Below are 117117 nucleotides of genomic sequence, written 5' to 3' on the forward strand. Positions count from 1 at the left end.
TTTCTCCTTTCTTCTTTCTTTTCAATTGTTTACAAGACAATCTTATGTGTGTTGAATGATTCATGCACCACCCTTTGTCTATTGTAATCATGCCAAGATGGATGAGCAATATTTAATGTGAAATGATCCCTCCACCATGTTATGTCCTCCTAAAACAATGTATACTTTCATAAAGTAGTGGATGCTCAAATATTCAATTGTATGCTTCAACTTTTTCTCCTCAAAATTTTCAGCCCTATGGCCGAATGTAACATGTATGTTTCTTCCAAATTTAATTGTCCACAATATGTTGAAAATGTAGTGGATGAATCAACATTTAATTTCACACTTGTATGTCTTCCATTTGCCTTATTTTAGATGACTTTGAGTCATCCTTTTTTTTTTTTTTACCTTGGACGTTTGATGCTCTTGTTGGATCATTATTGTCACCAATTTTTACTTAACACCACACTTAAGTAATTCCTAATCTCCAATAACATTTTTGTATTAAGTAAAATTTATAACCGATTAGTTCTAGTTTAGAAATTAAAATCCGAAGTTTCTATCTCACGTTGATTCTTTCGCGAATAACTCGACGTATAAAAATACGGGGTCTAACATTCTCCCTTCCTTTAGAACATTCGTCCTCGAATGTCAAATGAGGACTAAAACTCGTCAATTAAATAACTGAATCACCCGTTATCGCAAACTATAGACAGCAAGATTAGACCACGAAAAGGGTGTTTTAGGAATATTAGGCCTAAAAGTGCTAAACGACCAAATGGGTCGTTACATATTTCCACACAAGTCAACAAGTAATTACATCCAAACAAACAAATAATACTACTCGCTCCGATCTATATTCTTTGTCCACTTTTAACGTTTGCACGCTCCTTAATAAATCATAAATAAAATATGTATTTTTATTACCTTATTCTTGTCTCTCTCCAATAAATTGTACTCTGATCAGTATAGATTACTTTCAAGAACATTTAATAAGGGTAAGATAGGACAGATTTAATTAATTCTATCTTGATTTTGTAAATTGACAAGCAATTTGAGACATATATTTTTAATAATGTGGACAAGTAATATGGAAAGAGGGAGTAGTAAAATAAACAAAGATATACTAATTTGCACAAATTAAGCCACAAAGATAATGTTTTCAAAATGGAACATGTCTTTTAAGTGCCCAACAAAGTGAAGCTTGTTAGGAATTCACGGAATTTTTTTAAGTCTGAGGCTTGTCGAAGATACTATTCTTATTTCGCTAGTCTAGATTTATCCCCATAATTCAACAAACTTTTCTAATATATACTGAGAACAGAAACAAACAAAGATTCAACCAGAGTAGAAAATCCAATAATTCTATATATAGAAGAATAGATTTTTCGGTGTGTCCTCAGGAGAAGGCAAAGTCCTGTGTATAGAAGTAAAGTTGTATGGCTATAATATAATGCTGTAAAATATAACAGCTAAAGCGTATAAGACAACTCAATTACATTATCTGGATTTATGACTCATTCAATACTAATAGGGCGAATATGGTTTTCCAATAAAGTCCAAAATGTAAAAATAATTCAAAAAAAAAAAAAAACCTAAACTTGAATTGAGCCTCGTAAATATATGTCGCGCACGAAAGACAATTAACACGGTATCTTTTGAACATACAAGAACACAATTAACATGCATGGTATCTTTTGAAAAGGTCCATAATACTGACTTTTAGATTCTTTGGTTGCCGTCTATATTATCAGATTAAATTTGTAAGCAAGATAATATTTGATAATCTAGTTGTCTCTATTTTAAATAGCTATATGCATGGATTTTCAAAGTACATAAGTTATACTCCTATTAGAAAGTGTAACAGAGAGAATCAATGGCTAAGTCTCAAGTCTACTTCCTTGTCTTGTTTTTCTGCTTCCTTCTCATTACAACCACTGGTATATTCATTACTCCAGTTCATTAATTAGATTCTTCAATTATCTATGTGTGTGTGTAAATTTGTCAAAATTTTTGCTTAATTAGAAATATAGGAAGTAAAAAATTATAGAGTTTTTAGTTTTCTGCACCGTTAGTACGGTAAAAAGTAGTCCCTCCTTTTCAGTTTACGTGACATGTTTTTCTTTTTAGTCTGTTCCAAAAAGAATTGCGCACACTTCTAATTAAAGTTGTAAACAAATAGTTTTACATACTTCTCATTTTACCCTTAATGAGAAGTTTTAGTAACCGCACAAGTATTATGGCGTGCTTAATTAAGGCCACAAGTTTCAAAAGTTTTATAGTCACACAAATATTATGACATATTTAGATTACTAGTTCCAAAATTCTTCATTTTTTTAAACATTGTGCCTATGCAAACTATATATATATATATATATATATATATATATATATATATATATATATATATATATATATATATATATAACTTAAACATATATATTTATTTAAGTTATAATACATATAAGTTAAGTTTTTTCTAAGTTTGTAAATTTCTATTTTATAACTTAAGTATAATGATATTATAAGTATATTCTTAGTATATTTTAGGTATATATGTAGTATAACTTAAGCATATAACTTAATATATATATACATATCTGATGTTAGTTAGTAAATATATAAACTTTACTTATAAACTTATATAACATATATAAATATACCTACAATATACTAATAAATACTATAATATATATATACTATTAAAAAAAAAAGGGTTTTTTTTAATGTTTGGACCGGCCGGTTCCGGTTTCCATGTTTGGAACCGGTGGCCGGTTCCTGTTTTTAGATCGGAAACCGGCCGGTTTAATAACCGGTTACCGGTTTTGACCGGTCCAAACCGATTGCCAGGCTTAATGTAGACACAGAAAATTAAATGATTTTACACCCTTTTCTAATAGTAGCTTTTGAATTTTAAATGAGTCAATCACACAACTCAAATATACAATTAAATCAGATAGAGAGCTTGGATTCTCAAGTAATTTCATGGACATATACATTATGAAAAAAAAAATCATCTGCATATTTCATAAATAAAAATAAATAAGAGCCAAGCCCACACGCGGTGAATTTTCATACAACATTTATAACATGTTGATATTATAACATGTTATAATAATCATGGTGATTATTATAACATGTTGTATGAAAATTCACCAGCACGTTTTGTCCAAAATTGATCCGTATCAACTCTAGCTAAATGACTCCAAATTTATACACAGCTTTCTAATACCAATTCCAACGGTTTAATAATATACCCATTTAAGATGTTGTATAACTGTTGCATCGTATAACAGTTATATGCAGATGATTATAACATGTTGTATAACTGTTGCATCGTAATGGGTTATACGATGCAACAGTTATGCCTTTACAAGAATCAAATTATGGTAACAAAGCAGTTGGTTATTCCATACTCGCTCCATTTCATCTTGGTTTGACTAGCACAGAGTTTAAAATAAGTAAAAGAGACTTTTGAATCTCGTGGGTTTTACTTAAAAATGTGTGTAATATACCAAGTATATTCTTGAATCTTGTGGAAAGGCAAGACACTTTATTACATGATTTGAAACAAATACGTATTTTTTCACTCACCATTTGATGCAATGAGGAATGTGGTAAAAAGTAGTGCCAAAAACCTAGAGAAGCAAACGTGAGATTCAGCCATATCCAAACTTCACCTTATATCAAATAGCAAAGAGTTATATATGAGAATTGGAATGAATAACAAGTATTTATAGGGGGGTGAGGGGGCTCTGGAAGTTGGGTTCTTAATCAATTAGAAATTAGAATATTTAATTGATATTCAAGAGGCAATATTCTTGGTATTTTCAAAATCACCATGAAACACATCGCAAACAAATCGTTTGTGCCGTTTTCATCCTTGTTATATTTGTAGTTTTCTATGTCAATGTATTATTGATTCCTCTAATCTACAAGGAGCCAATAAGCTTTTTTCCTAATAAATATAAGAGGGCAACTGTAATACTTTTGTCTTTTTGCAGTAGATAAATTACTAATTACTTTAGCTAGAACAATTTCGGCTAATACTTGTAATAATTTAGCTCGTTCTGTAACCTTAATGCTCTAATTAGTAGCATCACTAGTTAGAATGACAATTATTAAATATCAATAATATCAGTCTCCACCATGTTAACCCAAAAAAGTAAATAAAAGGAATTGATACTTATGGTAAGTGAAAGATTTATAATGGTCCACGACACCCATTATCGGAAAGTTATAGCGATTCGTCAGGATTTGACCGGAAATCCTGATGGATCTGCAGGATTTTTTTTAGTATTTGTGGCTAAAAATGCTGGAATCCATTTAGGATTTGTGGTCAAATCATGATGATTATTATAACATGTTGTATGAAAATCCACCAGCACGTTTGGTCCAAAATTGATCCAGATCAACTCTAGCTAAATGACGCCAAATTTATACACAACTTTCTAATAACAATTCCAACGGTTTAATAATATATCCATTTTGTCTTGTTCACCAATTTTTTTCAAGCTCAACAAACTGGACAACGTTGTTCTTCTATTTTCTCCAGCCAAACCAATTCAAACCATGCATTAACGATACACAATATAAGCTTAATGGACGTCCATGTAACCACAAAGAAATAATAAATTTTTCAATTTTAATTATGTACTCATAATTTATTTGAAAAAGAAAGAGGAGGAAGGATAAGGAGGAGGAGGAGGACAAGGAGGGGGAAGAAGAAAGATTAATTCCCCATGAAAGTCTAAAAAGTTTATTAAGAAAAATTAATAGGGTCAAAATTTAAATGAATATTCTTCTGGGATACCCAACGTAAATTCTTGATGTAAATATACATTATGTAACGAGCGATTTACAAGAATGACCTTAAAAATGTGTGATCTTGAACTTTTGCCCCGCTTGCCGCACAGGCAATACTTCAAGGTCAACAAGTTTAATTTTGACGTTTGACCGTGAAGATTTACCCGTAAGATAAGCAAGATTCAAAAATTCAAAACAGCCAATTTTCAAGATCAAATTGGGTACACTTTCCTGTTATGTAACAATATTAGCTCAATGGCCCTAAAGTTTATTCAGAGTATAAGTTGTTCATAAATTGGTTTTAGAGTGGAACCTAACTTCACAAGCTTAATTTAATTGTAAGGACCAACAAGCTAAGATTGATATTTTAGTCGCAAGATGATTAGTTTCATTTCATCATTATGCCCCCAATAACGAGCTAGTGATTTACAAGAATGGAACATGTTTTCCAATATATATTTTCAACATGGAACATGTCTTCTAAGTGCCGAACAAGGTTAAACTTGTTGGAAATTCATGGAAATTATCAAAGCTTGGGAGGCTTATCTTGGATACTGTCCTCCTAAGAATATTTCGTTAGTGTAAGCTCTTCTAATATAAAATAAGAATAGAACAACAAAGATTCAACGAGAGTAGAAAATCCAGCAATTTTATATATAGAAGAATAGATTTTTTGGTGTGTCCTCAAGAGAAGGCAAAGTCTTGTATACATAGGTAAACTTGTAATGGCTATAATTAGAGGCGAATTTACGATTTCTAGAAGATAGTGCACCATTAAAAAAATAAAAAATAAAAAGAGAAAAAATGCATTAAGTGGGATTAATCCTTGAACCTCTATGTAAATAACTTAACTTTTAGGGAAAAGGATCAAATATACCTCTTTACTTTAGTTTATTGGCTAACTTTACCCTTCGTTAGCCAAAGTAGTCAAAGATATCCCTCCCGTTACAAGTTGGGGCCAAATATACCCCTACCGTTAGCAAAGTTTCAAAAATACCCTCATTTCTAACATATTCCCACATAAGCAAGTCTAGTCATTGAAATTGGGTGACATGGACGCCACATGGCATTTAACTTATTCTATGTGGTGCCTACGTGGCAATTTTTTAAAAAACAATCTAGAAAATTGATTTTTTTAAAACAAATCTGGAAAAAAAAAGGCTTTTATTAAAAATTTGAAACTTTTTTGTTTTAATAAAACCCATTTTTTTAAAATATATTCTGCAAAATTAGATTTTTTTATTAAAAAATCTAGAAAATGAATTTTTCTAAAATCAATTTTTCAGATTTTTTAAAATTAATCCAGATTTAAAAAAAATTAGGACACTTTTTTTAAAAAAAAAAAAATACTTTACAGTTTTTCAGATTTAAAAAAAAAAATCCAGATTTTTTTAACTAAAATATCCAATTTTCGAGAATATATTTTAAAAAACGGGTTTTATTAAAACCAAAAAGTTTCAGATTTTTAATAAAAGCCATTTTTTTTCCAGATTAGTTTTAAAAAAAATCAATTTTCTAGATTGTTTTTAAAAAAATTGTCACGTAGGCACCACATAGAATAAGTTAAATACCATGTGGCATTCATGTCACCCAATTCAAATGACTAGACTTGCTTATGTGGGAATATGTTAGAAATGAGGGTTATTTTTTAAACTTTATATATATATATATATATATATATTTGGCCCCAATATATATGTATATGGGAGGGTATATATATATAAGGAAGGGTTGACTACTTTGGCTAACAGAGGGCAAAGTTAGCCAATAAACTAAAGTAGAGGGGTATATTTGACCCTTTTCCCTAACTTTTAACCAAGTGCACTACAAAGCCTCTTGTAGCATGGGTTCTAAAAAGTAATACTAGATATATTTTAAGAATTATACACATGATATACCAAATTTAATCGGTGATCATGGATTCACGTGACCTTTTTTTACACCTAAATTCGCCCCTGGCTATAATATAACGCTATAAAATATAACAGCTAAAACATATAACAATAGTAATTATATGAATAAGCTTAACAACTCAATTATATTATAAGGATTTATGATTCATTCAATTGTAAGAGGACGAATCCGGTTTTCTAGTAAAGTCCAAAATGTAAAAATGTTTTTAGAAAATATTGAAATTGAATTGGGCTCACATATATTTCGCCCACAAAAGACAATTAACATGATATCTCTTGAATATACAAGAACACAATTAACATGCATGGTATCTTTTGAAAAGGTCCATAACACTGACTTTTAGATTCTTTGGTTGCCGTCTATATTATCAGATTAAATTTGTAAGCAAGATAATATATGATAATATAGTTGTCTCTATTATAAATAGCTAAATAGATTCTCAAAGTACATAAGTTAATTATAGTTGAAAGTATAATAGAGAGAATCAATGGCTAAGTTTCAAGTTTACTTCCTTGTCTTGCTTCTCTGCTTCCTTCTCATTGCAACCACTGGTATATTCATTACTCCACTTCACTAATTAGATTCTCAATTCTCTATGCTTGTGTGTGTTTAAATTTGTCAATTTTTTTGCTTAATTAAAAATATAGAAAGTAAGAAATTATAGAGTTTTAGTTTTGTGCACACCGTTAGTACGGTAAAAAGTAGTTCCTCCTTTTCAGTTTATGTGACATACTTTTCTTTTTAGCCCGTTTTAAAAAAATTACGCACTTCTAAAGTTGTAAACAATTAGCTTTACACTTGATCTCATTTTACCCTTAATGCAGAGGTTTAATAATCACACGAATGTTACGGCTTGTTTAATTGAGGCAACAAATTTCAAAAGTTTTATAGTCACACAAATGTTATAGGTAGCATATTTTAGATTACAAATTTCATAGCTTTTTCGTTTTTTAAAATCCTGTGCCTATTCAAACTATATATGTCACATAAATTGAACTGAATGTAGTATTAATTACACGATCGGGTCTAAGGTAAATGGGAACAGTTGGAAATTTAAAAAAGAAAAAAAAAAGGTCTAAGGTAATGAACTAATTATAGGTAAAATTTTATGATAAACATTATTCGATAACCTGATACGTACAAATAGTAACTAACTTGTTTCCCTAAGTTAACCTACAATGATTGTCGAAAATATTTTTATATTATCACTTCATATACTGTAAATCCAAAAATATATGTGTTTGTTCATTTGTTCACTTCTTTAAATGTCGAAATCGCTTGCGAAAAATCATAAGTACGCCGTGTTGTTAATGACTCTGGTACTTATATAATTTCGGTTAATTCATGCCATTTTGCAATCTAAATAAATTTAGAAAGAAATCATAGTTTTTTTTATTTTTAATTAAATTTATTTATTTATTGTAGATATGGAAGTTGAAGCTCAATCTTCATGCACGTATGTCAGTAATTCAAGAGGGACTTGTTACTCCTGTGCTTTCCGATGCAAAAATTTTGAGGGTGCATTTGATGGATTTTGTGATCAAAGTGAAGTTTGTTACTGCAGAACATGCTTATAAATTATAATTAATTAAGAACCTTTCTTATTACCATTTCTTATTATTAGCAGCGGACATGTTAAGTATCTTTAATTAATCGTCATTTTTCTTGATTAATGTTATCCCTATTTTCTCAAATGTACTCTTATTGATTTCCTTGAAGAAATCATAGAATGTGTAACTGTTTGTTGATGTATAACTTACAGCTTCAACTTTACCTAAAAATTATAGCAAGTCACTAAACAATTTCTTTTATAATCAAAATGTCATCCAACTTTGATTAAGTGTCAAATAAATGGGTCAGATGCAAAACTAGACAATTTTAGACCCCTATTTAAGGCATAGCCACGATTTACAATTTTTTTTTTCTTTTTTTTGTAAATATAACCACTCTCGACATACGAGTTAAAAAAAAAAAATTAAAAAAAAAATCTGCATATGAAATTATAACACTTTTATTTAAAATTTGGCATATTGCTCATGCAAGCAAAACTTCTACATGCAACATCAATCATTCACTAGTCACTACGATGACAACGTTACTCTCTGGAAAAAAAGAAACTCTCTTTGTTCAAGACTTCAAGTTTTACAGCTTTTTATAATCACTTACTATTAATTATCAACTTTTGTTATACATGAACAATATTTATTGGGTGCTTAATACGACAATTAATTAGCAACCACCAAATATACACATGCAAACATATCCTTTTTTCGTTCCGGTCCAATCACATTCTCCTTCAATAGCCCCTTCTTTTACCCTGCATGTCTCATCACAATTGTAAGGAATTATGCATTGCCCTTTAAATGTTCCACTCCACCTTTTACAAAGACCAGCTTCCACTCTTCCCATATCTGCATACACCAATTGAGATTCATGTCGAAAATAAAAAATATAGCGACGGATAACTTCTGCAGCTAAAAAGTAAAAAGCAGTTGCTAATTTTATTTAACGACGGATGTTAGCTACAAACTATTTAATAACAAATTACTCTTTGTTTGTAGTGTACTAAATTCTTATTAATGTTCGACTTTAAATCACCAATATTACTATATATTGAGCCTCCCCTGAATTAATTGGTCTCTCCTAATATATTTTTAGTTGTATAAGCCTCAGATAAATAGTGAATCGCATGTTGTTGTAATTAGTTGATAGTATAGTTTCCTTTCTTCTCTTTTTTTTTTTTTTCCTTTCAGATTCTCTCTTTTTGTGCAAATCTTTGCTAATCTGAGAATTTAAGATATGCTGAAATATATATACTAAAGATGGAAGTGATTAGTTTGATAGCTAGCTCATTTGGTGATAACTTTAAACTTCCATGTATAAAAAAAGAAGAAGAAGAATCAACCTAAAGAGTCGCCCACCCAACAACTTAATTAAAAATAGCAGGCAGATGTATAATATATGTATAATTTAAATATAATATGTGTATAATCTATGTAATGGCTAGAAAAAGCAAACAGTAAATTCAGTAACTATTTGGATAAAGATCCCTAAAGATAGCGTACCACCAATAGCCGTTTTCTCTTTTTTCCCTTCCCTCTTACATGTGATTATAAAAAATTATAAGATTTTCAAGATACGAACAACTTTTAAGACTATATAAGGAGATCTTAACCAATGTGAGATTTTAACACTCCCTTCCTCTTTTTCCCCAGCTTAGAGTCGGATATTTTGAAGTAAAATAACATAGTATGTAACATGGGCCCCAATATCAATAATGTCGATCCTTAAAGCTTGACCGGAAAAAAAAAATGACAATATAGTGTAGCAAGGTAACTAATTGGAGAAATACAAATTTACTTACTGTTTGATGAAAGAAGAAGGAAGCTGAAAAGTACCAGGAAAAATGTATAATAGAGAATGCGAGATTTATCCATTAATTGAAACTTTTGATGTTGTGTTAGTTTAATTTTCATATGTGATAAAAATTTAGTAGCACAATATGATCATATTTATAGGGAAAAGAAGAATGATGAAAACATAACTATTCTTAAGCACATCGATTTTTCTTGGGATGATCACCTAAAACAATGATGAACTAATTTTTAAATGCATCCAAATTTCTGCTTCTTCTGTTTTTTTTTTTGGTTTTTCTTGTCTTATTATTAACTATTTCCTCCGTCCCAAAATAAGTATCATTTTATTTTAAAAAATCTATCCCAAAATAAGTGTTACTTTATGAATTCAAGACCAAAGTTAGCAAGCGTGTCCAACTATGCCTTTAACATTAAAGAAGTAATCCTCTTTAATATTGTTCAATTCTAAAAGAATCTCTAATAAATAAGTGTAACTTAGTAAACTATATCTTGTATTTATTATTTTGCGTAATGGGCGAGAAACGAGCTTATAAGATGACACTTATTTTGGGACAGATGGAGTGGCATCTAATACACCAGCGAGTATAATTTGAATTTTTGGTCCTCTTTGATTCACTTAAATGTGATTTGATCGATAACCAGCATCCATCGACGGCTCTAAACATTATTCTTGCAAAGATTATTAGAAAAGAATCTCAGCTTTTCGTACTTATGAGGATGGGTGTCATCCATTTAAAATTGTATTGATAATTACTCCCTTTTTGAAGAAAAATTTAAATGGACACTTGACTTCAATCCAAAAGTGTGTCATTATTTTAGGTAATGAGATTACACTGATATGTAAAAGAAAATCTACTACTTATTCTGGTCTATAATCCGTGTTACTTTTCGCTTCTCGACAGAACTTTGATCTAACATTTTAAAATGTAAGTTTTGCGCCATATTGATATATATGAGAAGAATCATAACTTATAGTACTTTTCGTGTATTTTTCGAATATTTAAATTTTTGTTTTAAAATGTTAAACTACTCTAATTCAATTTAAGTTCGAATATTAGTCAAATTGACTTTGAAAAACAAAGTGGTTGCTCCTTGGTAAAATATTGATGTGATATATTTCAACATTATTTTTTCTTGCCCCTTGAAGTTTTATCTGTTTTCCCTCCTTTTGTAGGTTTCTATTAAAAATAACTTGACCATCCAACGAAAAGGTTCATTATGTGCTTCACACAATTGACATTAGTTGTGTGAGGCTGCTTTTTGTGAGACAAGAAAATCTCACACCTTACACTAATGGATTTACAAATTTTTGATTCATTTTATTTGTCTCACAAAATGGAGCATCACACAACTAATGTCAGTTGTGTGAGGTACATATTAAAAAAATTCGACGATTATAAGTCAATTTTTATTTTGTTGCACCCCATATCACTAAATTATTTTTGGTGACATAAATATCACTTAACATTACTCAAGTATCACAGATTGTTTTTGTTTTTGTTTCCAAAATATCACTTAACATTACTCAAGTCACTAAACAGATTGTTTTTGTTTCCAAAATATCATTCAACTTTGATTAATTAGCATTGCACAAAATGTCTCTTTTTTTTTTTTTTTTTTAATAACTTCTTTTATACTTAGCAAAATTAAGTGATCATCCTTATAGTCATATCATATATAAGTTCGTATCCCCGTCCTTATGGGCCATCGAGCCATGGCTCACAAGATCTATTAGTCCAATTCATGAATTGACAAGCCTCTCCTGATTAAGTCAAAGAAGATACTAATCTTGACGACCAACAAACTCAACAAAAAAAAAAAAAAAAAAAAAAAAAAAAAAAAAAAAAAAAAACTCGAGATTTCCTGTCACATTTCTATTAAATGTTCATAACTCTAGCTAATTGAAGTTGTAAAAGAAAATACAAAAGGGGCATGACCCTACAAACAATATGTTATTATAAATCACACTGGAGAGTCCGCCTGAAAGGTTAGTCTATTAGGTGGGAGAGCCCGTTCAATTTATAAATCTATTAGTATTTCCCTTTTTAATCAATGATGAACAATTGGCATACAACACAACATCAATCATTCAAACTATATTACTCTAAGGAAAGGGAAAAAAATACTCTCTTCATTCACTTGTCTTCATATTTGATTGGAGTGGGAATCTATCCCCACTTTTCAAAAGTTTTGTTGCATATATTTTAACTTATTTATCATCGATTTTTATTTTATATGAACAATTATTGGGTCCTGAATATCATTTAATTAGCAGCCAGCAAATACACACATATAAGCCCATCCTTCTCTAATTCCAGCCCAATCACATTCTCCATCAATAGCACCTTCACTTGACTTGCATGTATAATCACAATTGACGGGAATTATGCATTGCCCTTTAAATGTTCCACTCCATCTTTTACAAAGACCAGCTTCCACTCTTCTTATCTTTGCATAAAAATCAATGGAAATTATAGTTTAATACCATTCAACCATCTAATTTACAAAATATGTATACAGTATAGGTAAAGTACACCTTATACTAAATATACATATATTATGTATATAATATACATACACTATTCATATAATGTACATATCCATACAGAACATATACATTGATTGATAGTGGATATGTTGTGTATACTTAGGCCATGTTGGTAATTTAGTTGGCCCAAAGGGCACATTTACGTAAGTTTTCCAAAATCAACTGAGATTCATGTCAAATGATAACAACTTAACAAGTACTAGATTTTTATTAATGTTCGGCTTCGAGTCACTAATATTATTGAACCGCCCCGAATTATGTTCTCCTAATAATATGCATTTTTTAGTTTATAAGCACAAGGTAAACACTGAATCACACATTGTTCTAACTGGTTGATAGTATAGTTTCTTTTTTTGCCGGTTCGAATATACAAACTCTATTCTTTTCTTTTTAAATCAAAATAATTGTGTGATTATACGTTGTAGTCAATTTTTCGCTCCAACTTGAAGTTGAGCTTTTCAAGTTTGAAAAACTAATTCTGACCACTTTTCTAAGTAAAAAAGAATTCCCTCACAAAACTTCAACATTTTTTCAAGTGAAATGCATGTTTAAACACAGCTTGAGTTTTCAAAACCCCCTTTGCAACTTAACTCCAAATACTACTCTTTAATATATCCTTTTTGTGAATATCTTTGCTTCACGTGAGAATCTAAGATATTGTTGAAAAAATTTATACTATGTTTAACTCAACCTCAAAAGTTAACTCAAGAAGTAACGAGTTTCATACCTAGCTCATTTGGTGATAAGTATAACATTCCATGTACTGAGATCTCAGTAACATCTACTTTTCCTTTTTCCCTTCTCTCTCATGTGATTATAAAAAAAGATTCTGAAAAACTTCAAGATATGAAGAACTTCCAAGACTGTATAAAAGATGAAAGAGAAAAACTGAAGGGTTAAAGCATAAGTGTTGCTGCTCTGTAGTCATGTATTTATAAGGGGAAATTACAACATATATCTACATAAAAGATAAGTACAAGGATAACTTCAAACTAGAGTCCTACTACAAATAATAAACAAGAAGATAACTCTAACACCCTCCCTCAATCTGAATGTGAAGATTGGCAGTTAGCTCACGAAAATGGGTAGAGGGCAAAACTTTGGTGACAAATCTGCAAGTTGTTCAGAGGTATGAACATGAGAAACCACCAAGTTACCATGACTGATCTTTTCCCGAACAAAATGATAGTCCGATGCAACATGTTTGGTACGAGAGTGAAAAACTGGATTATGCACTAGGTGGCTGGCTCCAATATTGTCACATTTTGCAGAGACGGGAGAAGTAAAATACCGAGATCACAAAAAATGTATTGAAGCCATGTAGCCTCAGCAGTAGGAACATCAAGAGCTCTATACTCAGCTTCAGTACTAGAGTGTGCAACTGTAGTTGCTTCTTAGCGGACCAAGAGATGAGATTTGAGCCGAGAAAAATGCAGAAACCGGTTGTTGATCGTCTTGTGGCAGAGCAAACAGTCCAATCGGAGTCAGAATAAATAGTAAGCGCAAGAGGAGAATTTTTGTACAACTGCAAGCCCCAATCAGTTGTACCACTTAGGTACCTGAAGATGCGCTTTACTGCCTAAAGATGTAATTGTCTCGGCTGGTGGAGAAATTGAGAAGCAAGGCTGACAGCAAATTGAATGTCTGGCCGAGTGAAAGACAAGCATTGTAGACTCCCAACCATTTGACGATAGGTAGAAGGATCTTCAAGTAAGGGAGAAGAAGTGGAATTCTAGTCAAGCTTGCTATGGAGTGGAGTAGTATAGATTTACATTTCTCTAGTTCAAACCGACGAAGGATAGACGTAATATAATGATGTTGCACCAACAGAAGCCCTGAAGAATCATACTTCAATTCAATGCCAAGAAAGTAATTAAGAGGGCCTAAGTCCTTCATTGAGAATTCTGTGCTCATGGAAGAGGTGAACTGAGATATCAATGACTCTGAAGAGCCAAAATCAGCTATATCGTCCACATAAATCAAAAGAATTATGGAATCACTCCCCGAGTGAAAAATGAACATGCTATGGTCCGAGATACATTGCTTAAAACCAAGATCTGGAACCAAGCACGCGGTGATTGTTTAAGACCATATAGAGCACGTTGCAACTTGCATACATAATGAGGATAGTGTTGATGTACGAAGCCCTTTGGTTGACGCATATAAACTGTCTCAGATAACTCACCATGTAAGAATGTATTTGACACATGAACCAGTTTCGTTGAAAGGCCAAAGATAAGACCAAACGAACTGTGCTAGGCTTGACAACAGGAGCAAAGGTCTCAAAATAATCTACTCCGGGCTGCTGCGAAAAACCTTGAGCCACTAACCGATCTTTAAATCTTTCAACAGAGCCATTGGTACAGAACTTAATTCGAAACACCCATTTGTTTCCAACAATATTCGCATTTGCAGGAGGAGGTACCAAAGTCCAAGTTTTCTTTTGGATAAGAGCATCAAATTCAACACTCATGGCTTGCAGCCAACGCGGATCTTTAGAAGCTTGAGCAAAGGAGGTAGGCTTATGAGCCTAACTCAACCCCAAAAACTAGCTTATGAGGGGAGGATTGCCCAAGTCCATATAAGGAGACCACTCATCTCATTAACCACCGATGAGGGACTTTTTTCATTCTTCAACACCCCACCTCACGCTTAGGACTGAATATCTAATGCGTGGGCAATTTAATTTGGGGGCCCACATCTGGTGAGATGGGTCCTGCTCTGATACCAAGATGAAAGAGATAAACCGAAGGGTTAAAGCATAAGCGTTGCTGCTTTTGTATTCATGTATTTATAAGGGGAAATTACAACATATATCTACATAAAAGATAAGTACAAGAATAACTTCAAACTAGAGTCCTACTACAAATAATATACAAGAAGATAACTCTAACAATAAATAGATCTTAACCAATATGAAATTTTAACACTCTCTCCTTCTTTCTGTCCTATACTTAGAATTGGACATTTTAGAGTATCAAATAATATATATAACATGAGTGGCTCAACATGAGTAATGAATTTTGTTCTAATACCATATTTATAAATAGATCCTATGTTTAATTCAATTTCAAAAGTTAATTAAAGAGGTGATAATTATCAAGTAAGATAAGTCGAACAAAAAAAATAACATAACAATATAGTAGCAATAATTGGAAAAATAGAAAAATACAAATTTACTTACTGTTTGATGAAAGAAGAAAGAAGCTGAAAAATACTAGGAGAAACGTGAAATAGAAAATGCGAGATTTGTCCATTGTCATATACGCGATAAAACCGAAATAGCACAATATGATCATATTTATAGGGAAGAGAAAAATGATGAAAACAATAACTATTCTCTAACCACATCAATTTTTCTTGGGATCTCCCAAAACAATGATGAACTAATTTTTAAATGCATCCAATTATTTGTTTTTTGTTTTTGTCTGATTATATTGACAAGCATCTAATCCACCGAGACGTAAATTTTGAATTATTGATCCTCGTTGATTGACTTAAATGTCATTTAGTCGATAACTAGCTATGTTGACTGTTTTAAAAATTTCATTTTTGCAAAGACGATTGGAAGAGAATCTCAACCTTTTGTACTTATAAATATACATTATTCTAAGAATATATTGACAATAACTGGAGCAAGAAGTATTTTTTGTATAATTTTCGAATATCTAAAATGTAATTTAAAATATCAAATTAATCGAATTCAATTTAAATTCGATGATTAGTCAAATTAACACTTATAAAAATAAAATTGTTGCTCCTATCTTTTATCCCTCTATTTTTCACATTGATGTGATATGTTTCAACATTTTTCTCCTGTCCTATTCGAAGTTTTTATTGTTTTTCCCTTGTTGTAGGTTTTTTATTAATAACTTGACCATTCAACTTGTCGTAAATAATACTTCTTTCTATTTACTTCACTTCGGTGTAATATGTTTCGACATATTTTTTCTCTTCCCTAATATTCAGATTCACCTGTTTTACACGTCTTAACTTCCCAAATTTGATTATCAAATCAAATTTTCTGTTTGGCATCAAAATTGGGTCAAATAAATGATAATGGCAAAGATACAATAATAACCTATTAAATTTGTTTGAGTTTTTCATCTGACTATCTAAATTAAGTTTTTAACTTATTGAACACCTGATTTATGCTTAAATGGGATCTATTGGACCCTTAAATAATAATCAATCAAAAAAAAAAAAAAAAACGATATGTGTGGTTCGCTTGTAAATCACAAATTAAAAAATTATTTTTCCTTTTATTAAACAGATATTTTTTGGACACTCAATTTTGTTACACCAAATTAATGGATTAAAACTTCCTATAATTAGAAAAGAAATACATAATATCTAAAAAATTATAAACAAAGAAAAAGTTCCTTAAGTATTTTTACTTATAGTGGCAATGCGGCATATAAACAAAAAAATACGGAGTAATAGTCCATCGAAGGATGTGGTGCAGCCGATGAAACTTCCTCCCTTAAGTAGAGGTCTCGAATTTGAACCCTGTGTACGAAAAAATTCTTGGTAGCGAGCGCTTCCCCTGAATGAACCTTATGGGGCGCGATTCAGATTAATCGGGCTCCAACGGGTACCGGACGCAGAATGAGAAATAAAATAAAAAAAGTACTCCATCCGTCTCAAATTATTTATCATGGTTACAAAAAATAGTTGTCTCAAATTATTTGTTGTTTCAGAAGTTCAAGACACAATTAATTATTTTTTCTTTATTTTATCCTTAATAGAATTTTATCATTAATGGAGATAACACACAAATAAAGTAAACATTTAATGGAGAGAGATTATAATTTAAATATAAATAAGGATAAAGTTAATCACAAACCCTCCTAATTAATACTTTTTAAGGGGCTTTTAAAGCAAAAATAACGACAAATAATTTGAGACGGAGGGAGTACTTCTAATTTGAAAAATTAACAATTGTTACCATAAATAGAAAAATGAAAAATAGAAAGAAAAAAAAAACCATTAATCCAACTATAGTTGACTCATTTTCACACCTGTGATGTCACACGTGTGAAAGTTGAAAATGGCCACTGTTTTCTTCTCAGTTTCAGACACGTCTTTGATTGATTCTGCTTCTTTTTTGTTTTGTTTTTTTTTTTGTTTTTTTTTTTGGCTAACACTTCATTTCTTGCACACTTCAAAGTTTACAACTTTGAGAAATAGAGAGAGAGAGAGAGAGAGAAAAAAAAGGAGCAATCTTTAACTTTATTGTTATGTTCTTGAATTTGTAATTTGATGATTGATTCATGACCATGTAGATAAAGGGTGTTTGTTTATACAAAAAAAGATTCAATTTTTAAAGGAAAATGAGTGTTTCTTTGAGTGTAATGACATTTAATCTTCTTGAAGATCAGTTAGAGGACAGTCCAAACTCATGGGAAAAAAGGAAAGATTTGTGCATAAGTGTTATTACTAGTTATTCTCCTATGATTCTATGTACACAGCAAGGTTTGAATTTTTTTTCTTCTGTTTTTAGGTGGATCTTGATTGGGTTTTGTGATTTTTGTTGAAATGGAAGATTTGGGGTTGATTTGATTTGTGATTTACTTTATGGTTTTGTATCTTTCTTCAATTCTTTCCCCTTTTGCTTGTGTTTTGAAAATGGATTGTCTTTATTAGTAATATGTTGCTTGTGTTTGCATTTTTTAGGTGTGAAGTCACAGTTGGACTATATTCAGCAGTGCTTGCAAGGTAACTTTTCAGATTGATCTTTTAAATTTTTAGAGTTGTGAAGTATAGCTAGCTTTATTTTCTCTGCATTTATTAGGGGAAGAATTGGTTATTTTGCTTTTCTGAGGAATTGTTTCCAAGTGTCTACATGGTTTGTGCTCCTTAGAGTCAATTGGCTATGGGACTGGGGGGTAATGTTGCATCTAGTATAGATAGTTCAAATTGAAGATGTTTGTTATCAACTTTTCTGGCTGTTCCTAGTTTGCAATATTCAGAAAATAGGGGGGAGAAATGCCAGTTTGATGAGATGTCTTTTCTTCCAGTTGATGGCATGTAAAGAAAGTACATCTGCGCATGGACCAGATTTTAGTTGTTATGTTAAGAGATTGAGCATTTCTTAATCAGGAAGAAGCTCGTAGCGGATAATTAGAAGTTTAGCCTTCAAAAGTAAGTAGGTCGGTAAGCTAGCACGCTTGGCAACTCATAAACATCATACTATTCTTGTTTTTTCACTACACAGAACAGACATTAAATGAGGATGTAGTATTCAATTAGGTGGCGTAGTCTACATACCCGTGTGGGGGATGTGGATGATGGAGCTACCATGTAAGATCTGCTGAGCAGAAGACATGGAGAGGGACTGTGGGATTGGATAAAAAGAACAAAGCCGGTTTTTGAAGCTATCCATACTGTTTCAGGAAGGATATTATTTGATTCTCATCGTCTTATTGTTGTCTCATTTTTCGAAGATGTTGTTTTGGAAAAAGTATATAGGATGAACTGCAGAGTGGTATATACTCATCTATAACTTGGTAAATTAGTTTCTCATATAATCATCGCGCTCCCACTAAACTTAGGTCTCAGCAGTATATCACCTCAACTTAGGACTACTCTTAATGTTTATTATGGAATGTTTGGTTGGAGAGGACTAGATGGATGTTTCTGGGGGAAGACGTGCCGTTGAATAGACTCATGCCTCTGTTTGTTCTAGTATTACGTTCATGGAGCAAGGATAAGTATCTCTTCCCTCCTTTGATCTTTGCACCTTTGTTAATGAGCTGAGATTATATTGCTGACTTCTTATGAAGATAGCACAATCACTGTCCTTTTCGTTTATCGTTATATCCTAGCTTTGTTTCGCACATCTGGTGTGACATTAAATGGAACTAAAATTATCATATATCCGTTTAAGATGAATACATATTTATAGCGAAGTGTTCCTTTCTTCTCTGAGTATGACGCCTTAAACCTCCTTTAGATCCTACTTGTTGTATTTTCTCGTTGCTATACCAACACTTTGAGCTTTGCCTTTTTGTTTTCCCAAACTCCTTTCACAATTTAAAGTATGACAACAAATCTAAACTAACAAAATAAAATGTAAAATTTAAGGAGTTACTTTATAACAAGAAAAGTAACAAGTTATATTTCTGGATGTACACAAACAAGAACATTCACTACAAGTCTATGCTACTGTGAGATGATTTGAACCAATTTATCACGTGACCAGAAAGCAGAAAAGTAATTTGCTAGGAGGGAATTCTATGTATAATTCTTTCCAATGAAAGACTGCTTCTGGTTGTACATAGGTGGACAGGAAACGGGAGTCTTCTCCAAAAAAAATTTGAAACCTAAAAAAGCTGAGATAGTTATCGGGTTAATGAAGGATAGGAATATTTATTTCTGGAATCTGGATGAAGCCTTTGAATGTATGTATCACTTGGAAGATGTTGAGCTGGCAGTATGGCATTTCCTCTTAGTTGAAGTCGAGGTGCGTGAAAGGGGAGTTAATTGTCTGAAAACAAACTGAGACAGTTGATAAAATTAAAGGCTGTCACCTTAGTTATTGAAAGAGTTGGTTTTTGTCATGTGATAGAAAAATTCATGTGCCAAATTTAGTTGAATGATTTTCTATTACTTGGAGCCAAAGAATGCTCAATTACTTGGAGCCAAAGGATGCTAAGATGTGGAGGAGAATTGAAATGCCCATGTAGCACACTTGGAGCCCAAGTCATTGTTTGCCTATAAGAGAAGAGGCAATTCTTCTTTGTTCATCATCCCAAAATAATACAATCCTTTGTAGTGAGTAGAGAGTTGAGAGAGCAATTCTCTTAGGTGTAATTGGGAAATCTCCTCTTCCTTTGTTAATAATATAAAGCCAACTGTTCTCTGGTGGACGTAAAATCATTTTGATCCGAATCATGTTAAATCTTGTGTTCTTTCTTTTACGTTTCCGCTAACAATTTGTATCAGAGCGTTATGAATTTTGAAGATCCTAGGAGGAAGAACAAGCAAAGATGAGTTAAGTGAAGTTTGAAATCGATAGATTCGGTAGTAACAACTTCAATATGCGGAAGATCCGGATGATGGCGTTATCGCGGAGGGAAGGTTCGATCCATGCTATCGACGGAAAGTATCACGATAGTACATCGGCTTAGCCTTGAACGGAGAAGATTGAAGGGATGCGTTGAGTGTAATCCAATCGTCCTTGCACCTAACGTGCTTTGTGAAGTGAGTACAAGTACGAAGAGACGGCCAAGGCGATTATGGACAGTACAGAGGCTTTACCAAGACCGATTGGTGACAACAAGGATGTTATTACAACGGCGTCTTCACACATTTAAGATAGGGTCAGCTACTTCGTTACAAGATCATTTAGACGCGTTGAATAAACTTGTCATAGACTTACAGTTACGAAAATTAAAAAGGACGAGGAGACACTGGACGTGCTTTTTATTTTCATTGACTTCGGGATATCGTGATATCGAGAATTCAATGATGTACAACAAGGCCTATCGACGCCTTGAGCAAGTGCGGCAAACGCTTAACTACAGTGATGTGCGAGCGTTTCGAAGGAGACGAGAGATGATCGGGCAAGTGGGCTGTGAGGGCGGACTAACGACGGGGGAAGGAGCAAATCAAAGTACGGATCAAAGTCTCGTGTGAACAAGAAGAATGCAGTTATTGTTGGGGTACTGGCGGAAGGGGCACTTTGAACGAGATTGTGACGTCGAAGTCGAGGAAAAGGCGAGTGCGTCCACGGTTGAACGGTACATGATTACTGCTTGTACTTTCTGCGTATGACGTTCGAAGGGCGGTTTAGCGACTATGAGAAAAGTGGAGGAAGCGTAAATGGACAATAATGCAACACGCAATAGTTGGTATTGGCTCGATTCGGAGTTATTTGCCATGATGCGGCCGTGGGACTATTACAAAGTCCATCATATTCCTAATACGAAAAAGAATTTGATCTCCACAGGTACTCCGGATGAACAAGGCTAAAAGTACATGAGCGAAGGAGAGATCCTATGAAGGTGACTAAATGTTTTTTAGTCGTCTTTGAAAAACAAAAATTTGGAGGATGGCACGCACATTGGTAGGAAGCTTATTGTTGGCTTTGCAAATGCATCTACAGTGCAGTTATCTAATGATGACAAAGCAAGATTATGACACATGAGATTGGGTCACATGAGCACATGTGGATTGAAGATGTTGAGCAACCGTAACCTTTTGAAAGGTGAGAAGATCAACACACTTGAATTTTGTGAGCCTTTGCGTTCTGGGAAAGCGAAGAAGGTCGGTTTTCGACCCGGCAAGACAAAGATGGGAGGGTGCTAGACTACATCCATTCAGATTTATGGGGTCGCTCTAAACTTCCATCGAAGGGCGGAAAGAGGTATCTTCTCACTTTTATTGATGATTTCTCACGAAAGGTTTGGATGCGCTTTTTGAAGGCAAAAGTGATGCTTTTGAAGCATTTAAAGAGTGGAAGGTTTTGGTTGAGAATCAAATGGAGCGAAAAATCAAATATCTTCGCACAGACAATGGCTTGGAGTTTTGCAGTGAAAAGTTTAATGATTTCTACAAGGTTCATGGAATCTCGAAGACATGGGGTGTCGCACACCCCACATCGAACGCGATTCTTTGAGAGGATGAACAAAACTCTTCTTGAAAAGGCTCGTTGTATGCTCCTACAAGCCAAAATGTCCAAAGTATTTTGGGCTGAAGCAGTTCACACTGCTGCTCATATTGTCAATCGATCTCCAGCATCAGCGATTGACTTTAAGACTCCGAATAAGGTATGGTCAGGTGAATCCTCTAAGTATTCATACTTACGAGTATTTGGGTGTCCAGCTTATTATCATGTTAATGAAGAAAAGCTTGAACCGAGGGCTAAGAAGGCCATATTCGTAGGGTATGTGGATGGAGTAAAAAGGTACAAACTTTGGTGTTTGTCTTTACTCAAATTTATAGTCAGTAGAGATGTCACTTTTGATGAATCCTCTATGGGCCTGTTTGGAAAGCCACCCAGGTAATTGGAATTAGGTGTAATTACACAGTTTGACCTGTTTGTTTGACCAAGTAATTACACAGTTAGGTGGGAATTGGGTGTAATTGACGGGGGTGTAATTACACTCTCCAATTCTCGGGGGGCCGAGAATTGGGTGTAATTACACCCCGTAATTACGGGGTTACTTTTTTAGTTTGTTTATATTTTTTTTACTTTAATTTCTTTTTATTTTTTATTTCTATTATTTTAGTTTTTTTGATTTTTAATATTTTTTATTTCTATAATTTTAATTTCTTTTTTATTTTTACTTTTGAATTATTTTTATTTTTTAAAATGTATTTTTCTTTTTATATTATTTATTATTCATTTTCTTTCTTCTCATTCCCAACCTTTACTTCTTGTGGTTCCATGTAATTGCTCGTATTTTTTTTATTTTTTTATTTTATTCATTTAGCATAACCTTATTATTATTCTAATATTTGAAACTACACCTCTTAATATTGGAAAGAATGAGTCATTAACAAACTTGACATACAACGAGTGACGTTATTAAAGTAGAATTTCATTGTGAATGAGGTTATAGACTTATATTTTTCCTTTCTTTTGAATTGTTTACTTAAGTTACGTTGGAACTTACTTATGTAATGTTAGAATTTGACATAAGAGTATTATGTTGAATTTTTCTTTTGGATTTTGAATTTAGGTTATATTTCCAATTTTAAGTTATTTGCTTTCACATTGCGTTGTTTATTTTTCACTTACATTGTTGGATTTTTTGTGTCAAACATTTGAATAATGTTATGGCATTATATTTATTAATTTTATTTTTTTATCAAACATCTAATCCATTAAGTTCTCACAAAAAAAAAAAGTCTTCTTTTAAGTTTTATAATTAATTAAAATTAAATATTAATTTGAAAAATATATATCAATTATTTTTGTTACAATATTAGTTACAAATATATGATTATTAATTAATATATTTTCAAGAAACAATGTGTTATTAAATAACTAATTTAATATCATTTATAAAGGCAATATTTTTTAAATATTAATTTTAAATTTTTTATAATTAAGTTTTATTTTTAAATTAAACTGACTGTGTAATTACACTGGTGCAACCAAACAACATACTTGTAATTACACTGTAATTACGTCATGACAAACAAACAGGTCGTTGTAATTACACTACTGTGTAATTACTAGGCTGTGTAATTACTACCCTAGAAATTACACCAATTCCAATTACCAGGTGGCTTTCCAAACAGGCCCTATACTTGATCCCCGTAAAGTTTCCATGGAGTTTTCAGGAAACGAGAACAACGAACAGGTGGAGCTTACCAAGGAAAAGGATCAAGAGACTCAGGTTAAAGATAAGTCAAAAGTTGTAGATCTTGAAGAACTTGCTGTCAATGAACCATACACAATTGCGAAAGGAAGGGAGAAGAGGCAAATACGAAGATTGGAATGCTTGGTAGATCAAGCAAACCTGATTGCATATGCATTCGTAGCTGCAGAAGAAGAGATTAAGGATCTGGAGCCCTCCTCGTATGTTGAAGCAACTTCTGCGCAAGGATGTTACCATACGGCGGTTAGCAATCGAATAGATGGAGTCTCTTCACAAGAATTAGACATTGTCTTAGTGAAAAGGCAAAAGGGGAAGAGGACAGTTTTTTTTGATAAAGTAAGATGTTGTCATTGATAAAGGGGAAGAGGACAGTTGGATGCAATTTTATTTGAATGATTTTCTATTACTTGGAGCCAAAGGATATTTGGACCCAAAGGATGCTAAGATGTAGAGGAGAATTGAAATGTTCATGTAGCACACTTGGACACCAAGTCATTGTTTGCCTATAAAAGAAGAGACAATTCTTCTTTGTTTATCATCCCAAAATAATACAATCCTTTGTATTTGTTGATTTGGTATTAATGATTAAGATTGAGATGTTGATTTGATATTGATGATTAAGATTGATAGCTTAATTTTAGGAATATATTGTATTGATGTAAATGATTAGGAATTGATTGTGTAATATTGTCTTTCCTTATTTAGTCTTAGAACTCATGTATAAGTACCCATTCTTGGATTGTATATTCATTCGTAAATACAAGAAGCCCTTTCTTCTTGCTAAAAATCTTCATGGTATCGAGCCATTCCGCCTTTTTGAGGTAGTTTTCCCCCATCGCAAAGACTAGTGGTTCCGTGTTTTATCAAAAGAGTCGAGTTTTTCTCTTTATGGCTATCCGCACAAAAAACTCCTCCCGTTCGGTTCGTTTTCGGATTATTTTTCTCCGTCGGGGTCGCCGGAACATTCCGAGCCTATCCCTATTAGTTTTGATTTTTAGATCACCGAATTAGGATTCCGCGTGGCGACCAACTTTCCGCAATTTTTTTCTGAAATTTTTTTTTCCAGTTCTCGGGTCGTAGGCCTATTCTAACCCTTCCCATCCAAATAATATGGGTGACACTACTTCTGGAGAGACTTTGTCTCAAGATGAAGTTCAACATCTTCGCCGTCTTCTGAACAAACTTGACTCTTCTAGTGTTGCTAGCCCCAATTATGTGCAGTCAGGTATTGCTTTTAATGCTCAACTTAATTGTTGGATTATTGATTCCGGTGCGAATAGACACATGACAGGCTCTTCTAAAGGCCTTCAAAATTACTCTCCTAGTCCCAAAGGGGATTATGTCAGAATAGCCAATGGCTCCCTAACCCCTGTCTTTGGAACAACTTCAATCTTTTGTACTCCTGATATTACCTTATCATCCATTCTTCATGGCCTGATTTTCCTATTAACCTATTATCTGTTAGCGCTATCACCAAAGAACTAAATCGTAGTGTCGATTCTTTCCGATTATGTGTTTTTGAAAACCTTCATACAGGGAAGAAGATTGGTAGTGGTAGATTGCATGATGGCTTATATTTGATCGATGGAACTCGAGACTCTGGTCAGGCCTTTTTTGTAGGAAATAAGGATGTCAACCGAGAAATAATACAGTGGCATAGACGGTTGGGACACCCATCTTTTTTTGCTTTAAAAAAGTTATACCCTGGTTTATTTTCTAGAACTGAGTTTGAATCTTTGTCCGAGAAATAATACAGTGGCATAGACGGTTGGGACACCCATCTTTTTTTGCTTTAAAAAAGTTATACCCTGGTTTATTTTCTAGAACTGAGTTTGAATCTTTGTCTTGTGATGCATGTGAATATGCCAAGCACACTAAAAACTCTTATCCTCTGAGTGACAATAAAAGCACAATTCCCTTTTCGACTATTCATTCTGATGTACGGGTCCTACTCAAACACTTTCTTTGTACGGTAGTCGATGGTTTGTTACTTTTATCGATTGTTGCACTAGAATGACATGGGTATATCCGTTAAAAGCCAAAAGTGAAGTTTTCTCCGTTTTAAGTCATTTCATAAGATGATTTGTACTCGGTTGAGGCTAAGATAAAGATATTTCGAACCGACAATGGCACGAATACATGGATAAAACTTTTGGAGCCTACTTGGAGTCTTTTGGGATAATCCATCAAACTAGTTGTCCTTATACTAGTGCACAAAATGGGGTTCGAAAGAAAAAATAGGCATTTGTTAGTAAGTAGCAAGATCCTTTGTTACCATGAATCGCGAAGCCTTATTTGGGGATGCCATTCTATTAGTCGCCTACCTCATCAATAGAATGCCACTTAAAACTCTTAATTTCCTCGAGTCCTTTAGAAGCTTTAAAGGGTAAAAATGACTATCTTGTTCCTCCAAAGATATTTGGGTGTGTTTGCTTTGTTCACTCTAGAACTCGGGGAAACTTGAACCTGTAGCTCTTAAACGTGTCTTTATTGGGTATTCTCCAACACGTAAAGGGTACAAATGTTATCACCCTCCTTCTGGTGAGATTCTTTGTCGGTATGGATGTTACCTTTTGGGAATACGAGCCCTATTTCGCATTACACCATTACCTGTCGGGGGAGAATTATAAGGAAGAAGAGATGGTTTTTCCTAGTTCTATTGTTGAAACTACCGCCACAAGTGAAAGTGAAATCGAGAAAGAATTCGGGAGACTATCGAAACTACCGCCATACAAGAGAAAGTGAAATTGAGAGAGAATTCGGGGGGGACCGTTGGGCGTTTGGATAGGCACGATTTGATAACTTACTCAAGGAGAAATAGAGCTATACTTAACGAGAAGAAGCCATCACGCAACCCGCCGAAACCGAACCTTCTTCTTCGCGAGTTATCTATACTTCCTAATGAGTTAGATTTGCCTATTGCTCGCAGAAAGGAGTCGATTTTGCACTAAACACCCTTTATCTAACTTTGTTTCCTATAATTCTTTATCGCCCTCCTATGTAGCCTTTGCCTTGTCTATTTCTTCGTGTCTATTCCCCGAATCGGAGGGAAGCTTTTGCGATTCTAAGTGGAAGCAAGCTATGATGGAAGAAATGAAGGCCTTATCAAAGAATGAGACTTGGGGACTTGTCGCATCACCACCAGACAAGAAGTTGGTTGGTTGTAAATGGGTCTTCACTGTAAAACATAAAGCTGATGATTCTATTGAAAGGTTCAAAGCAAGATTGGTGGCTAAAGGATTCACTCAGACTTATGGAGTGGATTATCAAGAGACATTTGCTCCTGTTGCAAAAATGAATACTATTAGAATTCTTCTATTTTGTGCGGCTAATCTTGATCGGGACTTAGCTTGATGTGAAGAATGCATTTCTTCATGGAGACTTAGAAGAAGAGGTGTACATACGGAGATTCCTCATGGTTTTGTACCGAACAAAGTCAAGGAAAGGTATGCAGACTGAAGAAAGCCTTGTACGGATTGAAGCAATCTCCTAGAGCTTGGTTTGACAGATTCTATAAAGCAATGATCTCCTTTGGTTACCAACAAAGCAATGCGGATCACACCCTCTTTATAAGACATTTAAAGGGTAAACTCACTCTTCTCATAGTTTATGTTGATGACATAGTAATGACAGGAGATGACCCGATTGAAGAAGTTGTTGGCACAGGAATTTGAGATCAAGGATCTAGGAAAATTGCAGTACTTCTTGGGAATTGAAGTTGCTAGATCAAAAAGAGGAATCTTTATTTCTCAAAGAAAAGTATATTCTGATCTCTTGAAAGAAACGGTATGACGGTTGCAAACCAACGAATCACCCATTGAAAGCAATCACAAACTACAAAGCGAGTTGGAAAGTTAGTTGATAAAGAGAGATATCGAGGTCGGTTGGAAGACTCATTTATCTCTCTCACACTAGACAAGACATAGCCTATTCGATCCACAGTGAGTCGCCTTATGATGATCCTCGAGATCCTCATACGCAAGTTCGTCTTTCACATTTTGCGTATTTGAAGTCTCGCTCCCGGAAAAGGTCTACTTTACTCCGGATACGGTCACCTCCAAATGAAGCCTTCCTTACCGACGCAGATTGGGTGGATCTTTAGATGACGAAGGTCTACATCCGGTTATCGTACACTCGTAGGAGGAAACTTGGGTCACTGGAGAAGCGAAAGCAAAGTGTAGTTGCTAGATCAAGGCGGAGCGAATATATGTAGCTGGCCCGTGTGTTTGCGAACTTTTGTGGTTACAAAAGTTACTAGAAGAATTGAGATTGTCCGAAAAAAGAAACTTTCCTTGTATTGTGACAACAAGTGCCGCAATCGCATAGCTCGAAATCCGGTCCGCATGACCGAACAAAGCACGTTGAAATTGATCGACACTTCATCAAAGAAAAAGTCACGGTGGTGTCTTGAGTTTATTCCACGTGTCATCGAAAAACAACTAGTTGATGTGTTTACTAAAGGCCTCAACAAACGGACTTTTCATACATCGGTTTGCAAGTTGGGCGCGCGACATCTTTGCACCAACTTGAGGGGAGTGTTGATTTGGTATTAATGATTAAGATTGAGATGTTGATTTGATATTGATGATTAAGATTGATAGCTTAATTTTAGGAATATATTGTATTGATGTAAATGATTAGGAATTGATTGTGTAATATTGTCTTTCCTTATTTAGTCTTAGAACTCATGTATAATTACCCATTTTTATGGATTGTATATTCATTCAGAAATACAAGAAGCCCTTTCTTCTTGCTAAAAATCTTCAGTATTGAGTAGAGAGTTGAGAGGGCAATTTTCTTAGGTGTAATTAGGAAATCTCCACTTCCTTTGTTAATAATATAAAGGCAACTGTACTCTGGTGGACCTAGGATCATTTTGATCCGAACCACATTAAATCTTATATTCTTTCTTTTACGTTTAACGCTAACAATTATGATGTTGGTTTTAGGCAGCACCACATTTGCATATTCTGGACAGGAAAGAATAGGGGGCAAATAGAGGATGGTGTAGTATGTATAATGAATGATAGGCATTAGGATCGTACATATCCTATCTCTCGAGTTGTTAGCACTAGCATGTCTGTTGACTTAAAAGAATGAGGAGGAATGTAGGGAGAGCAAAGGGATTGAAACAAGTTGGTCCATACATGTTATTGTGCAAATTGAGAAGAAAAAAAAAAACAACAAAGGTAGAAGTCGAATTAGGATCAACTAGGACAGAAATAAACTCTTCTCTGGTGTCAAGGTAATAGCTATAAATAGTCATCGACTTCCGGGAAAGAGTAGAAGAATCAAACCTATTATGGGACATACAATGCATTACAAACGTATGATCATTACGCTTGGACTTGAAGGACATGATCAGTTGTGGATTTGTACATCCACCATTTTATGTAGGTATGAAGGTGCTCTTGGCTCGATATCATCGGTTCTGTTTCACTAGACCCTTTCTCTTTTTGTTGTCTTCGAATGTAAATAGTCCAAAACAAGAGTTAAAGCTACATAATTTGTTCCCAAGCGATGTTTATGTTCATGCTGTTTATGTGCTATGGATGAAGGATGTCGCACATCGTATTGGAGCGGGGTGGGTAAAACGAAGACTCGTTTTCGGGGTTTTGTGCGATAAGAATGTGTCGCCAAGGCTTAAAGGTAAGTTCTACAAAATGGTGGTTAGACCAACTTTGTTGTATGGAGTAGAGTGCTGGTCAGTCAAGAACGCCCACATCCAGAAGATGAATGTAGTTGAGATGAGGATGCTCAGATGAATGTGTGGGCATACCGGGAGAGAGATGATTAGGAACGAAGTTATTTGGTACAAGGTAGGAGTGACCTCTGTTGCGGACAAAGTGAGGGAAGCGAGATTAAGATGGTTTGGGTATGTGAAGAGGAGTGAGGATGTGCCAGTAAGGAGGTGTCAGAGGTTGGCTATTGTAGGATTCAGGAGAGGTAGAGGTAGGCCGAAGAAGAACTGGGGGAGGTGATTGGACAGGACATGGCACAGCTTCAGCTTACTGAGGACATGACCCTAGATAGGAAAGTGTGGAGGTTGAAGGTTAGGGTAGAAGGGTAGTAGGTACTCGAGTGGTGCTTGTAGGTGGGAGAGGTAGCCCCTCTATACGTATTTCTTAGTAGTAGTATTATTTAGTAATCGCGTAGTTGTCTATTCTTCGATGTGTATCATTGTCTCTTGCGTGGTTGCTTTGTATCTTCCTCATTTGTTGTCATTTTCCTTTATAGATTTTTTTTTTTTTTGTCTACGTCGAATTCCTTTTCCTTTATTCTCCTTTCTTTAATTTTCTTTCCTTTCGAGCTGAGGGTATTTTGGAAACAACCTCTCTGCCCCACAAAGGTAGAGGTAAGGCCTACGTACATCTTAACCTCCCCAGACCCCACTTGTGAGATTATACTGGGTATGTTGTTGTTTTTGTTGTTGTAGATGAAGGATTGATGTTTGTGTTCATATTGTTTATGTGGGATAGATGAAGGATGTTCTTCAATCACCGTCATCATGGCCTCCTGAAATGGTCTTTGTGTATGATAGATATGAGCCATGGCAGCTAGAGTAACTTTAAGACTTTCAAGTACCTTCTGCCCCCAAGGCTTTTGTTTAATGGGAAATGTAGTATAGCAGGGGATGTGTGATAGATGAACATCATGAGTTTGAAACTTGGCTGTTGCAAGTATTTAAGTGGAGATAAGTAGAGAGGTGGGCCCATTTATCACTGAGTTTCGAAGTTGTAACAGATTTCGTGGTCATCGAAAAAGACTTTCAAGTACTTTCTTCCTTTTATGATTACTGAATATCATGTGTAATCTTACCTAGCTTACCTTAGTCATGGAAAATAAGATGATGCATTATACATACATTGTTCATATTCAATCTAAGGGAATTGTTCATATACCGTAGGAATTACAATGGTGTATTTATTTCTTATCTTTATTTTACTAGTAATAAGTATTATAGAGCTTCATTTGTGATTTTCCTTTTTCCTTGGATTGCTAGTATTCATGCTGTAGAAGGAGCCAATGGTTCTTATAGTATGATTTTATTTTCTTACCATCTAGGTTATGAACAGTTTGGAATTTCAAGGAAAGGAGCTGATGACACTTCTGATCAGCATTGTACCATTTTTTATGACAAGGAAAAGGTTTCTGTTCCCCCTAAACAATTAGTCTTCCTTTTGTGATGTAACTTCAGCATTTGGCCTAGAGAGAATCAAACAAAATTGTTTTATACAAGTTACCTAAGTTCATCCGGTTTTGATTGAAGGTCGAGCTTTTAGAAGGGGGAACGTTTTGGTTGTCTGAATCACCTTCGGTACCTGGAAGCATGTCTTGGGGGTCTACAGTACCGTGTACCGCAACATGGGCAATATCCTTTTGATCTATTTAATTTAGTTGTCTTTTCACCTTCATCTTTGTTTCTTAGGATAATAGCGCTTTTGGTCCCTCAGTTATTGATAAATTCTAATATTGATCCTTATAATATTTGACTAAGCACATTTAACCTTCAATAAATAGAAATGTGCACTTTTGATCCCTAGTGCTTGTGAATATTCACAAACTTATTATGGTAAGCTTGTACTGTGACTCCATATTTAATGTTAATATTGTTCTAAAAGTAGTTGAAATACAACATACTTCTTACATAAAAGGATTAAAAATGCACATTCTGATTAGTTGAAGTTTAAATGTGCTCCGTTAGATATCACAAGGACCAAAATCAGAATATACCTAACTTAGGGACCAAAAATGCTATTATCCCAAATACTTTTACTGCATGTGTTATTGAATTCTTTGTTCCCTTGACAAATAGTGTACACATTCCAGCTGAAAGGAGTTGAGCCACCAGGTTTTTCATTTCAGATTGTTAATACAACTATGGATGAGTTTAGTCCCCGTGCTCGAAGGCGAGGCGCTTTGCTTACTTGGCAGCATATTGCGTCCTTGCCCCCTAGCTTACCTGTCGTGTATTGTGGAGGATTTAACACCCCAAAGGAATCCACTACAGGCCGTTTTCTTCTTGGGAGATCTAGGTAATAATGCTGTTGCCATTTAATTTCCACTATAGTACCTTGATTACTATATTCAGTTATTCATGAACTTGAGCTTGCTATGACTATTAAACAGACTGGTTTTCCTATTAGACCACGTAATTTGGTCTAATTTGTAATTATCCAAACAAGGGAAATATTGCCAAAAGTTGTAATTTGACAAGAATTAACTGGCGAACTCGTAGGCCTTTTTTTTTTTTTTTTTTTGCAAGGCCAGGTTAATCTATCAAATCTAATAAGCAGATACTGAGTGTTGTCTCTTCCAATATCACATTTGGAATAAATTAATTCAAATATTGATTACCAAACGCAGTGTGAAATTGGTTGCTCCAGAACATAATTAAATTTAGGAAAGATTTTAGGAAATTACTAACTACTGTATATGTAGTATAGAACATTAACCCCAGTGGACACACTAGTCCCCGACTTGTTAATATTCAGTTATTGTTCTGGAATCTATGTAGTTTTAAGCTTATCATACTATGCAGTTGGTATATCCTGGGAGACGTTATAGATAAATTTTGCTTTTCCCTCTCATTTGAGCAATGGAATTTTTTTATTTTTTTTTTGTTTTTTTGTGGGATTTCTTTTTCTTTTAGTAATAGATCCAGAGCACACGTTTTTATGACCATGGATTATTACTTTATCAGAATAATGAAATAAATAAGCTAGGCACGAGCTGTAGAAACGTATGCTTTAGATTTTTACCGTTGCCTAGTATTTGGTTAGCAGTCTTCAGATGTTGAGATTGCATAGCTGGTCGTGGTTACTGCAGAAGTGTTAAATGATATCGTGGTTCTACACTTCTACAGTTCTATTTGGTTGGTTCAATAAATGAGTTAAAATGCTAGGATTAAACCCACTGTGTTGGTAATGGCCTAACTAAGACAAAAAGTTTTAATTTTACTTCTTAAATAAGTACTTCCAGAAAATTAGGTGCAAAATTAGAATGTTGAATCAGTGGTCCATCGGGTCCATTCACCCTTTGAATCGACAAAGTGCTGGACCTACCCTCCGATAAAGTTCTATATTTGCACTGTTCCCTACACGGTCTCACTCTGGGAAAGTCATGTATTTTGATAAAGGCTTGAGTGGCAGAAACTCATTGAGACCCGAATAGCCAGTGCTTCCTTGGAATATGTTTTGTTACCCTAGGATATCAAAGTTTAGCATTGATAAAAATATGTTATTCTTCTCGAAGATAAGTAACTGACACGTTCTACTTCTCAGAGAGCATGGAGTTGTCGGTGATATGAGAGATGCTTGGCCAAACGCTCGTGTGAGGAAAAACGTATCCCTTATACGCACATATCATGGATTCAAAGGTTTTGTTATCCTCCAAAATTCCATTCCTATATTAACTTCCAATACGTGAGCGCTCAATTAAAAACACTGTGTGATTCTATCAGGTACCAAGCAGGGTCCACTTGAGTTCCTCAAGTTAATATTCCGAGCACTTTGCCTGTGCTGGGATCGCCAAACTCAGGATCTTCATGTGGACTGGATCCTTTTCAGAGGCAGATCTTTGATGCCCGTCTCGTGTGAGGTGGTGAGCGACAACATTGACGGCTTTTATCCTTCTTCTCATTATCCCGTGTTCGCTGAGTTCATGCTTCCTCGGTCGGTGAGGCTCATCGAAGCATCCCCCGAGAACGGAAGCTAAACTATTCCTTCTTTTGAGTTTTCTCCATTTCACTTTTGTGCAATTGTTATTTATTGATTAATTTTTTTCTTTAGTTGATGGTATATGGCTACGAGGGTGTTCTGATGTCTTTTCATTCCTTTACTGTATCGAAGTTGTTTAAAGCTCCTGCTGTTGTTCAATTCACTGAGATAAATTGAAAGATTTATTTGTAATCTTTCTTTAAAGTTTAATAGATGTAAAATGGGTGATTTTGTTGGTTGGAATAGTGAACCATGTTCTTGTTTGAATTCTTTATGGAGTTAACTTAGTCAAATTCACGTGGTATCTAATGCTGGTGTGAGGTGATAGTTATTCAAGCAAAGAAACGAGGTGCGCAAGTTGGCACAGACACTAGTATTATTATAAAAGTACACATTGGTCACTCGAGGGTGTGACCTTGGTTAATGAAGTGGGTGAAAACTTTGGATGCCTAAGGTTTAAATCTCCACGGGCATGGTGAAATGAAAAACTATGACCAGCTCATAATTAGCATGGGATAAAAGCTTTTGGGACCTCTTCACTCCAAACTATATCAGTGAACAAAATGTATACACTCCAAACTATATCAAACAATATGATAAGTTTAGTAATTGTTACATAACTAATTCCAAAATAAATTCCTTTAGGGCCCGTTTGGAAAGCCACCCAAGTAATTGGAATTGGGTGTAATTATACAGTTAGGTCTGTTTGTTTGACCAGGTAATTACACAGTTAGGTGGGAATTGGGTGTAATTGAGAGGGTGTAATTACACTCTCCAATTCTCAAGGGAGATTGAGAATTTGGTGTAATTATACCCAGTAATTACAGAGCTACTTTTTTGTTTATTTTAATTTCTTTTTATTTTTATTTTATCTTTTATTACTATTAATTTAATTTCTTTTGATTTTTAATTAATTTTTTATTTCTATCATTTTGATTTTTTTTTATTTTTACTTTTTAATTATTTGTATTTTTTGAAATGTATTTTTCTTTTTATATTATTTATTTTTCATTTCCTTTCTTTTCATTCTCAACCTTTACTTCTTGTGGTCACATCACGCCCAACCATAGCACAGCGTAACTCGGCACTCGGTGCGATTTGCGTGTGACCAGAGCGAACCACGAGGCTTGCTGAATCATCATGAGGCATACATGAGCGGGAATATAACGTGAAGTGCTTGATGAGCCTTTATAAAATATAGTAAGTCATAATATTAAACATAAGTACTTGATTAAGTCATGAATGCGGACAATATCATAAATGAGCCAAACCGGCCCACCACCTACGAAGTCTAACATGACACTTGTCTTGTCTATGAAACCTACTAACATGAGTACAAACACGTAACATACTGGCCGGGACAAGGCCTGACATGCCTTTAGATGCGCAAACTAAATAAGAAAGACAATGCCTAAACCCCCGTAGAATGAGATGGGGCTCGCGATAAGGGAACGTGCGGATGCTAATGGGCGGAGGCGTCGTCACAGTCAAATCCGTACTGCGGCGTGAAATACGGGCCCCGGAATAAAGGGGACGTCGGCCATTGAATGAGTATGTAAAGCAAGCGAAAGAAATAACATGGGACATGATAATAACATAACGGGCGAAATTTGAAACACGATCATGAACATGAGTACATATACATATATAACATGTGTAAAGTATCGTGATGTAGGGAGAGCGATAAATATAACTTGAGAAACATGTAGTGCAGTACTTTCGTCTGCAATGAGAACACTTTCATGCCTTGCCGGGGACACGAGATTTAATAATATTATGAAAGGATCCGGTCATTATGAGAGATGCGTCCTAAGCATGGGTGGAGCGATCCTCATCTACGGTGGCTCGTAGTTTCGAGCCGTTTGAAGCCTTCTCGATAATTAATGCAACTCCCAAAACATGAACATGTAAAATAAGTATACCTGCGCCCATGGTTTCATGAATATAACTTGCGTGTACATGGATATCATGAAATAACTTGTAAACGTGGTTTCATGAAATAAATGGTATTTAGCATTTGTGTATCTTGTATCATAGCATGAAAGTAATTATATAATATAGTTGCATGAAAACTTGTAGACATGTAGGATATTCATGAAATAATCATTTTAGCTAAAACGTACGCAAGAACCCATGGAATACAAGATATGGGTTTTCATGGATTCTGGACTGATTCTCAATAATCATATGGAGTTATTAAGAACACAATGATAGAATAATAGCAATTCATACATAATATAATCATAGACATGGACCTAGGGTTATCATGAGCATGGTATAAAAATTCTAGTTTTAGTAGAGAATCATAGTTTATCGATTTTGAGGCGTAGGGAAGAACAATGATGTTCCCGCGGTGAGATAGCCAACCCGTACATGTGATGCTCCAAAATCTTGAATTAAAGACTTGAATTTTGGAGAAGATTTCCTAAATCTTGATTCTTGAACCTTGAGATGGGTTTCTTGAAAACCCTAGTTTATGAACAATGATTTCTTGCTTAGATTATTAGATATATGTTAGAATTGAGTTGGAAGGGTTTGGATTGACTTACCTTGATGTTTTGGATTGTTGCTAGGGCTTGGAATTGTGAATAATGAAATAGAAGAACTCAAGGCTTGAATTTATACAAAAGTGGGGCGGGAGTTATATGATCGTATTATACGGTCCGTATAAAGTTATACGGTCCGTATAATATGATATATTTTATCATGGCTGAACGAACGACGATTTGGAGCGTCACGAAACGGACGAGTTATACGGTCCGTATAAAATTATATAGGCCGTATAACCGGTTCGTATAACATGATCGGTGAACGGATTTGCCCGTAATCCTTGATAAAATGGCCATAACTTTTTGTACGGAGGTCCCTTGACCTAATAATATACCGTTGGAAAGATATTTCAAAGGGCTGCTGACTTTCATTCGAAAGTTTTCCCAAATTCATAATTAATAAAGGGGTTATGGTCGTTGGAAGTAAGGCCTTCTATAAACTCAAACTTCGCAAACATCAAGGTAGAGTGGCTTCCAACTTTACTTTGCCCAAAGACATTTCTTATGACTTGATTAGTTTTCAAAACACTTCCTATAACCCTCATATTGGTTCCATGATGTTATCATCTTATGAGTCAAACCTTCTCCTGAAGCTACGAGGTGTTACAGGTTCCATATGATTGCTCGTATTTTTTTTTATTTTTTTATTGTATTTATTTAGCATAACCGTGTTATTATTCTAATTTTTGAAACACTTCTTAATATTGGAAAGAATGAGTCATTAACAAACTTGACATATAACGAGTGACGTTATTAAAGTAGAATTTCATTGTGAATGAGGTTATAGACTTACATTTTCCCGTTCTTTTGAATTATTTGCTTAATTAAGTTGCGTTGGAACTTACTTATGTAATGTTGAATTTGATACAAGGGTATTATGTTAAACTTTTTCTTTTGGATTTTGAATTTAGGTTATATTTTCAATTTTAAGTTATTTGCTTTCACATTACATGTTGTTTATTTTTCACTTACATTTAATGGGTGTTTTGTGTCAAACATTTGAATAATGTTATGGCATTATATTTATAATTTTTTTTTGTCAAACATCCAATCCCATGACGTTCTCACAAAAAAAAAGTCTTCTTTTTAAGTTTTATAATTAATCAAAATTAAATATTATTAATTTGAAAAATATATGTCAATTATTTTTTACAATATTAGTTACAAATATATGATTATTAATTAATATAATTTCAAGAAACAATGTGTTATTAAATAATTAATTTAATATCATTTATATAGGCAAATATTTTTAAATATCAATTTTAAATTTTTTGTAATTAAATTTTATTTTTAAATTAAACTAACTGTGTAATTACAGTTGTGCAATCAAACAACACGATTTTAATTACATCGTAATTACGTTATGACAAACAAATAGGTCATTGTAATTACGATAGTGTAATTACTAAGCTGTGTAATTACTACCATAGTTATTACACCAATTCCAATTACCAGATGACTTTCCAAACAAGCCCTTAATGGTATCTGCCATTTGTGTCATTGTAATTGTATACAATTTTTTTAATGGATGTTAAGAATTAAACACACTTGCATTAATTAATGTACCGATGAGATTCTGTTAAGTCATACAAGTAGGCAATCCAAATTTAGGTCATCACATTATTAATTATTACCAAGTAAAGCTCTGACTGCTAGAGCTTTGTTCATTGCTTAGTGATTCAATTTCCTCTCTGTCAAACATTAATATTTCTCAAGTTCAAGTCACTCTCACAGTCTCACGAAAAGAGTTTGGTATGATGAAAAATATTTTTGGTATTTGTTCACCTGAATCTTTTTTTTAAAAAAATATATATTTCATTGAATGATAAAAATAATTTCGCACACTTATAAATGAAAGTCATTTTTTTGCCACGATTTTTTCAATTTTCAACTTCATAGAATTACTCAAACCGACACTTATACATTGCTGCCAATCTTTAATACTTAAAATTAATTTCATCAGATAACTATCTAATTTGCTAGCGTTTTTTTAGCAATCTTTTAAAAAGAATCTTGAAATAATTTTACATGTTTCGTTTTAAACATGTAAAATTAATTTAATAATTTGAATTAGAATTATCCAAATTAAAATTTGATAAAAAATAATAAGTATTGTTTAGGTCCAATCTACATACATTAACAATATAATATTTTACACCTTTAAATTAATCGAATTAAAATTCAAAATATTAACTGATGCTTAAATATTGCTATTATTTTATCTTAAGGAGAGGAAAATAGTTTCCTTTTAAACAAATCCTCTCTTTTAAAAAGTATTAATAAATTTTTGCCAACTTTGTATTCGTAGCAAACACTAATATAATAAAGTTTTGAATATGGAGCACAAACTACAATGTTATATTAATCGTATTTTGAACATAGTATATATATATATATATAAAAACAATGTAAACTTATTTATGTTTATTAGTAATATAAAATATATATATTATCACTACCCAAACATAATTAAATATATATAGATACATTATAATCCAAAGTGTTGAGGCCGGCACGCACGAATAAAGCCATCTAGTATAGTTAGAGAAACGAAATTCTTTATAATGATTAATGAGAAAAGGACCAAATAAGTACATTATCTTTGAGTTTTGACCTAAAATCACATATTCTTTCACATGGAGCACTAATAGTACATTACGTTTGCGTAAGTGGTGCGCACTTTTAGTCAAACTCCCAAGTATCTTTTTTAAAATATAACGGAAAGGGCAAAAATGCCTTAACTTTTAGAAAAGATATAAAAATACCCTTTATTCATCTATTTTGCTAAAACTACCCCTCGAGTTTAACTTTTTGGTCAATTATGTCCTTAGACTAACGGACAACATTAATTTTTTTTTTCAAAATCAAAAACTTGATTTTTATAAAAATATGAAAAAATTAAATTTTTTTTATGGAAAAAGCGTGTTTAAAAAAAACCGTAAAACTATCTTTTTTAAATCTAGAAGAAAATTATGGAGTATTAGTTTTGCACATTTTACTTAGAAAAACAATCAGTTTTTCGTATTTAAAAATTGAATTTTCTAAAAAAAAAGGGGTTTCCACCCGTTAAAAAAAGTTTTCCAAATTTAAAAAATTCCATGTTTTAATGAAAATCCAATTATGTTTTTTATTTTATTTTATATATATATATATATATATATATATAAAAGGCTTACTACATTTGTTTTTAAAAAAAAACGGGTTTTGAAAAATTATTTTTCCTTATTCTACAAATAACGATTTTTTCAATTTCTTTTTAAAAATATAAATCAATTTTTCAGTAATAAAATGTCATGTGTAATTTTAATATATTTTAAAAAAAATTAGTGTTGTCTAGTCAAAGGGAATAAATGAGCCAAAAGTTGAATCGAGGTAGTTTTGGCAAAATAGATGAATAAAGGGTATTTTATACCTTTCTAAAAGTTCAAGGGCATTTTTGTTCTTTTCCGTTAAATTTCTAAAAAATATTTGGGAGTTTGAATTAAAAATCGCACCACTTATGCAAACATAATGTACTATTAGTGCTACATGTGAAAGAATATGTATGATTTTATGTCCAAACCCAAACATAATGTACTATTTTGGTCTTTTTCTCACAATTAGCTGGTCGTTAGGGTTGGGCCACCAAGGCTCCAATTAGTTCCTAAGCCACCAAAGACAGCTCAAGTATGTCAGTAATTTATCTTCTTTCATATCAACACATGTCCACTCCCTGTTGGGTAGAAACATAATATTACAATGAGGGAGGAAGTAGAGAATCAGTCGATATGAACGATAAACTAAACTCTACTCTTTTTTCAATTAAATCGCCCAATCCACTTTGTTCTCTCCGCCCAAATAATCAACTCTCTCTTTTAGTGTATAATATATATAGTTATATATAAGTGGCATTTGAATCTTTATTCTACTACTGCATTTTTCTGTCTTTGAATCAAGAATCCTATTTTGTTTTGTAAATGGCTGGCATTATACAAGGAATTGGTGCACTTACCTCAGCTAATTCTTTTGATACCAAGAAATCACTTTTTGCTAATTCTCCCACATCTTTATCAGGTTTGTTCCTGGAATTACAATTTGGGTTTTGTTACTACTGCTTAAATTTCATGTCTCTTCTTTTTGGGTCTAATTAATTGTGTTTGTTTGCTTAAATTTATGTCTGCATTTTATGAATCTTTAGCTGGTATTTGAAATTGGGTTTTTGTTAGTATTGCTTAAATTTAATGTCTCTTCTTTTTGGGTCTAATTGTTTGGTTGATTTTATGAATCTTTAGCTAGTATTTGTAATTTGGGTTTTTTTTTTTTTTGATCTAATTGGTTTTGTTTGTTTGCTACATTTTATGAATCCTTAGCTAGTATTTGAAATTGGGTTTTTGTTAGTATTGCTTAAATTTAATGTCTGTTCTTTTTGGGTCTAATTGTTTGGTTGATTTTATGAATCTTTAGCTAGTATTTGTAATTTGGGTTTTTTTTTTTTTTTTTTTTTTTTGTTTGGTTGATTTTATGAATCTTTAGCTAGTATTTGAAATTGGGTTTTTGTTAGTATTGTTTAAATTTAATGTCTGTTCTTTTGGGGTCTAATTGTTTGGTTGATTTTATGAATCTTTAGCTAGTATTTGTAATTTGGGTTTTGTTAGTATTTTTGATCTAATTGGTTTTGTTTGTTTGCTGCATGTTATGAATCTTTAGCTAGTGTTTGAAATTGGGTATTGTTAGTATTGCTTAAATTAATGTCCTAATGTAGGTTTATCTAATCTTTGTTTGTTAGTATTGGTTGAAGTATTATCTAATCCATTTAGTCCTTGTTCACTCAATCATTTTTGTGGAATTTATGGTTTGGTTTTGATGCAGAGAGGAAAGGAAGAGTTTTTGTGGTTAGATCTGATGGACGTTTAAGCTATGGTTCGAACGGACGTGGTGGAAGAGCTGAACAATTAATTACTAATGCTGTTGCTGTTAGTGTTCTTTACTCTCTCATTATGATTTTGTGTTTATGTAGTCATTTACAAGAAGAAATTAGTAAATTTTATTGTTTTTGGAGTTTAAGATTTGGTGTTGCATGTAATACTCTAACAGGCAAAACAAGATATTGCTGCAGCTTCAACTTCATCCAAACCAGGGTATATTTACTTCTCCTCGGATTTATACTGTACACGCATACAATGCATGCATATCTTTACAGTTCAAATCGATTCCTTGTAGTTTCCACTTCACTCATCTCTCCTAATGTTTGTCTTCTAGGAATCTAGGGTGTTTTTGGTATGAACGAAAATGTTTTCCAGGAAAATAAGGGGGTTTGTGACTTATTTTCTTGTGTTTTGTACGTAAGCAAAGAATATTATAAAAACATTTATATATAATCTAGACAAATACTATTGGGGTGGTGGAGATGGGGGCTACGGAGGTTGGGGGTGGGGAGGAGGGGGTGTGAAGATGAGGTGTGTTGGAGGGTGGGGAGGACACAATCAAAATACTTTGAAGTATCATTACAGTAGGGCTGGAAAAATGGTTAAAAAGAAAACAAGTAACCATACAAGCCGACCCATTAAGTATGGGTTGGATAACTGACAATTTAAAAATGGATCAAATATGGATTTTATCTGCTAAAAAATGGATATCCACATGGATATCCATATTATCAATTCCCATTTGTCTGTTTATTATTTTTCTTGAGTTCTTGCTTTCCGGGAGTCTAAGCTTATTTTGGCTTTTAGCTTGAACACCTGACTATTCCAGAAACCCCGGAAAGTATGAATCCATATCCATATTAGCCCATTTTTCATTATCTGTGCTAAATATGGGTGGGTCGGATATTTTTTTTGTTTTTTGTTTAACCCGTTTTCAACCAACCCATATCCGACCCACCCGCCCGTTTCCACTCCTAATCATGAGGAAAGGTGCATTGAGGTTTGCATTCTTGGTATAAGGTAGAATTGATATATATGCTATGATGGAGTCCTCTGTTTCTTCTATCGATGATGCTGAGCTGAAATCGAAATCTTTTTCCAGTTCTGTGAAGAAGTGCGAATTATTTGACCTGAAGAAGGGGACCAAGACAGTTCTAGAAACTGCTAGAGATGGTTAGGGTTAGTGCTGCAAGTTGTCTGCTAGCCTTGAAAAATTTGGTGCCACTGTATGTGTATGCGATGAAGAGTACCGTCTGAGTTGGGAACTAGAGCAGCACTGGATAGGCATGGGGCCTGGGTGTTGCTTTGGTACTTTTAAGAGTAGGGTGTTTTCTTTGAATATGTGTGTGGGGAAAATGTACTAAGTGGAAAAATAGGAATGGCTGAATGGGTCTTGCAAACACTCTAGAATAAGTATGCTGCTAGGAGGAACAATAATGGCACTTAAAAAATCAGAATTTTACCTTTGAATTGGTTATCAAAACAAAGAACTTCACTTTTGAATCATGGCGCTTAATATAGAAACAAAATTATGTGATAGTTATGGAGAGAATTAAAATTCAGCAGAAAACAACAGGCTGAACCAAAGGCTTATGCTATAACTGAAGTTTGAATTCCAGGTGTATAACAGAAGAGACGTTACCCAGTGGATGCACTTATTTTGTCAATTCTTTTGCTTGCACTAGCTCCTCTAAGAAATTCGTGATCTAAGTTTTCACGATAACTGGTTAAGCAATCTTATATTTTAACATCAGAGGTCCCTCTGGAGATTGTCATCTTGTCTTTACTACTCTTGCTTTGCCATAAACTTCCTTGTATTCTTGTAAATCTGTCTCCATAGGAGTTATTCAAAAGGAAGGTTACATCTTTTATAGGAAATTTGACTTCCTTTCCTAGGTCAGACTCTTTGAGTCTTTGATTTTTGCTTTCTGATTTTTCTGGTTCTAAGTTTCCAATTACATGAATTATTGGACCACCAGAAGCTAGTAAAGGGGTCCCTTATTCATTCCTTCTCTTTCTAGTGCATAAGATCCCTGCTGTGGGATTCCAGGTGTTTCTGTTTACTTATCTGCTTGTTTAAGGACAAAAGAGCTCGTTTAGTTTTTATGGTGGTCATGACCAACATTTTCGTTGGATGTATTTGGGTCATCTGTGCTTTCTTGATGGGGTCTTCCTAATTATTGCGGATAGACTATGTCTGAGGTTTTAAAGGAAATTTTCTGTAATGGTGCTCGCTTAATAATTTAACTTACATCATCGAATAGATCTTTGTTGGCTGGTTGGATATGCAGTATTTTGCATATTTTCTTAATGTCGATCATTGTGTGAACTATATCTCACCTGATTGTTCTTTAGGCATGAGCTATTGCTCTTTGAGGCTCTCCGTGAAGGCCTTGAAGAAGAGATGGACAGAGATCCCACTGTTTGTGTAATGGGTGAAGATGTTGGTCATTATGGAGGTTCATACAAGGTGACTAAAGGCCTTGCCCCGAAATTTGGTGATCTCAGGGTTCTTGACACTCCCATTGCTGAGAACTCTTTCACTGGTATGGGCATTGGAGCTGCAATGACTGGCTTACGTCCAATTGTTGAAGGAATGAACATGGGATTTCTTCTTCTAGCCTTCAACCAGATATCTAACAACTGTGGTATGCTCCATTACACATCGGGTGGCCAGTTTAAGATTCCAATCGTCATCCGAGGTCCTGGTGGGGTTGGTCGACAGCTCGGAGCAGAACACTCTCAACGCCTTGAGTCATATTTCCAGTCAATTCCTGGTATCCAGATGGTTGCCTGTTCAACCCCTTACAATGCCAAGGGCTTGATGAAGGCAGCTATCAGAAGCGATAACCCTGTGATTCTGTTTGAGCATGTTTTGCTCTACAACCTTAAGGAGAGAATTCCAGATGAAGAATATGTGTTGAATCTTGAAGAAGCAGAGATGGTAAGACCTGGGGAGCATGTTACCATTCTAACTTATTCCAGGATGAGGTATCATGTGATGCAGGCTGTGAAGACACTTGTGGACAAGGGTTATGATCCCGAGGTCATTGACATCAGGTACGGGTGTCAAATGAGTGGGTTGGGCTGAATTTGGGCAGGTCGGAATGGGCTGAGTTAATAAATGGGCAGGTTATTGACCCGCTCAAAAGTTACTTAGGCTGAAATGGGCTAAAAAGGGGGTCATAACCCAACCAGCCCAATTCTTACTAAGTTTTATTTTCTTTGTTTGTTCTTTATGATTTTTAGTACCTAATAAAACTATTTTTTTCGTTATTATGGCTATATATAACATATCAAATAAAAAAATGTCTTTTTGAAAATTTTTGACAAGATTTCGCATGGTTCAATTTGGGCTACATATGAGCCCAATTTTTGATGGCCTGAGCTAATAAATGGGCGGGTCAATGACCAGCCCAAACTTGGGTGGGTTGGGCGAATCATGTTTTCATGAGCTAATTTTGCCACCTCTAATATCAGGTCTCTGAAACCATTTGACCTTTACACCATCGGGAATTCAGTGAAGAAGACTCATCGTGTGCTCATTGTCGAGGAATGTATGCGGACAGGAGGTATTGGTGCCAGCTTGACAGCTGCTATAACCGAGAACTTTAATGACTGTCTAGATGCCCCGATCGTGTGTCTGTCATCACAGGATGTGCCAACTCCGTATGCTGGGACGTTGGAGAACTGGACTGTTGTTCAACCTCCCCAGATTGTTACTGCAGTTGAACAGCTTTGCCAGTGATCAAAGTGGTAGAAGCCCGTTGGTAATTATGCCATTATGTTCCGTCACTTATGTCATAGTTAAGTCTTTAAAATTCAACTTCTGATTGTTTTTAATGTCTGATTTTGCTAAAGGTTTTAGTTTTTGGAACTTGCAAGTTCTAGTTAAGGTAACAAGACTTCATGGAAACATTATCATTGTTTTGTTTCATTAAAGACTAGAGTTTAGCTCTATTTGATAATTAAAGCTGGAGTTGTCTTATACATTCAAATATCAGAATGGACATTGCTGAAACTGTTAAATTTAAGTCTTCAAACTAGAGAACTGTGAATGCTGATGTTTGGAACTCTTGCCCTTCTGAGCACATAATGAAGCAATACTATCCATGATGCGAAACCTATGAAACCACAAAAAAAAAAAAAAAAAAAATGGAGAGAGAGAGCATACAGAAATCCTTTGAATATTCTAACCTCCAGTGTATAGTATGCTTTGTCGGATCTGGGAACCGTTTGTAAAATTCTTACATAATATTACTCTGGACCCGTACCATCCCGTCCCATCCCATCTTTTGAAGTATTTTCCCTTCATGATGTATGTTTTAAGAACTACAGTGTAGTTGTATCCATGCCAAGGCTTACTATCTGCTTCTTGTTTAGCAGAAAAAGAAGTTACTCTGCAACTAAGGGCTGCTGCTCCTTTGTAATGTGTTTTTTTTATGGGCATGACGAGATAACATTCAATTTAGTCTTATAAGAGTTCAGATCATGATTTAATAGGCTTGGGCTTTATGCTTCTGTAAATTGTCACTAGATCGATGACACATTATTATTCTGTCTTTTCTAATGGTCTACAATTATATATTAGAAGGGGTTGATGCGTTTAGTGATTATAACATCTCAGTTTATAATTGAGGATAGAATATAAACTTAGGGTGTACAACACCATGTTAAGATAGTATTGTTTCAATGAAGGGTGGGACTTCTAATTCAAGATATGACTTTACTCTTGCTGTAGGATTTCTTGAGCTAGATTTAGTCAACTTGCATTACACCACTTCTTTCTGGTTATATCATTGAGTCTTATGCTATCTGAACTGTGCTGAAATATGTCTAGCAAACATAGATCTTGTTCATGTGTGAGATATTTATGGATGAACATGCCAGGGTCTTATCTGAAAATCCGTCTTGGTCCACCCTTATATTTCGTGGATCTCCATTTGTCTTGACATACAAACATGTGTGAAAAGTGTATAGGTACTTCATGCAGATTCTTCAAAATTTAGTGAAAAAGGTGACATATCTATGCCAGATACTTCCACGCAGATATACCAAATACATACCCCGGAACCATACCAGATACATACCTGTGAATAAGTCGAACCAACATAGGTCCACCCTAATGAAATGTAAAAAGAAATGAGAAAACTATGTTCTCAAATAGTCATTGTTAGCTTGACTCTGAGCCATTTCCATGTGCATTGGTACTATTCTCATGTGGAAGTGTTTAATAGGAATTGATCTTAGGGTTGGTGAGCAAGATGCTCATGTCTGATAGATCATCATTTTTGTGTATATATCCTAACAATTTTTATTGAATTTGATCACATATCCTGTTTGTTTCAACACATTAACTGGGACATAAACGTGTCACTAACCCCCAACCCCCAGCCCAAACAAACCCAGGAACCTTATGTCCCATAAGAATCTTAGGTTTATTTTTTGTAAATTCTTTCAGTGTTGGGCTGTCTATTACTTTTCCATGTTCATCCAGAGACAAAAGAAACGTGCCTTTGACTAGTGATTAAATGTCCTTTTTGTAAATAATATGAACATTTAACATTATTCCATGCTTTCTTGTTTTCCTGCAATTTTTCCCCCTCGTATGTGACTTTGGCCCCTTCACCACCTTGTCATATGAGGTGTGTCCAAGTTATTGTTTTCGAATCTACTCATGTTGACTCGTCAAATCAGATTTTTTTCCGTTCTTTTTGACGAGGAATGTCATGGGAATGTGCCAATGCAGGGTAACTAGTTTGATTGTATCTTCCTTTATTATGTTAGATGGACTTGGTTTAGCATCAGATATAGCATATATCTTGATTTAAATGTTGATTTCTACATTTATATGTCAATTTCTAGCAAGTTTCTAACCCCCAAGACTTTGGTTAGTGATAAGAACTCAACGTGTGATCTATTATGAGATAGATGCACGTCACAAGTTCAAATTCAGCTGCATGCAAAGAAAGATTGCAACCAATTTGGGAGGAGGGTAAAGGAGAGGCTCTTGAGCCAAGGGTCTTTCAGAAACATCTCTACTGCACGAGGTAGGGGTAAGGTCTGCGTACACCCTCCCCTCCCTACACCCCACCTGTGGGATTACACTGGGTATGTTGGTGTTGGTAAAGGGGAGGCTCTATAATCGGACATTTGAATTTGTGACGCCAACTGGAGTTGGGCCAGAAGCCCACAAGGCATTTCTTCGACATCAAAAATTAATTGCCAGCAAGTTTCTGTGTATCAGTTACATACTAGGTGGGGGTAGGGTGGCGTGGGTTGGGGGAGGGGGGTCTAGGACATGATCTCCTTAGTATTTCTCTACAACACAAATGGGAACCAAAGATGATGGTTATCTTTAATAATGTATGCCGGTCCTATTGTCACATAATAAATGCATTGGACAATAAAAAAATCAGTAAATAAATCACATTTCTGGGATTTGGACTAGTCCGCTAAAGATTCCTTATGTGAGCTTCTGTTTGTCCAACTTTTGATTCTTAACTTGTTAAATTAAATTAGATAAATCTTGTTTCTTTTCTTAATGATAATTTAACCTTTGGATTTCAACAAATGTCTCACTGAATGCCTTCTTTGAACCTTGATGGTTATCTTTAATAATGTGGCAGCTTTTACACATAAAATGAGGCAACAAAAAAAATCGGTAAATAAAAGAGGAGCAGGGAAGACACGAAATTGTCATGCATGCAAAATGATGCTCATGTACGATAATCAACAACAAATGACTACATTCTTTGTTTGGATAATTAACACAAAGGGGCCATAAATTTAAAAGGTTGAAGATGTTTTACTCCTTAAAGATAGCTAATAGCACACAATCTGCCCATGTTCTGTTTGGGATGACAGATTTTTCAGAAAATATTTGACGTCCTGTTTCATCCTTAGCAGTAATAGTATTTACTAATCAGTAGATTTCTATTCTCTAATGTATATTACTATTTCTTGCTTCATTTGCTTTGTATCTTGCTATTTTGTTGTCATATTTTCTTTCAATCTTGTTTTGAAAACTTTTCTTTTAAGCCGAGAGTTTATCGGAAATAACCTCCCTACCCCACACAGGTAGGGATAAGGTCTCCATACATCCTATCCTCTCTAGACCCCATTTGTGAGATTACACTATATATGTTGTTATTGTATTTCACATCCCGTTTCCTTCAAATTGTCTCCGAAGTAATCACTTTTCAATATCATGGAGAAAGTAGCTTTTAAAAACAATTTCAGATCGAAGAAAAACAATAGATGGTTTACTAAAATCTCAAGGGAGGGGATGTGTCAATTGCTTCGTCGCATATCAACTTAATTTCATTAGCAATAGTGGTATTCCAAAATTTGGTAGCCGTGTCACCTTTTCATGGGTAATTTGTGTCTTGATAAAAGCATCAGATGTCAATGTACACCTTAGTGAAATTAAAGTTTAAAACTCCAGAGACCTTTCTTTCAGTTGCCAGCCAATGGGCAGGAGATTTAATGAGGTGGGCACCAATATCAGTAAAATTTTCACGAGGCAGTCCGTTTTGAGTTTTGACCTTGTCATTTACTTGTACTCAAGTTTTTAAATTTTTTGCTTGTATATCCATTTGAGACATGCGGTTTTAAAGTTTGGGTTGACAAAATCAAACTCAGACATTAAAGTTACATATGAGTGAAATTCATACATCTGCGTCAAGTTTAGACAAACATGGTTGGACTTCAATCGTTTTTACTTGAACTTCAGCTATATATATTATTGAAGTTTAGTAACTTTCCCAACTTTAGACTTTTTACTTGAACTTAAGTCATATGTCCATGAACTTCGGATAGGTGGCTGAAGACAAAAATGACTGAACTTTAACCACATGCAAAAATGGCTAAGCTTCAGCCATATGTGGCTGAAGTAAGACAAAAATGATTTAACTTCACTTTAGCCATATATGACTGAAGTTCAAGCAAAAATGGTTGAAGTGAGGAAAAAATAACCGAACTTCATCCACATAGTTTGAAGTTAGATTTTGTCAAGATTAACTTCAGGCACCGTATAAGTTCTTCGAAATGGATACATGTGCAAAAGAAATTTAGAAAGCGAGTACAAATTAAATGATGTTGTCAAAATCGAATTTCCTTGCACTTTGTCCCCCAACTTCAATGGCAAATGGACTTTCAGCCCAAATATTGATCCAAACCTCGTAAAGGACTCTACATGCTTGGAAGGAAAATGGAATCTGAACAATGAGGAGAAATATGATATTTTCTTTTGTTAAAGAAAAATTCTTTGTGTATTGCATTGGCAGACCGAGGAAGGGGAAGGGGTCGAAGGGAAAAGGCGTCAGTGAGAATATAATTGAATTAACTCTAAGTATGTTTAAGATTTCACTAGAATTGTAAGCCTTGGCAGAATATAGAACATTTAGGTTTGGGATATCTTTTTTTAACAACTTATTTTTGAACATATTAATAAAAGTAACACTCACACCGTTTAATTTATGTATACGCAGTTTGATTTTACATGAAATTTAAGAAAGTAAAACTTTTGAAACCAATGATCTTTTTATAAGCATATTTGGATCCGAATACCAGCAGGGTTCATGAGACACGACTAAAAGAAGACGCAAAACCGATCGAAAAAACCAATATTTTAAATACATAATTTATCGATTTTTCTTAGTCGCCTGCCTTTTCACGGTTGGTTGCTATACCAGCAGTGAGCTGCTTGCCTTTTAATTTCACGGTGGCTCGAGGTCTTCAAATTATTAATGTATCTTCTCTTTTCAGTCGGTTGATGAACTTTTCTATTCATAGAGGCTCATGACAATTATGTACCCGCTCTCATATTATTTGGGTTTAAGCTTCTACGTTGTACTCGAATTATTGTTTTTGGAATATATTAAATAATCTTATTTTAGAATTTTGTTCACTCGAGTTATATATATTTATGGGCAAAGGTGCAATATACCCTTCAAATTTGCGATTTAGAGCAGATATATCCCTACTATTGCAAAATGGTGAAAATATACCCCTGTTGTTACACAAATGGTGTCAAATATACCCTTTTTACTGACGAAATTTTAAAAAAAAATTATTTAGCTTATTTTTTAATTAAAAAAAATACCATGTGGCTTTATTAAAAAAATTACCCATTTTTTTAGTAGACACATTTTTCTAAAGCCACATGGCAATTTTTTTTACTGGTGTGTCGGGTCTGGTTCACTTAAAAAAATATCCCCGTGGCTTTAAAAAAATAAGTTTGCCCATTTTCTTTAAAAGAACCAGAACCGACACCAGGAAAAAAAATTACCACATGACTTTAGACAAATATGTGTATTAAAAAAAATGGGTTGACTTTTCTTAAAGCCACGTTACCTTTTTTTTAATTAAAAAATAAGCTAAATGATTCTTACAAAAAATTCCGTCAACAAAAAAGGTAGATGTCACGACCCAATCAGAGGGCCATGAGGGGTACCCGGAACTACTCTACCGAGCACCTCTTAATACTTCTTATAATCATATCTAGGTAGACCATGAAAGATAACTTATGAATATCATGATCTACAAGGGCATGAATCCGCAATAGTAATAATTTTCTATATGAACATCATCAACTGGGCCCATATATATGTACAAGCCGACAAGGCTACCAAAAATGATGTACAGAAAATAAACCGATAAGGTTATAGGACATCTGACTATACACATCTGTCTACGAGCCTCTACAAGGAGTGCATAACATCACAAGGATAGGACAGAACCCCGCCATGCCTATATGTACACAAAAGAATAGTATCATTAGACTGCAGCACCGAGACAATGGAGCGCTCCTTAGAGATAGCTGATGAAGCACCTAAGAATCTGATCCGTCTCCCTGCCTACCTGCGGGGCAAGAACGCAGCGTCCACAAACAAAAGGACATCAGTACAAATAATGTACTGAGTATGTAAGGCATGAATAACATTATACTAAGAGATAAGGAAAGTATCATGAGATAAGGGAAATAACCTGTCTATCTGAATGCCTTTTAAGGCGAATGTCATGTAACCTTAGCTTTAGAAAAATAAACCATCTCATACATATAGTATACTGCCCGGCCATGGAGGCGCGATGTTATCATGTATACTTCCCGGCCATATAGGCGTGGTGTTATCATGTATAGTGCCCGGCTATGTAGGCGCGGTGTTATAATGTATATAGTATACTGCTCGCCCATATAGGTGCGGTGCTATCATCATTATCCCGCGTCCGGGACGATATCGTAAGCTGTCTACTGCAGTGGTATGTACATCTACGTGTCTGCTCGACCGGCTATAGCACGGCGCGGTGTGAGAATATATATATATATATATATATATATATATATATATATATATATATATATATATATATATATATATATATATATATATATATATATAGCCCAAATGATACATTCTTGCTCTCGGGTGACATTCTTCTACTATCGGAGTGATGTAAGGTCGGTAAACCCCCGATTTCTATTATGGAATCATCATCATCGCTATATCTCACCTTGGAGAAGAACTATTATAAGATGAGATCAACAACAATGGATACAATCGATAATCATGTGATAAGCTCAATAGTATCATGGGAACATTAAGAACTTTAAGCGTTGGCGTCTCTAGAATTGAAATCATCATCATAATCGTTGTCATTATCATCACAAAGAACATTGTCAGCAATATCATGAGAATCATGAAAATTATGAGCGTCTAGTATTTTTAGGAATAGGAGTATTGTGGATATCATGTATAGGTTCGCAACTAGGGAATCATGCCTTTAGAAATAAAGGGCTAGCCTTACATACCTTTACGTCTCCTTATTTACTTAACGTTCTCCTCCAAAGTCCATAAAATCTACATTCAAGAGGATTCATATTAAAGTTAGGTCTTAGAAACACTGTTAAGCTCAAATTAGTATAATTAACGAGCTAACGAAATTTGGACGACACTTCCCCTATTTCATCAACTTCCACCATATTACAAAACAACTCCCAAAAATTAATAACAATATCCACAATATCATAATCAAGAAGTTATATTCAATTTAATCTCAAATTTATCCAAAATCCCCTTTTCAAGTTTATCTCTAGTCATCTTCTTCACTTCAACCCTTTATGACTTCTTTTCTATGATTCTTTCCTCTTCAAAACTTGCTAAACCTTTAAATCAAACTAATCATGTAAATAATAGGAAGAACATACCTTATAATGAAAGAACTTCACCTTACTCAACTCTCTCCAAGATCAAGTTCATTACCACCTCACAAAGAGACAAGAACAATCATCTTCCATGGATTATCTTGAAGTTTTGATGTTGATCTTCTCTCTTGATGTTATAGAAAGGTTTGGAATGCTATGGAACCTTCAAGAACTCTTAAGAACCCCCTAGAAGTGTGGGGAAATAAGTATGGGAGGTTGAGATGAAAAATGGCGTCTTTTGGGATTTAAATATGTGGCAAAGTCGCCCCCGCATCAACTTGCGATGGAGATGCGGCTCCGCATGTGGGATATGCAGCCGCATCTCCCCTCCTCTCCATGTGGTGGAGATTGGGCAGAAAGCTCACCCAAAATGGGGAGTTTGCGGTCAATATGCGGCCCAACATACTGAGTATGCGGCCGCATTTTGCCCTATTTTCTCCTGTTTCGCGAAAATGCGTTCTTTTCGATTCGTTTGACCTCCAATCCTTATGGAACCTTCTTGGCACTTGTATAAAACTTCATTAACCATACAAGGGGCCCTATAGCTCCCCCTCAAGGCAATGCTAAGGAATGTATAACTCAAATGACACGAAATCTTCCCAAAACATAACTCAAACTCCAATTCCTTCAACGAACTTGCTTTCACCGATTCATTTAACTCCGAAACCTTAAGGTACACACTTAAAATTATCAAATACCCTTCTTAACCTTATAATGGCTTCATGTCCACTTTAGGCTAGCGTTAGTTCACTCATAATGCAGACGACACGAAATTTCCAAGGCGTAACAGTATATTTGCACCATTTTGTAACGGCAGGGATATATATTCACCACTTTCTTAACAAGGGGTATATCTGCTCTAAATCACAAAGTTGAGCGGTATAGTTGCACCTTTTCCCTATATTTTTTTTATTGTTGAAACATATTTGTATCAAAAAGTCAAGGAACCATGAGGTGCTTCAAAGATATTTACAAGTCAACAAGACTGTTAAATGTGCAATTAATTCATGAAGTCTATCATGACCTCTATATCATTTGTAATCACCATGTTACACCCAAAAAATAGTACAGAGATGCAACTCTATTTAATACTCCCTTTGTTTCAATTTATGTGATATAGTTTGACTGGGCACTAAGTTTAAAAAATAAAGGAAGACTTTTGAATCTTATGGTCTAAAATAAGCCAAAAATATTTGTGTGGTTATAAATCATCTCGTTAAGCATGACAGGTAAAGTTTAAAGTTAAATTGTTGTCAAATGAGGAAATGTATCATTCTTTTTGGAATGGACAAAAAAGAAAAGTGCATCACATAAATTGGGACAGAGGAAGTAATAATTACATACTCGAACTTGCTCTAATAGATTCGTGTTAATTGTTATTAGATATAACAACATATACAAAATGTATTTTATGTACCATCACTTTAGTTATAATTAGAAAATGAAGTTTAAAAATTAAAAACATATGATGGAATTAAGTCTTTGAGATGGAAAGAGTCGGACTTTTTTGTTATTATCATGACAATGAAAGTTGTTCATCGATGTGAAAAAGAAAATTAGTAAGAATATGAGGGAAAATTAATATTTTGATTCTAGATTTTTTCTTTTAAATTCTTTAATATCTTATTTGTATTCCGACAGGTTTATATCCATCTGAATTAACTAATTGTTCAGATCCAAACATAAGAAGACAACAACAACAACAATAACAAGCCCAGTATAATCCCACCATGTAGGGTCTGGGGAGGGTGGAGTGTACGCAGACCTAACCCCCACCTTGAAAGGTAGGGCGGCTGTTTCCGAAAGACCCTCGGCTCAAGAGAGGAAAACAAAACAAAAGGTCAGATAGGTCCAAGCATATCGAAAACAATATGATAATAACGAATACCAAAAGCAAGAAAGTCATGGTAGAACAGTCCGGAAAGAAAGGAGCATTAACTACTATAGATAAATAAGATAATCAAAGTACAACGGCCCAACAAATATAAGCAGCAATCAAATGCATAAACCAAATGGCAATAAACAAATGAGCAAAACTGCAACTACTATGGTGAAAGGGTAAGCCACCTAGCCTTCTATCCTAATCTGAGTCCTCCACAACTTCCTATCTAAGGTCATGTCCTCGGTGAGCTGAAACTGTGCCATATCCTGTCTAATCACCTCTCCCCAATACTTCTTCGGCCTCCCTTTACCTCTCCTGAAACCATCCATAGCCAACCTCTCACACCTCCGCACTGGAGCATCTGTGTCTCTCCTCTTCACATGCCCAAACCATCTCAGCCTCGTTTCCCACATCTTGTCCTCCACCGATGCCACTCCCGCCTTGTCTCAGATATCTTCATTCCTAATTCTATCCCTCCTAGTGTGCCCACACATCCACCGCAGCATTCGCATTTCCGCGACTTTCATCTTCTGAACATGACATTTCTTAACTGGCCAACACTCCGCTCCGTACAATAAAGTTGGTCTAACCACTACTTTATAGAACTTGCCTTTAAGTTTTGGTGGCACTTTCTTATCACACAGCACTCCGGAGGCGAGTCTCCATTTCATCCACCCTGCACCAATACGATGTGAAACATCGTCGTCGATATCCCCATCTCCCTGTATAATAGACCCAAGATACTTGAAACTTCATTTCTTTTGAATGGCCTGGGTACCAAGCCTCACTTCCTCGTCAGCCTTACGCGGTACGCCACTGAACCTGCACTCCAAGTATTCTGTCTTGGTCCTATCCAATTTAAATCCTTTAGACTCCAACGTCTGTCTCCAGCCCTCCAGCTTATCGTTAACTCCGTTGCGAGTCTCGTTAATCAGGACTATGTCATCCGCGAATAACATACACCAAGGCACCTCACCTTGTATTTGTCGCGTCAATTTATCCATCACCAAGGCGAATAGAAACGGGCTAGCAGGAGTCGATCCCCGACGCAACCCCATCGTAACAGAAAGTGCTCCGAGTCTCCTCCTACCGTCCTTACCCCGGTCTTAGCTCCATCATACATGTCCTTTATAGCTCTAATGTACACCACAGTACACCTTTAACCTCCAAGCATCTCCATAGGACCTCTCTTGGCACCTTGTCGTAGCTCTTTGCTAGTCAATGAATACCGTGCAAGTCCTCTTCCGCTCCCTATACTTCCACCAATCTCCTTACAATATGAATGGCTTCGTAGTCGAACGCCCGCATGAATCCAAACCGGTTCTCTGAAATAGACACACCTCTCCTCACCTCATTTCCACCACCCTTTCCCCACACTTTCATAGTGTGACTTAGCGACTGATAGCTCTATAATTGTCGCCTTTGAATGTCTCCTTGTTCTTGTACACGGAATCATTGTACTCCATCTCCATTCTTCCGAGATCTTCGCCGTCTTGAAAATGACATTAAACAACCCAACACGGCCACTCCAAGCCTACCCCCGCCGCATTCTTCCAAAATTCCCCGGGGAATCTCGTCAGTCCGGTCGCTCTTCCCTACGCATCCTACGAACAGCTCCCTTAACCTCCTCAACCTTTATACTCCTACAATAACCAAAGTTGCGATGCCTATCAGAGTGCTCCAAGTCTCCCAACACAATGTCTTTGTCCCCTCCTTCGTTCAAGAGTTCATGAAAGTATGACCGCCATCTCGTCTAACGCGGGTTTCGTACCAACACTGGCCATCCTCGTCCTTGATGCACTTCACTTGATCCAAGTCTCGTGCCTTCCTCTCTCTCTCGCCTTGGCGAGCTTAAATAGCTTCTTATCCCCACCTCTCGTCCCTCTAGTTTCGCATAAAGGCGTTCAAAGGCTGCCGTCTTAGCCGCCGAAACTGCCAACTTCGCCTCCTTTCTTGCCATCTTATACTTTTCCTTGTTCGTCCGCTTCTCTTCATCATCCTTGCTATCTACCAACTTCACATATGCCTGCTTCTTTGCTTCTACCTTCCTTGACTTCCCCATTCCATCACCAATCCCCTGGTGCCCACCACGCGCCTCGAGACCCTCAATACCTCTCTAGTCGCTTCCCCACGCAACCGGCCGTCCTATCCCACATGCCGCTCGCATCCCCCTACTATCCCAAGCTCTCATAGCCATCAACTTCTCCCCCATCTCTAGGCACTAAACAAAGGTCAAACTCCCCACCTTAATCCCTCGGTCGGTGGCCATCCACGACCTTCTTCTTCTTCTTCTTCCTTCTTATCTCCAAATCCATCACTAATAGCTTATGTTGGGTTGTAAGATTCTCACTCGGTATGACCTTGTAGTCCTTACAGAGGCCTTTATCATCTTTTCTAAGAAGCAAAAAGTCTATTTGCGTCACAGCCACCGAGCTACGAAAGGTTACCAAGTGCTCCTCCTTCTTCGGAAAACTCGAGTTGGATACCATCAATCCAAAGGCTTTTGCGAAATCCAGGAGTGAGACTCTTCCACCATTCTTGTCCCCAAAGTCAAATCCTCCATGCACCTCGTCATAACCCCTCGAAACAGACCCAATGTGCCCATTCAAATCTCTTCCTATGAATAACTTCTCTCGCAGGCGTATACTTACCACCACTTCATCCAAGTCCTCCCAAAGCGCCTTTTTACCTCCTCGTCCAAACCCACTTCGTGGCGCGTAGCACTAATAATGTTCAAGGTGAACCCTCCAACGACTAACTTAATCGCCATCATCCTGTCGTTGATCCTCCTAACCTCTACCACCTGATCTCTAAGCTCACTATCTACTAAGATCCCTACCCCATTCCTATACCTCAACTTGCCCGAGAACCAAAGCTTGTACCCGTCCACATCCTTAGCTTTAGGTCCTACCCATTTAGTCTCTTGTACACAAGCTATATTAATCCTCCTCTTTTTAAGAATCTTAACTAACTCTATGGACTTTCCCGATAAAGTCCCAATATTCCAAGACCCTACTCTCAACCTAGAAGCTCCCTTAACCCCCTTAGCCTCCCTAACCCTAGTCCCCGATCCCAACCGAGAACATGACCCTAGTCTACCATCCCTCACCAAAGCCAGTAAAGCAAATATACGCTAGTGAAAGGTTAATCTAAGACAAACGAAGGATCAATAATAAAGCACAAGTTAGCAATAGTCTATAAGCAGTGAAATAGGTATTCAATTAGGCGGAGCAGGCAAAATTTATAAGGCTAAACAACAGGAAATGGGCAATTGGAGGTACCGACTCCAAGTACGTAAAACCTATTCACCACCGAGAAATCTCTGTTTGCCGCCGAAAATACTGTTCTCTCACGGGAAATACTCGTTCACCGGCCGAATCACTGTTCACCGATCGAATCATCGTTCACCGCCGAACCGTCGGAAAACTCGAGTACATGTGCGTAAAACCGCTCGAAAACCTCGTGGAGGGTTTCCGAAGCGTAAAAGAGAAAGGAAAAGAGAAAAAAACAAGAAAGGAAGAAGGAAAGAAAGAGAGAGAAGAGGAGAGAGAGAGAGAGATCCGGCTTGGGGAACCGGTGGTGGTGGTCGCCGGTGGTCGGTTGGGGTGGCTTGGTTGGGGGGTGGGTGGGGTGGGGGTTGGGGGGGGGGAGGAGCTAACTTACCGTTAGAGAGAAGATGAGAGGAGAGAGAAGAAGAAGATCCAAACATAAGAATCATTGTTGTATATATTGGATTTTTTAAATGCAAAACTAATAAAATATTTTTATTAAATTAATTAAAAAATACATTATAATTTTTTATATTAACAATTATAGATAAAAAGAATTGTTACAAAGAAATCAAAATTAGAAAGATATATGTTATATCGTAGATCACCAAATTTTAATTTCGAAATGAAAATATAAAGTAATACATTTTATAAATGCAAAGAAACAATAATCAGATAATGCAAAGGAAAGTAAAATAAGTAAAGTATTGACAAAGAAGGAAAACGGGGATAAATGTCACTCACTCCCTTCATTTTTACTTGTCCACATTGACATATCAAGAGAAAGAAATTTTTCTTCTTCCTATTTTACCCTTCACATTAATTACTCATTTTCAAATCATTTTCTAAGGCTGTTGAGACTATACGCCAATAAATATGGATATTATGATAAAATATATACCTCATTTATTAATTCTTAAATAACGTGAAAAGTCAAAAGTGGACAAGTAAAAGTGCAATGAGGGAATAAACATGTGTAGGAGAATTAAAATTGAAGTGCATATGTGTATACATGAGAAGAGAATAAATACTCAGTACTATGACATATGTCCAAGTGGGATAAAAAAGTAGTTGGTTAAAGTGTACAATGCTATAACTTTTGGTACAAATTTGCATTGCCATTGTTCGTCCTCTCTTCACGTTTAAAGTATTGACAAAGAAGGAAAACGGGGATAAAAGTCACCCCCTCTGTTCACTTTTACTTGTCCATCTTAACATATCGAGAGAAAGAAATTTTTGTTCTTATTATTAATTTCCTTCCACATTAATTACTCATTTTCAAATCATTTTCCAAGGCTATTGAGACTTACACCAATAAATATGAATATTACGGTAAAATATATACTCCCTCTGTCCCATATTACTTGTCACTTTCCCCTTTGCACGCCCCTTAAGAAATCATAAATAAAAAATATATTTTACTATCTTACCCCTATCTCTCTCCAAGAATACATTCTAATCAAAATTGACTATTTTCAAAAACATTTATTACTAAGGGTAAGATGAAAAAGATTTAATTAATTTTATCTTGGTTTTGTAAATGAACAAGTAATTTGACCATATATTTTTAGTAATGTGGCCAAGTAATATGGGACGGAGAGGATAAGGTGGGAAAAATTTAATTAATTTTATCTTGGTTTTGTAAATGAGCAAGTAATTTGGACATATATTTCTATTATATATAAGTGTCCAAGAGGGACTAACACAATAATGAATGCTTGTACCAAAAGCTATATAAATTGTACACTTTAACCAACTACTTTTTTATCCCATGTCGATATATGTCATAGTACTGAATATTTATTCTCTTCTGATGTTTACACGTATGCACTCCAATTTTAATTCTCCGACACATAAATAAAAGATGTATTTTACTATCTTACCCCTATCTCTCTCAAATAAGTACATTCTAATCAAAATTGATTATTTTCAAGAACATTTATTACTAAGGATAAGATGGAAAGATCTAATTAATTTTATCTTGGTTTTATAGATGAACAAGTAATTTGGACATATATTTTTAGTAATGTGGCCAAGTAATATGGGACGAAGAGGGTAAGATGGGAAAGATTTATTTAATTTTATCTTGGTTTTGTAAATGAACAAGTAATTTGGACATATATTTTTAGTAATGTGGCCGAGTAATATGGGACGAAGGGAGTACTTCATTTATTAATTCTTAAAGAACGTGAAAAGTCAAAAGTGAACAAGTAAAAGTGCACGGAGGAAATAAATATGTGTCGGAAAATTAAAATTAAAGTGCATATGTGTATACATGAGAAGAAAATAAATATTCAGTACAATGACATATGTCCACATGGGATAAAAATGTAGTTTAGTAATGTGGCCAAGTAATATGGGACGGAGGGATTGTTAAAGAACTTGAAAAGTCAAAAGTGAACGAGTAAAAGTGCACGGAGGAAATAAATATGTGTCGAAGAATTAAAATTGAAGTGCATATGTGTATACATGAGAAGAAAATAAATATTCAGTACTATGACATATGTCCACATGGGATAAAAATGTAGTTTAGTAATGTGACCAAGTAATATGGGACGGAGAGATTGTTAAAGAACTTGAAAAGTCAAAAGTGAACAAGTAAAAGTACACGGAAAAAATTAATGTGTTAGAGAATTAAAATTGAAGTGCATACGTGTATATATGAGAAGAGAGTAAATATTCAGTATTATGACATATATCCAAGTGGGATAAAAAAGTAATTGGTTAAAGTGTACAATTTATATAGCTTTTGCATAAAGATTCATTCTTGTGTTAGTCCCTCTTGGACACTTATATATAATAGATAATATAATAATAGAAACAACGGACAACCAAGGGACTTTTGTAGTCCACACAAAAGTTTCCATTAAAATTTTAAACTTTTTAATTAATTTCTTTTAAGTCCTAATTTTGTTTTTTAAGATCAAATTGACTTTTTATTCTTATGATTTACTTTTCAAAAGTTGTCGAACCTCATACCTTATTTTCTTTGTTACTTTTTATTTCCTATCTGGTGCATGGTATCCACATTGGGGTCCGATTAATCCAGATTCGCGCCGCTTCGAGCCTAGTTGGGGGAAGCGCTCCCTACCGTTGATTTTTTCATACCCTAGACTCGAACCCGAGACCCCTTGGTTAAGGAAGAAATAACCCCATCATTTTATTTTCCATGTTACTTTCTTATGTTGATTTATCTATTAACCTAAAAAATAGTCATTTTTCACTAGATCCTTGCTTCTTATTGCTCTCTCATTTTCTCCTTTTTCATTTTTTGCTTATTATAGATTTTTACATGTAGGCATTTTTTTTAACTTTATATTTGCATTATCAAATTTGAGAATTTCTGAAAATTCTTTTACTTATATGTAAGCATTTATTTCATTTTATATTTATACTTTAATCAGCTCATATGTGTTTAAAAGGATTTTTACTAAAGTGATTTTCAGATAGTTTAATTAAATGATGCTATAAAGTGGTGAAAATGAAGACAATATTATCAATCAAGATCGGTTTATCATTCAAATCTCATGTTTGGTTAACTTAAATTAACGTTTTAAACACAAAATAAGTTTGAAGCAGGGGAGAGTTAGAGTGTCGGCTACAGATTTGGTCGGATTCGGTAGCACTTTGGTTCAAATTCTGTATTTGTCTTAAAAGTTCATTAAATATGTATAAGTTATTCATTTAGAACTAAATAACTTCAACTTCAAAATTATATTTCAGAACTTATAAACTTCAAATTCTGACTCTGCATCTGATTTGAAGTAAGAAAGTTTAAACTATTAAAGGAGTGAAAGCTATTGAAATACTTATTTGAAATTTAATTATTATAACATACATAATATTTCTATAATTAAAATATCTACTTTTACATGTTGAGTTTGGGCCCGGACTTAGCACGAACCTTATGGAACTAGTATCTATATATAGAGAGAAGATTCTAGAGAGAGAAAGCAAAGCAGAGCTTATGCTCTATACTCTTGGATTCACAGTGTTTGCGTTATAGTTTAGAGCGTAATTACAAAACGTAATTACAGTTTACGTGGAAAAAGCGAGAGAAAGAGTTGTATCAGGACATACTGTAAATACAGTCTAAATATTTGTCACGTCGCATAGTATTTCCAAAAAAAGGAAAAGATATAATAAGTCCATATTTTAGGAAAATAGGTAGGATGCCTAAGTAACCAAGTTAAGAATAATAAATGCAACTTACACTCATAAATCTAACTTAACTTCATTAAATTCCCAGACACTTTTTTGACCCATAGATGACGTCAGCAGCCATCAGATCCAATCAAAACCGTTCATGACACGACAAACACGTCCAATCCAACGGTCAACATTCCACCAACACTAATCTCTTAATCAATTTTTCTAATCACATTTCCCCCAGTCTTCACCCTTAGCTTCATGTCTAATACATTTCCCCAAAGCTTTACATATACACGCACATATTATATACTCGCTTCGTTCACTTTTACTTATTCACTATTCTAAAAAAGACTATAGCTTTTACTTGTCCACTTTCACATATAAAGAAAAATTTAATTTATTTTTCTGTTTTGTCCTTAGCATTAATTACTCATTTCACATCATTTTTCAAATCTAATATAATTAAACACCAATTAATATGAGTACCATAATAAAAACATGCACTTCATTTATTATATTTCTTTAAGTTCATATTGAACAAGTAAAAATAAGCAGAGGGAGTAATTATGTTTCATAAATACAATTTAAATATTTGTCACGTCGCGTAAAAAATAAATATATAGCTAGGATGCCTAAGTAAGCAAGTTAAGGATAATAAATGCAACTTACTTGTACTATCATCAGTAAGTTTGACAACAGCCATTCAGATCCAATCAAAACCGTCCATCACACAACAAACGCGTCCAATCCAACGGTCAAAATTAATCTTATATATTAAATAATCTAATCACAGTTCCCCCAGTCTTTCACCATTTAGCTTCGTTTGTCTACAATATATTTCCACAAAGCTTCGAAACATACATACATATATAATAGAGAGAAGATTCTAGAGAGAGAGAAAGCGAAGCGGAGTTTGTACTCTACGTTTAGAGATTTGTACTCTCTGTGTGTATTGTGGATCTAGATCTCGGTGAGAGAGAGAGATATGGAGGTCGTAAGGCCTCAGTTGTTGATTCATGGATGGATCTCGGTTTTCGTGTTGCTTTGTTTGTTTTCATTTGAAGCTCAATGTTTCTATCTACCAGGTGTTGCTCCTCAGGATTTCCTCAAGGTGAATTTCTTCAGCTCACTGTGTGTGTGTTTTTTTTTTTTGTGTGTGAGATTGGTTGTTATTACGTGATTATGTAGTGATATTGGAGGTTAGAGAGAAAAAATGAGCTTCGTTGTTGATCGCGATGCTAATTTTTGTGATTTATGTGTGTTTGTGTGTGTTTTGTGTGAGATTTGTTGTAATTACGTGATTATGTAGTGATATTGGAGGTTAGAGAGAAAAAAATGAGCTTCGTTGTTGATCGCGATGCTAATTTTTGTGATTTGTGTGTGTTTTGAGTGAGATTTGTTGTAATTACGTGATTATGTAGTGATATTGGAGGTTAGAGAGAGAAAATGAGCTTCGTTGTTGATGTCAATGCTAATTTTTGTGATTAATGTGTGAAATTTGTTGTAATTATGTGATTTTGTGGTGATATTGGAGGTTAGAGATAGATTAGCGGAGAAGAAATGAGCTTCCTTGTTGATCTGAAAAATGAGCTTTCTTGTTGATCTCGATGCTAATTTTTGTGATTTATGTGTGTGTTTTGAGTGAGATTTGTTGTAATTATATGATTATTTGGCTATATTAGAGGTTAGAAATAGCAAAAATGGAGAAAAAATGAGCTTCGTTGTTGATCTCGATGCTATTTTTTGTGATTTATGTGGGTTTTGAGTGAGATTTGCTGTAATTACGTGATGAAGTGGCGGTATTGGAGGTTAGAGATAGAAATGATGAAGAAAAAATGAGCATCCTTATTGATCCTGATGCTAATAAACTTTGTTGTTGATCTCGATGCTAATTCGGATGCTTCTAATTGCAGTAGGTTATGAATAAGTCGATATTGTTGATACATGTGTTAGATCTGGTGTACATTAGCTACTTTTAAGACAAATCTATTAAATTTAGTAATATTGACCGATCTTGTTGAGCGCTTTGTTTTTGTTTGATTAAGATAAATTTTTCAGCTCTGTGAATTTCTTTTGTGTGTGTGTTTTAGTGCAATTTGTTTACATGATTATGTGGCGATATCGCTTTGAATTTCTTGGCCTTATCTGAACTCTTTTTATGCTTTTTTTGCTTTCTATTGAGCCGAGGGTCTTTCGGAAACAGCCATCCTACCTTGGTAGAAGTAAGGTCTGCGTACACTCTACCCTCCCCAGACCCCACGCTGTGGGATTTCACTGGGTTGTTGTTGTTGTTGTTGTATTGGAGGTTAGAATAGAAACGATGGAAAAATGAGCTTCCTTGTTGCTCTCGATGCTATTTTTTGTGTGCTATTATATAGTAAGTAATCGGATGCTTCCAATTGCAGTAGGTTATGAATAAATCGATATTGTTGATTCATGTGTTAGATCTGGTGTACACTAGCAACTTTGCAGACGAATCTATTAAATTTAGTAATATTGATAATAAGGTGATTTTTTTTTCCAGCTCTATGAACTCTGTCTCTGTGTGTGTGTGTGTTTTGTGTGAAATTTGTCGTAATTACGTGATTTTGTAGAGATATTGGAGGTTAGAGATAGAACGATGAAGAAAAAATGAGCTTCCTTGTTGATCTCGACTTGGTGCTATTTATGTGTGTGTGTGTGTTTTGTGTGCGATTTGTTGTAATTACGTGATTATGTGGTGATATTGGAGGTTAGAGATAGAAACTATGGAGAAAAATGAGCTTCCTTGTTGATCTCGTATTTATGTGTGTTTGTGTGCGATTTGTTGTAATTATGTGTGTTTTGTGTGTAATTTGTTGTAATTACCTGGTGATGTTGGAGGTTAGCGATAGAACGACAGAGAAATAATGAGCTTTTTGTGCTATTCGATATGAGCCAATGCTATAGCGGTTCTTCGTAATCGGATGCTTCTAATTGAAGTAGGTTATAAATAAAGGAATTTTTTTTTTTTTTTTTGGGATAAATCGCTACTGCTAATACGTATGCTATTTGATCTCTAATGTTTGATTTGGTTAATTTGCCGCTTATGTGTTAGATCTGGTGTACATTTGCAACTTCGACGAAAAATCTATTAAATTTAGTAAGATTGACGGATTGTATTTAACGTTTTCTTTCTGTTAGATCTAAGCAAAACATCAAATTTCTACTGTTTCTTTGTTAGATTCGACAGGTTTGTCGTAGTTTGAATATAACTTCCCCTTGTACAAGAGGAACACGTGGTTGTAACTGAATTTTATCGACATCCTATTTTAGAATGTAATATACAAAAATGGTTGATCCCAGCATCCTACATTTGTTGAGCTCAAGAGTTTATGGACTGTGTGATTTTCTATGCCTGCAAGTTGGACCAATTTTTTTAATTACGATGTCTTTGGTGTTTCACGTATTTTGTCTTTGCCTTGCATTCGGATGATTAGCGTACTTGCTTCATCATTGTGTTTATTTGTTTTACTTATACCCTTCGATTGATACAAAATCTCAAATGCTTGCTGTGTCCACAGAGGATTAGGAAATTCTTGAATATTTTAACTGTATAAAAGATAACACAACTTTCATAATCATCAGTGTTATTTGAATATTTGAATGAAATGGGACCAAATTGAGCTAAATGGGAACTAAGGATTCATATAGCTGACCTCATCTAGCTTGGACTTGAGATGTATAAGTTGTTATGTTATCCTTGTTGAGTCTTTTTAGTTGTCAGTTCAGATGTTTAATGAGTATGCTTTGTTGTCGGAATATGTCAAGTGGTGTACAAATTATCAAAGAGAGATCTTCACTAGCATAAGTGCAAATATACCTTTGGTAGATTGATGTTATGAAAAAGAAAATTTCTGTTGTAACTAGAATTGTTAGGAGCAATGTCAGAGAAAGACAGAATGCAGTAAAAGCTATAATTTTATGAAATATTTCTTGTGATTGTCCAAAGAATATATGCACAAGTTTCATAAAGTTAGACTATGATTATATCCAGTATCCATATTTGAAAAGCTCCTCAGCATGCTAAAATTTATACTGTCAGTCTGGCCAAAAATGTTCTTTTTGTCTAAATTGACTTCTTTTAAGATGATTTTCACCCCCTTTTTTTTTTCTACCTTTGGGCAGGGTGACCCTCTGATGGTGAAAGTCAACAAGTTGACCTCTACAAAAACACAGCTTCCTTATTCCTATTATTCTCTTCCTTACTGCACTCCAAAACAAATTGTTGACAGTGCAGAGAATCTTGGTGAAGTTCTTCGTGGTGACCGTATTGAGAATTCCCCTTATGAGGTTAGTTACTTTACTCAGATATGTTTCTTTGCCTGCAATTTCTATATTCCCTTTTTTGGGGAGGGGGTGGAGGTGTGTGCTGGGTGGTAGTGTGCAGTTGTCTTATGCTTTGAATGAGGGGGAGTTTGTTTTGACTGGACAATGTGTTATGCAGTTCCGTATGAGAGAACCACAGATGTGCAATGTTGTGTGCCGTACTGTTCTTAATGCAAAAACTGCAAAAGAGTTAAAGGAGAAGATTGAAGATGAGTATCGGGTCAACATGTGAGAAACCTACCGTGGACTCTCTGCTTATTAAATTTTGTTTCTTCTTTTCTGGTTCTGTAGTATTGTGTCTAACATTGAAATGTGACGTTTAACAGGATTTTGGATAATCTTCCTCTTGTTATGCCCATAAAAAGGCCTGATCTGGACACTACAGTCTATCAGCATGGTTTTCATGTTGGTCTAAAGGGACAATATGCTGGAGTATGTACCAGACTATTTCAATGTTCTCTTTGGTGGTTTTGGTTTATAATACTCTGGATGCATTGTAGACTTATTTCCTCTGCATTTTTCTACTCTTTAGAGCAAGGAGGAGAAGCATTTTATCCATAATCATCTGATTTTCACCGTCAAGTTTCACAAGGATCCACAAACTGATGCTGCGAGAGTGGTAGGATTTGAAGTGAGGCCATTCAGGTAATAATGTGTAGTTCATATTTTTCGACTTCAATTATTGTTTCTTTGTCATGAATGTTGAATTGGAAATTGTGTTTTCATCCAGTGTGAAACACGAATACGATGGGGAATGGAATGGCAAAAACCGATTGACCACTTGTGATCCCCATGCCAAGCGTACTGTTACAAGTTCTGATTCTCCCCAAGAGGTTGAAGATAAGAAGGAAATCATCTTCACATATGATGTTGAATTTGAGGTAAAACACATCTAATCGTGCAAATGATGTTGTCTTTTTTAGTGGCGATGTTTGAATTCTACTACAGATGAAGCTTTCTCAAGACAATATCACGCTTTTTAACAAGTTACTCCCTCCGTCCCATAATAAGTGTCACCTTAGCCAAAAACACGCATATTAAGAAACCAATAATGAAATGTGAAGTTTACTAAACTACCCCTATATAAGAAAAAAATTATTTTTTCCTCTTGATTAGAGCATGCACAAGTAGTAATCCTTTTGACATTGGGAATCCAACAATACCAAGTTACTATGTGGCTTTTCCAATCATCATTTAGATGTTACTTTAACTTGTCATTTTTTGTCTAAGGGTAGAGTTGGAAAAAACTAGCCAATTTATGTCTTGGTTTCCTAAGGTGACACTTATTATGGGACAATTTTTTTTAGCTAAGGTGACACTTATTATGGGACGGAGGGAGAATATTTAATCATGAGCAATTACAAAATTGTTCTTTACAATATAAAAATGCATGCGTAAGTGAGCTGGTTGTGATGAATTTGTAATTCTCGTATCTGTTCTCCAACTCTCAGGAAAGTGATATCAAGTGGGCATCAAGATGGGATACATATCTTTTAATGGCTGATGATCAGATCCACTGGTTTTCAATTGTTAACTCTTTGATGATTGTTCTTTTCCTCTCGGGCATGGTAGCAATGATTATGTTGAGGACCCTATACCGTGACATCTCCAAGTACAATCAGTTAGAGACCCAGGAAGAGGCTCAAGAAGAAACAGGATGGAAATTGGTCCATGGGGATGTTTTTAGGCCTCCAATTAACTCCGATCTGTTGTGTGTTTATGTTGGAACTGGTGTTCAGTTCTTTGGAATGACAGTAGTCACAATGACGTTCGCTGTCCTTGGATTCTTATCCCCTTCAAATCGCGGAGGATTAATGACAGCAATGTTGCTTCTCTGGGCATTCATGGGTGTTTTTGCTGGTTATGCTTCAGCCCGCCTTTACAAGATGTTCAAAGGATCTGAGTGGAAGAAAATTACTCTCAAGACAGCACTCATGTTCCCTGGAGTTGTTTTCATTCTTTTCTTCGTGTTGAATGCTCTAATTTGGGGAGAGAAATCATCTGGGGCAGTGCCATTTGGAACCATGTTTGCATTAGTTTTCTTGTGGTTTGGCATCGCAGTACCACTCGTTTTTGTTGGCAGTTATGTTGGTTTTAAGAAGCCAGCTATTGAGGATCCTGTGAAAACAAATAAGATCCCTCGACAGGTACCGGAGCAAGCCTGGTACATGAATCCAGTTTTCTCTATCCTTATCGGTGGCATACTCCCATTTGGAGCTGTATTTATTGAGCTATTCTTCATCCTCACCTCAATCTGGTTGCAGCAGTTCTACTACATATTTGGTTTCCTCTTCATTGTGTTCGTCATCCTTATCGTCACCTGTGCCGAGATTACCATTGTGCTCTGCTATTTCCAGCTATGCAGTGAGGACTACCTTTGGTGGTGGAGATCATACCTCACTTCAGGATCATCGGCTCTCTACCTATTCCTTTATGCAGCATTCTATTTCTTCACAAAGCTTGAGATCACAAAGCCCGTATCTGGTATGCTGTACTTCGGCTACATGTTGATTGCATCATATGCTTTCTTTGTCTTGACTGGCACAATTGGGTTCTACGCTTGCTTCTGGTTCACGAGGCTCATCTACTCATCAGTGAAGATCGACTAAAGTGTCATACTGCAGTTTCCTCAGAGAGCATATATGTGGACACCAAATTGTTTGTTGCTTCCAGGTTTTGATAGTAGAAAGTTGCTTCCTGTAACCTACCCAACACATGTTTTCCTCGAATCTATTTGTTCTTTTTAGTCTTTTCTGTATGGAGACATTTAAGAGGATTTTAGGCAATTCGATCCTCAATTACGGCATGTTTTAGTTGACAATATGATTCTTGTACCAAAAGATCGTAAAGGATGGTTTATTTGTTATTTAGTCAGTTAATCCTCTTATTTACTTAACCTTTATAAATGTAAGTTTTGTTCAAGATGTTTGTGATATTCACGAGTATTCACTCTTCATCATCTGAGCTCCGACCACCGAAGTTTCAGTCGGAACTGTTTTTTTTGTTTGGTTGGAGGATAAACCTACGATTAAAGTATCTTAAAAGCTATAATCAACGCTGTACAAAATGAGTTTTAAACTTTACTATTGAGGTACACGCTCTGTGAAACTTTGATATTATCATATTTCTATCTATCTCAATGCATTGTTAATTGTGCAAAGAAGTTGGAGCTAAATCATCTTCTTGATTTATGGATTTCTGTTACCATGTCGGGTAACAATTTCTGCTAGACATTTGATTAAGGGTGTAATATAATTAGTTTTCTGGAATTGAGTTGGAGAACCATCTAATCTAGGAGAAAGGTATTGTGACCTCCGAATATGCTGCAAAAGAAAGATACCAAAGCAATGTTGTATGTGCTGTTTGTTTTCTTGTAGTTGGATCTCCTAGGAGGAAGAGAGGAAGCTCTTGACTCTAGGCTAGTCGAAAAAGCGCGATCGATTTTTTGACTCAAGGGTGAAATTGTAGAGAAGATGTTTCAATTAGACGAAGAATCATCTATAGTCTTTTTGACGAGACACCAACTTTCTTTTTTGATCCCTGAGTAGCATTTCTTTTTATTGAGGAATGGGAGGATGCGGGACACAAGTTTTTGGAATGCTCCAAATTCGATTTGAGGATCTAAATTTGGGTGGTCCCAGATCTCTTGAATCATGTTTCGTATGGCCTCAGAATCTCATGGAGGCAAACACTCCTAGAAAAGACCTACCCTTTGCTCTCATTGAAGATATTCCTATTTCACTTGGGAGATTTCTGGCTAAGTGTTTAGGTTCATTTTTGTGCCCTCGATTATTCTATTGGGTATCTGTTACCTTTATCAAAGACGTTGACCAATACTTTGTTTATCAAAACTTAAGCAGATAAGAAAAAATAAGCACCTTCTAATCAAGGAAAGATTATTGTGATGAGTGAGAGATGTCACCTTGATATAAACAAATGACAATGAATATGGGAGTGGTCAAATAGGGGAATTGAGTAGGACAATGGTTAGGTTCGTTTGCGTTGCATCTCTCTTTTTTTTTCTATTGTGTGCCTGACACTTTTTATCAAAGACAGATATCAAAACTTTATCTACCAAAATTTAAATAAATGAGAAAAATAAGCACCATCTAACCAAGAAGAAATATATTGCCCGTTTGCCCGTGAATTTCTATTTTTCCTGAAATTACGTTTGGACATAAACTTGTTATAATTTTCTGGAATTCAAAAAAGCTCTAAATAACCGTTTTCACATTTTTCACTAACAAAAATGCAATATTTTTTCAAGTTGTATTCATATGCAAACGCAACCCCAATTTTCTTCAAATCTCTCTTCTTTTTTTTCTTTCTTTTTTTAATTGTTTTACATTTATTTTGTCCAAACGTGAAACGCCAACATGGTGACCACCACATGAGAGATAATGCCTCTATTTAAACAAAGGACAATGAGTATGAATTGGTCAAAAATAAGGTGACTGAGAAAGGACAGGAGTATTCAGGTCCGTTCGTGCACATCTGTGTTTTTTTTTTTTTTTTTTTTTTAACTCATTAGGTGCCTATCACTTTTTATCAGCACAAGTTATCAAAATAGTCTACCAAAACATAAGTAGATTTGAAAAGTTGGAGCCATCTAATCAAAAGAGAATCATAGACTGCCGTGTAGAGAGAGATTGTCTTGATTTAGACAAAGGGTAATGAGTATGGTGTGGTCAAATAAGGCAATTGAGTAAGAGTGTTCAGATAATGGTATAAAAAAATATTACACAATTTTAAGTCATTTGTTAAGTATTTACAGGTAAATTTATTAATAAGTACTCCCTCCGGGTAAATTTATTAATAAGTACTCTCTCCGTCTAAATTCAAGTGTGTTAGTTTGACTAGACACAAAGTTTAAGATATAAAGGAGACTTTTGAGTCTTGTAATCGTAAATTAAAGATGCGTGTAATGTACGAAAATATCATTTGAAATCACAAAGTATGATGCTTGAATTAAAGATGCGTGTAATGTACTAAATTATCGTTTCAACTTACTAATATAGAAAGAGGCACTTTTTTTTTTGGACAGACCAAAAAATTTAGTAAGACTGAATTGAGACGGAGAGAGTATTAGTTACAGTAATTAAAAATAATAACTAACCTCTATCACAAATTAAAATTCACTATAGTGTAACGAGATATCTTAACACTATTAGCATTTATAATTTAAACTATTAGCATTTATAATTTAAGGATTCCGGTAATCTTTTATCAGGCACCTGAGCTCTCTACCAAAGACTTTTTTAGCATATGTAAAAAAATCACCTAACTTTTCTTTTCTCTGCTAGGATTTGGAGGGTCAATAGTTCATATCAACATCATATAAATTTTCATAAATAGCTATAATTCCATAAAGATTTGAATAAGGCCATACTAAACATATTTAATTACAGAATATTCTTGCAAGTAACACTCTAATCATAAAATTATACATGGAAGCCTCTTTGCAAACTCAAAAGTAAATAAGTTAGAACCAAAATCAAAATGAGCAGATATGCAAACAAAAATCAATCTGCATCTGCACTGAAATCTGGCTCTGGAGGCTTTTGCAGCTTCACCAACTCCCTAGCACTCTTGAGATTTCGATTCCTATGAACGCCTCGGAGAGCATTTGCTGCAAACTTTGATGCCAAGAACGTTGCACGGATACTATAAGTAGCGCCACTAGAATTGCCACTAGCTGCAGCCAATGCCTCGGCTTCTTCTTCTTCCTTCCGTTGGAGCTCCATTAGTTTCCGCTTGGTGTACCGCCTCCATGCTGCTTGGATAAAGCAAGCAGCCCAAGTTCTCCATTGCTGCGAGTAGAACCGGAAGGTGTGCTGAACCTGCCTACTGTGAAGTCGTCTGAACTGACTGGCGACGAATTTCAACTCGTCTGCTGTTAGAGCAAAAGCCTCGACTTCCGTCAGAGCTTTCACCGTACGAGTAGAAGAGGGGAGGTTAGAGCCGGATTTCGGGTCTAGTGCCCACGTTAGAAGTTCCTCTCCACAAAAGTCGCCTTCTTTCAACAAACCGCGATTGAAGAAACCACTTCTCCCACCATCGGTTGTCACGCTTTCGAGGCGACCTCGTATGATGAAGAGCATCTCATCCACTGGATCTCCTTCTCGAACAATATAAGTATTCTCGATATATAAACAGGGTTTCAGACGCTCACAAATAGCATCAAGTAACCTTTCATCCATGTTCTCAAATAAAGGAACCTGAAATCAATGACAAATAAATTATTAGTAAAATGCAACCAAATAGAATCCATCTCCAACAACAGTTGGTAACAAGAAGCCTGTTGTGACCACCAAGGGTTGTGGTTGGTTGGATAGGATCCCTCCACCTTTGACCGAAGTCTCGGGTTCAAGCCCTGGGTAGGAAAAGTCCTTGCTTCCCCTTAAATAGGCCTTACGCGGCGCCCATTCGGATTAGTCAGCGCTCCAATGCGGGTACTGAACACCGCGTCGAAAATCACAACAAAAACATACCAATGTGATCCCACAAGTGGGGTTTGGGGAGGGTGGAGTGTACGCAAACCGTACCCCTACCTTTCCAAGGTAGAGAGGTTGTTTCCGATAGACCCTCGGCTCAAGAAAAGCGTTTTCAGAACAGGTTTGAAAAATACAAGAGTAAAAAGCTGTGATGAAAAAACAAAAATACTACTTGTGCACTTGTAGAATGAACATTTTCACTAGTTTCATTATCTCATTTAGTTGTAGGAGTAGAAACAAAACATGAAACAATAGAAACAGCAGAGATGAGAGAACAGTAGCTTCATAATCAGCCTCATTAAAGGAGAAGAGCTAAGGCATTTTTCCACCAATAAGGGCTTGCACCACTCATAAGTTTTTTCTATAGGGATCTCCTTAAGCATAAAACTCCGCCTGTGTGAGTTTGCTTACATTGCCGGTCCCAAGCTCAGATAAAGGAGGAAGGTTGTCAGCCAACGTAAAACTTGTCATGATGAATCCTCATAATACATATTGATATGAAATTAGCTTAAATGAAGAAGCAAGGATTCATGTAGCCGACCCCAACTTGTTCGGGACTGACGCGTAGTTGTTGTTTTTGATGATCTCTTTAGCATAACATGCCATCACCATCATCAAAAAATCATACTCCAGTCTCCGCTCAAAGACAAGTGGATAAAATGTGCGTAAATGTAACAGAAACACGAGATATATAGGTGTGTTGGTTACCCTCTTCACTAAAGCCAAACAAAGATGACGCTTGATATCCCTCCTAAGATCCTTGGGCAAGCTCTGGACTATATTCTCTTCATCCACTCCACGAGTTTCCTGCCACTTATACTGATCATAGCGCCTAACCCGTTCTCGGAGATCTTGTGGGAGCAACCGATGATGCATCCACTGTTCTGAGTCACGCCTTTTAACTCTCATCTCTTCGAGTCGAATAGTAAGAGATTGTAGATACGTCTGTGACAGCAAAGCACCAAATTCTGAGCGCAAATTTGTCAGAGATATAAATGCCATTACAAAAAAACACTGAAAAGAATGTGAATGCCATAATATAGATACCTTGCAAATAATAACGATGACATCCTACCTTAGAACTCAAAAGCTTCATGTCAATAAGGCACTTAATTATGGTACTTCATGGTAAGAGAGGCATCTTTAAAATCGTAAACTTCTATTAAATTTTACTGTTGGTCCAATAAATCCATTTTTCGTCAATTATCAAAACCAATATTATGAATGAGCATTATTCAAGCTTCACAATAACACTTGATATTGACCACTTTGCACGAACAATTTTCCAAGAAGTTAAAAGTTGTGCTATTCCATATCTTCAGAAAGAAATGCAATGAGTAACTAAATACAAACCTGCAAATGCATAAACAGCACTTTCGAGCTAACTCTTAATGCCAAGCTCCAATGTGCTTCATCCTTTTAATAACTAATCCATCCGTCCCAATTCATGTGACACTCTTTCCCTTTAAGTCAATCCCAAAAAGAATAGCATCTTTCCATATTTACTAACAATTTAACTTCAAAATTCCCATTTTACACTATCTGAAATGATTTATAGCCACAGAAATTCCTATGGATTATTTTAGACCACAAGTTTCAAAAGTCTTTTCTCATAAACTCAATGCCCAGTAAAACAATTTCACATAAATTGGGATGGATGAGTATTAGTTACACACTTCTTATGGTAGCACCCTCACATTGACAATGACCATTGCATAAACATTTTTTGATGAAGAACTTATGCGTAACTTATACAAGCAAAGGAAACTGGCAGTCAGGAACCTACATTTCTCACAGTCCATCATTACCTGCATGTTACCAATCAATAATGCAAAGAGAATGAGCCCAAGTATAGCCAATCCTATAGAGAATATAGACTCCCCGGGATATGTGCTAGTTTCAAGTCCTTGTCCAAGGGTACTGCATGGGCAGAAAAGAACAAAAAAATGAGATTACCATTAAATGCAAGTTTAACGGAAGCCAATTTTCAAGCAATTTATACAGCATTTAACAGTTATGGCATACTACATTCTACAAGTATTCGTGCAGTAGATTATGCAGTGTCAGTAGTAGGGCTATCAAGCATAAATAATGCATTTCAGAGTGCTTAAAAAGGATCATCAGTTTCTCACTTGATAAATTTTCTGTTATAAAATCCAACTTTTGAATCTACGTCTTTTTTTTTTTTTTTTTTTTTTTTAAAGTGGTAACATTGGTATTAATAGCACTAGGGCAGTGCTGAAGCCATATTTACAGAGGAGAAGTCCCCGCAGCCAATAAAAATTCTAAACAACAGTTACAATTGCCCTATAAAATCTACTAAGGAAACCTCCTCCTCTAAGTAGCATTCTTTACACCAAAAGTGAAACAAAAGTAGACACTTCATCTTAATATCCTGCACATGATTACCCCTATCATCAAAAACCCTAGAGTTTCTCTCTTTCCAAATTGTCCACCAAATACAAGCAGGAACCAATCTCCACCATTTCTTCTGTCTAACTGAAACTCCCAAACTGTTCCAGCTCTTAAGCAGATCAACAGTGTTTGCAGGCACACACCATTTGATCCCCACAATATTGAGAAAGAGCTGCCACAGCTGAATAGTGAAAGAACAATGAAGAAACAGATGGCTATTTGTTTCTGTGTAAGATTCACAAAACAAACATCTGGAGCATACCTCGAACCCCCTTCTTCTCAACCTTTCTCGAGTCAAAACTGCCTGCCTAGCCACCAGCCAGGTGAAACATAGAACCTTTGTAGGAGCATTAGTCTTCCGGATAAACTTCCATGGCCAGTCGACTATCTGATGAGCATAGTTGCTGATTGTTAAGTAGGCAGCTTTGAATGTGAAGGCCCCATCTTTGCTTGGATTCCACAGCAGCTTATCCTCTGCTTCTGATAACCCCTGGAAGACTTCCAAGGTCTTAAAAAACTCCACTACTCTTTCAATTTCCCAATCATTCAGATCCCTCCTCAATGTAATGTTCCATCCTTGCAATCCCTTAGCTGTAGATAAATGATCATTTGGAGAGGTAGAGATACTGAGCAAATCAGGAAAAAGATCTTTCAAACTTCCATGCCCGAGCCAGTTGTCTGCCCAAACCAAAGTCTTTCTTCCATAGTCCCAAGTTATGTGACACTAATGTTCCATCCTTGCAATCCCTTAGCTGTAGATAAATGATCATTTGGAGAGGTAGAGATACTGAGCAAATCAGGAAAAAGATCTTTCAAACTTCCATGCCCGAGCCAGTTGTCTGCCCAAACCAAAGTCTTTCTTCCATAGTCCCAAGTTATGTGACACACTTTCCTTTTTAGTCAGTCAAAAAAAGAATGACACCTTTCTATATTTAGTACTAACAATTTAACTTTTAAACTTCCCATTTTACCCTTAATGAGATGATAAATAGCCACATAAATAGCTGTGGCTTATTTTAGACCACAAGTTTCAAAAGACTTCATTTATTTCTTAAACTCTGTGTCCAGTCAAACACTTCCACATAACCTTTAAAGCCAGTAAGTCCAGAAAATAGGAAAGTTGGTCAGGGAAAATAACTTCATATACCAGTCATTCTCACTAGTGAATTTATACTTCCAACCATAGATAGAAATATTAACCAAGAAGATGAAATACAGAAACAACATAGCAATCAAGACAAACACAGTATAGCTGAGCGTTAAAAGTAAACTCACCTCAAGTTCTGCAGCCCCCACCACAAACAATAACAATATTTAGACACAAATTTCATGGAGTAAATGATGCCAGACGACAAAGCCTGATCGAAAATCCCGAAATCAAATGGTGAGTCGTCACCACTATTTGCAGGGCAAGCATCGTTTAAAACTTTGTCGCTTATGTTGCTCCAAGTATTGTAACCCGTCATGTACTGATTGCCACAGTACAAGAAATTAGTGTTGCATGTTGAATTGTTTTTACAAGCTCGCTGCCAGCATGTATCGTATCGTTCCACAGATAGCAAGTACCAAAAAGACCCAACTATCTGCAAAAAATACATACAAAAGGGAAATAAAAGACATGCTTATTGAAGCAGAAAGAAGATCATGATCATACATTTGGACCTAAAATTCTAGCCTTTGTCATCTTTCCGGAATAATAAAATAAGATGTGAGAGTCAACAAAGATTAACAGATCTATGAACGATATTTCACATGATCCATGCAATTGACAAATGTGCATTCATTAGGCTCATAGATCTAAAGAAGCCATTAGGACATGACTCGTAACACATTCTAAACTTTAACTTACAGTAATCAGACCAACGCACACTGTGCAGTTTTTGTTTTCTATAACCCTGGGGTCCGGCCAGCTTGCGCGCACCTCGACTAATTCCATGGTATACCTGCTACCTCCCATCAGCAACAGGTACTAGGTAGCTCTGTCCACCAAGGCTTAGACAGATGGGAAGATTCACCTAGTGTTTTTTGTCTCCACTGGGATTTGAACCTGGGACCTCATGGTTCTCCCCACTGTGCAAATGTATTTTCATAAGTGAACCATCCCAAATTCCAACTCCGGAAACAACTTAAAATGCAGACAATATATGTTACAAGTGAACCATCGGTCTAATTAGAAAACGCCCAGCAATTGAACTGGAAACACAGAGGACGCTGTCTTTTTTCCAATATTTTATGATAAGAAAATGAAAGCACTCTAGGCCTTTTGACCCTCCCTCCCCCAATCTATACTTAGCTAACCCCACTTCCCCTGGATAGACAAGAGAAAAAAAGAAAGAAAAAAAATGACACAAAAACAACAAACAAATAAAACACACAAAAATATCATAGAGACAAAAAAAGATTGCTTGCAACATGATATCCAACATTTCAACAATCTGATGAGTAGCTTACATGACTAGCAAGCATGTACAATAGCAAATAGGCAGCAGCACCAGCCCATGCGGTTTCAGCAAAAACACCAGTAGTTCTTTTCAGTTCCGAAGTTAAAGGTATAACTCTGACAAATCTGGGAATGTACTGAAGCAAGATTATGTAAAGCAAAGCTTGCTTTGTAGCTAGGACATCAGAACCTGTTGAGCTCTGCAAGAATCTCCACACCACAATCTGCATAGATGCATAAAAAGAAAAGTGAGTTAGAATACATAAATTTGCCTAATGATAAGCAGTTCTATGCTCTGATTCAAAAGGAAAAAAAGAGAAAATGATAAAATGGTCGCTTATGTTTGAGGGTAAGTTCAAAATAGTCCCTCAAGTATGCACTTAGCAGTTTTAATCCTTTAAGTTTGCCAAAAGTTAACACTTCTAGTCTTTCTTTCTTAAACTCCGTGCCTAGTCAAATGGTGCCACATAAATTGGGTTGTAAATCATCTCAAAAAGAAAGTAAGGCTTGTTTTGGACCACAAATTTCAAAAGTCTTACATTCTTTCTTAAAATTTCGTGCCTAGTCAAATGGTGCCACATAAATTGGGACGGACGGAGTAACAATTTAAGTTTAAACTTTCCCTTTTACCTTTAATGAGACTATACAGCCACACAAATCTATAACTTATTTTAGACCACAAGTTTCAAAAATCTTTCCTTCGTTCTCAAACTCTGTGCCTAGTCAAACACCTTCACATAAATTGGGATGGACGGAGTATCTTTTTCCGATCTGTGACCATCAGAGGCATGGTAGATTACTAAAGCAAATAAAATTTCCGTATCGGAAAATGTCAAAGAAAAATATAAAACATTTCTGTTAACCTGAGGCAAGGGTAGCACGGCAAGAAAATCGATGATAAAATAGAACCGCAAGTATCTTTTAGCAATCTGTGCAGGATCTATTACAAGTTCACCCCGTCCAAAAACTCGAGATGACGGTGCAATATAAGCCGTGCGAAACTGAAGAACCATGTGAATAAGATAGAAAGCATCGATCACTGAACGTAGGGTAGTGGCTATGGCAGATAGCTTCCTATCAATCTGAAGGCAATTCGACTTATTATCAAAAACCGGAAGGTAGAAAAACAGTGGATCCACAGACACCGCTAGAATGCATGATACAACAAACAGCTTGTTCCATAAGAGAAGGAATTTATCTTGAGGGTCGAAAATCTTCTTCTCTGAAACTTTCAGATCTTCAGGGAATACAGCCCGAGAGACACCAAAGCCGAGTGATCGACCAATTGATTTAAGTCCTTCAGAACCTTTTTTCACTCCTCTCTTAAAAGACCTTGACGGACTGCTAGTCGCATGGCTTGAACGTTTTAAACCCTCAATGTTGAAGCCACATGTATTTGTTGTTAGTGATGCGGAAGGAGAGGATAGTCTCGAATCCAAGTCATCCAACCTAAATCAAAATGTGAAGAAGCAACTATTAGATGCCGAAAAGAAGCTAAGATAATCATGGAAGAACAATCAACAGCGACAAAACTTGCATTGTTAATGTTAAATCTCCTCGTTCAGCAGACTTAAATTGCTATACTGCAAAAATATCATATCTGCTTCATTGTCTTTAGGGTTTTTTTCATTTTTGGCCGGTCGGCCGAAATTATTTACGGGCGCTAGCCAAAATACACAAAATATTACATATGCTTATGTAAACAATATGTATAAAATAAGTATATCTATTCTTGATATACATAACCTATATATTTGTTGGCTATTATATAACCTATACATTTGCTGGCTATTATATTTTGAGCGGTCCAAAAATGTAACTATCCCTTATCTTTAACTACTAGGCCTGAGAATCCTACAAATGTCAAATTAATAGTTAAAGCGTCGAAAAAATTATGTAGCCAATAAAGGTATTATGTTATCCATAAAAAAACCAAACCGTATAGGTCCCGCCACTTTTTCAACAGCTAGCACACATGCATCGGCATAAACGATTCATCCAATCACCCTTGATCTTTTAAGCACTCATACCACATTAATGTGAGATATTGTATATAACAAGGAATTAATCTCCTTATCAAACAAAAAAGATGAAACAGACAGCTAAATTTAAAGTATTAAACATAATTTTTTTTTAAAAAAAAAAAAAAAAAAAAAAACTAACTCATTTCGTTAGTATTATGCCTAACTTAACATCTGAAGGTAGGTAAAAGATACAAGTGAAAGAAAAGATACTTGGCCTCAGAAGATGAGATAAAGGAAAATCAAGTGAAAAGAAAACAAACTAGTAACCTTAAAGGGGAATAAATTTTAGTACCTTACAAACTTCTCCCGCTGCCCCCCAAGATATTGGGACTTGGAACCACAGTCGAACATTTTGTAAAGTCAAACACATATACAGTCACTGCAGCGGAACATAAAATTTCAAGTTAATCATAGAGTAGAGAATAAGCTAGAGACGGGAGTAGAAGTTTGAAAATATGTGAGAGCAATGTCTCTAGGTGTTTGTTTAATTACTACTCCCCCTGTCCCAATTTATGTGACACTCTTTCCTTTTTAGTCATGTCCCAAAAAGAATGACACATTTCTATTATTAGTAATAATTAAACTTTAAACTCCTTATTTTACCCTTAATGAGATGATTTATAGCCACCCAAATATCTAAGGCTTATTTTTTACCACAAGTTTCAAAAGTCTTCTTTTCATTCTTAAACTTCGTGCCCAGTCAAACACCTTCATATAAATTGGGAGTACATAATTAGAATTGTTGGATAAGTACTCAAAACCTTGTGAGCGTCCATTACTTTTAGCCACAAAAAGTTCAAGACATTAGAACAACTGCTGGCAGGATGCCTTGCATCTTACATTTTTATTCAATTTCAACAAAACCAACAAGGAGATGAAAATGCGTGAAATTTGTTTCTCACGAGGAAATTTTGAAAAAAGAACATAACAAGTTAATGCAAGCACCATTTTTATTTTCTTTTGCCAAAAAAATAAGAAAACCCAAATAAGGGCAAGTCTAGAGTAATGAAGAAGGTAATTTGAACAAATTCCTCTCCAACATGACAATCTACTTGAGTAGTGAGCTGCCATATACGTCTAAAGTTTCTGTAGTCAAGGAAATGGTCTTGGCTCCAATTCTGATAACCCGAGTTCTAAATAGTCAAAACAGCAATCAAGCCAAGAGGTCATGTTTCTTTGGTTTAGCTTTCTTACCAAGCCATTTCATCTCAGAATACGTAAAGATTTCAATTGTCAGAGCTTAACCTACTGAAGCTCAAATGATGTATTACCTTGATCCACTAAGTTACTACTTCAGAGTACAGTAAAGCTGCTAAAAGTTAGACTCTTCACTCTTGGCAATTAAACCAACGTAGTAGTAAGCAATTAAACCAACGTAGCAGTAAGCAATTAAACCAACGTATCAAAGTGTACAAACTTCAAACCAAAAAATAAGAAGTTTGCATTTTTGGAATAATCAATAGCAACTTCAAGATGCAAATCTCCAGATACTAGCTCAAATACGCTATAAATAATATCCCTTAACTCGAACTTCAATTCCCTACAATTTGGTACTACATCAGTAAGCCTAATCATCCCCCCTCTTTAATTAATTTCGATAAAATTGATCCAAATTTGAACAAATTCTAAATCTCAATTTCATTTTAACAAATTAATAAAATTTCATAATAATTTCAATATACTCGTCATGTAAACTAATTCCAGATGAAGTCCATATTTCTATAACTAAGCTCCAATAAACAAAAACTCTTTTTATCTCTACACTAAATGACAACAATTCCCTTTGGATGTAACACATCAAGATTGAATTTTTAGTCAAACCCTTTTGATATAATCCATCAAGATTCAATTTTCAATCTTTACTAACCACTTTCAGATGCAAATTTTATAAGTAAACAGATAAATTAGTCCAAAAAACGAACAGATTATAGCATAAGGAACAAAATTACAGAATAACTTGAGCATACTCATGTTGACTGAGTTTACATTTTTGGAAATATGAATAGCAAAAATCTCCATATGCTAGCTCAAATACGCGATAACTAAAATCGATTAACTCAAACCCCCCGCCCCACAATTTTTTTTTTTTTTACAATGACCCAAATTTGGGCAAATTCTAAATCCCCTTTGGATGGAACGCATCAAGATCGAATTTTTAGTCAAACCCTTTTGATTTAATCCATCAAGATTCAATTTTTTTTTTTTTTTTTTTTTTTTTTTTACTTTTATGACCACTTTCAGATGCAAATTTTGAATATGAATTGATAATTTAGTCCATAATAGTCTCAAAAAAAAAAAAAAAATAGTCCATAATTCTACAACTAAGCTCCAATAAGCAAAACCCTTTTTATCTCTACACTAAATGATAACAATTCCCTTTGGATGTAACACATCAAGATTGAATTTTTAGTCAAACCCTTTTGATTTAATCCATCAAGATTCAATTTTTAATCTTTATTCACTACATTCTGATGCAAATTTTGCATGTAGAACAGATAAATTAGTCCAAAAAACTAACAGATTGTAGCATAATGAACAAAATTACAGAATAATTTGACCATACTCATGTTAACTGATTTTGCATTTTTGGAAATATCAATAGCAACTTCAAGAGGCAAATCTCCATATACTAGCTCAAATACGCGATAACTACTAGCTCAAATACGCGATAACTAAAAATCGATTAACTCGAACTTCAATTTCCTACTATTAGGCAGTACATGAATAAGCCTAATCATTCCCCCCACCCCACCCCCCCACCCCCCCCCCACCCCAAACCATTATTTTTTATACAAATGACCCAAATTTTGGACAAATTCTAAATCCCCTTTGGATGCAACACATCAAGATTGAATATTTAGTCAAACCCCTTTTGATTTAATCCATCAAGAGTCAATTTTTAATCTTTATTCACTACTTTCAGATGTAAATTTTGTATGTAAACAGATAAATTAGTCCAAGAAACTAAAAAGATTGTAGCATAATAATGAACAAAGTAGTAAAGTAAAGAGAAACATAAATCACAGTGCATAATTAAAATATATGAGTATAGTAGATCAGAGAAAAGGGACTTACAATTGAAGTTCTTGAGAAATTTTAATTCATGGAAATAGATAAGGAAGAAGAAAAGGAAAATAGTAGGGTGTTTTTGTGGGGTGGTGGGGTTAAGAGAGGAACAAAGATGAAGTCAAAATAGACATATCTGAATAAAGAAGGTACCAAAAGCTCATAAGTAACAGAAAACACAGTAATTTACAGACTGAAGAAAAAGTTGGTAAAATGACAGCTTGTCATACCCCCCCCCCCCCCGCCCAACCCAAACCCCTAATATATTTCCAATTTTCCTTTATTTTATTTGTAACTCTTTCTTTGATAGATTAAAAAAAAAAATGACCTCTTACTTTGACAAGGGGTTCAAAGTTTTACCATGATGGAATATTGAGGTGTCATAACACGTGAATGAATGAGTTGTATAATGATGTGCCTATATTTTATAACCTTTTAAATGTTAGTCAGACTCCAGTTCAGATAAAAATATATTGAATTTCAAATATAAATGGCTGAAATTTGGCTTGTTAAAGTCAAATTTCAATTATGTATGTTTGAAGTTCATATAAAAATATCTAAAATTTGTTTGTACAAGCAATATATCAAAGATTAGATAAATTTTGTAATTTCATACTCGATTTCAATCGTAACGGATTTAGGATTTTAAGTTTTATGGATATAACTTTTAAATTTCTAGTGTTGAACCCGTTTTATTTTTAAACTTATAAATTTATTACTGTTGTTCATTACAATTCTAGTGAACTTTTACGCAAATTATATTATGCATTTAAAGTACTGTATTCGGATGAACCTGATGTTGTAAAGCTTCAGCTGTCGTTGATTAGGAATTGACCCTAAAGAGACGTTTGAGATGAGAAATGCTTTAAAATAGACAATCCTACTTGAAAAGGACGATTATGACTTTAGTAGATGGATAATATTAAAGTCTTATTGAGTTAAGACTTATCATTAATACATAATGTTAATTTTATCCTCTAGTAACATCCATCTTTTATTGATCTTTTCAATTCTAACTTCTACTCTCTTGTAGTTCTAGTAAACTTCAACCTTCTATGCTTTTGTTTTAGAAATACAATACATTAAAATTTTGTATCACGTTTATTGTAAAATTAAGGCATTTGTGGAATAACTGCCCTTTTATCTTTGCAAGAATTACGATTAAGCTCAAGTTTCAACTAATCCATTACTATTACCAGAACGAGTTATAGGAGACAAGTGAAGAAAATATTTTCGCTGGCATATTTTTCAAGCAACACTTAATTAATGTAATAAACAAATAGAAGTGGAGGCAATTAATTAATCTCTTACGAAGGTGGAGTGAGATGAAGCTTCATGTTTGTTGGCCAGATTTGGGTCAGCTATGTTAGAGGGAAACATGTAGAATAAATAGATAGGACAGTCTCCATATTACGAGGCATAGTTATTAAAATAGTCATGTTGCAGCTTGATTAGTATAATAAAATAATTAGATGTAAAGATTCGAACCTTGTGCTCTAGGTTGAAATAGAGTCGTACCAAGAAGTACTCAATCCTCAAAATATTTTACATCTCTTAGCATGTTGTAGTCATGTCCCAAAAGTTGGACCATAAAAAAAGTTAGCCCAGGTGAATAGCACATTTATTTCATAGACGTATACTTGCCGATTTTTCAATGTCTCAACAGAGTTTCAACTCTCTCCACTCTTACCGGGACACAAAATAGAAACTAGCTCACCGGCAGTGTAAACAATTTTTACACTATTAGAGCAATTTAACCAGTTATAACACGTTATTACTCTATTTCCAGGTTACCAGCTTCATATAGTGTTAACGATTATCATAGGCTGACTTAATCAGATGGTGTAAAAATTATTCACAGTCAGTGCCAGAATGTAAACTTATATCTGGGAAATCTTCGTAGCCTTGTACGAACGAGTATTGGCACAAAAGGCACCCTATTGATGTAATGGCAATTGAGAAGAGCAGGGCAAGCAAATGAGCCTGCTGCGAATCCCAACAAAAGAGGACACGGCCAATATTCACTTTTCAACCCCGACAAGATCTCTCTGTTGATTGATACAATATATCATTCAAGCATTAATGCAGAACAAGGTTCATATCCTTTTTAGCCTGAATGAAACTGCTCACAATGTAAAAACCCTGCAAAAGAGGGTATAGCAGCATTTCAGGTGAAATGACCAAGGTAATAAAAGAGTCGATTCATATTAAGCGACATTAGATAGTTTGAACAATCAGAAATAAGGGCACAGTTAAAGGATGTACAAACCATATTTGAGAAGGGCATGGTTGGCAATTCGTTTTCTCTCAGGCAAAATCAGAACCACCAACACAAAGAACCAAAAACAATGTAGTAGAAAATATATAATATACTGGCATCACATGAACCACTGCAGAAGGCATGGTCGCATGGCCAACATGGCTAAGTGATCGAATGTGATGCACTGTCATGTAATGAACGAACCTATCCCAAAACCCCACAACCCAAAAAAGAAAAGAATACCTTCATCCATTTCTCATCTTCCCCCCTCTTTACTTCCCAAATACCCAGTACACGAGTTATGTTAGATATTCAAGGGGTGAAGCAACTACATTTTCAGTTCAAATTTTGTCCGAATGTGTTCTTAATGTGGATGATAAGTATAATGATTACACCACAGGAAACATGTTTCTGTAAGTGTAGGCTTGAAGCAGAGGGATAGCAATCATTTGCAACAATTGGGTTTTAACTTATAACCTCATTTTTTTTCTTCCAGAAAACGAGTTAGTAAAGTATATGTAAAAACTGATGCTGTCAGGAAAGGTATTAGATCAGATGAACCATTTTCATATTGCAAAATATTAAAGGAAATCAAGCTCAAATATAAGAGGACAATTTGCTAAGAAAGCATACCTGTTTGCGCATATTCCCTGAATAGTGAATCCTTAAAACATTCGATGCTTAGGTGAAAAAGATAAGACGAAAATACATGTCGAGCAGATCCCTCAGCCTTGATGAACGAGCACATCCTTTATCACATTCCTGGCTTCGCTACACAACACATCTGAATCATTACCTTTTAAAGGCCGGTGGACAACAACTTTAACTAATCCTGGATATACTCTACCCTCCAGCCCTGCTGGCATTATTCTGCCTGTGCCGGTAATAGTAATTGGAACCAGAGGCACTCCGGTTTTGGCAGCAACGCTAAAGGCACCTTTCTGCACCACCAGCAAGAAAAAATTAAATAAGAGCTAAACAGAAGGCCACCTTTTAATGGGTTTACTTGCAATAAATTCTCGTAATCAATGACCCGAAAAAAGGATTAGCAGAATATGGTACCACGAGTTGATAATGGCCTTATGCTTAACAGCTAAGGCATCAAGGCCTTCAAAATTACTTTTGACATTAATTGCAGGTCTACACTTGGTTGTATTCAAAAGATTTCTTTGCCCACTATTACTTCTTGCAGTCTACAAGCTGATAGCCCGATACAAACACACCAGATGGAAAAGGAGGGGGCTAAAGACATATCTGAAGATAATATTTCTATTCTAACAACAAGCTACCTAGTGAATTGGAAACTTTCCGAAAGCTTATGCTGTTGTCCTCATATTTGGGGGGTAGGGGTGGGGGTGAGAGTGGGATGGGGGAGGAGATGGAAGAGAGAGGAAAGATAAGTTGTTTGGACATAGAACTTACCTTGAAAGGGCCTAACTTTCCATCTTTACTCCGAGTACCCTCAGGGAAGAAAAAGACAGATGCCCCCTTCTTGATTAGATCTATGCAACGCTTGAGACATTCCTTAATTCACAAAAGCTAATCAGAAAGTAGAATTTCAACCTTGCAATAGGATTCAGACCCTTTTAAAAAATGTTAACATCGTTCACATACAATTGAATAACTTGAAAGACTCAGTATTGTTATGAGGATATGTCATTAATCAGATCAAAGATAAAGTACCAATTGACTTCTGCTGTCCATGCGCCTTAATGGAATCAGACCCATCAGATACATGGCCCATCCAATTATAGGAAATAGGAAAATTGCAGTTTTGCTGATGAACTTGAAACTTCTCCCAAGAGTAAGTAATGTATATATGTCCAGAAAGCTCTGATGGTTGGACACATATACTGCAGGAGTATCTGGAGAAGGAAGATTCTCCAAGCCCTCAAACTCGACGCTATAAAATGGAGTAATGGTCAAGGTTGCCCATGTCTTGGCAACAAGATGGTGAGCCCTTCTACGGTATCGATCAAACAACAGTACAAAAGGATGTTGCACAAGCATGAGCAAGAACAAAAAGATGGAAGACAAAGCAGTGACAGTGTAAAAGCCAATCGCTCTTACTTTTGACCTCAGTTCTAGATCTGTAAAAGAAAAGATGTATCTCTGTAAGAGCGAGCCCAAGTGAATAAAAGAGATGGGTAAAACAATTTTGAAATGCACCTGACAGTGGATAAGCAGCACCAGCTGAGCTAGTATTAGCAAGTTCGGACCTAGCAATAATGCGTCTCAATGATCTATATTGTCTATAAAAGCTATTATTTCCATAACCGGTATTATACTTCTTTTCTTGGGAGAAAGAATGAAGGGAGACACATGCTTGTCTACTTGTGCCCAAAGTTGTACAGCCTGGGACTGCATCTGCACGAAACAGACAAATTAATTAGAGATCACTGGCTGTTCAACCTCCAGCTTGACTGATACAGAACAGCAAATAAGAACCGGGATAACTATTCAACATCAATTACACAAAATAGAACAAAGAGTATGTGGGGAAAGCCTAATTGAATAATTCATCTACGAAAATCAAAGACTCATTTTGAAAACCAATTACGTCAAGAAAATCAGAGTCAGTTTCTTCCAATGGTCTGAAAATAGAAGCGGTCAAGCGAAAGAAAGTTGATATCCAACTGATTGTGATAGCCCAGGACTAGAACCAACTTTACTCTTTTTTCTGTTTAATAACACCTTCCTTTTATTCTCAAACCAAACAAGACAATTTTAAGGTGGTATTTGTTTCTATTTTGCAAAAACTAAGTTGGGATTCTTTTTCCAATTTTTGCGAAAACTGTTTATCTGGTGGATTTTTTGCTAAAACAGGCAACCTTGTTTGGAAATCTACACACTCAGTTTTTTGAATCTTGCAAAATCTCAGGACTTGCTATTCTGAGTTTGGAAACTTTCAAAATAAGTTACCTATTTGTCCAAAATCTCCATCAAACAACTAAACAAGTAAGTTTTGCAAAAACTGAAAGAAAAAAAAAAACAATAGCTCTCTCTTTCCTAGCTTTTAAAAAAAGCTCTCCTCCTTTTTTTTATTTTTGTGGATGATATCCTCAAGGGCCAGTGGCACCAGGTTCAAAGCTCAGTGGGTCATGGCCGCCCCCCCCCCCCCCCACATAACTTTCCTCCACTTAAAGACCAAGCTATTACCTACCTTCTTCACTATGAACTCTTTTCTTCATTAGTATTTAGAATTTCCTGCATATCACTGGCAGGGCAATTCAAGCATGTGGATGCAAGTTTAAATCAGCAAATTCACATCAAAATGCAGATTATTAATGAATCTGGTAGTTCATCCTTATGGCTTGGCTGATCTCGTTTCCTTAAGATGACTAAGAGATTTCGAATTATTTCTGAATGTCTTTTTTAATTAGTAAGTCATAAGCTTAACTGGAACCACTCTCCATGAGCTACAGAAGTTATCTCCTCCTATGACGTAAATACCAAAAGTAGGAGTAAACAATCTGACTAGGACCCAATTTCGGACACAGTATTTCTAGCATACCTTGGGGATGGGACAAACCCATAAAATCAGATTTAAATCTTCAGAAAAGGGACTAGACGCTTTGTCTCAGAGTCACTTAGAATGATTAGGACACCAACTAGATCAAATGGCCAAAATAGTTTTACACAGTTTTATTTGTTCATGATGAAAAGTTACTCATGAGATTCATTCTACAGGAAAACAATATTTGACTAAAAACTTACATAATTTTGTATTCCTCCAGATTGATTGCCTTAAAGAAGAGCAACAGGAGTAGTTTCCACGGCTAGCAGTCAATTGCTGAAATGAATTGTCGATAACAAAGTCAATTAGAGCAGTAGAATGATATTCTCTTGTTCATTAATAAAGTTCTACACCTCTCTTGTACTGGCACATACAAATAGAACAGGAGACTGAAGTTAGGCACAGGAAAGATTTACCTAGCTTTTGAATGAAAACAAATTGTCAACTAGTGCAATCATAGTAATTTTGGTCTATTGATTTATTTCCCCTTTACAGAGTCATGTACAGAGGGATCTAGTCAGCTTTCTGACGAAATGGCAGCTATGTCTTAGACAGCTTTATCATTACGCCAAACAACTTTGTCAAGATGTTGTTGAACGTGGTAAAAAGGGCTGACAATGGTTGCTGGTAGAAGCGACATTAATGTACCATCACAAAAGGCTTCTCTTCAACATCAAGATTCAGACAGGTCTCCATAAACAACAATGAGAGAATACAACGGTTTTATAGAAGATAAAGCGAGTTAAAGGGAGCATTTGTGTTGGTGAAGGCTTTAAGAGAAACAAAACAATACATGTTTCTCTTATCCATCAGTAATTCCAAGCTCGGGCATGAAAGCTACTTAAGCATGTCGTCGCTCAAGTCCCTTGGCAGCCGTAGTAGCAATGCTGCAGTTTACGTATTTAAGTATTTTACAAAGCATAAGATGACATGTTGGCGATTCTGCAGCTTCTGGATTTTACGAGTATAAGATCACATGCTGGCATTCCATAACGCCTACATAGAATTCCTTTTTTTTTCCTTTCTTTTTCTCCGAGTATGTGAACTGGATTCAGCATGAATCATGCAGTAATTAAACAGAGTAGCTGATGTCAAGTGCACTCCCTCTTGTTTCACAGAAATGGAATACCATTTACGAAAAATGATTGGATTCACCATAAACAAAGTAATATTATAGCCAAGGACAGCAACAATGTGTGTGTTAAACTTGGATATGAACACAGAGAAATGACCTTCTCCTGAAACCACAACTTCACGGCTATTGGTTACGTGCATTTGAAAATATTTTTCCTCTATTAGACATTAGCTTTTCTACATTCCTTTTTGTGTTGCCAAGCATCATCCGCTTGCTCACAATTAGCTACATTTCAAGCATGATATTACCCAAAATGGAAACGACCTAGAATGAGACACTTTTTACAAATAAATAAGTTCGTCAAGAAGCTAATTTTGTCTTCAGCGACGCTAAATGAATAAGCGACGCTCTTATCAACAGTAGAAGCCAAATACCAAGTTATTGCTGGACATTAGTACATTACAAAAAAGGAGTTCATAAATTTACAAACCTTTTCACCATTGTATCAATCTAGTGAACTCTGTCATACATTTTTTTTCATATACACGAGTAAATTACACTAGAGAACAAACAACTTTAACATTATATTAAAAAAACATGTGCAGTTGTAGCCTTGCCCTCGAAGCACCTCTATGTCCTTTCCTCCCATGTCATCCCACAACCACAAGCTGGATTGTTTCCAAATCTTCCTCAGTCATTTTCTGCGGTTTCAGCCCATCCAGCACCCAAAAAACTCCTTGACAGCATTTGTATCCCAAAAATGTTCAGAAATAGTGATTGTCCAGGACCATGCAGAAATAGATGTGATGTCCTCAATTTCCTTTGCATCACAACTATACGAATCACTTTAAATAAATATAACAAAAGTACATCTCTGCTCTAGCAATCTTGCAAATTAGGACAAAGCGAGCACCATTTATTTGGAGCTATGTGCTTGAATGGTGTAGATAGGTTTCTTCATTTCATCTATGCCCTCTCTCTTTATCTCCCCTCCCCCTCCCTTTTACACCCCTCTCCTTATTTCTCCCCTTCTTTACACCCAGAAAACATCTCTCATGCTTCTACATACACAGTTCAGCCATTTAATTAACGAGTTCTAGAAACGCAAAATTTGAATGCATCTTCTAAAAATTCATCAATTATTAAACACTCATATTAAAATTGTATAACTACACAGTGCATCCAATCAATTGGAAAGTGGAATTCAACGCGGTCATAATTAAATGTCTTTATCACATCTTGTCACACGTGCATGTTGTCTACAATAGCGATATTCCAACCTTATAGCATGTTAACTCACAATTCTTTCCTTTTTTACTTTTTTGGATAACGAATTTTATAGTATCACAACTAATAAATGAGGGAAAATAGCTTCTCACAAGGAAGGGTCTTACGTTATGCTTAACATACTGATTGCTGATCAGCAAAGGATTCAGCCATGCAGAACAAAATCATAGTAGCATCACTCAGCTTAGATTCTACAAAAACATCAGGTAAATTCTCCCTAAAACTGTTGAGTATCGGAGAGACAAATCGTTCAATAAGGAGAATGAAATTCTACCTTCCAACAGTTCTGATAGCATCCAAGATAGCTATCAAGGATTTGGGAGCTTGCCAACCTCCTTCAAGAGCTTAAGGAGCCATAAGCTATCAATTCAAGAAGACTTGAAGGCCCATAGTATGCTTAAGTGGAGGTACAAAAGGAGGGGACCAAAGTTCTCACTAAGAACAAGAATTAGCAACCTGCTTTATTTCCATTTTCAAGCTAGAGTAAAGTTTAAGGCTTCGGCTAATAATAAGTAAAGAGAATCTATTTGATGTTCTACCAACTGAGTTCCATGTATACTTCGTCAACCACTATTCAACTACTCATGCGTAGGTTCAATTGACTGCTCGACATTCTGACTTTTTTCATCAATATAGTACTACCTATCATCATGACACTTCCTAGACTATGCTCTTTACTTCTTTTTCACTGTAAACACTATCCTTCCATCAAAACGATTCCCATCAATGTCATGTATGTCCATAACCCTCAACATTCATCCAATGCAGCTTTGCCCAAGTGGCAATACTAAGCCTGAAGGTCCTTGAGGCATTAGGTTTGATTCTTCCTACAAGCCTGATAGCTTTTCAATCTTTGTACTTGTAAATTATCCCATTCAAACCGTTATAAGACCAACAATGTTATATGAAAGTGAATATTGAGCTACTAAAGTTCAACACATCCACAAAATAAGTGTCCTAGAGAAGCAGATGCTAAGATGGATGCGCAACTATACAAGATTTAAAATGACCACGAAGGTCCAAGTAACACAAATTGAGGATGAAATAAGGTCGCTTGAGATGATTTGGTTATGTTCTGCATTAATCTCCAGATGCACCAGTCATGAGTGGAAGTTTTAAAAGGGACAAGGTAAACCTAAAATCACTGAAGGAAGTTGTCTCAAAAGACTTACAGTTTCTTGGATCAATGCAGATGTAGCGAAAAATAGGGCACAATGGAAGACAATATTCATATAAGCATACCAATTAGTTGGGAACATATTCTAGTCATGTTAATATGTTCAGTTTAGGTCCTATGCTTTCTAAGATCCTTTAGCCCTATCAGAGATGCTTTTTTTTTTTTTCTAAGGTAACATATTTGTATATTTATATATATAGAGACTACACAAAACTGTGTAGTCCCCCTAATTACAGATTACAAAAGGGTAAGCATCTGATCCTGTGTCATCTCACAAGGATTCTAATACATCAGAGATTGATTCATTATCTTCTAAACCTATTCCTTTACACCAAAAGTAGAACAGCCGTAAACACTTCATTTTTATCTTCTGATGCTTATGCCAGTAGAAACTATAGAGAAATTTTAGTACATTTCATTTTTATCTTTATTTTGTATAATTTTAGCATGAGATGAATTTAAATAGGGAACATGTCGGTGAGGATCATATAGACAATCCAGCTTGTTTGGGACTGAGGCACACTTCTTCTATTAATTGATTGAACTTATTTTGAAATAGTAGATTTCCCTCAAGTGAACTACTAGTTTCATCGGTTTTCTTCACACACAAAATCATTTAGACCTATTTATTCCTATATTTGGTTTACCTTAACGATTCAATGGAAAGCAATGAAGAATCCAAATCACCAGCAGCTACACAGTTCAACATTTCAAACAACAAATAAAACTGTTATTGGCAACAATGCTAGTGTTTGCAACCCTAAAGCAACTCTTTGCTCTTATTGACATTTCACTCGAAACAACAGAATTACAAATATCAACTAAATTCACACAATTAAAAGTTTAAAACACAGTACACTGATGAAAAAATCTAGTAAGTCATTTCCCTATCCAGAAAAAAAAAATGTCTATCAATAAGCTCAAAAAAAAGACAATAAACAAATTAGAAGGATTAGAAATTACTGGATGCGGAGATGGCAACAGCGGCAACTTTCCTTGCTTCTTCCCTAAAAAATAGTCGAATCACAGTGTAGATCAGAACAACCTTTCACATAATAATACAACGTAATAGCTTCAAAAAAATGCATTTACACATTAAACGAACAGTAATGAATACGAAAAAACAGATAAATAAACTGAAAATTAGAAAATACACACACACACACACACACACACACACACACACATATATATATATATATATATAGAGAGAGAGAGAGAGAGAGAGTGATTTCAGTGTGGATAAGAAGAAACTTCACATAATTTTACAACACAATAGCTTCAAAAAAATGCATTTATGCATTAAACAAACTATAATTAATATGAAAAGCAGATAAACAAATCGAAAAATAGAAGGAAAAAAAAAATGAATTACAGTGTGGATCAGAACAATACAACAACAACAACAACAACAACCCAGTGGATCAGAACAATCAGAACATAATAATACAACGCAATAGCTTCAAAAAAAAAATGCATTTATGCATTAAACAAACTATAATTAATATGAAAAATAGAAAAATCGTGAAGCATCACACGAACTGTAATGAAAATGAAAAAAGTACAAATAAATTGATTAAAAAAAAAAAAAAAAGCAAAATCAAAATCACAGTGCAGATCAAAAGAAGCTTCACATAAAAATACAACGCAATAGCTCAAAAAAATACACATTTACGCATTAAATTAACTATAATGAACACGAAAAAACAGATAATCACATAATAATACAATGCATTAGCTTAGAAGAAGCATAATTTTTACAACGTAATAGCTTAATTTACACATTAAACGAACTGTAATGACTATGAAAAAGCAAATAAATAAATTGAAAAAAAATAGGAAAAAAAAAATTGAGAGAGAATGAAGGAAATGAAAATTGTTGAATTTTTACAACACAATAGCTTCAAATAGATGAATTTAAGCATTAAACGAACTATAATGAACACGAAAAAAGCAGCTAAATACATCAAAAACATAAAATAAAATAAAAATATAGAGATATTGAATTGCAGTGTGGATCGAAGAAGCTTTCACATAATAATACAATGCAATAGCTTCAAATAAATGCATTTAAGCATCACACACGAACTATAATGAATATGAAAAAACACAAAAAATTATAATCTCTTAACGAGAGACTATAAATTAAAATTCAATTAGGATTTTTTTTTTTTTTATAACGAGCATTTTTACAACGCAATACCTTCAAACAGATGAATTTAAGCATTAATCGAACTATAATGAACACAAAAAAGCAAATAAATAAATCAAAACATCGAAAAAATATATATAGAGATATTGAATTGCAGTGTGGATCAAAGAAGCTTCACATAATAATACAACGCGATGAAGGAAATAAAAAAAATTGTTGAATTTTTACAACGCAATAGCTTCAAATAGATGAATTTAAGCATTAAACGAACTATAATGAACACGAAAAAAGCAGCTAAATAAATCAAAAACATAAAATAAAATAAAAATATAGAGATATTGAATTGCAGTGTGGATCGAAGAAGCTTTCACATAATAATACAACACAATAGCTTCAAATAAATGCATTTAAGCATTTTTTTTTAGGATTATAAATTAAAATTCAATTAGGATTTTTTTTATTTTTATATAACGAGCATTTTTACAACGCAATAGCTTCAAATAAATGCATTTAAGCATTTTTTTTAGGATTATAAATTAAAATTCAATTAGGATTTTTTTTTTTTTTTTATAACGAGCATTTTTACAACGCAATAACTTCAAATAGATGAATTTTAAGCATTAAACGAAACTATAATGACACGAAAAAAAAAGCAGATAAACAAATCAATTGCAGTGTGGATCGAATAAGCTTTCACATATAATAATACAACGCAATAGCTTCAAATAAATGCATTTAACTATTTAATTGAGAGAGTAAATTACCGAAGAAACAAAAAAAATACATAACACAGTAATGAATTTAAGCATCATACAGGAACTACAATAATGAATATGAAAAAGCACAAAAATATATATATATATATATATATATATATATTGAGAGAGAGGATTACAAGATTGAAGTAAGTGAAAATTGTTGAATTTTGAGTGATAGAAAGAGATTTCCATAGCATTGAGAGCTATTACTGAGATTGAGAATTGGAGAATCGGAAAATGAGCGGTGGTTGTTATTTATAGAGATTAAATTAAACAACACCTTGGGAAAAGTGAAAGCCTTGGAGTTGATGATTATGCAATTTGGATTAAGCATAAATGTAAAGGGCCCGTTTGTCCACGAGAATTATTCACTTTTTTTCGGAATATTTTTTTACTTTTTTCACTTTATGATGTTTGGTCATAAAAATTTTAAATGCAACTTAGAATTTGAAAAATAATTAAAATTTATTTTTCACTTTCAATACATTCAAATAACCAAATATTTTTTTTGCAAAAACAACTCTATCTTCAACTCCAACTCCAAAATTCCAAATAAAGTAAAAAATATTTGGTTTTCATGGCCAAACGCCTACTAAATTAGATTTACGGTGTGTTTGGTATTCAATTTTCACATGTTTGATCAATCAAAATATTTTCGAAAAATATTTTTTCTAGAAAAATAATAAGTTTATTAAAAATGAGGAAAATGAAATAAGTTTTATAAGTGATATTTCAATTTCATTGTTTCATTTCCACTCACCCAACGGCCCCCAACCTCCACCCCTTGACCATCACACTCCCCACCACCTCCAAACTCCCACTCCCCACCAGTTCCACCCTCATAATATTTTGCTAGATTACATAAAAATATTTTTGGGATAATGTTTTTTTGCTTGCTTACCAAATATTAAAAAATAAATGAGAAACTCACTTACTTTTCAAGAAAATATTTTCCTCCATCCAAACACAACCTTAAGTTATTTATAGAGATTAAATTAAACAGCACCTTGGGAAAAGTGAAAGCCTTGGAGTTGATGATTATGCAATCTGGATTAAGCATAAATGTAATTAGGAACGAATATTAGTTTCCTTTTTTTTTTTTTAGAGAAAAGAAAATCTAAATTACATTTAGGGTATGTTTGGTATCCAATTTTTCCATGTTTGATCGGTCCAAATATTTTCTCTATAAAAACAAGTTCTTAAAAATGAAGAAAATGAAACAAGTTTCATAAATGACATTTCAATTTCATTGTTTCATTTTCACTCATACAACGTCCCCCAACCTCCACCCACCATCACACTCCCCACCAATTCCACCCTCATAGTATTTTGCTAGATTACATAAAAATATTTTTAGGATAATTTTTTTGTTTTGGCTTGCTTACCAAATATTTAAAATAAAAATAAAAATAAACCACTTACTTTTCAAGAAAATATTTTCCTCCATCCAAACACACCCTTAAGTTATACCAAGGTCATCCAGGTATTATTAAGGAAATGAGATATTTTGCCCTCTTACAATTTGAATAGAAGAAAATAATCTTTTCAAATATCTTATGTGCTTTCTTCAAATCTCTTATGTGCTACAAATGAAGATCTCTCATAAAAGGGTTATAAAACTGAAAAAAAGTTTTGTAAAGACTAAAAAACCAATTTCTCCGGTGTTTGGTCGAATAGTTAGAATTTTCTTAACCAGATGATATAATTTGAAGTTCAATTAAGAAACTTTTTTTATTTTTTTATTACGAGCACTTTAGCCTTAGTGGACCAAGAGTTAATCTCGTATATGATGATCATTTAAAAATCAAGACATAAAAATGACTTAGTAAAATTTTTATTTGTTTTATATGAATAAAATCACTCATATTTTACTCATCTTCGCATAAAATAACTCAAAAGCACGAGAAATGATATAAGACGGTCCCTTGAATTTGAGAGTTAGTATACTGTTTTCCTCTAAATATACTTTTGTACATATTAAATTCCTGAAATTTATCAGAATTAAGCATGTTTTTATCTTATGTTAATATCGGTAGCTAAAATTAACGAACAATCACCAAAGACTAGAGCTAGATTCTTCTTGTGTGCGTTCTTCTCCAAGTTACCTTTGACATGATAAATGTAGTAAATTGTGCCACGAGTCATCAGTCTGTCATTTTCATGCTCGTTGTCAAATCATTGAGTTTGATTCCAGTTTATTGGGCTAAGCTACTCCAATGATATTATCCATTTTGGGTCAAGCTACACGATTTTCCTAATATGTTTCACACCATTATAGTCGTGTGTGTCCATGGAATTAGTTCCTTGTTTTCACAAAAAACTTCGAAACAATGTTGGTTATATATTGGACTGCTTTTTAAAAAGAAAAATTGAATATGAGTTTCAAGTTTGAGAAAATTGTTTTGACTTGTTTTCAAGTGAAAAAACCTTTCCAATTACAAATTAACTTTTTTTTTTTTGTTAACTTGAAAACATGTCCAAATATATCTTGAATTTCTAATAGATATACTTTTTCAATTTTTAAAAGATATCACAATTTTTATGTCCAAACCTCAGTATCCTACACTATATACGTAACTTTCCGATTATTATTTACCGATCATTCAAATAATAATGTGGACTTTCCCCTAAATTATTTAACTAAAGTACTTTCTCATCCATTTGTTTTAGCATTTAAACAAAGCCAAATACATAATCTTGGTGAACGTTTTAGTCGCACTGACTCATGTTGTCGCATCACTGATTGTGCAAATCGTAGTGGCATTTTGGCATCTTACTATTTTGTCTCAGGATAAATAAGCTTATCCTTCAATTTTTCTTTCCCTATAGACATTTTAGTTTTAGTTATTATTTGTATGTTTCTTTCATAGCAATTGGATGCAATCCAAATATATGCAAAATGTTAATTAGCGATTTCTTGAAAACATACGTGCGAATCTGAAAAAACATATTATACTTGTGTTTAAGATGTGAGTTAAACTCTAGAAAAATGAAACAAACTGAACACTTAAATCAATCGCAGACTAAAAAAAAAAAAAAACAATTGTGGAAATACAAGCTTGCATCATGGAGATGTAGTTTCAATTGTCACATATTCTTTCTTTAATATATTTATCATTTTTTTTATTTTCATTTGCGCGGAAGCGATAAAAGAAAGATCTTGTTTTCTTGATCTCCTGCCCCCTTTTATTTATGTCAAATAGTCCAGGAACAAATTTCTACGGAATAAAAAGATTCCAACCTATTAAGTAAAAAATTGTTACAAATAATGAACAAATTAACTAACAGATTCAGATTTGAAGCAATGTAAATAAATCAAATTTGCTAGCTGAATATTCGATTTGAAACCCTGCTAGTAATTCTTCCTTCTTTTCTCTTATACTGAATCTTTGATTTTACGCTAAAAATAACATTTCTATAACATCGGAAGAGATTCACAATTAACTAACAAAACAAGTATTATTGTGCTGCCTAATCTCTTTTTTTGGGGTGAGGGTACAATGATCTAATATCAAACAACATTTATTTCTCAGTATATACTACATACACTATTATAAATCGTGACATGCACGATACACCAAGGAATCATTTCCTTGTGAAACAAAAACTAAAGAAAAAGAAAGCAAACCGAAAATCTTAAACAGTTACCATGCACGTAACTGATGAAACTACCCAAAAGAAACTTAACATAAACGTAAGACCAACGGAATTACGTCACAACAAACTTAATTTACACTGATAATGTAAAAATTCATTACACTATCAGTATATATAATTAGTTACGAGGACGAGTGTGCTCTGGATTAGAAGTTCCTGTGGCGACTCTAGCGACATCCATAGCACTCGCCTCAGGCTTTTTCTTGCTATACAATGTGAAGTACGCAAGCGTCATCGCCACGGCGAAGCCGCCAATGGCGGCTTTGGCCGGGCAAAACGACATCCTACGTGTTTGGTTGAGCACTTCCGTGTTCATGTTGCCCGGTGAAGGCAACTTGGGTGACGTCTGGTTTCCAGTGGCCGCGGCTGTGGCGGCCCTGGAAACCTGTTGTCCCATTGGCGGTGCCACCATACCGGGGGCCTTGATGGTGGTGTGTGGCTGCCCTGGTTGTGGTGCCGCCCTTACTCTGGCGGAATTCATGTTTCCTTGTCCAACCATTTTTATTTAAGTCCCGTTTTCTTTTTTTATTGTTGAAAAGTAAAATTTTTTTTTTTGTAATGACTTTTGGTTGTGTTTTGGAGTATAAATAGTGTAAAGGTGAGAGGCTAAAGTTTGAAAGTGGAATTCGGATATTGAATGGAGAAGTGGTTGACAAATGTCAAATGGACTTGTGAGGATTATCCTTTGTGAAAGCATTAAAATAGGATTTAATTTGTTGAAGACTTTTTGGCCTAACCGTTTTCATAGTGCTCTAGTGGTTGTTTTCAACTTGGAAATTACGACCCCCAAAAATAGAAAGGAAATGAGAGGGCGAAATAAAAAATGATACTTATTATAGTTATTAACCAAAAAATATTGTATAGTTATTAGTCACGTCGTTATAGACTATAGTAGTTGTGAAAGTTGAAGTTCATATATATATATTGTAAGAGCGAGTGTTAAACTCTAGTCTTGCATTAAAATTTTCACACGATAATCCATTTGGACACAGTTTTTAAATTTGTATCCAATTTTTTATAAAAATTTGCAGGCCTATATTTCAAAATAACTTCAGACTTGACAAAGCCTAACTCCGAACAAAGTCTAAAATTTCTTATTGCTGAAATTCAGATAAAATGATTGAACGTTGACCATATGTGCATGGACATCAGACAAAAATGAATGACGTCTTGCCTGAAGTTTAGACGAAAATAATTAAACTTCAACCATATGTGTTCGAACTCAGGTTACAAAAAAGGAAAAATAGTGTTCGAATTCAGGCAAAATTGCTTGAATTGTTTGAAGTTAGACTTTATCAAGAGTAACTTCAGATACACATGTTTGAAGTTGTTTCGAAACAGATAAATGTGCAAAAAATTTATAAACTTAGGTCATGCTTTAAATAGTGACACCAAAATCGAATATATGTGCACTTCACTCTTCCAGTTGTATATATTAGCTCATCCACCTCCAAAAATGATGTTATAACTAAAGGGAGACTAAATTTAAACTCGTAACACACTGCCTATCAAATCATGGCCTCTTTGTTGCTGGACAATCCATTGATTTATCTTTTTCATAAATAACCTTTTATGTAGTCAGGCTCTCTATTAACCAAAAACCCCAAAAACAAAAACAAGTCAACTTGATTAGACTTAGAAATTGGTTCAAGATTATATATATTCAGTTTCATTTAAAAAATTCTTACCAAAAAGGCTTGTATTATAGTACTAGTGGGAGTTTTCATGCAAAAGGTGCAGGGTCGATTCCCATTATTCACCTGGTTTTTTGGTCTCCTCGTCTTCTTCCCCTTTCCCATGTTGTAGAAGCAATTTTTTTTAAGAAGGTTCCATTTCTACACCTGCTAATTCCTCCTTCCGTGCTCCGTTCATTTTTACTTGTTCTCTGGACTAAAAATAGATGTCCATTTTTATTTATCCAGTTTGGAAGCCAAGAGATAAATTACCATTTCGTACATGTTTTACCCTTAATATTAACTACTCCCTCCGTCCCTTCACATTAATTATATTTTTAAGTAACTAATATTGATTAGAGTGCAATTATTTAGAGAGAGATAAGAGTAATGTAGTAAAAATATACTTTTATTCATAAGTTCATAAAGGGCGTGCAAAGGAGAAAGTGGACAAGTAATATGGGCGGAGGGAGTATTGTGTTGGAAACTTCTATGAATTGTTAGTGGTTGCACAACTTTTAAAGTATGTTTGGTTGATTTCAATCATTACAATACTTAATAATAATTCGGGGTGATAGTAAAATTGACATTCTATTTATGGTTCTTTAAGGTGTGTACCAAGTCAATAAAGAATAGGTAAAAATGGATGGAGGGAGTAGAATATAGCTGTTATTTGTGAAGTAGTTGAAAATAGCTACAACTTAAAATGCAGCAAAGTAATCGAAAATAGCCACATAAACTTCAGAAAAAAATTCCTAAATTCGGACTGCTATAAGTGAAACTTCATGATAGCGTCCTGAAGTTCGTAATTTATACAAGTAGAACTTCTGAAACTAAAGTGGATATTTGTTAAAATCATTGTTGTTCTTTGGCAGGAAATTACACACAATGACCTTAAATATGGCTGGTCTTGAACTTTTGACTCCTTCATGCCCTATGAGCAAACCTTCATGGTCAAATGCCAAAATTTTATTCATGGCCAAGCGAGGTCAAGAGATCAAAACCACCTACTTTTAAGGTCATTCTTGTAAATCACCTGATCTTTTCATGCTTTAGAGCATGTTTAGATTGACTTATTTTAGGTGCCTTTAAGCACTTTTGTAGTGTTTGGATAAAATAAAAAATTGCTTTTAAGCACTTGTTTTCAAGCCAAAATAGCAAAAATAAGCCAAAAGTCATAAGCTAGAATTCCTAAAGTATTGTTTTTAACTTATACTTATTTTGGGGTGGTCTTTAATTTTTACCCATCAAAATGAAAGTATTTAACTTTTGTCTTTCGCCTAAAACCTCAGGGTTCTGGGTTCAAACCCCTACTCAGGCGAAAATTAAAAAAAAAAAAATCGCTAGGCAGAGTTAGCCTGCAAACTATGCCTTAAGGTAGAGTCTTGCTGGCAAACTATGGTTTTGGCCAAAACTCTGCCTTAAGGCAGAATTTTGTTCTTGCGAATCCAAACCTCTGCCTTGCGAAATTCCTTCTTCTTTTCACTGAGCTAAACCCAGAACCTCGAGGTATTACGCGAAGGACAAAAATTAAAGACCACCAATTTGAAGGCCAAAAATTAAAGACCACCCCAAAAGAAAGACAATCCGCGCAAAAAAATGTATTTCATCATTATAAACAGCCCAAAAGGTCGGCCCAATCATTTCAGGCTCGAAACTGTAATTTGTTAAAAAAAAAAAGACAAGAACATTATCTGTTTGTAATAATTTGTAGGATTACTTGGTTTTGCTCCCTCTAAACTCTACAAATAATTTGGCTCCTTCATTTTAAGCTTTGCCTATTGAGATGAAATTTTCATCTAAGTAATTTAAGGTAACATCCAAAACTTTCTATAATGCTATTTCAATTTTTTATTTTATTTTGTTATATTTTACTTTTTGTAAGCCATTTTTGTAGCTATAATTTAATTGGGGTATAGCTTTTTTTTTTTTTTTTCGACTGCTTTTGAGGCAATTTGTATAAATTCAGTATATGGGTTTTCTTTTTCTTGATTGATATTTAGTTCATTTTGGGTGTATTCTGGTTCATAAATTTCCAATGAAACTACAATGGTTATAAGGAAGCTAGCAATTATGTGTAAAATGAGTAGTTTATTAATTTAAGAAGGTTAGTAGGTAGTTGAGTGTTGTCGTACTTACCCTTTCATACTAGTAGTCGTAGTATTATTATTGTAGTTTCGTGTCCATTAATCTATGCTCTTTGTTGTTTTTATATTTCGACTATCTGTTGTCGCTTGTACTTTTCTTTATAATGCTTAGCTATAGTATTTTGCCATTTGACCTTTTTGCTTTTGTTAATTCGTATCTGACCCCCTTTTTGTCATGCTTTTTCTTGAGCCGAGGGTCTTTCGGAAACAGCCTCCCTACCTCCCAAGGTAGGGGTAAGGTCTGTACACTCTACCCTCCACAGACCCCACTCTTGTGATTTACACTGGGTATGTTGTTGTTGTTGAGAATGCCTTTTTCTTTTTTTGACAACTCTTTAATTCCAGCTTTAAGACCACAAGATTAAAGGGAATTTTGGTACATTCTACATATCTTTAATTTAAGACAACGAGATTCAAAAGTCTTCTTTACTTTCTTAAACTTTGTGTCATGTCAAAACCAGACAAACAAATTGAAACGGAGGGAGTAATAGTGGCCAACTCGAGTTGGTTCAATCTTAATTTAGACTAATTTTGAGGATTTGCATTGGTAATCCATTAGCTATACTGTGATTTGCATTTGTGACCCGTAATATCTCCCCTTTAAGAATTAAATTATGGCCAACTCGAGTTGGTTCAAGCTTAATCTAAACAATTTTTGAGGATTTGGATTGGCAATTGGAAGCTATACTAGGATTTAAAGCTAGACCTGAATATTCTAGTATATCCAAAATGGTGTGTTTCCTAAGAGAACCTCAAGACTTACCTAAACTTCTATAATTATCTAGTCGATTTTTATTGTATGGATGAGAATGCTATGATCATTATGAACCACAAAACATGTTCATTGCCAAAAGCAAGTGCACTTTGGGTGTGTCTGGTACGAAGGAAAATGTTTTCCACTGAAAATAAGTAGGTTTCTTACTTATTTTCTTGTGTTTGGTACGTAAGCAGAAAATATTATTCCAAAAACATCTGTATATAATCTACGCAAACACTAAGGTGGGGGTGGGGGTAGAATGTGGGGGTGGTGTTGATTGGGGCTATGAAGGTGGGATGTGTTGGAGATTGGAGAGGAGATAATCAATGTGAAATAACATTTGTGGAACTTCTTTTCCCTACTTCTACTACGGAAGTCATTGTCGTCATTTTTAAGGAACTCGTTTTCCTAGAAAAAATCTTTTTCAAAAATTTTGACCAACCAAACATGGAAATTTTTTAAAAATGTTTTCTCCATACCAAACACACACTTTATCTTTATGCTTGCACCCAACAAGAGTATGGTGTGAGCCTAACTGGTTTTCTGTTTGCAGGAATGGATTGTGGCCGTCTACATTCCCGATTCAGTACCAAAGTTCTAGTGCATAGCAAAGGGGCAAGTCAACCACCTAACTTCAGAAATTTGAGATGCAATTCCCAGCATAATCTAAGTTCACTTGATTCTTTGAAGGTATGCCAATTCTAAGTTGCTTTAATTTGCTTAGTATAAACTATTGTTTTCACGTTATATCCACCAAATGGATAGTGAGGATTAATGTAGCCAACCCAAACTAGCTTGGGATTGAGGGGTTTTTCTAGTGGCAATGTTTTAATTTGGAAACTTGTTGTAATGTTATGTCCTGACAAACAGAGTGGGTACATTGTTTTGTCTAAAGACCTATGTTGCTCGGACTCTCCAAAAATGTTGCCGTACCCGTGTTGGATCCTCTAAAATTGCACTACTTTTGGAGGATATAGCACGCACACCGTGGCATTTTTGAAGAGTCCGAGCAACATAGATAAGGACTGCTCAGCCCAGTACATCCATTATTCCCTCCGTCACAACTTATGTGACCAGTTTGACTCTAGATTATATACGTCTCACATTGTTCCCGCTCTCGCTACTGCAGGATGCTAAGACCACAAAATTCATAAGTCTTCTTTACTTTTTTAAACTCAAGTAAATTGAAACTGAGGGAGTATCTATTAGTGCTCGCGAAGTCTTCTAATTCTCATATCATGCTCTTTAGTTCAAGATTGTTCGAGCTAGAAACTTTATCCGGGAAAAAAATTATTCGAGTTAGAAACAATTTTCTTCTTACTTCAGAACAGCCATTGTAATAGCTCCTTATGTTCATAATTTTGTACTTACAAGGTTAGGAGTTAACAGTTATAAGGACAGCGTGGTGACCAAAAGATTACCTTGGCTATGAACCCATGAATGTTGTATAGTGGTTTAGCTACTATGGGTTATCCTATCCGTGCTTTAGCTATCATGCAATTCTAGTGGGTGATATTGATAATTGATCCCTCACTTGGATCTCTTTTCCTTTTCTCTCATATAACTAGCCTGTTGGTGAGTACCATTGCAATTATTGGGGTGAAAGGATTTGCTTATGAGTTAAATTTTCTCTATGCTTTTCTTGTTTTTGAACTAACTAAAACTCGTGTCTGAACCCTGTTTGCAGCAAAGTTGCAGTGGGTTGGCACTTACATTGAAGCTTGGAAGTCCATCAGAGAAGTTAATATGTCGTATCCAAGCTGTTCGTATTAGATCCGATCATCCACAAAATGCAGATTTGCCTCGTTACTATTCAAGGAAGGAGAAGAAGCCCTTCCCGATACCTATTGTGGAGCTACGGAGAGCTGCCAGGGATAGAATGAAAAATCGATTACCTAAAAGACGTGTACCTCCACCGAAAATCGGACTGGTTATCAAAAGCCTAGTTCCTCTCGCGTACAGTGTGTATAACGCACGGATAACAGTGATTAACAATCTCAAGCGACTCATGAAAGTGGTAGCTGTTAATGGCTGCAAGTAATTCTCTTCTTGATCTTCACTTATTAGTATACATTTAGTGTTTCAAGAGGCACTACACTTCAAGGCAACTCTTTCCGGTGCAAATTGTGCACTTTAATCCTGCATTTTGTTCCTTTTGCTTAGGCAAATGCTACTTTAACTATTAACCTTGAGCTTGTCCTCATTATGGAACAAACTCTTTATCATTTAAGAGCGTCTGTTGCTCCTTTACCCAAAAAAAAGGGGGGGAGTTGGTGGGGGGGGAAGGGAGTGGAGGAAAACTTACTAGCCTGTTTTACGCACATACTAATATGTTTCTCCACAATCCTATAGTTGTTTCCAATTAATATAACATTCAGAGGTCTATGTTGGGGTATCTTTGGAAGAATTACATATATGGCAATTAGTTGGGATGTCTTTGGAAGAATTACATATATGAATTGTTGAAGTGTGTGACCATCTCATCCAAAATCTTAAGCCGTTAGAAACAGCACACTTTTATTACTTAATTATATTCTCAACAGGACTTAGGGGGACTATGTTGTAGTTTCGTTCTTGTTGGTATAGAACTTCAAAATTTCCTTTCAGTAACCAATTGAATGAGTTGCACAGAAGCATTTGAATTAGGTGGGGTTTAACATCTAACCAGAGAAGCATTACACTGTCTGTAATTCTTTATGAAATGCTTCCAGAAGTTCTAGTTCATAGTTAACGATAATTCAACGAAGCATGATATTTACTTGTATATCCTGCTTTAAGATTACTGCACTGTTATGACTCCTTCAAATTTTAAATATTTTGAAGTTACATCTTGTGCCAATTTTGCAGGTGGTGTAATGAAATCCATGTGGGACCTGTTGGGCATCCGTTCAAGTCATGTAGAGGATCACAAGCTTCGCAACGCAAAGGACATCACGAGTGGGGAAAGGCAGTTCTTGAAGACATCATAGTGCCACTTGAATCCTACCATCTATACGATCGCCTAGGGAAACGAATTTCACACGAGGAGAGATTTTCTATCGCTCGAGTCCCTGCAGTAGTTGAGCTTTGTATCCAAGCAGGCGTTGATATACCTGAATATCCTACAAAAAGGAGAAGAAAGCCAATCATATGGACCGGAAAAAATGAATTTGTCGATGCAGATGAAAGCGATTTGCCTGATCCCGAACCAGAATCTCCAAAGCCACCAATTTTAACCGAAATACCTGATGCAGAGGTAGAACCACCATCAAATGCCGAAGAAACGATATTACTAGCTGAAGAAACACTCTTAGCGTGGGAAAAAATGAGGGCCGGAGCCAATAAGCTAATGAAGATGTATCCGGTGAGAGTTTGCGGATACTGTCCGGAGGTGCACGTTGGTCCAAGCGGACACAAAGCACAAAACTGTGGAGCCCACAAGCACCAACAACGGAACGGGCAACACGGTTGGCAGACAGCAGTGCTGGACGACTTAATACCGCCAAGGTACGTGTGGCACGTTCCCGATGTAACTCAACCGTTGCAACGGGAGCTTCGGAACTTTTACGGTCAAGCTCCTGCAGTGGTAGAAATATGTGTACAGGCTGGCTCTGAAGTCCCTGAGCAATACAAGCCAACTATGAGGTTTGATGTGGGGATTCCTAGCAGTATTAAAGAAGCAGAAATGGTTGTTTGATTGGTAGTGGTTTCATTAATTTGATCTTCCCATTTGTAAAGAATGACTTTTAAGGAATGTGGAATTGATCCTATAAGAATTACTTGTTGAGTTATTGCTGCATAATTAATTGACACAGCAGTAAGCTGGAGTAATTTTCACTGTAATTATGTAATGTTTATTCCCTAAAGATTGAAAACCAACTATATAAAGGAAAAAAAAAAAAAAAACGTTTATATTCTTCGAATTTGCATGAACTATTATCTTGCTGCTATTACTGCTCTCCTTGAGTTGGGGATCTATTAGAAACGTACCCACAACTCATGCGGATATAAAAGCTCAATAAAAATATGATTTCCGTTGCCGGGACTTGAACCCGGGTCTCTCGGGTGAGAGCCGAGTATCCTAACCAACTAGACTACAACGGATTGCGGTCTATGTGCACCATGTTATTTTATTTACTAGTAAACGTCAAACAATTCTTTGTTAAGAACTTGGTACTTTTCTGGAGTCAAGGAAATATCGTAGTGTCACAACTCAACTCTCTAAGTCAGTTTACCAGCTTAAACAAAACAATTTAATACAATTAGAAAAAAAAAAGGATTAAGGATTTTAGGCGGATGGCTTAATATAGAAAACCTATTGGAATCTGATTCAGTGTAAGGGCTTATTCTAATTAAATTCATCAACCCATATATCAAAAAGAATATAAGACCGCAACAAAGATAAGAGGTCTAGTTGTATTAAGTGCTTTTGCAAAGTGATTTGGGAGAGTAACAATATATGTTTGAATAAATTGTTTGAGAAATGCTTTTATTGGTTTGACAAATATTCTAAAAAAAAAAAAAAAAAAACAGTTTTAAGTATCAAATTACGAAAAAGTAGATTATTACTAATTTTAATTTGATAACTATGAATTTTATATAAGGGTAACTTTGTCATAAAAACTCAAATATAAACTTATTTTTGGAAGAATTCAAAATCTGCTTGCAAGCTATAACTGATGTTGCTACGCAAGAGCACCTCTTTCCTTTATCAAAAGTTTGCCAAACATATTCATCCTTTAAAATAAGTATTTCTTTTAAATTAGGCTTTTTTTGACCTTTTAGAACCTTGGCCAAACAAGCTACAAGCCTCGATAAGTAGGACTTATAATCTTGAAAGAAAGTTGATTATCTATTACAATAGATAAAGGTGACTTGATACTATGAAACTTTTTTACACTGACAATATACATGACTTAACTCATAAGAAAAAGGGGTTTTGATTCACCTTAGAGGTCAAAACAGTGAGATCACAGATGGGAGAGTATACAAACAAACTGCAGCAAACATTATAAAGTGTTTCATTTTCTCTAAGGACAACATGTTAAAGCCAAACCAAGTTTTTAGACAGACATGGAGTTCTCATTTGAGGAGTGTCTTGACAATGGACTTGACATTCAGCTTCTTCAAGTCTGTATAAGACTGGCCACAACCCACAAACATGACAGGGGCTCCGGATATGTAAACCATGGATAACGCTGCACCAACCTATGAACAAACAAGGATGATTATAAGAACGTCATTAAATCATAGGAAAAAGAAGAGTTAATTTCTCGTATGGTCACCGAACTTACCCACCATAACAATAGTCACGACTATTTTTCATCACATTAAAGTAACTGTTGTGCAGTAAAGGCACAAAATTTAATCAACTGTAAAAGATTTACAGTGAAGCCAGCTTTATGGGTTGGTTTTGCCGTTATGGTAGGCAAAGTTTAGCGACTTTACTATTATAGTAGGTAAGTTCAGTTACTTTTATTTGACAAAAAATAGTTGTAACTGTATTGTTATAGTGATAATGTTCCGTGGCCAACGTGAAATTAAAGAAAAAGAATAACCATGGCATCAAAACTTTTTTATAATGGAGTTGACAGAGATCATATACCTTGTCATCGATTGTGTCAAATTTGGTCAGCAAAATTCCATCGATTAACCTCGGGTCTGGTGAGGGTGAGAGATCTCCTAATTTCTGCAAGAAAATCAAGCAACAAGTAAAGCATAAGATGCAGATTACAAAGAAACAATGAAAACAAAAGTGTCCATAATTATGTAGAAGCAAACCTGGTTGAACTTCGACAGCTGGTCTACAGCATCATTGCCAACGAGTGCCTCCCCAACAAAAAGGATCAGATCTGGACTATTGACGTATATAAGCTTTGACAATGCTCGCATCAATGGTTCATTATCCTGTAGAACATGACACGTGTGTAAATGCTAAATAAATGGAAGATTAAATAAGAAACGGGTTAATGAAAATACTAACAAACACAATAACCCATCACTACATTCCACTCATACAGCATCCCGAAAATTTTCCTCTTCCCGTATTATTTGCCAGTAATTCCATTTGCATAAAGAGTATGCTACATAGAAGCTAAAACTCATAGAGGGACAAAAGCGAACCCCACCCCACCCCACACCCCCCCCCCCAAAAAAAAAAAAAAAAAAAACCCAAGGGAACAAAGACCATGTTGGTTAACTGTGAGGTACTCCGTCCGTCCCAATTTATGTGGCAATTTTAGCTTCCCAAGAGTCAATTTGACTGATCTTTATAGCTAAATTTGATAAGATCAACTCAATATTTTAAAATTAAAATTTAGATGTTCAAAAACTATACAAAAAGTACCATAAGTTGCAAATCTTTTCATGTCAATATGATGAAAAAAAATGCATTTTAGAAAGCTGGTCAAAGCCCACATAGTTTAAATCTCGAAAAGCAAAAGTTCCACATAAATTAGGACAGAGGATATGAAACTTCAAATCTACCTGCATCCGACCAGCTGTATCGACAAGAACAACATCTGAACCATTTCGATTAGTCTCCTGAATTGCTTCCTTAGCTACAATAGCAGGATCCTTCTCATAGCCCTTCTCAAATATTGGGATCTGATAAGCAGAAAATTTGAATGAGCCATCAGAGCTTGTAAAACATTTCCACGCAGTAAACATCGAGAATTTTCATACCCGGAGTCTACGTGCATGAGTACGAAGCTGTTCAACTGCTCCTGATCGGAACGTGTCACAAGCAGCCATCATGACATTGATATTATGCTGCAAAAGCCAGTATGCAACCTGCAGAATGGCAGATGAAACCTTTCAGTCTATATTCGAGGGCGCTTTGACTAAATAAAAATAAAAGCTTATTTTAATTAACCTTGGCAAGATTAGTAGATTTTCCAACTCCGTTTACTCCAACAAAAACCACAACATATGGTTTTCCTTGTTCCTTAGCAGCATGGACATCCCTTAGAATATCAATGGAGCGTTTAGGAGTCAAGATGCGGACAAGAGCCTCCTCCATTGCTACCTGTTTTGACCAATTTAGTACGCCATATTAGTATATTCAGAGTTCAGATTAGACCAAAAAGGAAAAAGATGAACAGAAGATTTTTCAAGTTTCTGCATTGCATGCAGTCATTCTGCTTTACCGTACCTCTTTTTTCTTTTTCCTTGTTTTTTTGTTTTTGTTTTTTGCGGGGAGGGGGGGGGCGAGAATCCAGAGATCTTGGGCTTATAAAACTTTCAGGGCCAGATAAGAAAGGAATTTCTATCGAACACATAAAAGGCGCCGTCACACCATGATAGCAATGGGAGAAGATACACACAAAGGAGCTACCATAACTGTATGTTCACCAGCGATCTGCCTTGAAGCCGTACTCACTTACCTCGATTATAGCTAAGTTGCGCGGACTCTACACTTTCAATGCCGCACCCGTGTCAGATTCTCCAAAATACACTACTTTTGGAGAATCCGACACGCACCTGTTGACATTTTTGAAGAGTCCGGGCAACATAGAGTCTAATAGTATAAAAGATAGGGTAATGCTAATTGATGAACTGGAAAGTAAGTTAACAAAAACTTGCATTATAGAGAAACACTAGAGAGTAAAGATTTTAGGATAAGTAGGAATGCGACAGGATATATGCACTGCAGGTTTAGCCAGCAAAAAAACGACACGGGAGTAAGATAAGAGGGGGTTGTAGTACCTAATAGCAGATATTCACATGCCTAGATTTTCGAGAGAGTGGCATCATCGATAAAGATGTAAGAAATAGATATACAATAGAATAGGTTAAACAGAGGAGTGCTATATAAGTGTCATATGATAAAAGGATACCTACCAAAAAGAGACATTTCTAATGGTTGAGAGACCAGCACGGCGGTATGGGAGTGAATGCTTTAAGGCCCTATATAAATAAGTATTGTAGAAATGTATATGCTAAAATGGATGTGTGGACATACAAAGATTAGAAAGATTTAGAGATTATTATATTCGACAAACGGGGAAAATAGCACATTTACAGGAATAAAAAGCTAAGATCACCAGACATAATTTCTTAGAATCCATGTATACTTAGTGAAGAATATAACACAATGGAGACAAAGTATCCATATAGACAATGTCTAATAGAAGTCTTTTAGGTTTGGTTAATGTTCATATAATAATGTATAGATAGGTGCTGGACTTAGAAAAACTCCAATTTTAGAGTCTCCCTAATTTGTCTTCATTGAGTAGTTGAATGAGATAGGCCAAAATAGAAAGGATATAGACACCACATGTAGCCAACCCAAAATAATAAGGGATTAAGTCGTAATGGTTTATTGCCTGTTGCCCAAGTTGCAGTATCCTTAAGGCTTAAACCCTCAGTATTAAGACGTATCACTTTCGAAGATTACTAGAGGTTCCTACTTGTTTACCTGAACTGTTGAAGAAATTCTTGTAAATGATCCAAGTTTTTTACCCTCTAGACTTGTTGCCACAGATTCACACAGCTTTTCAGCTATTTCCTCAGCCTGTAAAACATGCAAAACATTGGTCAACCAAGTTTAACATGAAAGCTGCTGAGAAACCTTGGATCATTAATGAAAGGAAATCTCCCTTTACTTAAAGTAACTATTTAACTTACCACATTCTTGGTCATCAGCCTGTCCTTTAGCGCTTTTAGAGCTGGTTCGAGGTCCGCCTTCTCCAAGTTTGCCTTCCCCGCGATACTGGAGACACAACAGCAATTCCAATTATTTTAAATGATGCAAGTATTTCACAGTGAGAGAGAAATTTAGAAAAATGACAATTGGCCATTCTAGATAAAGCAAGTGCATTACAATAAAAACTGGAAATGAAAATGAAGTTTTCCTAATTCTCTGCAACATTTTTCTGCTTCATGCAAGACAAATCAAATTTAATTCATAAACTAAGAGAAGCTAAATAACTGGGTACGGAAAAATCCTTGGTGGGGAGCGCTCCCCCCTGAAATGGGCCCTACGCAGCGCCAATCCGAATATAGTCGGACTCCAATGCGGGTACTGGACACCGGGTGGGAAACCAAAAAAAAAAACTGTGTATGTCTTTTGTCTTAAGCAACCAACATAAATGTATAACTAAAGCTTTTGGATCCCTTCAGAAAGACTAACAAGAATGGCATTAAAGGGTAATCAAAACTTTAAGTCCCTAACACATCCAAGGGTATTTTTCACAAAGAAATAAAAACATCCAAGGGTATCGAAAGATAATTTAAGGGTCACAAACAATATTTAGGTAATATTAGAGGTCCCAATTAAATGAAATAACTTTTTTTTTTTTTCCGAGGTAAAGGTAACTTCCAATTAAATGAATATTACCTGAATATCTATATTCCTCTTTGAGTGAATAAGAAAACAACAACTGATGCAAATCTCATAAAGCAAAAGTAATTAACAAAACAAAACAATTCAAATAGCAGAATATGATTTTGAAAATTACCTCTGGAACATGGATGAGAACCAGCCTTTCTTCTTTGCCTCAACTTTGTTATCTTTCCCTGGTTCCTCATCCTCTTCGGTCTCACTATCACTACTCACAATCTCCTCTTTATCCATCATGCTCTCACCTTCTACTGCTGCCACAACAGCTATATTCTCACTCCCATTCTCACTCATAGGGTCCGTAAAATCCAATTTTGACTCCTTAGGTGAATCATCCCAAACTCTATTCTTCTTTATCTTTTTTGTAGGCTCTGCCTTGGAACCTTTGTTTACAACAGTATCTACTTTCTTTCCACCTTTAGCCCTGAGCTTCTGTAGCTTATTTACATCAAAAGCCCCATCAGTGGAATTCCCATTCTCTTTACAATTAACCTGTACTACTCCATTTCCAGTTCTACCGTTAGAATGCCCATTCTCCTTAGCATTGCCTTTGACTTTATCACCATCTCCACCATCTTTTCCTGATTCACCACCACCCTTTTTTTTGTTGCCTCCATCAGTACCACCATTTTGCAGCTGTCCTTGCTTCTTACCAAGATTATTGTTGACAGGTTTGCCCACCTGCTTCGATTTCTTGATATCCTCAGCACGAGCCTCCGCCTCCTTCCGGAGCTGTTGAAAAATATCATCAAATTCATTGTAGACAGTCTTTTTTGGATAATAAATCTCCGAGAATTCACGTTTAACCATAGCAAGCAACTCATCCACATATAAAAGATGGAGAATCTTCTGATACACAGCGACGAAAACAAGTCCCAGATCGTTGTGGAAAGTCCATTTAAGAGTGTATGCAGCTCCAGGGACATCATAATTGTATGATGCAGCACCTGAACGTTCCTCCAAAAGACATGAACGAATCAACGTATCAATTGGAGAGCCTCTAAGTGCATTTCCAAGTTCTTTATATGTCCAGAGGATCAAACCCCCTCTAGTGAATATCAGTAACTGCTCTAACATCTCCAAATTCTAAATTCAACCCTGCAACCAGAAATGCGTCGCCAAAAAAAAGAACTCTTCAGAATTTAAACAAAAAAAAAAAAAAAAAAAAAAAAAAAAACCTTTAGTCAAGGTGAAAACAAAAGAAATTGCAGAGAATGAAACAGCAGAGTTGACTTAAATTGCATCCTCTAAAATTGGGCTTGATGTTGATGATCTTTGCGAACACTGTAAAAGAAAATCAACGTGAAAAGGGTGAAAAACGAACCTTATGTGATAAACTTTCTTATCCCTGCTTACTTGGATTTAGTCTTGTATTTCATTGTTCATTAGCTAGTTCAAGTTTGTATACTTGTTTTTAGCTAATTGTTTCATTAACTTAATTTTTATTTCTTTCTTTTTCGGCGTCCTATCCTCATACGCTATCACAATCTAATCAATAGCGCAAAAGATTTAGATTCATTGAGATGAGGGTGGCAATAAAGCATAAAAAACTAGAAAATAAGTTCAACAAGCAGTCAGCTATCCTACCAAAAATTAATAAAGAGGCTAACTAGTTCGAAACAAAAATTTAACCCAATACAACGTTGAGTCAAGCTTGATATGTTTAGAAGTTTCATACAAGACACAGGTATTCACAACTCCACACACCATTTTTAGGTCAATGTTTGAACTTAGTTATGGTACTGATAGGATGATTATCTTGCTGTCATATGATCTATATGTACATACATATCAGATATTTCTTAAAATATTTTATCTTTATGAATGACTTCATATTCTATTCAATCGCATTATCCTCCTTCCACTTTTTAATAAACCATTGTGGTGGAACATGGAAAACATATATCATGGTTGGAGTGCCACTGCACATTTATAAATCAGCAAAAACACAACAGAAAAATGACACTTTAATCATATGCTAATTACCTAATGCATAAACATAACATGGTTTATTGTTAATTAATGATAAAAAAATAAATAAACACGATTATACAACTTGGCAACTTCGCTTTCTTCACCACCAGTTTCTCATACTTTATCCTTAATTCTAAGTAATGCGCGGAAAGATCCATCTTAGAGCAACTTGCTTTGGATTGTCATGCAATCCATCCATGGCATTTAAAACGTATCTTAGGAGCCGTTTGGACATGGTTTGAAATCATGGTTTGAAACCATGTTTGGAAATGTAATTTGGATATCTTAAGTTGTATTTTTATAACTAGACATAAAAACCCCACAAGTTGTGAAAACTATCAAAATATTCCCAATTCTTATACAATCTTACCAAATGAGCAATTCATAGTTCATAACAAAATTAAAACGCTACTAAAAGGCCTTTCTAAAAAACACAACATCAATTGATCAAACTTTAGTTCAATAAAAACGAAAATTTAACATGAATAGTAATGTAACTACTCTTTAATATAATCCTCCCACATGGTAGACATAAATAAAGGTTGGTGGAAGTTAATGAGGTTGGTAAATGGTTGGTGGGAGTAATTGTTAAAAATATTTACCAACTTATGGGTCTTTTTTTATAAAATATAAACTTATGAGTCAAGTTTTATATTTAAAATTTTTGAAATCATGGTTTGAAACCCCAAATCATGACTTTTTAGATGATTTGGGGTTTCAAACCATGGTTTGAAACCATGAGATGAAATGCATGTCCAAACGCTGATTTCATCTCATGATTTCAAACCGCATGTCCAAACGCCTACTTAAATCTCCTCGTATTCGCTTATCCAAAGTTTGGCAATCTAACACTTTGTAAAGCTTATAAATGATCATGACTTGTGCTCATATTCCAATCAATCTGCCTATTTTCCATATGTTAGGTTGTTCCGACGGCCTAATTTCCCGTACATTATGACGTCCAAAATACCTAGTTTACCATACATGATTTTGGCATTCAGAACCATGTGAGGTTCTCTTAAGCGCCTTACTTTATCTCTCAAGCGTCTTACTTTCTCTCTCAATTTCTCTCCAGTATCTCACTCTCTCTCTCAAATATGACTCTTCGGAGAAAAAGTAAGCCGATTAAGAGAAGCAACATGGTTTGTATGAAAAACTAGGCAGTCAGAACAACATAACATATGGGAAATTGGGCAAGAAAACATATCGAAACATGGGCACAAGTCCTAGCAGCAGAACATACTGAAAACAGGACAGTCAAAATCATTTATAAGATTGTGCAGAATGCTGGATTGACAAGTTTTGGACAAACGAATAGTAGAAGATTTAAGACTTGTTTTAAATGATATTACGCCACGTAGCTCAATATAGAATATTATACCTTGGGGGAAAGAATTATACATAATGTATCAAACATTGTACTCCTTCCGTTTCAATTTATGTGAACCTATTTCTTTATTAGTCCGTGCAAAAAAGAATGATCCCTTTCTATATTTGGGAACAATTTACATTTTATGCAATGATTTATAGCCGCACAAAATATATGTGACTCATTTAACACCACAAGTTTAAAAGTCCTCTCTTCTTTCTTAAACTCCGTGTTCACATAAATTGAAAAAGAGTATAAAAGGTGTTTATACACGAGTATGGGCTAAACCGGGTAACAAACACAAAATATGGGCTAAAGCGTGTGAATATTTTCTCCCAAGAGAGACATAGAGCGTAATTTTCCCATTAAATTAACCAATAAAAACAAATTGCACCCATTCTTTTTTTTAATCTCAAAAACCCAATTAATCTACCAAAATATTTTCACAATTTATGCAATCAAACTCATGAAACACAAAAATCAGCAAATAAAATCACAAATACAAACCTAAAAAGTAAAAATTACGAAAATTAAAAGCGAAAAAAAAAATCAAAATATAAAAATCAATTAAAAGAAAACAAGTCAAATACCTGTCAAAATTCTGAGAAATCTGAGAAGAAAAATGTAAAGAAACGAAAAAAGAAATTAAAAAAAAAAAAAGGAGAAAAAGGGGGGGAAAAAATGAAAAATATGAAAAGAAGATGTGTATTTTATTTAGTGTATGTATATATACACTTCATAGTTTGGGAAATTACAATTTATATCACCTTAATCTTTTAGGTTTGAGAAATAATGTCCCTTCATAGTTCGTATAACGGGAAAGGGGCCAAATATACCTTATACTATTAAAAATGGTTTAATACACCTCTCGCTATACTTTCGGTTCAATTATATCTCTCCCGTAATACTTTGGCACATATATATTCTGATTCCCGATTTAGCGGTCTTTATATGAGCTCGGCAAATTTCCGTTGAAGCATCCATTGAAGAAAGTTTTTTGAAGCTTGCCTTGAATTTTCCGAGTATGGGTATGAGTCTTTTTAATTGAATATCGGGTTGTAGCCTTGTAGGTTGGATTTTAATAATTAGAGGATAGTTTAAAATAGGTCAATAGAATGATGACACGTGCCCGTCCGTTAAAATGAGGGGTACATATGTGTCCAAGTATAACAGGTGGAATATATTTGGACTGAAAATATAGCGAGGGGTATATTCAAACTGTTTCTGATAGTACAGGGGTATATTTAGCCGTTTTCCGTTCATATAACATGTGAATTGCAAAGTACAGTCAAAACCTCTTTATAACAAAGACCGTTAGTTCCGACATTTTTAGGTTGTTATAGCGAATGACTGTTATACACCTATAATAGCATTTAACACATAGATAATATTTGGTTGTTATAAGTCAAAAAATAAAAAATCAAATCATAAGCTTAATCACACTTTGTATAAAGAAGGCATTTTTTTAATGATGAAAATACATGTTTTTTTGTCATAAATAGTGTATTAAAGTATCAAAATATTTGTGAAAGTCTCTAGACTTTTTATTGGTTAATCTTAGA

At 34.9% G+C, this 117117-nt stretch overlaps 8 protein-coding genes and 1 non-coding gene across 10 annotated transcripts; 4 read left to right on the top strand and 5 right to left on the bottom strand.

Moving 5' to 3' along the window:
• The first annotated feature begins 17656 nt into the window (after nucleotides 1-17656).
• LOC132039709 (uncharacterized) lies at nucleotides 17657-33949 on the top strand. Its single transcript, XM_059430222.1, has 7 exons — nucleotides 17657-18102; nucleotides 18304-18345; nucleotides 31026-31108; nucleotides 31231-31332; nucleotides 31782-31996; nucleotides 33245-33339; nucleotides 33424-33949. The coding sequence occupies exons 1-7, from the start codon at nucleotides 17961-17963 to the stop codon at nucleotides 33675-33677; spliced, it is 933 nt and encodes a 310-aa protein (XP_059286205.1). The 5' UTR covers nucleotides 17657-17960; the 3' UTR covers nucleotides 33678-33949.
• A 6101-nt stretch (nucleotides 33950-40050) lies between these two features.
• Nucleotides 40051-45108, top strand: LOC132039707 (pyruvate dehydrogenase E1 component subunit beta-3, chloroplastic). Of its 2 annotated transcripts, XM_059430218.1 has the most exons (5): nucleotides 40051-40284; nucleotides 41080-41183; nucleotides 41305-41348; nucleotides 43491-44195; nucleotides 44616-45108. In XM_059430218.1, exons 1-5 carry the CDS (start codon nucleotides 40188-40190, stop codon nucleotides 44881-44883), a joined length of 1218 nt encoding a protein of 405 aa, XP_059286201.1. In that variant the 5' UTR covers nucleotides 40051-40187; the 3' UTR covers nucleotides 44884-45108. The 2 variants fall into 2 exon arrangements, with proteins under 2 accessions (XP_059286201.1, XP_059286202.1); XM_059430219.1 differs by lacking the exon at nucleotides 41305-41348 and having other exon boundaries at nucleotides 40239-40284.
• Nucleotides 45109-56469: 11361 nt separating this feature from the next.
• LOC132039194 (uncharacterized) lies at nucleotides 56470-57624 on the bottom strand. The gene is made up of 3 exons (XM_059429732.1): nucleotides 57577-57624; nucleotides 57018-57356; nucleotides 56470-56946 (listed from the first exon to the last, which is right to left on the bottom strand). The coding sequence occupies exons 1-3, from the start codon at nucleotides 57622-57624 to the stop codon at nucleotides 56470-56472; spliced, it is 864 nt and encodes a 287-aa protein (XP_059285715.1).
• A 4859-nt stretch (nucleotides 57625-62483) lies between these two features.
• Nucleotides 62484-68913, top strand: LOC132041161 (transmembrane 9 superfamily member 9-like). The gene is made up of 7 exons (XM_059431981.1): nucleotides 62484-62755; nucleotides 65791-65955; nucleotides 66110-66219; nucleotides 66318-66423; nucleotides 66524-66636; nucleotides 66722-66872; nucleotides 67443-68913. The coding sequence occupies exons 1-7, from the start codon at nucleotides 62630-62632 to the stop codon at nucleotides 68598-68600; spliced, it is 1929 nt and encodes a 642-aa protein (XP_059287964.1). The 5' UTR covers nucleotides 62484-62629; the 3' UTR covers nucleotides 68601-68913.
• Nucleotides 68914-71309: 2396 nt separating this feature from the next.
• Nucleotides 71310-82563, bottom strand: LOC132041160 (probable cyclic nucleotide-gated ion channel 5). The gene is made up of 8 exons (XM_059431980.1): nucleotides 82440-82563; nucleotides 79657-79743; nucleotides 78204-78789; nucleotides 77352-77564; nucleotides 76176-76483; nucleotides 74294-74405; nucleotides 73194-73430; nucleotides 71310-72209 (listed from the first exon to the last, which is right to left on the bottom strand). Exons 2-8 carry the CDS (start codon nucleotides 79713-79715, stop codon nucleotides 71514-71516), a joined length of 2211 nt encoding a protein of 736 aa, XP_059287963.1. The 5' UTR covers nucleotides 79716-79743; nucleotides 82440-82563; the 3' UTR covers nucleotides 71310-71513.
• Nucleotides 82564-84182: 1619 nt separating this feature from the next.
• On the bottom strand, nucleotides 84183-94848 carry LOC132039708 (1-acyl-sn-glycerol-3-phosphate acyltransferase BAT2, chloroplastic). Its single transcript, XM_059430221.1, has 8 exons — nucleotides 94794-94848; nucleotides 92710-92753; nucleotides 88408-88483; nucleotides 86860-87057; nucleotides 86374-86780; nucleotides 86113-86214; nucleotides 85324-85631; nucleotides 84183-84572 (listed from the first exon to the last, which is right to left on the bottom strand). Exons 1-7 carry the CDS (start codon nucleotides 94846-94848, stop codon nucleotides 85416-85418), a joined length of 1098 nt encoding a protein of 365 aa, XP_059286204.1. The 3' UTR covers nucleotides 84183-84572; nucleotides 85324-85415.
• A 6818-nt stretch (nucleotides 94849-101666) lies between these two features.
• LOC132039706 (APO protein 2, chloroplastic) lies at nucleotides 101667-106712 on the top strand. Its single transcript, XM_059430217.1, has 4 exons — nucleotides 101667-101799; nucleotides 103444-103580; nucleotides 104578-104927; nucleotides 105738-106712. Exons 2-4 carry the CDS (start codon nucleotides 103446-103448, stop codon nucleotides 106564-106566), a joined length of 1314 nt encoding a protein of 437 aa, XP_059286200.1. The 5' UTR covers nucleotides 101667-101799; nucleotides 103444-103445; the 3' UTR covers nucleotides 106567-106712.
• Nucleotides 106713-106900: 188 nt separating this feature from the next.
• On the bottom strand, nucleotides 106901-106973 carry TRNAE-CUC (transfer RNA glutamic acid (anticodon CUC)). The gene has a single exon. It is a non-coding gene; the product is annotated as a tRNA-Glu (tRNA).
• Nucleotides 106974-107658: 685 nt separating this feature from the next.
• Nucleotides 107659-116276, bottom strand: LOC132039590 (uncharacterized). The gene is made up of 10 exons (XM_059430088.1): nucleotides 116146-116276; nucleotides 112331-113310; nucleotides 111498-111582; nucleotides 111289-111384; nucleotides 109744-109896; nucleotides 109554-109661; nucleotides 109356-109475; nucleotides 108651-108776; nucleotides 108475-108558; nucleotides 107659-108077 (listed from the first exon to the last, which is right to left on the bottom strand). The coding sequence occupies exons 2-10, from the start codon at nucleotides 113287-113289 to the stop codon at nucleotides 107952-107954; spliced, it is 1857 nt and encodes a 618-aa protein (XP_059286071.1). The 5' UTR covers nucleotides 113290-113310; nucleotides 116146-116276; the 3' UTR covers nucleotides 107659-107951.
• Nucleotides 116277-117117: the final 841 nt, after the last annotated feature.

Source organism: Lycium ferocissimum, chromosome 12 (assembly GCF_029784015.1).
Source record: "Lycium ferocissimum isolate CSIRO_LF1 chromosome 12, AGI_CSIRO_Lferr_CH_V1, whole genome shotgun sequence".
In the NCBI taxonomy this organism is placed as follows: Eukaryota; Viridiplantae; Streptophyta; class Magnoliopsida; order Solanales; family Solanaceae; genus Lycium; species Lycium ferocissimum.

Coding starts and splice junctions, on each gene's coding strand:
- LOC132039709 (XM_059430222.1), top strand. CDS start 17,961: ATGAGTGTTTCTTTGAGTGTAATGACATTTAATCTTCTTGAAGATCAG. Junction 18,103..18,303: donor GATTCTATGTACACAGCAAG/GTTTGAATTTTT, acceptor TGCATTTTTTAG/GTGTGAAGTCACAGTTGGAC. Junction 31,333..31,781: donor CGTGTACCGCAACATGGGCA/ATATCCTTTTGA, acceptor CAAATAGTGTAC/ACATTCCAGCTGAAAGGAGT.
- LOC132039707 (XM_059430218.1), top strand. CDS start 40,188: ATGGCTGGCATTATACAAGGAATTGGTGCACTTACCTCAGCTAATTCT. Junction 41,349..43,490: donor TCAACTTCATCCAAACCAGG/GTATATTTACTT, acceptor ATTGTTCTTTAG/GCATGAGCTATTGCTCTTTG. Junction 44,196..44,615: donor CCCGAGGTCATTGACATCAG/GTACGGGTGTCA, acceptor CTCTAATATCAG/GTCTCTGAAACCATTTGACC.
- LOC132039194 (XM_059429732.1), bottom strand. CDS start 57,624: ATGATTCGATCGGTGAACAGTGATTCGGCCGGTGAACGAGTATTTCCC. Junction 57,357..57,576: donor CCGGTGAACGAGTATTTCCC/GTGAGAGAACAG, acceptor ACCTTTCACTAG/CGTATATTTGCTTTACTGGC. Junction 56,947..57,017: donor TTAGAGATCAGGTGGTAGAG/GTTAGGAGGATC, acceptor GAACATTATTAG/TGCTACGCGCCACGAAGTGG.
- LOC132041161 (XM_059431981.1), top strand. CDS start 62,630: ATGGAGGTCGTAAGGCCTCAGTTGTTGATTCATGGATGGATCTCGGTT. Junction 66,220..66,317: donor GATGAGTATCGGGTCAACAT/GTGAGAAACCTA, acceptor GACGTTTAACAG/GATTTTGGATAATCTTCCTC. Junction 66,637..66,721: donor TTTGAAGTGAGGCCATTCAG/GTAATAATGTGT, acceptor GTTTTCATCCAG/TGTGAAACACGAATACGATG.
- LOC132041160 (XM_059431980.1), bottom strand. CDS start 79,715: ATGTTCGACTGTGGTTCCAAGTCCCAATATCTTGGGGGGCAGCGGGAG. Junction 73,431..74,293: donor TATTGATTGGTAACATGCAG/GTAATGATGGAC, acceptor TTGCTGTCACAG/ACGTATCTACAATCTCTTAC. Junction 72,210..73,193: donor GTTTGGCTTTAGTGAAGAGG/GTAACCAACACA, acceptor CATTGATTTCAG/GTTCCTTTATTTGAGAACAT.
- LOC132039708 (XM_059430221.1), bottom strand. CDS start 94,848: ATGGAAATCTCTTTCTATCACTCAAAATTCAACAATTTTCACTTACTT. Junction 87,058..88,407: donor CTGGAGGAATACAAAATTAT/GTAAGTTTTTAG, acceptor TGTTTCGTGCAG/ATGCAGTCCCAGGCTGTACA. Junction 85,632..86,112: donor GAAAGTTAGGCCCTTTCAAG/GTAAGTTCTATG, acceptor CTGGTGGTGCAG/AAAGGTGCCTTTAGCGTTGC.
- LOC132039706 (XM_059430217.1), top strand. CDS start 103,446: ATGGATTGTGGCCGTCTACATTCCCGATTCAGTACCAAAGTTCTAGTG. Junction 103,581..104,577: donor GTTCACTTGATTCTTTGAAG/GTATGCCAATTC, acceptor CCCTGTTTGCAG/CAAAGTTGCAGTGGGTTGGC. Junction 104,928..105,737: donor GTAGCTGTTAATGGCTGCAA/GTAATTCTCTTC, acceptor CCAATTTTGCAG/GTGGTGTAATGAAATCCATG.
- LOC132039590 (XM_059430088.1), bottom strand. CDS start 113,289: ATGTTAGAGCAGTTACTGATATTCACTAGAGGGGGTTTGATCCTCTGG. Junction 109,897..111,288: donor GAATTTCTTCAACAGTTCAG/GTAAACAAGTAG, acceptor TGGTCAAAACAG/GTAGCAATGGAGGAGGCTCT. Junction 108,777..109,355: donor ATACAGCTGGTCGGATGCAG/GTAGATTTGAAG, acceptor CATGTTCTACAG/GATAATGAACCATTGATGCG.